At 39.7% G+C, this 132004-nt stretch overlaps 2 protein-coding genes across 2 annotated transcripts; one reads left to right on the top strand and one right to left on the bottom strand.

Moving 5' to 3' along the window:
- Window positions 1-19807: 19807 nt before the first annotated feature.
- LOC139738401 (FACT complex subunit SSRP1-like) lies at window positions 19808-100137 on the bottom strand. The gene is made up of 16 exons (XM_071649037.1): window positions 100003-100137; window positions 98273-98458; window positions 97568-97673; window positions 96854-97038; window positions 96283-96377; window positions 94438-94573; window positions 93557-93660; window positions 92399-92527; window positions 91425-91643; window positions 90534-90606; window positions 89759-89897; window positions 88922-88967; window positions 87973-88162; window positions 81891-82174; window positions 79819-79981; window positions 19808-20880 (listed from the first exon to the last, which is right to left on the bottom strand). The coding sequence occupies exons 1-16, from the start codon at window positions 100051-100053 to the stop codon at window positions 20782-20784; spliced, it is 2205 nt and encodes a 734-aa protein (XP_071505138.1). The 5' UTR covers window positions 100054-100137; the 3' UTR covers window positions 19808-20781.
- Window positions 100138-102014: 1877 nt separating this feature from the next.
- Window positions 102015-124580, top strand: LOC139738428 (probable ATP-dependent RNA helicase DDX52). Its single transcript, XM_071649065.1, has 14 exons — window positions 102015-102104; window positions 105460-105637; window positions 106597-106679; window positions 107659-107844; window positions 108464-108544; window positions 108968-109142; window positions 109703-109775; window positions 110256-110459; window positions 111488-111578; window positions 112150-112272; window positions 112805-113031; window positions 113428-113499; window positions 122587-122679; window positions 124334-124580. Exons 1-14 carry the CDS (start codon window positions 102015-102017, stop codon window positions 124578-124580), a joined length of 1923 nt encoding a protein of 640 aa, XP_071505166.1.
- Window positions 124581-132004: the final 7424 nt, after the last annotated feature.

The following is a 132004-nucleotide window of genomic DNA, read 5'->3' as shown; positions in this document are numbered from 1 at the left end:
CGCGGCCACTGTCCATACAATGAATGATTTTGCATGTATGTCAAAAGGTACATTACATGTATATCATGTATACGTATGATATATTTGCCAAGTATGTATGTGTGTAAACATTGCAACGCCATACGTGGTACTCAACGACGTCTCTGACTGCCACATATATAAGAACATCAGGTGTGCACGAATTGTTAGTTTACCAGGGAGGGATTATAGCATCATCAGAACACATTAACAACAATACAACGAAGCAAAAGTTGAGTTGCGAGGGCATAGTTAAATCCTCATGCCAGTAGTTCATTACCGTAATGAAGGGTATCATCTTCCCCTAAACACATTTACACTTGTTGTTGTTATCCGGTGTCTTTTTTGTGGCAGTGTCCTTTATTTTAGAAGAATTGATTAATCAGATAATCAAATCAACTTATCAGTGAGACCAATCAATGGGGGATCAGGTTAGACCAGAGAGTGGAGATGCGTATGTTTAGATACAGTGCAATGTGTGGAACAGTTCAACAGTCACGCAGCAAGTTGTAATGCACTTCACTGTTGAAAACTTAAACATTCCATGAAAAAGTATATTAAGCATATAAATTATATATATATAGACCAACAAGAGAATAAAATCGAATTCTTGCCACAGAGTGCTGATAAACGTTTCTCAATGTTAAAGTTTCTAAACTAGAATACAAAATGTGATTCGTCTGTCAGTCAGCTCGTCTGTAGTTGGTATTTCCTGCCATCATTTTCAACACCTTCTCTGAACTAATATGGCCTGACAGTTTGCTCAGTGCAGAAAAGGAAGAAGATTCCAAGATAATGATGAAAGCTGGCGAGGGATTTTTTTTGTATGTTGTGTGTAAAGGATCTGGGGCGACCTGTGGCTTTGCCGTTATCAAAATTTTCTCATTAGAGGCCAGAAATCATTCGATTATACACCGCACTTCAGCCTCTATTGCTTGTCACCGGTTAGATCATTAGTATTTATAGTCGTGAATGAGGACGGGGGGGGGGGGGGGGAGGAGGGGGAGGAGGTGCAAGAAATGTCAAATGAACACCTTTATGTCAGTGAGATTACCAAAGATGAAGATGTCACTGCATGAAAAGCATATGTTATCATGGACACAATATCTGCTGAATGATGACGGGATGATAGTACATTATGTATGTCTATGCAGGGAGGCGTTTCCATTACCTCCCCGGTCCATGAACAGTGATTATTGCAACGCCCTCTCTCGGGCATTTTTATTAAATGTTGTGGTCAAAGCAGAGGTTCTATACTGTAAACACTGATGGGAAGTCAGGACTTGTCAAGTGTAACTCATCTTCACTGACCAGTGTGTGTGGTGGACGAGATGCAGAAGTCCGTTCAAAATGGCTATAAAAAAGAAAAAAAAATCATGTCTAGTGGATATGTCCTCGTGTTGGAATAGGATTCCACACCAATACTTTTTAACGTCGACCAGATGGGTTGACAGCAAACAATTCGAATGGTAGAAGCGACCTCTTGCAAAGCATACTAGATTAACTACAGAATCATGTCAAAATTCCTGCTTCACAGATTAAAAAAACGCAATAACGATAAGAATAAGACATAAGTGCATACATTAGTTTCTAGCTGCACGTCCTAGTAATTCAGAGGCAATGTCCAGATTGTTATTAGATCTGTAAACTCATATCAAAGTTCAGGCAATCTTGTCAACAAGATGTTAATGGTCTTGCCGATGAGAGTTTACCAGTTAAACGCGTGAGACGAGTTGCTCGTGATAGGATGTTATCTTTAGGGACTTCCTAGAAAAATATTGTAGAATCTGAAGAGCTCTAAATGAGACATCAGTCACGTGCACAGGTTTCTTATGTTTCTTTTTGATATAAGGGTGCTCCGTTCGAGGCCAAGAACTGGAAACTTTTGGAAGATGGGATGTTTCCTGCCAGGTGTTTGATCTGTAAGATGAAACGATGCAGCTGGTGGATGGGAAGATGTGCTCGGAAACCCGTCTGCTTTTATAGCAATGTTTGCAATGTGGATGTTATAGTTGGATGTCTAACATATCAAACGCGTTTCATGGGTAAATATTAGCGATTCCATTGCTGAAGATTGACTGAAGAGGGTGGTACTGGGAATTCAAGTCTGGCAAAGAGAAATAATTGGATGTTTCCCTACAAACAAAAAAGAGGAAATTATGTTGGGGTCATACATGTGGCAAATATTCTCCTTCCAAAATTTTCGAATAACGCAATGAGTTCTCTTTGTTTAAAGTTGAGTTTCAATTTAGAAGAATTTTGTGTTGAAGTTGTATAGGTGATGGAAACAATATGTCATTTTTTTTTCACTTTTGTATTTCCTAATGATGATACACACCATCATCTCTGATATTACGGAAAAAGAGGTAAGGGGAATTTTGGTTATTTCATCACCCTTCCATGTCTTCGCCATTCACCGATATTTATAAAGTAAAGGTAGACAGAAGGGATTTTCTTCGCTTCGTCGATGCTGGAAACCTACACCGGGGCCCGTAAACCTACAGCTTCAAAAAAGCTGAAAGTACCTGAAACTTCATTGTGGCGAATAGAAAAAGTTCGTTGGTCGAATTTTCTGGGAAAGAAAAAGATTTTAAAAAGCAAAACAAAAACACGAAGGAGTGGAGAGTTTGGTGGTTCAATCCGACACATAGTTTAATGAACCAAAACAATTCCGATTGCCGTATCGCTCGTCGAACTTTCGTTGATTACGTTTCATTGAGAGCGGGAGGGAATTGGTCAAAACCCACTTCCACTTGTAATTCAGCGACTATCAATGAAAACATACTATGTCGGACAGTTTGAGTCATGATTATCTAACCCATTTGTTACCGACTTTCGAAGCTCCGTGATCGTGAAAATTCCCACGGTGGTCGATAGCTTTACACTACTCATTGTTTACAAACTTTTATATGCGATTCTTTGTTTCCCATTAAGATACATTGCACTTGTCCATAACCGGTGTCATCACTTCCCGCCAAATTGCACTTCTTTTTCCCCGTCGGGGTACGGGTTGGGAAAAGATAATCATACGTCACAATTCTGACGACTGTGAGCGCACTTTATAGGTGCTTCCTAAACACATGCCGTATACGTGCGAGTACCATCAAAGAAGAAAGATCGAGCTCGCAGACTCTCGTCGACATTGACGGTTTCATGACGCTCCATAATATTTTGAGTAAAAGAATTCATTCACAAATATCAATGGGTATTCAATGCTATTTGCTACCTTCGAGACTATATGAAACTGCTAACTGACTTTGACGGAAATCAAAGTACAAGAAAATAGTCAGCTATACCTTTGCTTCATTATTTAGCATATTCAACAAGATGTTTAACAAGAGGATAAGACAATAAATACAGGTAAAACGCAGTGGACATCAATGTACCAAAACAAATATTGAATGACACCTTGGAGGAGACACACTGTGAGATCAGCTTCCTCTAGTACCATTATCAATCTACGTATGCACGATGTCAATGGTATTTCTGATGTGGTAGCCATCAAATGGTTAATCCAGGGAGGTGGGAAGGCCCACCTCCCTGGTTAAACTGAGAAATTTAGGGGAGCTTTCGATAAAGACAGCAAATTTTGAACTTAGATGCTTTACCCTTTCTTCTTCTTCTTCTTCTTCTTCTTCTTCTTTTTCTTCTTCTTCTTTTTCTGTTTAGCTAATCTGCTTATTTGATATTTTTATTGATATCACAATGTTATTCAAATAAACTGAGATTTAGTACATAATAATATAATAGTGGAATACCACGGACGGATGATGCCTTTTGCATCTATGAACAGTATTGAAGCTGGTCATTTTTTTTTCTTGATAATCTTTTCAAGCTCTCTGTATATTTCGGTTTCAAAGGAAGAGGTCGTTTGGACCTATGAGGTGAGATACCTCCCTCCTTGGGGCAAAGGAGGTTAGGTACCTCCCTCCTTGGGGCCAAGGAGGTTACCTCCTTCTGACAGCTCTAGGTAATTTGCGGAATGACAACGTACTGTAGCAGGCCTACAGGAATGCTCGCTTTTAGGGCAGGAGGGAGGTGTGCCAGAAGCCGATCTCTGATTGGTCGGTCAGAAGATTATAAGGATGGGCTCGACCATTGTTACATAACTCAGTGGTGTTTATAACAAGCATTAGTCTTTCTTATGTTGGCCCAAATAGCTCAGAGATAATAATCCGGTTTGAACTGCATGCGTCTAATCATCACGCGGGTACATTGTCATACGATAATCAGATGGCAGTCGCAAGTGCATAATTTCTGAAGCGTGGATTTCAACTATGGGAAAGGGAAGGTGTGTCCATATCTCTGGAAGCTGATTGGTCCAGTGTTTCGACAAGATAATGAGATGAGGCCCCTGGCTACCGACCTGAAGTGCTTGTACTTTTTTGATTCAGGGCAAGAAAGAGGGAGGTGACACAGCGGTCATTGCCAATCACATGTCCTCTCAAAAGTCTATACGAGTTCACTAAGCAGCAAAAACGAAGACAGGCGCCAGTTTTCCGTTTTCTCTCATTTACACTGCTATAATCAGTACTGTTGTCTGTTCATTCATTTGTTGTTTTGTTTTTAAATTTGTTCTTTTGGTACAGCGCCGAGGGCGGGTGTAAGTATTATGAGTCAAAATGTCACAAAATACTACACATCAATCAGTAATCCATAAACTCTTTGTGTGTGTGTGTGTGTGTGTGTGTGTGTGTGTGTGTGTGTGTGTGTGTGTGTGTGTGTGTGTGTGTCTGCGTGTCTGTGTGTCTGTGTGTGTGTCTATTATCAATTATCGGGTTTGCCTTTCCTTGTGTAAATAAGGAGCTCCTTTTGGAATAATTCATATTTTATCAGCCAACTCAATATTCTATTTGATTAATCAAACCAGAAGATGACGGTCATTACCAAAATAGAGATGTAAAAATATTTTGCTTATTAGAATATTAAAGTGACAATCGAATTGAAGCATGTCAAACCTCTTCAAGTCTGCGGTCAGAGATTTCGAATACAGTAAATTTATTTATTTATTTATTCATCTCTCTCTCTCTCTCTCTCTCTGTATATATTTCTATATATTCAGAGTCCTCTCTCTATAAGCAGACATTGATCTGGTTGTCTGGCATTAACAAGATAACACCAGATAAAGGTAACTTATACACAAAGTGGCCTACAGTTGCGGCGACTAAACAATAGGGCAACCGGAAATCAAGAAGTTAAACGTGGACATAAAAAACGATATGATATCATTATCACGGATATACCTACAGGGATCTTTGGAGGATTCGGGAAGAGATATCTTGTAAAGCAGGCTGTCTTTTCTTTACTTGATTGTCATTGATAGTCCTGTGATAAATGTAGGAATGTTTATCTTTTACATGAATAGTATTCCATAACACAATAACAATCAGGAGCCTCATGGCACAGTAAACAACCAGAAGATGGACAAGGCAATGAAAATAGAGCGAATCGCTCGGGGAGTTGAACCGAGGACTTATACTTTTCTCCCGGGCCACAGTAGCTCCTCATTTTCACCTTTTTCCTCGTCTACAATCTAAAGGAGGCAGATCGGCTCTGATTGCATATCAATAGTGTAATGCTGCCGATATTATAAAGTTTCGAAAAAGGAGGTATAGAAGAGAGAAAGAGAGAAAAAAAAAAGAGAAAGAGCAAGATATCATAAAAGAGAATCGAATTACACGCATCAACTTTTGATAACATTGCGATTATTGAAGTGTCCAGATTTGCCCGGGAAATATGAAAAACTGTCCACAACGATGTAAAAGAGAACGACAACAGTGTACCATCACGTTCAAACATCCACTGCATCGTTTAATTCTTCGTTGTCATGGTTACCGCACTTTTTTTTTGCATTACGCAGAGCAGCGCAACAATGGAACCCTCGCGGAAAACAAACGCGGCTCGTTTAACATGAAGAATGACAAATACGAAAAGCGAAACTTGTAATATCGGCATCCTTTCAACACGGACTTTCTATTAAACGCCTGCGTCCAGACAACAGCGCCGCTGTCAGAATCATTTCAAGTAGTTTCTGATACATGTATTCGATTATTATGCTGCTAGAGTAATTGTCAGTAAAGCTTATCCTTCTCTTGATAGATTCAGCACAACCGAGCTGTCATAATCACCGCCACAAACAGCGGTGTTTTACTCCGCTTGTACAGACGATATCCGGGTATTGTACAGGTCGATTTCAGCAAAGGACGAAGTACCAACAACTATTTGCAAAGAAATACACTCTCCCATAATCATGCGTGCTTCAAAGAATACATCCATAAAAAAGAAGCAAATGCACATAATTTCTTTTTCAGTTCTAATGTCAGTTGAAGCAAGTTGACGGGGGTGAATAGATTAAAGCTTTAGTCATTATTTCCAAAGGGTTCATATTTTTCAGCTTGAATTGACTTTATAAATTCGTAATAAGCTAAGATCAATTTCATATTACAGGTGGTAACTTCAGCATATCAGTTTAGAAGAGCTGTTTATGATTTAACACCTGCTTGGTTGTTTTTTCCTCATGCCCACTGTCATCCATTGATGAGACTTGAATGCAGTTAGCAATGTTGGGTAGGAAAATATCTTCAACATAGATAGTACATGTGAAGAGAACAGAATTCAAAGCATGTGGTATATAGTACACAGGACACATGATGTTCTCGTTTCGTCCAGACGCTTGCAGCAGAAGAGAAAAGCAAAACAAAACAAAAGGGAGCTGATGCACAAACCCGTGTGCTGGTACAGCCAATTTTACGGGCATCCGCCAACTATACAAACGTATATTTATGCGGTATTACAAATTGTATGTATTCCAACGATATTGTTGAAAGGAATATGATTAGGATTACTCACACTGAACAACGATTATGTATTTTGTTACATGTTTTTCATGGGCAGAATACGAAAGTGTATATTACAATCAAAAGGAAGGCATTTCAGTTTCCAGCAAATATATACACGCAGCTAATATCGTGATTTTTTCATTCTTATAATACCTGTACTATTGATGTGTAATTTCCAGCATGTATAGACCATGCAGCTGATATCATAACTATCTAGTTCGGTAATGGCTGCATTGATATATCATATAGCTAATGTCAGCAAGCCTATTTAACCTTTAATTGTTACATATCTCAAGGATGAGCGAGAAATACAGATTATATCCTCTTTCCTTTGCAGTATGGCGGATTTGTGCTGTGTTATTTTTCGTTGATCAGTTAATCAATTTGTTTTTGCTTGTTTGGTCGTTTGTTAGGTAGCTGTTGTTTTATGCTTTTGTCTTCATAAATCATCCGGAATGATAATTACACTACTTACTGATGATGGGGATCTTATACTGAACGTTCCGAACACCTCGTCAATGTCATGACACAATCACCCGTTAACCCTTATGGCCTTTACCTTGGAAGGAAGCACAAATCTACTTCTGCCATACTCGTTCTGACTTTTAAAGGTAGTATACCGTGTAGCATGCTTTAAACTCAGCCTTTATAGCCATTATCTATGCACATAACGCCTGTCTGACAACATAGGTCACACACTGACGTATTCTCATGTTTAATTGCATATAATTAGGACACGTCTCTCTGCAGATTCGTTTCGGAAACTTTACAAAGTAAAGCACACACCACGTTGGAGAGGGTGGAAAAAAGTACAAGTGAACTTGCTCAGTCTACACCGGAAACAATGAACTGGAACAGCTTACGAACCATTGATGATGCGCTAATGATGATGATGATGATGATGATCGAAAATAGATTTGCAGTGTTCCCGCTGGCTGCCGCATCGGTTGGCCCGAATAGCGAGGACGAAAGGGGCAGGCCGAATCCAATCATAATATCCACGTCTGGTGAAATTGTCACCGGTATACGTAAAACTCGCACTTTTACTCTTTGTTGTTTGTCTGTTTGTTTGCTTGTTTGTCTTACAAAGATTGGAAATTTTGACACATTCTAGACAAAGAAATGACTGCATGTGACCGAGAAGAGAACAAAAGGGCAGCCCAAAGGCCTCGAATTCGATCCGTTCTTCCAGGAAATGTGTTTATCAGCTGATATTTTTGTGCCCAATCACCATGGCAACCATCCAATTCATTAACAAGGAAGCACTGGCATAAAAATCTCGAGTGACATGCTGTACGCCATTCTCGATAACAGTTGCTCATTTCGTTTTGCGAGGCTATGCTAATATTATGTTTATCAAAGGATGTATATCTATATCTATATCTATATCTATGTCTATATCTATGTCTATATCTATCTATCTACCTATCTATCCATATGTGTATATTATCTATCTATATCTATCTATCTATCTATCTATCTATCTATCTATCTATCTATCTACGTGTGTATACTATCTATCTATATCTATCTATCTATCTATCTATCTATCTATCTATCTATCTATCTATCTATCTATCTCTATCTATCTCTATCTATCTATCTATCTATCTATCCATATTATCTATCTATCTATCTATCTATCTATCTATCTATCTCGCTATCTACTAATATGTCTTACTGTTCATCAACAGCGACCTCAAAAACAACAAACAAACAAACAAACAAACAAACAAAAATCAATAACCAGTGCTGATACTCTCTTCTGTCTATCTCATCACATAATACATGTAATAGAACAAGGCCATCAGACATTACGGTATCTCACTGAACGGCGAAAGTTTGCGAGCATAGCGAATTCTAGGGAATTTCAGGGTTCCTTAACAGTTTTGATTCTTAACAGTTTGCGAATCTGATTGTAATTGTTTACGAATTTGATTGCAATTGTTAACGAACCCTGTCGAAACCTAAAATTCCCTAGAATTCGCTACATTGATCATACGTTCGTCAACATTCGCCGCTCAGTGAGATACCCCTTTTAGGGAAAATGCCCAGAGATTCTACAAAGAACCAGTACAGCCATGATAGTCCAGATGACGGACTAAAAGTAAACAATAGACAATAAAATATGATGAACTAAACCAACAAACCAAACTAAAAGAAGAGGGTGGGGGGGGGGGGGTAGGTCTTGGGGAGAGTTATGTAGTCATGGTGTTCTTTCCAAGAATTGATATTGTGTCAATAATATAGAATCGGCATGACACACGCTATGTAGGAAAGTGCAAAGCACCTACTTCCTTGTCAAACTTTTAACTGTCGCGGTAATGTAATTCGTTGAACACACACGCACACACACACACACTTACACTCACTTACACGCACACACATAACACACATACAACACACACACTCTTTATCCCTATTTCACGGCAGGACATAATGGTTGAAGTAATGTAATAACGATGAAATATATAAAGATGATGATGATGAAAAAAATAATAATAACAAATTCAATAGTTATTGATTTTTTGATAAAATATCCCATAACTAGCATTGTGATTATCATATCACAATCATCATTGCTACGTCAACTATATACCCTGACCATCTATACGTAACCCCCCCCCCCCCCAAAAAAAAAAAAAAAAAATATTCATCATAAATTTGTACTCACGTGCAGATTACTTGATGCTAGTGTTGTTTTGAAGGTTATTTTTCCTGACCTGTATTTGACTTTATTGCGGTCACGGAAGTTTTTGGAATTGAGGGTTAATTTTCCCTCAAAGGAAACAAATTTTGTCATTGAATTGCTGGCCGACTTTCATTTTTACAACAGGCAATCACACAAATAAACAAGTGTCACGGGTACGGCGCCAGGGTACTAAACCTTTGGAGGTGATGATGACTTAGATATCAAGACACATTTTGGCGTTGTTTTGTTATTAATAGATACGACCCACATTGAGAGCGGCGCTGCAGTTCATTTTGTTAAGTTAGGGTTGTCTACACAAGGTAGAATATGGACAGCAGACACAGCGCCTTGACAGCAAAATCGATACATACAGTGCTTTATATAGTGGATTGTTGTTAAGGCTCAGTTAAGTCAAGGAGGTTCAAGAGAATGGAGTCACAACCGTCTTCTTTCCTTTGCTAGATGTTCGAAGCCGCCGCTCAAAAATATTTGAAGCATGTGCCAAACAGGATCTGCCGCGCAGATAGGAAGATTGACTCGTGTCTCAGAGCATAATCACCAGCCACTTTCAAAGGAAGATATGTCTTTGTGATGGTAATTACTTTTCGCTATCCCTTCTTATAAAAGGTAGGTGGTGCAGACACGAGGATGCGCGAATAAGAAATTGAGCAAAAAATGCTGAAATAAAGATGAAAATTACTCGACTGGGCACACCCGGGCACTAATCTGATACATCTATCAATAAAGAATTATACTTGAAGATTATTCCATATTCGTTTCATTTGTGGAAATTAAGCGGAAAAGTGATAAAACCAGCTTTCCAGGATGGTACAGTTTTAAACATTTTCACATGATACAGCTCTGATTTACACTTTTGCACAAATTTCTGGGCGGGATTGACTTTTGTTTTACATGCTTTATCATTCAGTGAAATTTCATTTCATTTAATAAATAAATAAGCAAAATATGGCCAACATTATGATGACGTTCAAAATGAATCTTCAGATTGCTCAGCAAGACGGCGGCGTCGAACATCGATCATCAAAGGCACAAGTGCACCTTTGGAATTCTTTTGTACATCAATAGAAATCTGACAATTGTTTGAATAATTATAGCCAGTTGAAACTCCAGGTATAAAACCTCCTTTGTAAAGTGAAGTGCAGAAAAGTGAAAATGAAATCAAATCCAGTTTACAGCACCATCATCCAGCAACCAGTAGAACCACTGACTTGTTTTTTTTCCCGTGTGAGCTGTTGGAGTGTGGTTATGGTGATATAGGTGTGAAATTCATAGCAACTGCTGCTACGTGTTTCAGATTATAAAAGTGACATGCAATTCCAGCATGCAATAATTATCCGATAGACAGTAGCAGACATTGAAAAAAGTGGTTACTTCTATATTTCTGGTTAGAAAAGTGGAAAATTTCAAACCGAGACTAAAAAAGGTCATGAATCTTTGTTTTCACATGATTTTTTTTGTGTGTGAATTCGGTAATAAAAATGACTGGTCAAAACTTTAAATGGGAAAAGGGGAGGGGGCGTCATTCAAATACGAGTAGATACACCGTCCTCATATGGAAGATAAAATAATAACGAGCGAACTCTACTTTCATCACCGGTGGCTCGATGATAGCAGGAGGGGGTTCTGTTTTAAGTGTTACTTTAGTATCCTAGAGGTTTGCCCATTTTGCTTTGGCAGTTGAAATTCGACACTGAATTTGCGGTATTTCGCAAAGACAAATTTTGGCGCCGCGGAATTGGCGCCGCATGATTCGGTAGTAATTAAAGTGGTTGGTGGCGGAGGGGCGCCACTTGAGGTTATGACCCCATAGCTAATGGTTCGCCACTAGAGGTTCAGAGCTATAGATGTATACTCTGACTTCCCTCAGTGAATATATGACACATGGAGCCCCGTTCTGAAGGTTCTGAAAGGAGAGTTCAAATCTAGAGGTTCGTCACACGAGTTCCGCAAATGTAATGGGGGACTGGCATCTTGAATTCTTTAATGTGAAAACGGCTAGGGATATTCTGTATAATTATCACGGCAGCAGTTTGAGCCGGGGCGGTTCAGTAAAATTGTGAGGTGATAAAGAGGCTTCGCCACCACTGCAGGTTACAACCCTAACAACTGGTTGATAAACATCTGATTTCCGTCTCGTATCTTCCTCGTACAATTTCATCTTTGTTCCTCCGATCCTCTTAAATTGCCATTTCGTGGGTTCAAGAGTTGATTCATACCTGGATTTCTTTTCTTCTTTTTTTTTCAGACAAAGGATAAACGATTCCGGTTATCACATCCCTGCATTTTGCAGAGGACCCCAAGGAGCTTGTTTTCACGTACCTCCGTTGAAAGTTGGTTACATTTCGTCACGCACCCGCCAAGCCAGAAGCGTGTGTCTGGAGACGATCCGCGCATGTCCGTACTGTACACTATGTCCCCCCCCCCCCCAAAAAAAAAAAAAAAAAAAAAATTACAATCAGATTTTCGCACTGATGAATTCTAATATGATTAAACTGTCTGAATGCTATATTAGGGTCTCAAAATATAACATCTTAGCTATATTTTGCAGAAACCCCATTCAATTTCGTTAAGTGGTCACAGAGAAATATGGATCATTGTAAAGAAGGTCATGGGTCTGTTTCTACCAACTTCCACTTGGACGCTCTTGGAACTGCATATTTATTAATGTGGGAACATAATGGACAGAACTTGGAGGGAAGGGATTCCTGACATGCTCTACAAAAATCATCATTTCTCTTAGACCACTGAAGCAAACCGGATGGGGTTGTCTGTAAGATGTGGGTAATAAGTTATAGTTTCATACCTTGAAATTGTATTTGGATTGATTCACAATTTAAAAGTTATCGTTGCGCAGGGTCCCATTGTATTTTTGTTTGTTTGTTTTTGTTTTTAGGGGACATACGGTATGGTCAACAATGGGCTCCTCGCTGACTTCCGGAGAAAGAGACAGTTACCATGGTTACGTTTTTGAAGGAAGTAGCCTTTAACTGTGGGTTTTTGAACCTCTACTGTTGGGATTGTTGCATGAAGCATGAAATCATAAGCAAGAACGTATCCATTACACTGTATACTCATATCTCTCTGTCTATATAATTATGTATGTATAGCTGCTGATGCATTTTATACGAACAACTGGACGACTTGTGAAATGGGGCTGCTACTTACCTTGTTACACCCACATTATTAAAAAACAATCAATGAATAATTCTGTACTATAAACGGAGAGATTAAGAGAGAGGAGAGAGAGAGAGAAACGGGAAAAAAGGATACTGATAACTAACGATTTAATAGTGTTAATTCAGGATTAAGTGATGCGATAGATTGTGATTGCAAAGTCTTGATCACCATCAATATAGTTTTGGTTGAGGCCCGTGTTGAGATGGGAAAATTCAGATTTTAGCATTTGCGAGTTAATTGGAACCACTTATGAACAGTTAAGAGCACACGGGTCTAAGAGGAATTCGATGTCTATTTGATGAAAATCGGTTTTGAAGTGTCTGAGATATCCAAAAACCGAAGTCAAACTTTGGACAGTGTGTACAACGCTGTGGGGTTTTCTGTGCCAAGTCGCATTCGACGCACACACAGAGTTAAAATGTTCATAGCATTTCCACAGTCGTGGTCGCGGAAGGGTGGATCTGCATCAGACTTGTCCATTGTTATTCCTCATTCATTTTCTTTCTCAGTTGAATATTCGTAAATGCCCACATATTTTTGTAGTTGTATTTTTTGTTTATCATCGAAGCTTATAATTGTATATAATTCTCATCTGAAATATTACTCTGAATGTATTTTCTTCTTATGTAGCTGTATAGACCCTATACTGTTTGTTTATACATTGTATTTCTCATGTAAGGGACCCCTCTGTGAAACAGCGCTGTTACGATAACAGTGCTGAGTAGGGTCATCCCTCCGTTGGAGGTCTATTTCATGTAATATATCTTTGCTTGTATATCTTTTTCTGGCGTAAAATAAATACACTACACTACACTACACTACACTACACTACACTACACTACACTACACTACACTACACTACACTACACTACACTACACTACACTACACTACACTACACTACACTACACTACACTACACTACACTACACTACAATACAATACAATACAATACAATACAATACAATACAATACAATACAAAAGTCAAACTCGATCATTCCGTGGGCGGCATCATGATGCGACACGAAGATTCTTCTTCCAAAACAGTCTTCTGAAATTTTGCCAGTACATCATACATTATGAACAGAATAAAACCCTGGGCATCTGTTTTTCCAGTCTTTATATTTTTCTTCCTAGATGAAACAACAACATCATTACTTTCCATTTCATATTATATTCATGATGTGGGAACTTAAACAACCAACAAACAAAACCATTAACCTCACAAGACAGTAAGTATCCTGTTATTCTTTTCCCCTGCTCGTATTTTCTTTTTCTTTTATGCTGGTACCGTACCTCATTACATTATTATCACACAATAAATATGGATAATGTCAGGAGTTACAGGGTTTAAAATGTGAACACATAATTATTAATGAGGTGCATAGTTTGGAAATGAACATTGCACTGTTTGTCACGCAGAACAAAACACTCTGCTCCGCTGACAAAACCATAACAAATGGAAACAAACCAACCTTCATGCAGCAATGTTCTGCGCCATCTTAATAAAGGCATTATTTACCATTTGCACATGAACAAAAACCCAGCTATAATGCTACAAAATAGCTCTAAAAGATGAGGTGGGGATAGAAACAACCAATGTAAAAACTTTAATTGCTATAATCAATGTTAAGTATTGCTAAATATTCAAAATGAGAACAATAGTTATAATAAAATTGTTTTCTAGACTAAACCATCTACAGTATAATTGGTCTAATGAGAAAAACAGTAATATCTCCTTATATTTCAGGTTTTATCATCTTATGGTAGGATGTTTTGTGATATATAACTGACCTACACATATGCATCAAATGTGATAACTTGAAAATTTTTAAAATCACTGCTCGCAATGGTAAAAACAATACATGTACCTTTAATTCTCTAAAACCCCCACCCCATCTCTTTTTCAAAAAGTGAAGGTACACAGAGAGATCTAAACCTGGTTTCTCCACACTGATAACTTCGATAAGAAAATCGTAAAACCGCATGACAGAATATAGGAGAATTAAAGCAGTAAGCATGCCCGGTGACCAGTAAAAATCATCCTTGAGGGTAGGCGCCCTAGATGAGACTAAACAAAAAATTAAGATCATGCTGTAAACAAGACTATTGACTTACTCACAAACCCAAACTCATAAAATGATAACCCCTCATTTGTAATATTTTGTTTACCCCAAACAAGATGGTCGAATCATGGCCTCTATTTTCCAAGTTTAGCATCTCCAGTGTTATGACTGCTCGACCCGATGACCTTGCGGTATCCATTTCCGATCCACATCTGGGCAAGAGCGACGTTGCATGGGGATTACGTTTCACCTCCTTTCAAATGCCACTGACATTGTACATATTCCAGTTGCCTGAACGGTGTTGAGGGAGTTAATTTGAACTCGGACCTCCTGTTCCAAGTCCAGGGGGCCTGTTTCATGAAGATTGAGCGTAAGTTGCAATCAATCGCAAATTGCTTTACATTGACAAATTTGCGATTGATCGCAACACTTGATTTTACTTGAAATCAAGCAAAAATGTCTTTATGAAACAGGACTTACACTCAACATTGAACTTATGCTAGATTCCATGAGTTACGCTCAATAAATTGAGCGTAAGATAAATCACAACTCTATATGAACCAGGCCCCAGGGCTCAGTTGCATGAAAAGATGCAATCAAACAAAAGTCAAAAAGTCAAAAGCATTCATGTCAGGTATCACAGCCAATCAGAAATGAGTATTCAGAGACTTGAGTTCGATTTTCTGAACTGTTTGATTATCTGACCTATGTTTGATCTAATTTCTTATGCAACAGGGCCCAAGAGCTGTATCAGTCACACCGCAGTGCGAGTTATCTCATACTTTCTCACTTCATGTATTCATTTTGTACTTCATGACCCGTGAAGACAATGAGTCTTTGTACATGAACCATGCGGTCACCCTTGGGAGTCAGTGAGAAACTAACGATGATAGCCACTTGTCATCAGATAATATTCCTGAGGGAAGGAGCTTCAACCGGTACAGTTCATATATTAAAAAATAAAAATAAAAAAATCCAGTTGCTGCTGTTGTTGTTTCAAACAAATAGAGAATACTACTTGTGATATGAGGAAGAGAGAGGGGAGAGAGAGGGGGAGAGATCACAGATGACTTTGAGATGACTTTCAGCTCTGACTGAACAGGTGCCTTGGTATTGTTTGACGATAGCAGGCCACTGTCTCCACTGTCAACTACAATTTGGGTACTTTGTTGTTTGTCAGCAGAACTGATATGATGGGTGTCACACAAGAGCATATATGAATATAATGTGAACAGAAATAGATAGATAGATAGATAGATACAGAGAGATATTAGGATACATTGTATATACATAGAGAGAGACAGATAGTAATAGAAGAAAAGAGAGATTAAGATACTCTGTATGCCGAGGCAGACATATAGGTATAGTGATAGAGAGACTTGTACTGGTCATCCCACAAGCCCAACATCCACAAGACATTCAGCCCACGAGCCTGGCATTGAAAAAAGGTCCATGAGTCTAAAAGTCCACAAGTCATACAGCTCATGAGCTGTTGACGCTAGGCAAATAAGGCCCACGAGTCCGAGATTAGGCAAAAAAGCCCACAAGACCAATACTGCATATATTATGCGCCTTGATGTAATGAGTGGTTGACCCATGGGCCTTCGATTCTTTGATAAGTGTGTCAGGCTCATGGGCTTTTTTGCTTAGTGTCAGGCTCGTGGCCCTTGTTTGCCTAGTGTGGGCTGTGTGAGTTGTGGGCTGTATGACTCATGGGTGTCAGACTTGTGACGTGCATCCGACTTTTGTTGGGGCACTGTCGATTAGTGGCTTAAGGGTCCCGACTCTCAACGGGAGGTTATGAGTTTGAATCCCGTCAAGTGCCTACAGCCTTGAACAAAGATGTTTTTAGCCACCCTGTCCCTCTCAATCCACGAGTACAGTACTCTCCACGTAATCGGGTATCGCTTAAACGGGTACTCCGTTTAATTGGGTAGTAAATTCAAAATCAGTTCCAATGCACATTAAAACTACCTGATAATCGGGTTGCCTCTCCGCATAAACGGGTAAATAATTGTCTTCTAATCTAATTTCTACCCACATTTTATCTCAGAAATAACACTTTAGGAAATTAGGAATGTCAAATTTTCCGCAGCTAATCGCATTCTCTGCTCAATTTGCAGAGAAGACCAATCAATTTGGGAGTGATTAAACATGAAAACACATGTACCAGTATATACCGACTTGTCACACCTAAACGAACATTACACATGTAGCTGGCACTCACAACTGCATAGACAGACAGGAATTGAACACACTTGCGCTCATCCCTTGCTCCGCAGCAACATTCACAATACGAGAAGCCTGCAACGAAAATCAGGCCATGCACCAGCTCCATAATTTTGCTTTTCCCCGGTCACTTCTCGAAAACCCGACGTTCTACGTGACTAGTGTATACGCAAAGAGATGTGTTCATTTCGAAAAACGCCTGCATGTTAGCGAAGAGTCTATAGTCAAACGACACAGTTTTCTGACGATTTATCTGTCCATAAAAAGAGTGTAAATTAGTGTTCGTGACTGAGAAAGTAAGGTATGTATAATGTGCCGTGCAAGCACGCGTGTTAAGCATACAGTGTAGGTGTTTGGTGCAGTGTAAAATGCATGTATTTACATATTGTGTGTGTCAATTGTGAGTGAGACGTGTTCTTCTGTTAATCGGGTACTCCGCTTAATCGGGTAAGAAACGCTCTGCTCGAGCCTACCCGATTATGCGGAGAGTACTGTATAAATGGGTATCTGGCAATGCTAGGGTAATGATAATGGCAGGGTCCTCTGTTAGAGCAGTGGCAACATTGAAGAGGTTACCCTGGATAAAGAAGACCATATTATCATTATTGTGACTCCATTCCTTGCAGCCATCTTGCCCACCGAATGACATTATATTGCACTTTGAGATGTGCAGATAAATATATACGCGGCACTGTGCCATCTGTAATAGCAAAGTAGGGAAGTGCATAAAAAGGTTGAAAAGACAAAATCTTTGGGTCTCGCCTTGTCGGATCGCAAGAGGTCGAGAAGGCAAGGAATTATCTCATCTTTTCAGTGGCACTTTGATACAAGCTGCCGTAGCAAAGTTATAATTTCACAGGGCTGGAACTGGATGTCAGGGGGCCTCAGATGAGCAGAAGTTCATTACTACAATTGTCAAACACACATTTTCACACATACAAAAACAAAAATTCGTACACAAAATGCACTCACAACAAACATTCATACTCATGCACACAAAAACACACACATATAGCACTGTAAACACACATCTCAATGAAATACACACATAATAAACTAAACCACTCGAACAACAATGCTAGGAGACATATACAGTGGATGATTGCTATATACACATACAAATTTATTTGCAGATTCCATAATACATTGCCAAAAAAAAAAAAAAAATTATCTTACATTCAGTTTGAAGTTTGCGGGTGCGATTCACAATGTATGCATCATCACTGCTTTTTTCTTTGACAGGAAAGCAAAAATATGCACCCCTACATTATGTACATAATCATTCCAACCACCCGTGTCACTGTTTATTTGATTTTTTGTTTTGTTTTGTTTTGTTTTAATATGGGCTGTGTCCATTCATATGCACTGCCCTCTATTGTCAACAATGTGGGAATCAGAGCATCATGTATTTCTCTCCTGATATCTCCCTATTTGGTGGAGTCTGATCATCAGATACTAAAACCTCCCAATCTTGACAGTTGCCAGATTCGGCATTCCACGACCTGTGGTAGGGAAAGAAAGTTTGCACGCAGGCAAGAACAAAGTGCAGGAGAAAGAGGAGACGTATGACACAACTCCACACAGCTACAGACTGTATGCATGCTGACAATTCTGAGCTCCATTTTTTTTTTTTTTTGGTAGTTGTAACTAAATAACAGACCTGTGTGCCAGAATTCAATAGGAATGAAACAACCTTGAATCAATGAACTGTTAAGGCAGATCAAGTATACCGGTAACTCACAAATGTTACAGATCTGTGTTTTCAGTTTTTCCAATTCAACAAAATTGAAAATGCATGCAACCCTCCACACTCGGCATTACTCGTATGATAACTTTGAAGAAGACTGGTACTCGGTGGATCATATCCTTGATGTGCTAGTCAAACATGCACACAAATTTGTGGCCAGCCTTTCTATGCACTGAAGTCTCTTTGCACTTTTTGCTATCAGTGTGTGGTGTTCACTCTGAAACAAACTGGAGGCTCCTTTTTTGTTTTGTTTTGTTTTTAGAAACATAATAAAAGCAAGGGACAGAAGAAAAAGTTGAACCCCATATTCTTTGGTTCTTTTTCCCTTTTTTTAAAAACACAAAAATAAACCCCCAAACATACATGTACACACAGACAAAAGCCTACTGAATGAATGTGCAAGTATGTGTGTATAATTGTGAGGGTTAAATGTGTGTGTGTGTGAGTGTGTGTGTGTGTGTGCCTTTGTGCACTTGTATGTGTATCAGATACAGTGCCCTAGAAGGGAGAATTCTGCCCTATATCTGTAACACAAGGCCAGAAGTTAACAGAATGGCCTAACATATCATTCCTCCCGCCCCCTTTTTTTTTGTTTTGTAAATTGACTTTGCCCGACAGTGCAGAAGTTGATCATGTTATTATTTGCCTTACAAGTGGAGCAAAGTCTGCATTCTCTCGGTTTACTTTAAACACAACCTCGTGCTGCCGACTAAATCAACAGGACCACTGCACTTGAAAGGTGTGATTGTTTTGGCATAGAACAGATATCTCTTCTTTGTTCCCCTCGAGAAAACACAAGGTGGTGACGCAAGTCTTGTCCTTTCAAACCATGACATACAAAAACCTTCCATTAACAGAAGAACCCAACAAAAATAAACACCACACTGATGGACAAATGAATAAATCATTGACTGCCGACAAAATTGTACCACTTAAAATAGCGTTTAATGCGTTATACGCATTGTACGAATAGATACAGTGAATATATGAACATGTGGCAAATATGCTGTCACTCTGGCAGATTGAGACATATGGATTTGCTACTCGTTTAGAGCTATAATGAAATAGCAAATAACCTTGGAAAATGAAGTCAAGGATGTCATACAAACACGACGGCAATACCAACTTTACCGATTTGTGAAAATTCTGTTGCAAAATAAAAATGATCAATAAATATTGTAATGAAAGGAATATGTTTGGAGTATCATACTGCTTCAAATAGATCTACTGTGTTCATAAAAAAAAATCTGTACATGTCACACTTCATGATGAGTGATACCTTTATTGTATTCAAACACTGTCCAATTCCAAGTGAAATTATCTTCTTGGATGGCAAAATAGTGCCGATATAAATTCTACTGCGGCTGCCAAAAATGTGATTAAACCTCTGAAAAGTTTGGGTCACAATCTACCCTTTTTGATCACCGAAAGAATCATGTCTATAGAATGGCCTTATGTCATTGCTGCTCCATTATAAACAAACTGAAAAACATCCATTTGCACTTACACTGATGACCAGAGAGAACAAGGGCAAATTTCACAGACCCATTCAGATATGACATCATTTGAGACACATACCATATATAGGAGCTTGTATCTCATTTTGCTGATAAGATGTGAGCAGTATTTGACATTCCTTGAACAAAGTGAAATCTTACGAAGAAACCATCCTTGTGCATGACTTCATTTACTGAGTGGCTTGTGTGGTGGTGCAAGAAGAACTCTTTGAGTTATAAATACTACTGTACAGACGTCAGCGTCATGAAAAAGAAGCGGAGATTTTCACACAAACAGAGTTCAGTAACTGAGGCATATCCACTCCTCTTCATCCATACTCCCACATCTGGCAACAAAAGAGTTAGTTTCTTCCTCTGTCCTAAGGTTGAGTTCTATACATACATTGTGAGATCCCTCCAGCCCCCCTCCCTCCACCCTTCCTCAAGATGGCACTTTTAACACATATCCAACGTCTACCTCAAGGTCCCTTAATCATCTCAATCCTCAGCATCCTCCTCCTCCTCCTCCTCTACCGGTGATGATGGTTCCTCCTTGTCTGACGCCTCCTTCCCGGACTCCTCCGCATCCGACTTCTCCTGGGGGACGAGAAGAAAGTTCACAAGAAACAAAAGAGAGAAGAATTGCTCATTAGCACATTTTCAGAAAGTCTTCATAAAGTTTGTTTGGAGAATCATATTTCTACCACAACATGAGACACTCATCTCTTAGTACTGTAAAACACGATATATTCGCGAATTAGAGCCGATGGCCTCTTTAGCGAAATGAAATTGTTGTAAATTGCCACTGGCATTCATTGCATACAACAACAGTGTAGACAAGAGCTTTCACATGCATTGTAATTTCGCGAATCTTGGCTCTTGCGAAATTCACACAATTAAAATGTACGTGAACATTCCTTGTTTTACAGTAACTGATCATCTGCTCTTTAACTCACATGCCCTCGACATCACATGCATCCTTCGAATCCTTGGAGTGCTCGATTGAACTGCCTGGACATTAATTGGTGTCACTAGCTATCAGAAGAGGGACTCATCACTAGCTCCAACCTGTCTTGAATCATTAACATCTTCACCAAGATGTCCCTTAACATACAACCATCATAACACACGGACAGGTGATGGGCTAGGTTGAGTCCATGCATCATTCATACATACTGGATGATTTACTCCTTGCTATGCGTAGTCAGTTTACCATGTTAAGAGATGGGGAGATTAATAGAGAATGACAGGACGAGGTAATGGAAAGACAAGAACACAAACACCCACTCATAAATATGCACAAGGAGACGCAACACTGAGTGGTAGTCTTATTCTGACATACATTCACACATTGATTAGTGGGGGACAGTATTGCTTTCTCCTAATGTATTTTATACCCCAGAAGTTTTCTCTTCTTGTACTTTATACCCCAAAATTCTTCTCCCTGTTCATCCCTCAGCAACAAATGATAAAGTACACACAAACCCACACAATCTCACAAACACACACATTTCTCATAGTTTCCATCACAACTTCAAATTTATTCAGCTCACAGTGCTCTACATTTTGTGTGTGTGTGTGTGTGTGTGTGTGTGGGGGGGGGGGGCAGCAATCCCTGTGCATCATCCATGTAATACTTTGATTATGTCACTGACCACACACTGTCATGGTAATCAAAAAGTATGACTTATATTCAAAGAGACCCCTCTAAAATATACTATACTACAGACCAAAATGGCCACTCAATACTTCAAACTTACAACAGAATAAGTGTAAAGGTACTGAAACACACACACACACACACACACACACACACACACACACACACACATTCATTCAATTGACAGTTCTCAAGCATTCTCTATTTATCAAAAACTCTTCACGATCCATTTATTTCTAGATTTTTTTTCTCTTTAATAAAAGACTGCAAGGGATCATGAGGGGAAAGTGCAGTATTTTTTGGAGTCTGCTTCTTTGAAAAGGAATGCTTTCATGATTTCGCACTACAACAGAAGGATCTCTGACAAGAATTTCACATAACAAAAAGCAAGAACAGGGAAAAACACGGACAATGTCCAGGCACATTTTCCCTTTCCTGTTTGCAAGGCCAGAGGCAGACTCAGCATTTCTCATATAAAGCCCCCCAAAAATATCATGCGTCATCATGGGAAATATATGTAGTGCATAAACAGCGAAGTAGATATCTATCTTTTGCCACTCATCAAAGAGATATTTTCTTACAATTTTTGTATCTTTTCTTGGTCTCACATGGCAATGAAGCACACTCCTCTCCTCTTGTTCTGGTATTAATAATTTTGTGTGGTATTTTGACTATCAGTGCTATTTTGAGTTTCCCTTTTTCATGTAACAATATAAGCAGGCCACTTCTTTTTAATAGACAACTAATGACTTATGTATAGATGAATATGCTGTATTCATTACACACTACTGAAACAATCTCGATCTGAATCTGAATCTGAATCTCAACATTAAATCAAATCAAATCAAATCAAATCAAATCAAATCAAATCAAATCAAATCTTGGGTCCTATCATATCAGCATCCCTTGGTGGTGAGTCTAGCTATGATTGTTCCTTTAACAATCTGCACCTCTTTCTATGCTCACCATACCAGTTTTTAGTACAATCAAGACTGTACTATAAATAAGTGAGTCCTATTATTGGCCCCTGGTCAAAATTTTTGGGGAAAGTCTGGATCATTTCCACCTGCATTTTCTCTTGGCACAGGTTAGGAGAAAAATCCCTGGTGGAGCCTTGAACAAAGGCTAAGCTGTTTGTTGGATTCGTCTTGTCATTCATCCCTGAATTCTAATGTGGATCAGCTGAGGATCAGCTGGGCTAACACTAACAGCTGACTGGGGCTTTCCTGTATCTTTTTCTTCCTTGCCAGACTGTCACATGGCACAGAGCTCTTTCAGACTGGCAAAGAACTCGTTTGTAGACCAGTTCACAAACAAGTTTGATGCCAATCCCAGTTGATTGAAGTCAGCAAACTTGAATATGTATATTGTTTCTTGAATCATGATAGGCCAAATGTGGTTCATGTATTCCAAACAAGGTCCGTCTTGATTCACTGTTAAAGACCCAGTAGCGCTAGGAGAAAAGATGGGTATGATTATATAATCTATCTTCATTCACTGCCCATCGGGGTACATTACAAAATTGTGACTATTGACCGATTCTGTGACGCGCTATGTGTATTTTTGGCATGGGCAGCGCCATTACGCGGTGTCTCAGCCGACCCCCCCTTCCCTCTCCCCACCCCTCTCCCTACATCAGCACGCGCGCAGGATGAAAAACTGATGCATGGTTGCTTTAGCCAATGGGCGTCTTGTACTGAGTGCGCGAATGCTTGCTTAGTGCGTGAACCTTTGTTACAAGTGCGCGATAAACATGTTGCCCGGGGGATGGGGGAGAGCAGGGGGGGTCGGCTGACACACCTCATGGCTGCACCCAGTGCCATAAAATGTCTGCTGCCCTCAATGAACCCGAATCGGTCAATAGTGCAGGTCTGCTAGAATTGTCTGTCGGCAGGACTGCCAACTCTCACTCATTGAGAGTGAGACTCACTCATTTTGGTCCTTTCTCACTCTAAAACTTTATTTCATTTGTATGCATTTCTATTGATCTCACTCATTTTGACTCCTAAATTATAGCATTGGCCTATGGGAGTCTCACTCTCAACTACTTTCCAATGTTGGCAGGGCTGTGTTGGCATGTATGTGCACTGAAGCGTACGCTCATAGATAATGTTTGACTCAAATTACGTTTCTTTGGCTATGTGTAAATTTACAAAGAGATCAATAATAAAGCTGTTCATTAGTTTTCGAGATTACCAAATATATCCGAGTCAGACCAGTTTCTCAAATCATGAGTTCCCCATGCAACTGCGCCTTTAGGGGTTAATTTCTGAAACAAGACTAAGGAGGCTCAGCTTGGTTTGACCAGTGCAGTAGTACGCACTTCTGCCATGATGCATTCACAAGTGATTCTGCATCACAAAACCAACAAAGAGTTGCCAGACATGGATTTTTTTAGTTTAGAGCAGATTCCGAAAGGGCAGATTTTAAGGTTTAAAATGATGTATAACTCAATCAAATATATATACATGTATATGCTCTGATATACAGCAGTATATCAAGAAATGTATGTATGAGTATATGATAGGAAAGGCTATGGAGTTTGAGGCCCCATTGCGGTAAGGAATGCTGTTTGCTGCCTGCAAGGAGATTCATCCATGCAGCTGAACCCTCTATGTAACTATGCTTGCATTGAGAAACAACATGCTTTAGAAGCATGATTACGAGTGAATTTCTTGTAAGTGTAAAACCCCTCAATACTGTGATGGCTCTGCTTTGGCTAAAAGCCTTCTTTGCATCCACATGTCTCTGTTAGAGTGCTCTGATAGCTTGGCACACATACATAAAGGAGGAAGAAGGATATTGAAGAGCAGACTAGAAATGGAATTCTGACAGTCATGGGACCCTAGGAATAGATCATCAAGCCAAATTTACAAATCATGCTCATTTCCCCTCCCAGTCCCTGCCCCCCCCCCCCCCCCCCCCCCCTTTGTTAAAACCTACCACAACATGAAATCACACAGGCTCCCATTGCAATGTGCACAATGGTGCATGGAGGAGATCGCAGCGCTCTGCAAGTCAGAGACATGAACTCCATCCAGATGTATATGCACATAGTCACACTCTCCCCTCAAGTTCAGTTAGTAGCAGGCCTACATGTAACTTAGCCCACACAAAACAATTTTGGGAAAAACCACACAATCAAACTGGTCAGATATGACTACATCTATGAGGTCTGAGCAGGGCAAGGATTAAAAAAAATATATAGAGAATTCCACAAAACTGAATTTTTCCAAAAAGTACAAAATTCCTTGAATTATTACTGATACATTTTAAGGATAATATTATTCCCCCTGCTTTCTGAGAGAAATAAGTCAAGTGCTCTTTCAATATGCCAGAAAAGTGATTTTTTTTTCATGAGATTGTCCAGCAGTGATGTCACAAACAGTTTAGTAGGGCAGATATGTAGCAAAAATTGGTCGAAATGCTCACATCCGGCGGAAAGTATGAAATTTTGCATGTAGTGGTATTTTGGGGCGCTGATTTCAAATATTGCCGGATCCAAGAGATCTGACCACGGGATCGGCCGCCATTTTGAATTCCAATATGGCCGCCATCACAAAACAAATTCAAAGATCCCTATCTTCAGTTCTGAATGACCTGTGACACCAAAATTTGGTACACATGAGCGTTTTGACACATTGAATTTGATGACAGATTGATTTGGAGTGTCTGACAAACATCGAATGGCCGCCATTTTGAATTCCAATATGGCCGCCTCGACGAAATATTCAAAATCCCTATCTCGATTTCTAAGTGGTGAGTGACCCTGAAATTAGGTGTAAACAAGTATTTTAACATACTGGGTTAAGATAATAGGGACTTTTCGATTTGCACGTTGAGCCAGGCGTCACCCTGTTATGACGTAGTTTTTACGTACTGCGCATGCGCGAGTGTCGACCCTCGGCTCATCGCACAAATTTCGAACGCGTTCACCCCGGTTATCACCGTCCACCCAAATCGGTTGCGCCGCGCTCAACCCACCTTTGCTATGACGTCACACTCCTCTCGGGTATCGTGCGAAAGAGCACGATGACTCTCGGGAAATGCGTGCTCAGTTCACCTGTTTTCCTTTTTCTTTCGAGAGAATATTTATATTCTAATTACATGAAAGCTTATGATCTTGATACGTCACAGCAGCAGCGCTGACATACAAACTACAGCCTCTGGTACCTACTTTATTTGCCCGTTTTCACTGTTTCGCACTTTGCAACTGCCTACCGTAGTCCCACACATGCATTTACACGTAATGCTGTACGCAAACAGATTTTTGTGCTTTTGGCCTAGCTAGTGCAGCAGTGCATTTGCCTAGTAGTCTTACCATGCATCATGTTTTAAAATCCACATAATTCCTCCCAGGATACGCATCTAGTCAAAGACAAAATAAATATTACAAGTACAGAAACGAGTCACAAATTCGCTTATATGCACGCAAGGCACAGGGCCTGGTTGCCTCCTGCACACGCCACGATCACGAGACGTGACGCCGGCGCCCGAAATCGAAATGTGTTTTAGCAGCGGGTCAACGTACAGACGTGACGCCTTGACGTACGGTTGCGCTCGGCGGCACGTCCTTCTCGTTCACCCAATCGAAAACTCCCTATTAACTGATGTGATGTGTCTGACAAACGCAATGCCTGCTATTTTGAATTCCAATGTGGCTACGAAGACAAACATCACGACTAATATTCACGGGCATGTCAAAAAGTGCAGCAAAAAGGAAGCATAATGCACCTTTCTTTGACGTCACAATGTAAACACAGCAGCGCGCACTCTATCAGTTACAAACGCGCGCTCAATCGGTAGCCTAATTTACAAACCTGAGATAGAGATTTTCAACACTCAACATGGCAAATATGTATAAGAATTCAAATTGGCTGCCGTGCAGCTTGTCAGACATATCAAATAAGTCTGTTATTGAAGTCATCATATCACCATGCTTTTATATATCAAATTCCAATGGCTAATGTCATTCAGAAATGAAGATAGGGATCTTTGATGGCAGCCATATTGGAATTCAAAACGGCGGCCGACCCCGTGGCCAGATCTCTTGGATCCGGCAATTTTTGAAATCAGCGCCTCAAGGTACCCCTATATGCAAAATTTCATACTTTCAGCCGGATGTGAGCATCTTTTTCACATATCTGCCCCACTAGTTGTGGTAAGATTCTCTCATCAAGTGATGGTGGCACTGAAACTTTAAGAGATCATAACTTTGAAACAGATTGTCTGATTTTCCTCTTCACAAATATGTTCTGGTAATATTGCTGCATTCATTCAATCTAGATACATGTATGTGACCTTGCATGGCAAAACCAACAAAAAGTTGGACTACCCAAATTTCTGTGAGGACTCATAACAGGTAAAATGGGTGAACCCAGTCAACTTTCAGTCTTTTAAAAAAATATATTTTCTGGATGAGAAATTCTTCTCTTCTAGTATTTCAAAAGTTTGGGATCATAAAACAAATGGAAAATTGGCATTTTAACAGTTTTTCAAGCGCACTTTTTTTTCTTCTGATGTACACTTGCAGGCTTTTTCAGATTTATAAATTCGGAGCATGAGAAACCCCTTTAAACACTCTTCACTTTCAATGCTAATAACGTTGGAAAAGATGATGCAATAGACGGCTAGTATCAGTAACGAGTAGAACGTACTTAATATCATGTGTGCAAACTGTCTGTTTACTGTAGTTTGGAAATTACTCCATAAGTGGTTGCTATGGAGTCTTTCATACCGTGTTCTTTGTTTCATTCACTAGCACAGAGCACTGCTGGTTGAGATAAAGCACTTGAGTAGACACTTAACTTCAAGGCCTCTTTTCTCAGTTTACACTTTGCCACAATGTACTTTCTTTCCATTATTTAGCAGGGTTTTAAATAGGGAAGTCCATTTGTATCGAATCATGTGTCAGTTAAAAGCTTAGAAACTGCTCTTCCTGAATCTATTCGTAACTAAAAATGCTTGTATGGTGACTTTTCGATAGTTTCACGATGCATAGTCACATGCGCTCTTGGGTTTTCATTCTCCTTTGTAAATGCCTCATCTCAAAAGTCAGTGAACAGCCAACTCTGCACAAATCAATTTGGAGATATCCCCAATTAGGAAATTGGCTAATCAAAGCAACAGGTGTACAAGTTGTAGGTATCATTATAGCTGGAAACCTCCTTGGGGGGGGGGGGGGGATGCTTTCGGAGGAATCACGGACACACCGGTCAGTCACCTGTGCCCTATCTGGCCATTATCACTATAATCTGAAATTTGAACAGCGGGCGGACAATGGTGGACTGACCTTTCTTGTTGTTTTTTATTTTCTCTTTCTCCCTACACAACCCCATTCATACCTCCTTATCACAGAGGAAGACATTAGTTACGTTCAGACGGGAGCCCTAAACTTCGAAGTTAGGAAACTTCGAGGTTAGAGCTTGTAGTTAGGGACCGTGAAGACGCACTCGTAGTTAGCAAACCTCGAGGTTTGCTCGATGTTTCGAGCCACGAGAAATCTTATGGTTAGCGCTCTAACCACGAGCTGCGGGGGGTCTCCACTCGTAGTTAAGCACCGTGTGGACACAAAAAAACAACGAACTCGAAGTTAAGAGTGACCTCGCCGTAAACCCCAGCCCCCACAATTTCCCTCTGCTTCCGGGTCAACCTCCCAAACGTACACCACAAATACACTACACGTGAAAAACTTATGACGCACGACACAACAACATCATCTTTTCTTCCCATGCGCTTGATCTCTGAAACTGAACGCGTCGAACTCGCTACTGTATTCTATATTCTTAACCGACGCTAAAAAAATGTTTTCGACGAATATCTTCATAAAGGCATAAAGTCATCAGTGCAGTGCTATCTCTGCATACCATGACAGAGAAAAAGATTACCTGTAAGCGAGTCCGACAGGGTTGGACTAAAGAATAAATAGACGCCTTGTTAGCAGTGTGGGGTGAAACTTCCGGTTTTGTGGTTTTAACATCGAGTGGGACCCACTCGTAGTTACGGGGGGGGGGGGGGGGGGGGGGGGGGGGGGGGGGGGCAGAAGCTTAACCTCGAGGTTTCGTAACCTCGAGGTTAAGATTCGTCGTGTGGACACACGTCGTAGTTAGGGGGCAAGAGCTAAACCTCGAGATTTCCTAACCTCGAGGTTAGGGCCTGCCGTCTGAAAGTAACTATTGTGAAGATCCTGTTTGAAGGCCGATTTGAGCAAAGCCAGTGATAAAAGTTGCACATGGTTCCCCCCCAAAATGTATCAGTCAACCATGTCATTGCAGATGACTGGAATGAGTTGCATTTCCAGAAAGACCTTGCGCCATTCTTATCTGCATGAGAAGGTGGATATTTTGGTGAGATTTTTTTTTTCAAAATATCTGGAATATTTCAATGGAAATAAAAGCAAAAATGAAACATGAAATCAACAAACGAATGCTCACAATATGCATTGGACCATTAATACATATCAAACAAATTAAATGACACTTGCGGTTGACAAGAAAGGAAGAACATGAGCTATAGAAGGATAACTCCCATGAATATTACAATTTTCATGTAGAATGAAATATAATGCTGGAGAGACCAAGGAGGTTCAAGAGATGAAGTCACAACTGTCATCCCCTGTGAACCCATGTTTGAAGCCGCCACTTAAAAAATATTTGAATGATTATATTGCCAGTTGGAACTCCAGCTTTTGAACATCCTTGGACAGACTTGGAGTTGCTGGCCAAAAAACAAACAAACAAACAAAATTACATGACACACACACCTCAGAACAAGGGAGGAAAATAATGACAGAGCATATTTGAGTTTGGGAGTAAGTTGTACGTTACCATGACATCAGGAAGGAAGACATGACGGTATGAATGGAATTCTGATGTCACACTTCCTATGAGCTGTCTGGGTCCGGCCAGCTGCTCCCCACCATGCACACGACACAGCCATCGCTCCAAAGCAGGCAGGCGGAAAGAGACCCACCCCCCTGCTTCAAGCGACAAAATCTTTGCCCAAAGATGACAAGAAATTGCAACGCGAAATAGACGTCACACATCTGGGCCTCAAAACATCGACCATGGGAAACAGGGAAAACAAAAAGATCAGAGGAAGGAAGAGAAAATACAGATAAGAAGGACCTCCTCCCACAAGAGAAACAATATGGTCACATGACCAGGAAGGTCACATGACCAGGAAGTACTCATCAGGTGTGCCCTTCCTTCCTTCCCTGATTTCTTGGAACAATGCCGCCGGGATGCACCCCTATTGTGTAAAAACTGGGTCCAGAGGTGGTCCGAGGTTCCCATGGCACAATCTACAATCCGTTAAGTAGGTTTCAATGGTCATCATAACCACATGTCAAAGCACGCTCTGTGAGAATTCTGCTCTTGGTTTGGGGGTAAATTACGGCTCGGGTCCTTGCATTGAATTTGAAACACCAACATCCGACTTTGAAGTCAAAGTGCGGGAAAGAGATCAATAGCTGTGTTCACACACAGGAGTTAGCATTTTTATTTTTTGCATTGCAATACAAAAATTGATTTTTATTTACTTCACACAGTCCCCCCCCCCCAAAAAAAAAATGGCTGCAAATGAAGCGCTTTGAATCTGCAGACTGAACAAGCCTAGGCAATGACCCGAGTATGACCCAGGCACCAAAGTGCATTACTATACAAATGATGCACAGGATAGAGTGCGTTAGTGTAGGCGTAGTGCACTCGAGGGTATTTACAATTGTGGAACATGCACGAGGCGAAGCCGAGTGCATGTTGCACTACATTGTAAATACCCGAGAGTGAGCTACGCCTACACTAACGCCACGAAATAATCCTGTGCATCATTTGTTTTATAAAATGGGTCGAAAATTCGAAAACTAACATCATTTTTCAGCGTTTTTCACGTACCTTTGTGGGTCAAGACGTCCGAAGATGTTCGTCCCAAACTTTTACGCACGTCGCACTCGCGGAAGTCCCGCACATACAGTATAAGTATAATGGGGGGTTGGGTTTCCGGACACCCGCATGAAAACTTACTTATTTTACATAGAATATGCACCCTTTACCTTAAAGACTTGATATAGACTCCTCATATAGGCCTACTAGACAACATACTCTGAAAACGGCGTGAGAATTAACCTGCTAAATCGTTGGATTTGCTCTTCAAAGTGACTCCATGTACGCGTCCGGTCCCATAACGCTTGGTCTACTGTACTGTACAAAGTGTACGTATACAGTAGTACAGTATACGTACGTACGCCACATATGTTATGCACAAGGGAAGACAGGCCGGCCGGCCGGCAGCCCGAACTAGAAGTTGTTTACAGGATTGACAGCGCGTACGCGTATGCATGCAATTCATCAAAGGAGCCGCCGCGCGCACAGACGATCGGCAATCTACCATAGGATTACAGGCAGTGCAGTTGTACTGAAGTAAAGGAAGGAGGTGTGTCTCATTTCAGCGCTTCCTATTGGCTACATTCTTGAACCCATTTTATAAAGGTTTTTAAAAAAAGTTAATATTTCTTTGCATGCTGTTCACACACACTGCACAGGGCAAATCACCTGTTGAGTTTCAAGAAGAAACCAAGCTGAACCAATTTTTTTTTTTTTGCATTGCATTTCTAAACAGATTTTCAAAATCACTCATTTCGCGTGTATCAAAACTGTATGTGAACAGGACTATTGTGAGAATATTGTGAATACAAGAGAATTTACAGCTCTATCTCACTGGCTATTAAGTGTTATTCGTTGGATGACAACCTAACAAAGACAACATCCTTGTCTGTGTGCATCAGGGCAAGCTTTTTTGCCTTGGGGCTGAGAGAGTTAAACAGACACACACAGATTAAACTCCACACCCCCCCCCAAAAAAAAAAAAAAAGAGGGAAAAAGAAAAAGAACAAGAATGGAGGCCAAAAACAAAGACACCCCGAGAACCCTGAAAATAATTTCCTTCAATGCTAACCAATAGCTTCCTATCTTTCTCCCGGTCCAAGTCCATTGCATCACGAGCGGTATTTCCATTGGCCCTAAGTACTGGAATAACATCCTCTGCACGCAACACACACTGGGCAACCTACTCTTCCACCCTCTATTCCTCATTTTCTCTATTTCTCTGCTATTGTCTATCTATTATCTCTTCTTTCGTCTCCTCCTTCACATTGGCATATAATATATTCTATCGTGTGTGTGTGTGTGTGTGTGTGTGTGTGTGTGTCTTTTTCAGTGTACATATTAAGCAAATTTCTTCTGCTAAAACTTAGTATTTTCAAGCTAATGCTTGGAATGCATGGGATGTGAATTGCCATTCCATCCTTTTCTTCATGGACTTGGCTCCACCTCTTCAGAGATGTTTGAGAGGTAAAAACATAAGTAAAATTTGAAAAAAAAAACAAATAAACAAACAGAAGTGATGATTGGATAACATCCCTAAACCATACCTGGCCAAAGGGAATGAAATGATTCAAATTTGCTCTTAGACAAGTTTACAAAATAATATAACTTGATTACTTTACATTTAAAGGGAAAATTAATGTGCAAGAAATTTTGCGCTTGGCCTGGTAAGATGAATTGCTCTGTTTTTTTCATTCTGCAAAATCAAAATGTGAAGTAGACTAATTACTAGATTTATACATGCATTGTATAACAAATAAACAATTTGTGTGTTATTATTTTCCTGCTATGTAGTTACATGTTGCATGAAATGCATGAAAATTTTGAAATTTTTGAAACACGTATCAAAAAAACATTTTCCGAATAGCTTCTTTAGTCAGTCTGAAAGGGTTCTCAGCATACATGTGGACGTATCATGTATCAGATCATCCATCTTTTGCCCTAAATTCACTTGAACTTGTCTGGAACGATGCCAAAGAAAAGTGAGCGTGTGGTGATGCTAGTCTCCAAGTGCAGTCTATGATAAAACAAGGAAGCATACCTGAGCCCCGCTGTACAGAGGGGTCTGCAGCAGACAGGGTATATTTTATATTATTTTTGTTTTTCTAACTCGTCCACTCAAATTTTATGCACACCTTGCAAACACAGATAGTTCCTGGCAACCAGACAGCTTAGGCAAGGTTTGTCACACATACAATTTAGCAACAAGCTTACTACTACACGCAAACTAGATTATGAGGAATACAAATGTACTACATTTGTTTATTAACCTGTCGAAGGCAGGTGTCTATGGGAAATGCATGTTATAGCAAGAACAGTCTGTCCTCAATGGGTTAAGAACAGGAAGAATGAGAAGCTTGCAATCAGGTCTTCACGAAAATATGTTCATGACCTTGAATATAATTTTAAAAAATGACTTTTCAATAGATTTTCCTAATTCTCTTTTTTAAATGTGACTGATGGTGTTCTTGCCAATATTGCTGCATTTACTGAATCCTCATGTGTACAGTTCCCCTCAACTGTGAAGTGCTCTTCATGTATGCCCTGAGCAAGGCACCTCATGTCCTAAATAAGGCACCTGAACAAGTTTGATAAAGCCTCTCGTATTTGCAGCATGTTATAGCTCTCACAATTCAGGAGCTGTGTGAGAACCAAATAATGCCTCCGGCACCACTTCGTGGCGGAGGCATAACAACCAACTAAGGACCTAGCCCGGAGGTATTCTTCATGTGTCTGTAATGCTTTCATTGTTGTAGTGCTGCCAGGAGATCCATCCTACAGAGGAACTCTGCTGTAGGTTCAAGCTGACTTTAATATGAAGAATGTCAATTAGACTGAACAGCCAAAGTTACACATTAATACTTCAACAGAAAATGACAACGCTATAAAATTTCAAAAATTCGATTAAAAATTGCACACGATATGCTGATCAAATAAGAATAAGATGAGGTGATGATAACCTCACCACTCTCTGAATGGTTTGCTGAAATTAACATTTTAAAATTGGTGTTCCTGGTCATAATGATCCAGTCCCATTATAACTAGAGATTAGGGAGCTAATTTTTCACCATGGGGTATATATACATAATTTTATTCCTGGAAGCCAAACACTCCAGAAATCTGAGTAATACAGTTGTGATCAAGGTAACAAATATATAATACAGACTGTTCTCAAGACTAGCGACAATAACAAAGTGTCCAACAACTTAGTGTCAGGTGAAGGTCAAGAAACTTTCGCTAGATACCATCAAGAGCCCCTCCCCCACACCCAACTCTTCTTGGAAGATGTATACAGGACACCCTTACAAGAGGCCCTCACAAGAGGCCTCCATCCTTTGACAAGAGTGTACATCCTCAAACACAAACCCAAGCTGGCAGGAATTTGGCCCACTTAACCCACCTGACCCCTGAGTTCAAGGTTGCAGTAGTTAGCCTACATCACCAGGCACCGGACTCACAGGGTGTTCACTCGCAAAAAAATTATACCAGAAAGGTACGGCTATCAGATATAAGATGAATTTATATGTCTGAACGCTATCAACAGAATGACGTATAATAATACAATGTTTAACAAAACAACTGTCAGAGCATCGTTTTAAACTAGAACTCGATAACAAATCAGCATTTCATCATGTCCATAGCGTCTGAACGTATGGCGACCATAGAACGGTATAACTGGGCGGGGCTTAAAGGGATAGTACAGTATTGGTGGAGATGAGAATTGGGCTTTTAACTTTTTGTGAGATAACAGGAAAACACTTATGATATAGTACAGAGCATACCATTTTAAGAGGAATTAAAAGTTTTTTTGATGAAAATCGGGTTTGGAATGACTGAAACATCCAAAAACAAAGTAAAACAAAGCGATCGTAAGAAAGTGTGGGTCCCACACTTTTTTAGAATCGCTCTTTTTGGATATCTCAGCCATTTCAAAACCAATTTTCATCAAATAAACGTTGAATTCCTCTTAGAATTACATGCTCTTTCATATTTTATAACAGGTTTCTCATTATGTCACCGAAAAATGTTAGAAACCCAAAATTGGGTCTCAACCAAAACTGTACGATCCCTTTAATGTGAGTGCGTACAAAAGGTTACCCTATTCCTCTCACTAGCGGTAACGTCATGACCACAACAACATGAGCAGAGGAAAAAACTGCGCATCCATGCCACGTTTTCCAGAACGCCACAGTCGAGATTAGTGTCTGAACAGTCTGTCAGCTTCTTTTTATGTCGTTACTTTTATCGAGTTTTGGTATAAACTGGTTTGCGTCTGAACTGGGGGGCTATCTGTGCAGTGGTGTCACATTCTTGTCCCATACTGATATATTATAATATATATATATATATATATATATATATATATTTTTTTTTTTTTTTTTTTTTTTTTGTTGAAATAAATCATTCCCTCTCTATACTCTGTCCCCACTACTAGGAAACACACATCATGATGTCATTGACATTCAAAAGGAACAGCTTTACGAATGTAATCCGAAAACTATGGAGCACTGTCTACGACAGTCGTCATTTCCAGATCTATGGCTTCCTTTTACTCCTTGAGAACAGTATGCCACCCTGATGACCAGTGAATCCATTCTACTACTTCCGATGTATGGATTCAACTTTCAATGACATGACAAGAACATTCAGAAATGATCCACCTATCCTTGATTCTCTTTTTTTTTCTGTGTAATGCATGACACTAATGGCTGATGGGCAAATCTAGGTTGGCCTACTCCATCGGTCAGACCATGGTCAGACTGACCTACGGAATTATTCAGCAGGAATTGTGCACAGGATCTGGGCTTTCTACAGCCTCCTGCTAAAAGGATAATCTCATTGGTAGACATTTAAACTGATACGATGAGCACAGCTTTGCCTGTTTTCCCTCATGTACTGTCGGTAATAACGACAACATGACGGCCTTGGAAAAAGGCTATTAGTAAGAAAGGGCCTTTACCAATCAAGACAATCAAGACTACCAGTGAATATAATCAGAAAAAAAAAAGAGAAAGAAAGAGGAAAAACAGTTGTTCCTTTCCAGCTGGCTGGAGATTTGACGTCAGCTGGGCATTGCCACCCCCTCCCCCCTAACATTCATTGTTCCTCCTTCTTCCTCCTGTGATACCTGTTAAACTCTTGAAAAGTACTTTTCCTTCCGTCCGAAAAGAAACATACTTGTTGGGTTTTCTCAACCATGTGAACAAATGTCACCTCACCCCGTTGTTGCTGTTTTGGTTTTTAATGTCTTGCACATACATTTGGCTAACTTCCCAGTAACCTCATGAATAGGGCTTCTCCGATGGATTTTTCAGGTCATGCCGCTAAAGTAATCGACAGCTTTCAGATCAGCAAAGGATCCAGTTTATCAAAATATTTATTTCATGCAACTCGATTACTCTTTAAAAGTTTGAAAGGTTGAATTTTGTTCGGAATATGTTTCTCAGACAAGGTACGGTTTTCCCACTAAAGCTTACTTTGTGCTTCATTCTGTGTATCCTTTTGAAATCTGAATGCTGTATTAATAGGAACATGTTTTGAGAAGACAGAGCCAAGCATGATTTCCATTCACTTCCAACAGTAAACCACACTCTTTGGATAGAATACATTGCATGAATAGTGCATGTATGGTAGCTCTACTACACATCGACCACCCTCTTTGAAACCGTTTTGGCGCACAGAATGCTTAGTACGCACTCCACTGCACGCAGAGCAAATAAAAATGTATTGGCTTTGACCGTTGATGAGGATGTGTGGGAAAACGCAAAAATTCACTGTTCATTAATGGTTTTAATCAAGGACAAAATTTCGAATGAATATTTCAACCGAATCGTAATGTAATTTCAATGCATTTTCTAAAAAGCTTCGTACAACACGGTGTTCAATACAACTCGGGTTGCTTGCATTGTTAATGTAAAAACAGTGTTCGATCTAAAAAAGGAGCAGGGAGCTGAAAAGAGGCCACTCACGTTCGACGGCGATATTTCTGCACTGAAACTTCAAATTGAAAAGGAAACAACAGCATTTGATAGTGCTGGATTTTCTCAATCACGCAGGTCAAATCTTTACGTGAATTTCAGTGTTAAATATTCTTACCAAGCAAATAAAAACTAGACGGTCGATGAATACTAGGTTCAACCATACAGTATTATTAATGCACATTTTCTTTAACCCTTCATGTGCCAGTGCACTTGTCTTGCCCACCCTCCATCTAAACTTGACCTAGTGAAGAAGCCAACTCAGGTGCAGCAATGTGCCTAAGTCTAACAGGGAGGTCAAGGTGACATAATGGGGATTAGGGAGATTAGGTAATCTCTACACATCAGCAATTAGTTTTCAGACACCTATGACAATCGCTGAAGCTAGAACTCTAGTGCACCAGTAGGTTAACCCATCGAGGACGGACTGATTTTGCTCCAACACGCATTTCTCACAGACACCTGCCCGAGTATACTCGGGACTCGTCCTCAACGGGTTAATGCATACATTTGGGCAATGTGTGTTTGATTGACAAGCTGCATGTTTGACAGACAGGTAGCATGTATGTTTAATTGACAGCTGTTTAATGGAGCATCTTCTGCAGTTTACAGTCAGCAGTGAGACTCACTCTGGTGTCTGAACACTCTCTATCTAGAACCAAGATCTTAAAAAAAAGAGAGAAAAGTTTTATAAACTTTCTGAGCTTCTTTTTCACTGGGCTTCTTGCCCAGTGGCTTGGTGCCAGGTCAGAGTTCTCATTAGCCTTTGTCCAAGGCCCTCTCACAATAAAAAATGACACGAGAAGCCAGCAGAGGGTTGTTGTGCGTGACTGAGCGAGAGTCAAGCCATCATAAACAGGCAGTGAGCCCAGGGGAGTGGCCTGGGGGGACCTGGCTCATCCCCTCCTTGGAACAGGAAGATCCAGTATCATCTTCTATTTATGCGCTTCATGCAATAGTACCTGCTTATCCCATTCATTGCCATCCATTATATGATGTCAATATCTAATAAAAAAAACCCCCTGATGAATTGTGTCTGGTGGAACCAATAATGTATCTTGGAAATGTCCCTGTAATATTAGTTTCCTATTAAAATGGTTTTTCCCATTTGTCTGAGTCTAGATCAACCCTGACTGTACTTTGTCTATCAATTGGCACGTACACTGGATTGCTTTCTTTGTTGACTGGTGAAGACGTCTGAAAACTAATTGCTAATGAACAGACTTTCCTATTGTATCACTATGGCTGTCCTGTTGGACCAAGACACATTCATAAGCCTGAGTAGGACCAACTAACTTACAGTATGGATGAATTAACTGAATGCTAAGAAAAATATCATGGCAGGTTAATTAAGAGTTCAAGCACAATTTAATGATGGCAACTCTGTCATTGACACATAAGATGAGGTGGCAAATTGCAAGACTTTGCACAACATGGATGCAAATTTCAGACTCGTAAGATTATCATTATTATTTCTCTTTATTAGTTCTCAGTGTAACATTTCCTGCAATCGGGTCTGACTTCACTACAGACTACGGTGAGCGATATTACAAGTAGAGTGAATAGGCTCAACAACAAGCTGTGAAGCAAAGGAAAGGGGTTTTAAGAGGTACCTCTTAATGCCTCCCTGGAATGGCAATTTCTTGGAAGGATTTAATCAGTCATATCCAATGAGAACACTTTTATTTTTGTTTTCTTACTCTTATGTTTATTCATCTTATTTTCTTTTATGTTGCCTTTACATGTACCTAACATGAAAACCGAATGGCATGACAGTCCAACGCAATGCCTCGTGTATCGAACAGATGCATACTCCTGTTATGTCAGCTGCGCCTGATCCAAGGGGTCATGTGAGTGCTTATATCTTTTGCAAGGATGTGTGTGTTTGTTTGTCTGTGTGTGTGTGTTTGGGTGCTTGAGGGAATGACTAGTGCTTTGCACTTAACACAAATGCAACCAAAAGAGAAAGTTGACTTGAATGGAAGGAGTGAAACAAACAAATAGGGTTGTCCAAAGTTTATAAATCCAAGGTCGGAGTACACTGGATACAGTATACACGCATACAGTACATGCCGAGTATATGCCCATTTGATCTTTGTGGAATGAAAAGTGAAATTAAACTGCCACCTCAACCATTTGCTGAACATTCTGTGAGATGTTATCCCATTATTGAGACAGACTGTAAACAACTTTAAACCTATTTGTGACTTCCCTCCTCCAATTTTATTCAGCAATTCATCTGCTCTTTAAAGAGATTAAAGGACAAAACCTCCCTTTTTGGGCTGAGAAATGTGTGATTTTTATCCACATTCCATTCCATCCTCCCAAGAATAAAAAAATGTACCTCATGTCATTTTACTCATTACCATGACTTGAACCTCATCTTCGGCAAAAACCAGCGGACACATCCATTTTAAGGAATGAACTGTGAGACTCCATGAATCATGGAGTATGCCATCAGAAAAGAAACTCAGAAATCATGACACAAGCATCTTCAAATCTACTAGTACTAGAAACATATTTCATTCTCAATGGAATATTTTAATGCATTATGTGATAGGCCAAACATTCACACCACTCTTCCCGAGTGAGTAGCTAAGCACATAGCTATCTGTGTTCCATAGCCCTTCATCACCTCTTTCTCATTTTTGCTTTGATAGTTTTCAAGTATCTAATTTCTGCTGCCAGACTGCACACACTTGAGACAATGACCAGACCTCTGACAGGTTTCTACCTTTAAAGCCAGGCTGGGCATGGATATCTTCACAGGTGATGAGCAACAGCCACCCTGGCCGGATGTCTGCAGCACTACTACAGGCTCAAAAGGATTTGTGACATCCAGGACTCAGGGGGTATCTTCTTCATCCAGGAAACTGCTACAATGAAGTGCCTTGGGGTGGCCAATTCTATGGAAAGGATGACTGTGGCTTTCCTTGGAAGCCAGAACTGCCAATAATCTGACAATAAGACACAGGATACTAACATATAACAAAACAAAACAAAACAAAACAAACAAACAAACAAACAAACAAACAAACAAACAAAACCTCCCTTTAAACTCCAAGTATTTTGAGTTCTCGCATAAAATTAGGGCGTGTAACTCTTTGTTGGTTTTGTGATACATGGTCACATCTAGTCTCATTACCAGTTTGTCTATTTCCAGATGGGCCGTTCCCACTACATACGTCTAATAGTAATACCCACAGTATATTACGAGAAATGGCGATTGGACCATTTAGTCATTAGACGAAACAATAATTAGCCAAATTGGGCATTAGACCAAGTGAGGATTGGACCTATGTAATGGGCATCAAGCAAAATGGATAGTAGACCAAATGGATTTAGCCATATTGCCTTGGTGTCAGATGAACTGGGAAGTAGACCATCTGATATTACACCAAGTGGCAATAAAGAAAATGTGTGCAAGTGGGGCAAAATGTCAGGATTTAGATCACAGGAAGTGGATCAAGGTCTGCCTCCCATCAATGATTAGTAGATGCAGACATGATGTTTTTTCTTGCCTTTATTTAATGTTTTAAGCCAGATATCCTTCATTTGCAGCTGATTATATTTGAATAGTCAGCCTTGATATGCTGATGATTTTGAAGATGGTCAACATTTGTCACCTTGTTGTATTGGCCTTGGTAGCATTTAGGTTGTAAATGTTATTAAGAACTATGGCCTACAGCATGTGGGTTTTACCCTTATTATAATGCATCTGTAGCATATTTATATGACTGGTCTAGCTATGAAATCCTTCCTATATGTCATGCTAAGGACAAGTATTCTTAATGTAGGTGTGAATTAGCCTGAAAAAAAAAGAAAGAAAGAAAGAGGAGGCCATGTACACTTTCCAAGAGCTTCCTTTGATTTATCTGGAAAGAAGCCTGACATTAAAAAGTATGCCACATCTTCAGTAATACATGGGAAAGCTATAATTGTTTCGATGAACACCTTCCCTACGAAAATCTTGGCCAAGTTCAACTAAAGACCGGCCCAGTTTCAACCTGTACTGACTTCAATGACAACAAGCTGTCAGTTTCTAAATGAAGATACATGATTCATCTGATTGTTTCAATGATTACTGAGGGTATATTGAGTGATCTCGGTCTATAATAGAATAGTAGTTAGCCTCCTTTAAACAGTTCAATAATCTTCTTAATAGGCCCATAAAATTAATCTTGGCCTACTTCTTTCCTACACCCCCACCCCTTCTTCAGCTGTAAAGATAAACAACAGAGAAACGTGTTTGTGAGCAATCACATCTTTATTGGACCATGTTTGTGGGGCTATTGCGTAACAGTCTTCCTTGTAAGGGTCGTTTAACTGCTAACCTTTTGCATGAATACTAGCAAACAATGCTTGTTGTTCCAGAGGCCTACTCTAATTTCTAAACCTCATTTCACACCTTTCATTGTGAATGTAGTTGACCCCCCCCCCATAGTCTAATTTTGTTCTTTCCCTCTTCCTCAAACTTCTTCTTTGATACTGAAGCTCTGTTCGCGGCCACCTTGCACACTCTGACCCAGACCTATTTAACGTCAATCTTGATATCAAGACAATCATCGCTTGGTCAGTTTAATTGCGATAAGGTTCATGCGCTGACAATGGCTGTTGTATGGTTAGAGCACAGAACAATTGCCTTTTCGGGTTAAAGGTCGGCTAAGTCACATTACACAGTCAACAATGGCAGTGATAAAGAAATTCCCTCAATGTAGACTATCAAGCACTGCTCCACTTATTACACTGAGAACATTTTCCCCATCAAATGATCCGATGCCAAAACCAAAATGAAAAAAACAAAAAACAAAAACAAAAACAACCACATCAGCAAGCTAGTGAATCCATACCACTCAACAAAGTCAGTGTTCGTTTGATGAATTACCCTTTACGCAACCTATCATTTATACCGTTTTTCAGAACAAAGTGGCTTTTATAAATGGGACCTTACCCAAACAAAAGTCTGCAATTTCAACATACATGTATACAGGTTTCCTACTCGTGATAACTTTCGATCATATACTGTACATGTTTGTATATTTTGAAAGGGGTTTCTATTCTTTTTTATTTTTGCAAAATTTTGTCGGGTGGGTGCTATTCACTAATCTAATCTCTATAAACACAAAATGATCAGCTCTGATCCTGACATGAATGTAATGTGCACAACTACATTTCTCTGTCCATTGCTGTACTCTACAATCTCAAATTTAACCACTTGCAAAATTAAATGGCAAGTCCCAATTTGTGAAATATTAGACTTGCTAAATAGGTAGGAACCTACATTGTACGTGACATATATACAGGACCAGGTATATTGTTTTCAAATTTCATCTTCCATAATTAATGAATTTAAGTGGGTTTGAATATTTTCTTTCATTCTTCTAATTTCCCTGACAGTTCATTTCCAACTGCAAATCATAGCAATCCTTTGTAGACCACAAAAAAAAAAAAAAAAGAAGAAGAAGAAGAAGAAGAAAAATAAGAGAAGAAGCTGTGTTGAGGCACTCCTGGTTACACAACACGTAGCACAGCAAATGGCTTTATGATGCCATTAAGATTGTCAAACGTGTGTGCACATCCATGTTGCTAATTGTCAACCACGATTATCTTTGGCCGTTCTCAGAACAATCAGGGCTGATCTGAGCGATTGCGTGGACAGGAAGGAGGGAACGTCAAAAACTAGTTTCAAGTGGGAGCAAACTTTGAGGATTTGATGCAAGAAAGTACAGTCTGGACAGCAATAGACAAAATATATACTGTAGCTTAATGGAAAAAACAAACAAACAAACAAACCCAAACCAAACAAAGCTAATGATAAGGTTTCCACATAACTAAGCTTATTTTTATGTCAACCCTGCTATCCTACAACTGCAAAGTGTTTTCCCCCCTTAATTACTCTATTTTTCTTCTTCCTTTTCCAAGAAACTTTGAATGCATTCCTACATAAATTCAGATCTAGGATCAAAATATAGGTGATTACTTGGAGAAAAGCATCAGAATGCTTCAATGTGTGGTGAACTTCTTAAAGAGTTTGTGAATCTACATAGGCAACCAACCTACCAGAATCTCACTGGCATAAGATTTCTTATGTTTTCACGCTCCTAAATCCCCCCTAAAAAAATCAAAAAAAAAAAAAAAAAAAAAAAAAAACCGAAAGAAAGGGAAAGAAAAAAAAATCTGATCCAGACCATGTGACATCACTTGGAAGAGTCCATTGTATTTGCAGGTATGTGGAGTCAAACTGAGACTGTCCCATTATTGCCTCTAGGTGGAGCCAGACCTTTTCTTATAAGTTCTACTTCCCTTCTCTCTTTCTTTCCTTGTGTGTGTGCCTGTGTGTGTATGTGTGCGTGTTTAATATGTATGCGTGTGAGATGGTGGTAGTGGGGGGGGGGGGGGGAATTATTGGAGGTGTGTCATGTAGTTATCATAATTGTGTTGTTGTTGTTAATTCAAAGAAAGAAAGAAGAGAGAGAGAATCGTTATCAGATACTACAATCCTTGGATACCTTACCAGTGGTGTGATTACTGAGGTATCAAAGTCCAGGGCATGACCTTTATCACATGGGCGATAACACCAGTTGGAACAAAAAAAAAAAAAAATTCCAGGCATACATGGATATCAATCAAAAAAAAAAAAAAAAAAATGGACATTCTCTTTCCTGAATGTTCAGATTCCATTGTCCATTCAGTGACACACTAAATCACCAAAAGATCATAGAATTAATCTCTTCTTTCTCATTTTCATATTTTTTTTTTGCAAGTTGTGGGCATTCTTCTATCTATAGACATTTAGAAATTCACGATATTGTCATATACTTTATATTAAAGGGACTGTACAGTACTGGTTGAGGTGGTGATTCATGTTTTGAACATTTCTAAGTAAGATAATGAGAAACCTCTTATGAAATATGAAAGAGCATGTAATTTTAAGAAGGATTCAAAATTTATTTGATGAAAATTGGTTTTCAAATGGCTGAGATATCAAAAATAGTGATCAGGCGACAGGCCAAGCCTTTTATTAGGATCTCTTTGTTTCACCTTGTTTTTGGATGTCTCAGTCATTTCAAAACCGATTTTCATCAAATAAACTTTAGATACCCCTTAGAATTGCATGCTCTTTGGCATCTCATAGAGTGGTTTCTGAATATCTCGCAAAACATTAAAAGCTAAATCCTCATCTCAACCAGAACTGTAAACACCCTTTATTGAGTATATGCCTCAACAAATGTTATCACTCTTTTTAGTATTTCTCATTTTGTCCTATCGACGCACATGCAGGCATAGCACATACAACATTATGTACGTCTATACATGTATATCACATAAGTGTAAGCACAGATATCTTTTGAATCACAGACCACTCATGCTTGATTCAGAAAATAAACATATTCTATTTGGGTGTTACATCATAAAGAGGATATCTCAACCCTTTCATTTGAAGCGAATCTGGGTTTACTTGAGCATATAAAATATATATCTTTTCCCTCAACGGTATTTACTCGTTACCATTCACATTAGGGAAGGGATATTTATTCTCACTAGCGTTCTACCGCAGGAGGACGCATGGAACGCTCGAGGACGATTTTACGCGTATATAGGCGCATCTGACATGATGTGCGCGCTGGTGATTTTTTTCTGTAAGAGAGAAATCGTCCTACCGCGGTAGGACGACTGGCGTCCCTCCGCGTTCTACCGCCACATACTAGTATTGGTCACGTCTCATGCTTTGTGCGTGTGTGTGGGAGCCCGGTTTGGTCGTACGCCGTGTGATCCCAATCAACAGAAGAGAGAATTCGAGCAGCACACGCAACCAACGAGAGCCAGAAGCTGGGTGTACATTAGATCTTTCGGTCAAGGTGTACATGTACTACGATGCGTATGGCGATTTTTATAACGTAAAGACTAGAATTACACGGCTTGAAATCGTTTGTGGCCGTGTGGATGCCAGTTTAATCACAAATGAGGTGGAAAAATATCGTCGAGCAACCTTCAAGCTGAGACACTATTCTATCGGGATCACTCAAAAAATAAAGTGTAGGCCCTAATTTACATTCAAGGATGAAGTGATTATGATTAAGTAGGTCTACTAGTAGTACCTGAATCCTGATTTAACGACAGTGAAATGAGCTATATAATGTGACATGACAATTCGCGAGTCTTGTGTTGATATAAATGAACGAAATCACTGAAAAAAAATATCTACACGTGACTCCTAGTATCCTTTGTCAGGCAATTGAATAGCGAGAGTGCAACGTTTGACATGTTAAAATGCCAATGGGAAAAGTGAGCTTCAAATATCGAAGCTACTTTGTTAAGAAAAAAACAAACAAAAAAACCGACAAAACAAAACACAAGTCACAAAAAGGACATCGTGAAGCTGCATTTTGACAACTGTTATGATTATTTACATACAATTGTACGGCATGTGCCACGGTCACACACCTTGCTTAGACTCGCCTTTAGACGTAAATTTTGGTGGATGAATTTCACTTCTGATGAACGAATGTAATATGTCTTTCTTTTAGTTTGTAGATTGTATTTTGTACATTGTTATTACAGCTTGATCGTCACATTGACATTATTTTACCGACACGGTAGTTCTTTTCACTGTCGGGATACTGTTTTACGGAAATCAGTTCTTAATCTGGTATATAATGGTACATACACCTACAGAATATTTACCACGCCTCGACGGGCAACTCATTCCGTGTGTAAGTAAGGACGCCCAAGGTTAATACGGTTGTATTAAACGATGTGCAATTTCGTTCCTGATCTCCCTATCATTACAGTACAGGAGTATTGGCTGGTGCTAAAATACCGTTGCAATCCCAAGAAAACCGCTGGATTTTCCGTTAAATTGGTTAGGCTTTTCGGGGAGATTGCCTGTACATACCACTTTGGAAGACAGGAAAGCAAATTCTTCTCAAATCAGTAGTAACCTGCGATATATTCCCAACAATTCCATTTCAAACACGCTGTTGTTTTCCCTGCAGGCTATTAACAGCATAATATAACAATATGAAGAGAAACGCGTACACTACACTAGTTGATGAGAACAACTGTAATCAAGTCAGTCTGCAAGAATCTGTGAACAGTCTATTGCAGAAGATGTCTACTCAGTATGTGTCCAATGCGAGGTGCGCAATAACCACGTGCTGTCATTCAACATGTGCGTGAGTGGTGCCTGGGAAGAACGCAACTTTCATGTTCAGCTCCCACGGTGTCATGTAAGATGTTCTTTGAGTGGTGGGAGACCGACGTGCAATCAACACGTTACGACGCGAAATGTACAGTTGTTTTCTTCTCTATTTATTATTATTATTATTTTTTTTGAGAAGCACAGCGGTGTTTTCACACACACTATGTTAGGTTGGTTTTCGAGGGGTGGGGGTGGTGGAGGGGGAGGCGTAGTGCAAGACTTTGAGCAAGGAGATGCTACATCTTTCAGTTTTTTTTTTTCTCGGGATGCGCAGATTGCTGTAATTATAATTATGGGATATTACACGATGAGAGTTGAATTAAAACACGCAAGTAAACATATGCCCACATACACGCACTGGCATAAACACAAAAACACGATATAGTTTTGACGAAATGAAATATACTGGTGATCTGTAATTTTCTTAAAATTCAATGATAAAAAAAAATCCTTCCATCTGCCACGTTTCCCTCTTCTACATCGCCATTAGGATCAAATTTCAGGATCAAATTTGATAATTTCTTTCACTGTTGTAATTGTCAAATACTAGTACGTATTGCTCTTTATGATAAACTAACTTACAACTTGGATGGAATTGCCGAATAACCAACCGTTTGACCTTTTTTATTTTCGGTTAAATTACGAATGCTATTACCAGCAAAGAATAAGGGGAAAAACATTGGCAGTAAAATAAAAGCGAAGAGCTGATTGTGCGTATGCAGTCTCTTCGGATAGAAGAAACTTGACACCCCCCCCCCCCCCAAACACACACACACACACACACACACACACACTTGTGGACATTTCCACAAAAACAGTTGCCAGACTCCAGGTGCTAGACGAAAGAATGCGCGCACTTCTGGTAATAAACAGCGTATTACATAGCCTGGAAATATCGATCGAACAACGATCAGCTTGTAATTGGCAAAGATCATGATTCTAACACATCATGATTGTGTATAGCCTTTCTTTTGGCCCATACTAGACAACATCGAACAGTCGATTATATATACTTGAATACCAGTATTTTTAATGCTCACTGAACTATAAAAGGGATTGATTAATCACTCAATCAAAAATGGAATTACAGAAATATTACTTGTATGAAGGGTCTCGTATGCCGAGACAAATTCACTACGAGAATGTTATGCAGCCGCATGCTTATTGAGAGCTACATGTACCCGATTAGACAGCAAAATCATGACAATTTCATGCCCCTCAAAACTGCGTATCCTTATTCAAAGTTCGAAGGAACTTCACCTGTGAAAAAAAAATCTATATACAATTATATATATATAGTGTATACTGTAAATGTCCACTAAATTTTACTTAGATATTTTGGTTAGCAACTTTCGTTCGGGGGTGGTTTCCTTTTCTTCATTCTTATTTCTATTTCTTTGCTCGTAAAAGACTTCTTGATTTCTTCAACTAAGTCATGAGGGGCATTCGATCCATCGAACTTGCAATAACCTCATTCCTTTGAATTGAGTGAAACCACGTGGTTTTCGTACGGGTACTGTTCGTTATTCCGAAGGTTCGTTATTCCGAAGGTTCGTTAATCCCGAAACACGCAAATTCCCTATACCTAGAGGCTCGTTAATCTGAAAATGAAAAAGGGTTCGTTAATCCGAACATTTTGTGGCGTTATTCCGAAGATTCGTTAATCCGAAAATGAAATTCGGAGCAACGAACCTTCGGAATAACGAATCTTCGGACTAAAGAGCTTTCGGAAATAACGAACCTTCGGAATAACGAACTGTAACCGTTTCGTACTTCTGCATATCCACGCAAAGCGTGGCGTTTAGCGATCATGCATGTGGCAGACTTTCAGATTATAGTTGGGGGAAAAGAAACTGGAATAATATACTTCGGAAATGGTGATGTGTTTAAAGTTAAAGCTTGACACGCATGTCTATGTTTTATAGTAAACGATAATTAAAAATACCCAACAAAGTTTTGCATTCGCTCTCACAAAAGCTCGCTCTTGAGAAAATCAAAGTATCCCCCTCCCCTGAAAGGCAGTTGGAGTTTCCCCCCCCCCCCACCCCCCCCCCCCCCCCCCCCCCCCCCCCCTTCCGAAGCTTTTGGAGATCAGTATATTGCGTCCTTGGTATAACATAAAGCAATCAATGAACGCTGAACATAGGAATCTTTATTCTTTAGGGCAAAATACGAATTTTGGAGCTGCTGCTGAGTACGTCCCTACTAATTTCTGCTTACGAGCACATAATTCTGTGAGGAATTCAAAGTTGTATTTGATGAAAATTTGTTTTGAATTACGAACCTTCGGAATAACGAACATCATCCCATTTTGACTGGAAGGGACTGGCATTTGTTTTTACCGTTTGGAATTGCAGATCGGTCTGTAAAAAAAAGAGTAAAATATGGCCACCACGTACTAGTATTTTGCGGAATTCTATCCGGACTCTTTGTGGAGTTTTCCGACAGTTCATTATTCCACAGGGAAAGGTTCGATAAAGGGATGGTACAGTTTTGTTTCAGATGGGACTAGATGTTTTTTTTTTTCTTTTAGATGAGACATCTCTAATGAAATAATAGAGAACATATAATTCTATGAGGAATTCAAAGTTTATTGATGAAAATTGTTTTCTAAATGGCTGAGATATCAGGGAGGTGGAATAAAGCAGTTCAATAAAAGTTAGACCCACTTTGACGATCGTTTGTTTTACACTGTTTTTATATCAGCCATTTCAAAACAGATTTTCCTCAAATGAATGTTCAATTCCTCTTACTCTCTAAAAAAAATCGAGTGAAAATATTCACTCCTAAAAGAGTGAATACAAAAAAGAGTGAATTTAGAGTGAAAATGTTCATTTTCACTCGTTTTAGAGTGACGTCAGGGATCACTCCAAAATCTTCGAGTGATCCCTGAGGTCACTCCAAAATGAGTGAAAATGATCATTTTCACTCAAAATTCACTCTTTTTTTTATTCACTCTTTTAGGAGTGAATATTTTCACTCGATTTTTTTTAGAGAGTAGAATTGTATTATGTTCTTCAACATTTCATAAAGGTTGTTTGTGAGTATATTGCTATGAAAAAAAAAAATCACCCAATATATTACACCACTCATTTAATCAAATTAAAATAAACTTATACAGCAGTGAATAACCTGCGGCGAAGACGGGGGGGGGGGGGGGGGGGGGGGTCATCGTTATATGATGATGAGAAGGGGCTGATAAATGACAAGGGGAACACGCAGCCCATTATTTCAAAGAGGATGATCAGGATCAGCAGGCCTGTAGCGGGGGTGGAAGTAGGGTGCGTATACATTATACGCCACCCCCAAAAAATAAATGTTGTAAATAAATAAATACATAAATATGAAATAAAACTCTGGAAGGTCCACTTTTTCAAAAAATACCGTAAGACATATTTATAAGCCTCATCTGTATGCACTACTCCAATGTCCAATGTCTCGTTGGATGACCCCGACACTTGACCACTCGGTACCCCTCACCTTACCTTCGCACCCAAGTGTGGAATAATGAAGTAACCTATGAAGCAGAAAAAATGAAAATAATGATAAAATCAATTCCACATATTCAGATTACGATTATATTCCAGTTCGTCTCTTGGTGTATATTGTGTATTCGTGTGTGAATTTACGCCTGCCGACTGTAGTTCGTTATTCCGAAGGTCCGTTATTCCGAAGGTTCTTTAGTCCGAAGGTTCGTTATTCCGAAGGTTCAATAATCCGAAAAAGTGATAAGGTTTGTTATTCCGAAGGTTCATTAATCCGAAAATGAAATAAGGTTCGTTAATCAGAAAATAAAACAAAGCTCGTTATCCCGAAGGAATTTCATTTTCGGATAAACGGACATTCAGAACAACGAACCCTATTTCATTTTCGGATTAACGAACCTTCGGAATAACGAACCTTCGTAATACCGCCACAAATGTTCGGATTAACGAACCCTTTTTCATTTTCATCAATTCCACAAATAGAGATTACGATTGTATTCCAGTTTCTGAATCGTGTGTTCTTGTGTTTGTAATTATGTGTTTACATGCGCCTCAACATAACACCATTTTTTCAACATAAAGATTATGGTTACAATTCGTTTTCCGAAGGTTCTTTAGTCCGAAGATTCGTTGTTCCGAAGATTCGTTATTCCAAAGGTTCGTTCTTCCGAAGGTTCATTAATCCGAAAATGAAATAAGGTTCGTTAATCCGAAAATGAAATAAAAGCTCGTTATTCCGAAGGTTCGTTACGGACCCTATTTCATTTTCGGATCAACGGACCTTCGGAATAACGAACCCTATTTCATTTTTGGATTACCGAACCTTCGAAATAACGCCACAAATGTTCGAATTAACGAACCTTCGGAATAACGAACAGTACCCTTATATATATATATATATATATATATATATATATATTATTATGAACTACCAAACGAACCATCACAAAATCGAACCTTCATTTCGGATTGACAAACCTTCGGAGAATTTAATAGGCCATATCATTCATCATTTTCGGATTCACGATTCTTTGGAATAAAGCACTTTCAGAGCAACACGCTCTAAAACAACTCTTTTTATTCGGGCATTGGGAGAAAGTTCAGAAAAGAATAATCTTTGAAGTATAAGAAATCAGTTTCATTCTTAATCGACACTATCGATGATTTCTAGGCGTGGTGTTCATTTTCCGACAAAAAAAAAAGAAGAAGAAGAAGGAGGTTCGTTATGCCGATGGTTCGTTATTGCAAATCCGATACACGCAGATTCCCACTGCCGACTATAGAAGTTTGTCAATCCGAAAATAATCAGCAAGGTTCGTTTATCCGACTAGTGGCATTATTCCGAAGTTTCGTTTCTCTGGAAATGAAATAAGATTTGTTGATCAGAGAATGAATCACGTCGTACGAAACTTTTTCTGATAAACGAACTTGCAGTAAAGGCGAATCAATTTTCGTTATCAAATGAACGAACCTTCGATCCTTTCTTCCTCTCATTTTTTAATATATTTATTTCTTTTTTTATTATTATATTTTATTTTCTGATGTTTCGTTATTTCGGGTGCATGTACGTCACGATACCGACACCCACGAGTCATATTTACATAATATACAGTCCATTACAGGAGTCATACACCTCACGAGTCATACAGCCCTGAGTTCGACATAGATGATGTCCACTGGCGGGGGAGGGAAAATACCGAATGTTCCATCCGAAGGGTTTGAAATGCCATTGAGGGAGGTTATAAGTGCCGAGACGAAGTCGAGGAACTTACAGCAAAAAAGGCCTACGAGACCGACACATTAAATCCCGTGTTGTATATCCATCGAACTCGTGGGCTGTTTTTATTTATGTCGAACTCGTGAGCCGTTTTTACTGAGTGTCGAACTCATGAACTTCATTTGCCTAGCGTCGAACTCGTGGGCTCTATGACTCGTGACCTGTATGACTCATAGACCTGTTTTCAATGTCGAACTCGTGGGCTGTATGAGTCGTGGGTGTCGGTCTCGTAGGATGACCCCGTTATTTCGAATCTGAAACACGCAAAATCTCCAGATGTTTGTTAAAGAACGTGTAAGGATTCGTTAATACGAATATTAATGTGACATTATCCCCAGGGTTTGTAAATCTGAGAAAAAGTTTGTTAATCTTAGAACGAACTCTCATGTATATAGGTCTGCGTGGTACGAAACTTATGGCCTATTAGTTTCGGGAATGCGGAATCTTCAGAATTACACATTGTGTTTCGCTTTCGAATCAACAAACCTTCAAAATTACTTAACTCTTCTTCTTTTTTAATATTTGGTAAAGCGAACCTTCGGATACCGAAACTTTTTTTCTCTCTTTCATTTTTTTTCTTTATAATAAAACAAAACAAAAACAAAACAAAAAACTTCGGATTGTGAACTGTGAGAAACGAACAGTTACTGTTGTTTTCCCCCGATCAGTGGTGATAATTCAGGTAAGATATAATTTAGTAGAAAAGAAAATAAGGCACACACAAAAAAAAAACAAGTTATTTGAATCCTGACATCAATTACTGTTTTTCTTTTTACCGATAAATGAAAGATCATACAGATAAGAAATGACAGGAAAAAGAAAAAAATACTAGTAGCCTGTGATAACGAATCGTATTAAATGTTTGACGTCCTTGGTCTTCGCCCTCGGTCTTCGACTTGCTTTCCTTACCTGTCCATCCCGGGTCCCCCAGGCTCCAGACTGTTTATAACCTCCAGGAATGCACCAGTGCGCGCGGTTTCCTTTGTTGAATGCTCTCTATTCTACCGCCCCACCCTTCCCCAAGTCTGGCACCTTGCCATCGTGGGATTTTTCATGTTTTCCTTCTCGGTCAAGTTGGTGTTCACAACTTTGTCTACGTGACTGCGTTCTGTTTTGTTTCTCCGACTTCGCTGCGTGCTCTACAGACACGTGGTGCACAAACAGTTACTGTATGGCTGTTTACGAGGGGGGTCACCTATACTCACCTGCAAACAACTTACGGCAAGCAGAAAACGCCAGTCCTCTGCTGGTGGTTACTTTTACTGCCAAAATATTGGGCTTTGTCACTACGGAATACTATTCACAAACAAATTGCAATGGAATATTCAAGTACATTGTATAACTACTCGTACTTCCGATCATAGCGATCTCTCGAGTGTTCGTGTTTCATCGAAAAGTAAGTGTTAGAAAGTTGTTGAAACTGCGTAGCAGCGCTAGACAGTCGTTAGTTTAGGGCTTCCGTATGCTCCATTTTTATAGGTTTATTGATATTGAAGCTCAGGGAAAATGTGGGGGAAAAGGATGACTTCAAAATAATTTGCTTGCCCGATTCGGTCAAGCATTTTTTTTTCCTTGTTCCAAAACGCTTGCCCAACTTTACTACTAGTATGAGAAAGTGTGTGATAGATTGCTTCACATGTCATGATCGTACTGTACAAACTCAAAGAAAAAAGATTTACTCGCAATTTTCCTGAAAGTGAGATCGAACAAAAACTTTAAAAAGATAAAATTAAACAAAAAAAGTCATGATCGTGCTGGAGAGAGCCCAAAGAATTTGCTAGATTGTATATTTGTAGACAAATCACACGCAGTTTTGCTGAGCATGATTTCGAAAGAATTTGACAAAAATTTGTCATGATCGTGCTGTGACAGAGCTCAAAGAATTCGTAAAGTGCAAACAAGTCAAACGCAGTTTTGCTGATGTTGAGATCGAAAGAAAGTGTATAATGTTTATTAATACGATCGTGAGAACTCAAAAATTGAAACGCACCGTTAACTAACCCCGCGTGAAACACACGAGCCGCCCAAATACACTACAACATGATACATGTAACGAGTGTATCGTGCATGCATCAAACGTTAGAAAGGTTGTGCCACAGAGATATGATCCGATCGACGGGGAAAGGATGTGCGTGCACCACTTCAGTATCTGCCCGTAGTTGCGTGCACACGAAGAATGAATCATGCCCGTCCTACCGCGGCAGGACGATCAGCGTCCTACCGCGTTCCTCCGCACGATTTTTTTCCCCTGCCGCTGCGCGTAGAAAAAAACGTTCAGCGCGTATTACGCGTTCGGCAAATCGTCCTACCGCAAATTTGCGGGATCCCGCGGTAGAACGCTAGTGAGAATAAATATCCCTTCCCTTAAAGGGGAAGGCTAGTAACTGATCAGTGGGAATCAGTGGAAATGCTGGGAGATGATTGTTCCAATCCTTATGGGATTCATTCAAGAGTTCATTGTATATCTATTGTTGTGTGAAAATGATTTGCTTCAGAACGGTCTCATATTCAAGTAATGTGCAGATTAATGCTCCGTCACTGACCAGGGACGCTAACCTGGAAGCATTAAACTGCACATTACTTGAATATGAGACCATTCTGAAGCAAATCATTTTCACACAACAATAGATATACAATGAACTCTTGAATGAATCCCATAAGGATTGGAACAATCATCTCCCAGCATTTCCACTGATTCCCACTGATCAGTTACTAGCCTTCCCCTTTAAACAAAAACCATATTAACTGATACTGCTATAACAAAGTAAATCCTAAACCCTAAAGTAACATAATTTGGATACAAATAACAGAGGAATTACATTCTTTTCTACACATATATACAAACATACATATGTATGCCCTTTATGAGAATATTTCTTCCTATTAACTTCACTGATCTGGCAAAAGTCTGAAATATCACCAGTCTGTGTGTTACTTCCCCTATCCATATAACTACAATGTATACCCCCATTTTTTGTGACCTTCAAGAGAATATTGAGTTGTAAAGACTAAATAGATTTACAAAGCTAATAGAACCTTGATAAACGGGTACAAAGTACGCTGCTCTGTGCAGATCTTTAAACCTCGTAAAGTTTATACAGTTGAACCTCTCGTATCCGGACAAGTCGGGACCGAGGCTCATCCTGATAAGGGATTTGGCCGGATACGGGAGACTCAATGCTTTATACATGTACATTATACATACACATGTACTGATGTAGCCCATTGTAGTACCACATGCAGTAATGTGTGTACTGCAACCTTTTCATTGTTACACTCAGTAACAGACCCCAAAATAGAGGTTCGTGTTTGCAAGAATGAAATCATTTTCTTTCATAAATTCTTGGGATGATTTACCTAAATAATTATTAAGAAATGTATCAAGTATATGTAATCCATGTGTGTTTGTGTGGGAGTTCTAAAGGAGTTGGGAATCCCCCTTTCCTCCCGTAATTATTAAAAAAAAAAAAAAATCATGGCGAGATTGCGTCCGTATAATAGAGAGATCCGGATAAAGGGAGGCCGGATAAGAGAGGTTCAACTGTATCTGTGTTGTCATCTGTGGACTTATTCTCAGTTTAGCACTAAGTCATATCTCTGCCACAATTTCTCACAGTTGACGAACTTTTGATTATTGTACATCTTCAAGCTAAATAATTCCATTAATTTACGTGTATCTGCCCGTTAGGTGCAGTATTTGCAACACTGACAAAGAAATAAAAAACAAAAACAAACACAAATGCACACAGAAGAGATGTGTTATCGAATGTTGATGATGCTAACAGCACGTATCTCAGGCTTGAAGGAGCCTATCAGGTCCTATCTGCAATAATAAAAATACCAACACCGGTATCAAACTCCACTGTCGTCCGTCTTCATTATCGCATGCCTCCAGCTGTTACATACAAGATAACCCGAATCGTACATGAGAGATAAATGTATTTCATAACTTTTTCCCCTAATTATATATGAACTTGGATGTTGTACATTGCCACAGTCGTCAACTGGACACAAACATACTGCAAAGTTAATACAATTTTATAATGATCTTATCAATCCTCAACACTGCAAGGACTGGAATAAACAACAGTCACTTTCTTTTCCAGGCAACAGTATTGTGGTAACTTTTATAAACAGGCTACTACAAACTGCAATTATAAAATCAGGCAAACAGGATAGTCCAGGTGTGATGAATGAAAATCGGACTTCAAACAGGAGAGTTTATATGGAATTTTGAAGTTTCTTGTGTTGCCACATGACAGTGTACCTGCGGAAACCCCCTTTACAACGAGCTCACTTTACCATGCTGTACAACTTCTAATGAGGTGAATTCAGTGGTCTTGATTTTTCATTTCTGAACTTGGTTGGTTTCTTTATTAAGCAGAGACTCCAACCCAAAGCACCTTCTGATCTGGAGATTCTCCCACCTGAAACCCCCAGCAAACGGGAGACTCCAACTTGATGTGCGTGAAGCGCACATCAATGCTCTTTCGCACTATCTAAGGTTATTTTTCAACATACAATGAAATTAACTAAGAAATCATTTCAAGCGGGAGAAATTAAATCTCAAGCGGGAGAACGGGAGATTCTGCAAAAATGGGCTTTTGACGGGAGATCTCCCGTCGAAAGCGGGAGAGTTGGAGTCCCTGATTAAGTGTCATGTTTGCATCGAGGGGCTTGTTATAACAACGTAAAATCGGTGGTCCCAGCGCCCTTGTTATAATTAACAGGGTTTCCCTGCACTAGGAACTACATGTACACACGCATGCTCAATGAGGAGATGAAATCATGGCCTCACGATCAATCCATCGATTCACACATATGCTATGAACTCCCCCCCCCCCCAAAAAAAAAAAAAAAAACCAAACAAACCCCAAACAAACAAAAAAAACAAAAAAATTAACATGAAAATTCATACACATTGCTGGGACACCAACCTTGAAAAGAGCATTGCGGTATTCTACAAGCTGAAGCTAAAAGCTTCTTGTTCTTCTTCTTCTTTTTTTTTTTTTTTTTTTTGGTGGGAAGATACTATTTACATTGTCATTACCATTCATTTGTAGACATAAATTTGTAGTCTTGCCATTTGGGGAAAATGGTATTTTCCCTGTGAGAAACTTTACTTCCTTCACATTTGTTGGCGACTGCTGCAAGCTGTAAAGAAAACTTCCTGGGAGAAGGGATGGAGGTGCTAATTCACTAACCAAAATGTGATTTCATAATATTTTTGTGCACAAATGAATGGGTGAGTTATATAGAGATGGCCTCATCACATCTTGCTAGCTGGCACAGGTAGAAATAAACAATTACTGCACTACATGTAAGCGGTGTAAAACATGTGAAACCTAAGAATTTCATAACTTTCTCAAAACATGTTTTTACAGAGTCAGCATGAACTTGGTGTATTTTGAGTGCTATAACTCCGAGATTGGCCACATCTAGCCACATGCCCCTGCTAATGAGTGAAGTGCCAAGTGTTAATTTGTCCTTCGAAATCCTGGAGTAATGACATCCCAACATTTTTACATCTGTAAAATGGGGTTGTTCAACACCCCAGTAGTGACAAGATATTCACGACCAAAGGTCAAACAACTGCACAACGCATCAAGGCAAAAAAGAAAATGAAAAAACAAAAACAAATTGAAAAATATTCTTTGTTTGATGCACAGTCTGTAACATTTATCACTGAAAAAAAAAAAGACTTTTTGTATGCATACAATAATAATTCTAATATTTGGAATTCAGACCTTGTCCTTTGATAGGACAGCAATCAAACAATTAAGAAACATCATATTCTTATCGCCTCATTGACTGCTTTGCAAACAATGTCAAGGATTTCATGCTCCAGAAAAGAGGGCTCAAAGCAAATAATCGGTGCGTAATTGACAGGTTGATTGATTAATTGGATTGGTTTGGAGGGGGCGAAACACTTTGAGAATCTGAGACACTTGGTACCCTGCCAATCCTTCTTCCATTGGTAGGTGTACGGGGGAATAATTGGGGTGCATCTTGTAGGAGGTCGAATGTGGCCTATATCAAACAACTCCGTCATAAACGTCATATACATATATATCCCTTTTGCTGACGTCTCTCAAACATCACAAAATTTTGCATGGTTGAAAATTATTGTCTCCCAACATTGTATGTGAAATCTTATGAAAATACACCACAGAGTTTTTGTTTTGTTTCTTTCAAAAGAAATGAAGAACTAACTCCATGTCACTCGGGGATATGCTCCCCTTTTGTACAGAGAATAACAGGGTCGTCCACAACTTGAAATTTTAGCATGTTGCAAGCTCAAAATCTGAGAATATTGCAGAAAATGAATATGCGCGGAGCGCACACGATGAGTACGTAGTACGCAATATTTTGCTGCTTATCTCTCTTTGTGCTGTTTACATTCAATGTTCTCTCTCATGTTTTGCACACAAATATCTAAAGTACCTGGTAGTTTGATGTTTCTTATGTTATGCACATGTTTTGCACATTTTTTAATACTTTTACTTTGAGCTTGTTGCAAATTCTTAAGGATGTTGCATAGCATGTTGCTGGCTTTTTAGGATGTTGCACAAGAATTTTAGCATGTTGCAGCGACATGCTAAAACCCCTCGTGGACCACCCTGGAATAAGGGTGACAATTTTTTCACGGTCAAAATAGATTCACTGAAAATCTTCAATATTGTTTCCCCCTTCATCATTAAGAAGTGGCAATTGGTGAAGAAGGCACTCCAGTGTGTTCGCTAGCTGATTAAATCGTCAAAGCAAGAAGGGTGAAAGCTCCTTGCCCAAAGAGGGAATACCGACTCTGGATGAGAGATCTCCGTTCAAGTCCATCTGATACTCACAGAGATGTGTTGCAGAGACGTGAAAATGTGGCACTAGTATCGAAGTATGACTTGTCCGTTCGAAAGATGGAATCAATACTACATTAAAACAGGTCTGCATTTGAGTGTCACGAGCCTGTACATCTCACGCCACATGTTTTGTCACCGAGGCAATGACCGCAATGTTCAAGGCAGGTGGTCTTAAAAGCCTGCACATGTTGCTGTCACATGGATCAGAACAATGATGTTGAACAAAAAACAAACAAACTGGCAAAACAAAAATACAACAAATACAACAATGACCTTAGATCAGTTTTCTTCAAACCAGGAAGAAGTTTACTATGTCTTAATCACGTTTCACATCATAATTGTCTCTGGATTTTTACAATGTAGGTCCATTTCCTGCTGGGTAGGCAAGTAGGAAAAGATTGGTCTACAATTTGGTGAAAACGTTTGGGTTGGGGTAAAAACCTAAATGAAGTATTTCACATCCTTTGTATTTTCAGACACTGGAAGAGGATGTGAGTTGCAGCCTGGAGCTGGCCGCAGAAACCAAAAATTGATGTCAATCTTCGCCGATTCCTTGAACTAAGAACTGGGCCGGGGCGAGATCGCCCTGGTAATGCTCTTTCAATTGTTCTCATCTCATGTCACACTCTCTTGGATGAATTGTTCGGGGCTTGGCGTCTCAAGAATTTCCAATTGTCTTCGAAGAAGAAGAAAAAAATATGGTCTGCTACCCGTTGTGCATTGTTAAACCGCTTTTTTTTTTCCTTCTCTTTATATGCTGTGGTTTTGTGGTTTGATCTTAGATATCACTCGACACATGGTCTGAAAGTCAATCCACATGCACACCATATTTGTTTCTATGCCAGGCGGGCGAGGAATGGCATTCATGTCCAAATATAACTTGTTTGTCAAATAAAGTGTGAGCAGTATTTAATAACACTGAATCATGTTACCCCTACGATGGGAGGGCTGATAAGTATTGTGTAAAGCAATCCTCCCCAAGAACAATCATCTTCAATATTTTCCTTGCGCACTAGCAGCAAATACCGGCTATCTTTTCTTTAAACCCTGCAACAACAAAAAAAGAAAAGAGAAAGCCATGATATTTTGAAATAAAAAATATTTCTGTCTTGAAATAGACATCAACAGTTCCATGGCAGGTGACTGAGGGGGTCACAGTATGTTACATGTTGTTTTTGTAAATGTTCTAATCTTACCCCTGTTATTATCATTCATTGTAACCTGAGTGCATGAATGTATATCAAAGTTTGCATTTTTTTCATTCTTCTCGTGTCAATATTTTGATGTAAGACATGTGGCATTACTCGTGGTCTATGAACGAAAAGTTTTGAAAATGCCTACCACACCTCCATGAAATACTATAGCAGCGACTGATATGGACACAAAATATAATTGCCATCAAGATAACCAGGGCCCTGTTTCATGAAGGGTTATAATTGATTTGATAGTTGATTTCTATGGTAAGTCTGTGGCAGCCTGTGTGGTAAAATTTATAATCGATTATATCTTCTGATAAAACGGGGCCCAGAAAGTGCTAGAGAGCACAGACCCCCCCCCCCCCTCCCTCGACAGCTATTTGTCCCAAAATCTTGTGCAACTGCAACAGGGATAAATTCTTTTCTGGACTTGCAACCAGTCTGGTTATCCCAGACCAGAACATTGCCAGTACATCCATAGTCTTTGTGCTGTGCTGTGTAAGGAACAGTCAGGCACAGCCTGCACTTCAGATCGAAACACTTCGACCCTAACTCTTTGATGACCACAACCTTCACTGATTTCCCTTGGCGTATCATTTAACCGCTGCTCTAAAGTTGGAGAAGTTGTTTCGATATGGAGATAAGTAAGCAAGTAATTACGTGTATGACAGGGGGGGGGGGGGAATGAAGAGATAGACTGCCTATCTTACAGTTGAGTTATAAGTAGAAATATATTGTTAAGGTTAAAAAACAAGTACCTAATCACCAAGAGATTGTAAATAATAATTTCAGGGTTTTGTGTAGAACCACATCTTTATCTAAGATGTGTCAATACTGCCTGTCTGTTCTCTGTGTGGATGTCATGAAATGGTGTATCTCTGCGAAGTACTTGACATCATTTTGTTCCCCTTCGGTAAGATTTATCATTGACTACACAATTAAAAAAAAAAAAAAAGAAAATTAAAAACTCATGTAGTGAGCTGTGTAAATGACATTGTGTGACATACAAGCTTTGATAACAAGCTCCCCCTCCCCAACCCATGTACTAGCCCAGATTAGAAGAGCAAAGAATGATAAATATCTTAAATGCTTCTTGATTATCAATTTGAACTTAACCCTTTGCTCCAAGATCGATCAAAATGTCGTATCATGCCAGCAATCATCAGATAATATTGTTGCTTGTATATCACCTGGTACACGGATGGCCAAAGTTTGATAACCCCAGCTGATTGCACGTGTACACTAATTTGATATCAAATTTATGCAACATGTGCATTATCCACCAAAATCACACCCTCACAGCTGCAACATATAAGAAGCAAACTTTGGGTTTGTTTTTTTTTATCCCTGATGCAGGCTCACATCCTGCATTAGGTAAAATAGAATTAATCCATGACCTTTGATAAGCCCAGCATGTCCTGTACAAAATTTATGGACATTTGTTTCTTTGTTTGTTGTTTTTTCTTGTTTTGCACCCAATCATTGTAATCATGTTTAATAATTACTTGTATGTGTTGAAATTCCCTTGATTTCAGTAAAATATATAAATTAAAAGTATAGTGCCATAGAAATCCCTTGGTGAAAATGAGACAGGAACACTAAAGAGTGTTAAAAGGGATCGTATAGCTTTGGTTGAGACCTAATTTCAGGTTTCTAACATTTTTTGTTGAGATAATGAGAAACCTCTTATGAAATATGAAAGAGCATGTAATTCCATGAGGAATTCAACATTGATTTGATGAAAATTGGTTTGGAAATGGCTGAGATATCAAAAACAGAGAGATTCTAATAAAGTGTGGGACCCACCTTTTATAACAATCACTTTGTTTTACTTTGTTTTTGGATGTTCCAGTCATTCCAAACCTGATTTTCATCAAATAAACTTTGAATTCCTCTTAAAATGGTATACTCTGTACTATTTCATACAAGTTTTCTTGGTATCTCGCAAAATGTTAAAAGCCCAATTCTCATCCCCACCAATGCTGTACCATCCCTTTAATACCAAGGGTCAACTTGCCTGCAAAAGTACCACCATAGCTAATAGAGCATACTCCATGAAAACCGCATATTCCCTTTATTGTAATAGTGAGTCTGATCTTTTTTGCAACCTGCAACGTCCCGACAACGTCTAAAATGGGTAAATTATTGATCGTGCAGCACAGTAATAAACTGAAACATATACACACACATATGTGTGCATGTGGCATTCATTATCTAGATAAGACTTAACAATTTTGTGCATTGTTAAATTCATAAAAAGCATCTGGCACATGAAATTTGCAAAAACATAGATACTTTGTGAAACATGCGGCATTTACGCTAGTGTATTGCAGAAGATAGCATGTCTGCTTCAACTCCATGTTTCATTTTCTGGGCTTTTACAATGCCACCCAACCATCCTTCAAAAGAATGAACAAACAAATGAAGAAACAAACAAAACAAGAAATGAAGAGAACAATGTCCTTCTAATGTAGAAGAAATAGAACATTACACAAAGCAATTAAAAAGAGATCCATTTCACAAAACAAACAACCCTGTCCTGCAGAATTCATGCATGGTAGTAATAAATCATTTCAGACTTGGTTGAATAATACGCGAATGAACGCATCACATGCCTTCCTTTTCTTTGCCCTTTCAAACTTCTCGCGTTACATAAAGTAAGATGCAAAACATCACACCTTCACGGATCAACAAGCCTAAATATAGACCACCGCCTTACATTTATTCTTCCTGCCAGTAAAAGACTAATGGGCTGTGGGACAATGGACCATTAGCCCCGGAGTATTTTCAAAACACTTCTGGTAGACATGGCAATCTCGCCCGTGTGTCAAAATAATGTGCATCTACCTGTAATGCAAAGTCTATGAAATGAAATACTTTTTCCCTATATTCTATGCAACACACACATGTACCCCACGTGACTGAAATGGAGATGCTTGAATATCTCATCTCATACAATATATTTTTCTCCGCTAAAAATAATTCGGTGTCATAGGTTAACTCTCTAAAGCCGGAACACTCCAAAAACCAGTACTTTCTGGTTCCCCAAAACTCTGTCTCCCCCCCCCCCCCCTTTTAACACCCAAAGCATAACCCAGACAGCGCCTTTTTTACTGGTGTAGTAAAACTCTCCTGGGTATAACGCCATATCCTCCTGAGGTTATTGCTTGTACAACAATGGCTGATGAGGTCTGACCAGCAATTCATACACAAATCTGGGCTGGCAGTAAATTTTCTGAAAACTAGCCATGCTTCCTTGCTTGCTTTTTTCGTAATCAATACCCCTAGAGGACACCCCTTCAATATATCCATGATTGCAGACACCAGTTTCATAGCCTGGGCTTGAACCCATGATCTGCCAAGCCAAGCCTGCAAACGACTGGACCAAAAGACCTCTCTAACCTGTTGAAGATGAGTCCCAAGAATACTCAGGCAGGTGTCTATGGGAAATGCACGTTATAGCAAATTCAGTCCGTCCTAAACAGGCTAACATGCTCTATTGATTATTAATTATCCCATTTACGCTCTGGGTCATTAAAGATGAAGGTCATTACATACCTCAGTAGTACACTGTATTATCCCTTTCTTCCGTAATTGTTGTCAGAGATACAAAATTCTCATTATCACTAACTAAAAAGAAAAAAAAAAGAGCTTATTGAATCAACTAAAAATGTTACCATGGAAACTTCTAAAGCCTTCCAGATTAAAAAGGGGAAGGGAAGGAGAGCCCTACATTACTACAATACAGTGTCCTAGTATGATAGTCACATTTATGGGCAATTGTCATTGGTCAGTTTTGCAAGAAACAATAAAAACAGAAAAAAAAACTACAACGCTCCCCAGCAAACAAACAAACAAACAAACAAACAAACAAACAAATAACCAATGGTATCAGGTAGTGCTCCCAGGGTGACAAGAAACCACAAGACTCCATGCCATGGTCTTTCCTGCCTGACCTGGTTCATGGACCCCATACAATGGATATTGAGACATAAATTGTATCACATCAAATTACACCCGGCAGTCGTTTGTCTTTTGTTTCATCCTGTCCGTCAGTGCCAACCCCCTCCCCCCCCCCCCCCCCCCCCCAAAAAAAAAAGAAGGAATACAGTAGCAGCTAGCAGTGAAAGGCTGGACTTTCATCCCAAAATCAAGAGATTGATACTGCCTTTCATGCATGCCAAATCTCACCCGAGATCACCCAAGATCGATCTCTCGGGTGATGCCTTAGCAGAAAGGCATTGCCGGTAAAACTCCAGGGTCAAATGCCTCGCGACTTTTCAGAAATCTCACCCTGGAACCATCTCTGGTAAACTAGCAGGTATCCCCGAGATCTCTCGGGTGCACCTGGGTGACGGTGGAAAGTCATTGCGATGAAACTCTCTGGTAAAAAGTGAAAGACAGCACACCAACAATGTCTTGCCGGCATTTTCGCACATGCGCAATAGCGTGTGCTTGGCACTGCATTTGCTAGTATGAAAGAAACTCATGATGAATGGGTATTCCCTGTTGGATTCAACGTCGAATCATGTGGGTGATCACCCGAGTGACTAGCATGAAAGGGGCATGATACACCTTTCAGGTATTAACAGCAAGATAATCTGCATCCAAATACTAGTAACACGAATGAAACCAATAAGACTATGTTAACAACAATGAGATTACAATGTATGTTCACTTGATCTTGGGTTGTTTGTGCTGGAGCATTCATTCCAGGTGGCGGTGTGGGGGACCAATGCACACATATTCTATGAAGAAAGTACTTAGCATATATGCTTGCAGGAAGACGTATGACCTTTTTGACCTGATTAAGCTACACGATACTGTGAAACACGTCAAGTGAGTCCAACAAGGAATCTGTATTATTCTTCAAACAACTGCTTCAGTCATGAGCTGACTGACTATAATGTTTAGCATTAAAAAAAAAAAATGTCATCAATATTACTTACATTTATTACAAGTCTCTGATCCCCCCCCCCCCAAAAAAAAAAAAAAAAAAAATTAAGAGTTACCTTTCAAATGCAAACGGACACTCGTCAGTATGTGGGAGGTGCTTGAAATAGTACAATGGCACAATGGTGGCTTTCAATTATGACTAATTCACTACAAGTCTGACCATCTCTAAACTTGATGCTAATCACCTCAAAATTTTTAAATGAGCACTTGGTGGTGTGAAAAAAAAAATGTTGATACTTGTTAAAGTAGCACTAAAATCTCTCTAAAAAGAGAATTCTGTCAAACCTTTACATCGCCTCTGCATTTGCTCAATAAGTCTTCAATAAAATCATCATCTCCTCCCTGCCCCTAACCCCCCCCCCCAAAAAAAAAAAAAGAGAGAGAGAAGCATTGTGACACCTATGAGGGTTACGCTGGCGAAACAATACCTGGGATATGCCATCCTTTTGTTTTGAAACTGTGTTTTGTAACATGTGTTTTGTCTGGCTAAAATAGGATTGTTTGGGCTCGAAAAGTTGACTGCTAGGGTTCAAGGGAAGTTTGAAAGAAGTAAAAGCAGTTCAGGTGGATGACACAAAAGAAGGAAATAACAGACAAATAAAAACATCAAAAAAGACAGGTCTGACTACTCGATACAGTCTGTAAGGACTCAATGATCTTTTCCTTGCTACAAAGCTGTGCTCCATGCATGTGCCTGGGTGGACTCTACAATTTTATCTGTCATGTGGCTTGGAGGTTTCCTCGCATACATGTAATTAACCCCCCCCCCCCCCCCCCCCCCCACAATGGAGCTGGAAGAAAAAAACAAAACAAAAACAAAAACTAAATATTACATAACACTGACTAGACAAACCATTAACCACACCATGGTATATAAAACCACAATGAAACCCCCCTTTCAACTCCATCGTCACTTCAACTGCGAACTGTTCTGGTGGAAAAATTTGCATTACTCAAGATAAACAGTCCCAGAGAGGTTTAATAAATTTCTTTAAAGTGCTTGGAGAGTATAAACAGGCAGCATAATAGATTTCAATTTAATCTGATGACTTTCATGAAACTGGTTGCAAAGTCCAAAACAGTGCATGGTGTTTTTAGAATCCCGATGGATTCCCTTTTTCTTTGCTCAAATTTTTACTTAAAAAATTTAGAACGATACAATGTCCATGATACAGGCTACGGCTGGGGGGGGGGGGGGGGGGGGGGTAGTAGTGGATGAAATGGACTTAAAAAAAAAAGAAGAAAAGAAGAGAAAGAAGTGACTTTATTCATGCTTGCGTCAGTCCCAATTCTTATTTCAAATAAACCCATGAAAACCTGCTCACTTCAGTCAATAGGATATCTTTCTTGCAGCACAAAGGGAGAATGTTAATTTTCGAACACATGATGGCGCTATTTCATATACCTGAAGGACATCGCTAACTCCCCTGAAATAAGCATGTCACCAAGGAAGGTACCAAGGGCACAGTTCCCTGGGATGGTTCTTGTTGTTCTTTGGTTTGTGTGACGTTTTTTTTTTTCGTGGGTTGTTGTTTTGGGTTCGTGAAACATGCTGAGTACACATTTTAACCGCTGCTGGGTCTGTGTTGCTTTATCACAAAGCCAACGGAGTTTTGTCAGGTGAGTGCTGTCATCCCCACATGCCTAGAATTCAAAACGACACTTTTACCCGCTGAGGACGAGTCCGGAGTATACTCGGGCAGGTGTCTATGGGAAATGCGTGTTGTAGAAAAATCAAACCGTCCTAAATGGGTTAACATTTCACGATACAAAAAAAGCCATGAACTACTATCTACGCAACAAACGCATGATTTTACATATAAAGCATTTGACCATTAACTCTGAAAAAAAAAAAAAAATGTGCTAAATTAGTGAACTTGTTTCTTGTGTCAGTGACACTTCACTCATAACAAAGGGTGACTGACAGTGGTGAAATAGATCTGTTCACACCCCCTAGTCCACAACCGAGACTGAAACAATATTTTCCATATATGTACAATCTGACTTTGTCAGTCAGACTTGCTGGTTTTTACTTTTGTCTACTCTCCCTACCCCCCCCCCCCCCCCAATCCCATCCCAATACAAACACAAAACATACACACACACTCACATAATAAACACACCTATACAGGTCAAAAGATATAGACCGATGTCGAACAGGAAGCCTGGACCTAGACAAGGCTGACGAGGGATGTGGGTAAAAACCAAGTCTCCCATGAATGAGGAAAAACTCTGGATTGGGACGGGAGCCTATGAGGTCTGGATCTCAAGGCCTCATCACCGAAAGGCTCACTTTTGACTCCTGGTGGGGATGAAACCAGCGTTCAGGTTGGTGCTCGCAAGAGACACGTTTGCGCAGAGAGGACTTTAAAGGGGGATTAGAGACCCTAGCAAGCTTTCTGTAAATTTTCCCTGATGCATGATTGGGTTAACCCCCCCACAAAAGACAAACAAAAAAACATCCCCCCCAAAAAAAACAAACAAAAAAACACACACATAAAAAAAACCCCAAAACAAAACAGAATAAAAACAAACAATAACTCATGAGTGCCTTTCCAACCAAGACAGACAAATACGGGATCCAATAATTTCTTTTGATGACACTTCAGAAATAAATGGGGTGACACAAAAACACACTGGCCTTTACAACTTAAGAAATACAAAAAAAGTTAACTGAACATCATCTCTTTTCTATGAGCCGATTTCTTACCACCCCTCTCAGTGGCCCAGATGACTCATGTGTAGCACTTGGTTTCATTCAAATTCAAAGACTACTACTGGCTCAAGAGATGGCAAAATTGTGTTTAGACACAAAAGGTTAGTGGTTCAAGTCGCACGAGGTCTCTTAGATGCGGAGCGATGTGAGTGAGTCTCACCTCGAGTGATGAGGTAAAGCACTGCATCGATGGAACAGTACATGGGACAAAGTGCGGTGATTTGGTTAAGTCAGTAGCGTGTCTGCCTCCAGATCCAATGGACCTGGGTTCGATTCCCAAGTCTATCTGAGGAATGTTGTGTGTAATCATACTGTCACCTTTAGTATTACAGAGGCAAAACACTCTGTCCCTTGGATAGGACATAAAATGGAGGTCCCGTGTGTGAGAGAGTCACAACTCATGCTCCTAAAAGATCCCACTTCATTCATTCATCAAAAAGAACAGGGTGTATAACCTGGTGAAGTGGTCTTGCCTCACATCCAACTGGACCCCATGGAAGACCAGCTAGTGCAGCTGAGTATGGATTATCCAGCCATCTTCTCAGATGAAAAATGAAACACTAAAACAAACAGGACATTAAAGAAAATGCCCAGCATGGCAAGAGGTTACAACCAGTGCATGATTCTCCCAATAGGTGTATAGTACAATGTCTTCACAATGTGTGATGACAGTTTCACATAACTGGCAAAATATCGAAATAACAGGTTTGTCAGAAATATCTTGAATGTTCACTTTCCATGAACTGGGTTTGCTATAATTGTCTATTAAAGAGCGCAGGTACACATATTTGGGGAATTGAAAATTTTTACTTGACTTCTGACCGACCTTATAATAAGTTTATGCATTGAGTATAATTTTCAAGGTATGAAGAAAGAGTGTAATTACAGTACAAAATATATCTTCTTTTTTTTTTTTCATTTAAACCTGACCATTGACCCTTAACCTTTGACCTTTGGGCTGGAAATTTCCAAGAGAATCTCCATTAAGTAATACATGTACATATATTAAATTTTAAAACTAATAATACAATCATTGCATATACTAGTATATGAGGGAAATAGTAACATTTTGAGGAGTTGACCTTGACCTTTGACCCCCTGACTATTGACCCATGACCCCTAAATTCCGTAGAAAATCCCTGCCAGTCAGTACATGCATATGTACCAAGTTCCATGAAGATACATCGAACCATTTGCGAGAAAAGTGATATTGCAACATTTTCACCTAACCTTTGACCTTTTGACCTTTGACCTTATGACATGAAACTCTCTCTGGAGAATCTTTACGCAGTAGTACATGTCTACACTAAGTTTCAAGAAAATAATTGCGGGCATTGCATAGATATGGGGGAAATAGCAACATTTTCAGCATTTGACCTTGACCTTTTGACCTTTGACCTCTTGCCAATGTCACTAAAATCTACTCAACTAATTGCCCCATCATACATCATCCTTGGACCAAGTTTGGTGAAAGCTGCTTCATCCAGTTTTGAGTTATTAGGTAAACAGATAAATTTTAGGATTTGACCTTGATCTTTGACCTTTGACCTCTGTCCGATTTCACTGAAAAACTAATCAAGTAATTGTCCCATCATACATCATCCTCCAACAACGTTTGGTGAAATTTGCTCCATCCAGTCTTGAGTTATCGCGTAAACGGATACAATTTCATGACTTGACCTTGACCTTTGACCTTTAGCCGATTTCACCCAAAATCTAATCAAATCATTGCCCCATCATACTTCATACTTGGACCAAGTTTGGTAAAATTCCAGTAAATATTACTCAAGTTATCGCATAAACGAAAGCGGACGGACGTATGTACGTACGGACAGACAACCTGAAAAACATAATGCCTCCGGCACCACTTCGTGGCGGAGGCATAAAAGCGCCAATCCTGAAACAAAACAAGGCAAAAACAACAACCCCAAAACATGCCACCTGAATATAATACCCATGTGAAAGTTGTGTGAAAGTGATCCATATCAATACACTTGAATTGAACATACAAAATGACACCTCATGAAGTTCACACAGGGTTACAACTTGTACAATAGCTGTGAGAACACTAAAGGTGTCCATGCTTGCTACATGTAAGCAATAGAAAGCAGGAGATCTTCGGGATTCCATGAATTGGGTGTTGAAATGCTTACATTTAAGTCTTAATTTTCCTTGAATATCAGATCATTTTTTGAACAAATATTCAGCTTATTGAGTTATCAATCTCTGGCATTCTTCACAGGCCACTGACTCAGCAGGCTGGTGCTAATGTGGATGTTTACCGTATTTGTAATAACAATGTAAACATGGAAACTGCAATTGTAGCTAATTCTAGCAAGCAACCCCAATTATGCCATCATACATTTGTAACTATGAGAATGAACAATAAACATACACAATACACAAGGATCCAACCCTGGGCCATTGTCCTTTCCAGCAATGGCAAGCAAATGATGTAAAGTACAGTGACCTTAAACGTTCCTGTAAACGTTCAGACTGATATCTGAGTGATGATTTGTGAATGAAGAAGAGAAAAATCTGACTGAAAGAGAAAATTGTTCCGACCAAAACTAATGGCGGATACAACACCATGGCTGAAACTACAGAAACCATTATCACCCATGAGAAAAATTCATGGCCATTTGGGTATCAATAAATCATTATCTTTCGGGATCCCATAATGGAGAAACAGACAAACAATGCATAAATATCTATAATGAAAGTCATCTCTGCAACTGCCCTTTGGATCTCGAGGTTCCTTGGCAATTGATATCCTGATCAAGTGACAGTGATAGTTTGTGAAGGAAAACTCATTTGTTATGTGCAGACATACATGCCAACAAGTACCTCCTCCTAAACTGTCCTGACCCCCGCCCCCACCCCCCACCACCACCTACCCCGACAGCAAAGCAAAAAAAAAACTAAAGGACACTTTGTGTGAAGATACCCAGGAAAGAGTCGGCTCTGATGCTCTATGTGATGATTCGCAAATTCTTGCCTCCTCAGGTTTGCCGAGTATGCATTATGAAACGATCGACCAACAGATATTTTCAGGGATCTCTATGTGGGCGTGGCATAATGAATATTCCAGCTTACAAGGGGCACAAGATGTACAGTGTAAATGCAGTGATTGGTGAGGATGAACCACTCTGCCGACACTATGAGATACCCGGAACTTCATTGTGCCCCTCCCCTTGATCCCTCGGTGAAAAGAGGGGTCACAACCGCTGTTCGACCCAAGGGGCAATGACCAGGGACCTCCTGGCGGAGGGTTTGGGTCATCCATGCCAGCTGGAAAGTGCAACCAAGACTGACCATCACCACGCCCACGAGGACATCACATGCAAGGACCGTGATCCAACCCTACCATCACTGCACTGAAGTAGTGCCCACTGGATCCATTTAGGCATGACGTTTCCACCCAGTTCATCCCTTGTTGGAGGTTAAACAAGTTTGAAGTGATGGTAAAGTGATTCCATGCGAAATGGTGTCAGGTTTAATAGTACACATGGCCTCCACCATTGGGGCAAAGTCCGCAGCAAACGAAAGAGAGCTAGGGGACATATCTGTACCACTATCCCTCCCCAGCAAACACAGGAATAGGGAAAAGAGCTCCAAAAGATGACTTCTGCTGGTGTAAAAATGTACTTAACCCTTTCACCCTGATGAACCGCCCAACAGTGCTGTTCATGTGTGCGTCTTTTGCCTGGTTCATATGAATCCTGCATTACTGTATTGTGCAGTCTAAAAATGTCCTGAAATATATGATTAATTTGTCTTAACCCATGCAAAATCACTTGAAATTGACTTGCTTTTGGATTTTTTTTTCTGTCTATTCCATGAAAAAACAAACAAACAAACAAACAAACAGACAAGCCTCCAGGACAGTCATTAGAATAGTAAACACTGTCAAGAAATTTCTCGAGCACATTACAACCAATGGCTTTAGTTAATATCAATACAACAAAGCCATTGTAAACACAAAACTTACATCACCGTTGGTTCTGCTGAGGTAATATAAATAAAGGGGTGACAAATATGCCATCTGCAGTAACTGACAGTTTCTACACTATCACAAGCACATGATACTATTAATTGCATGCTGTATAATACCAGGCAGAAAAAAAAAGGATTACAGCGAGCTTTCATTTCCTGCTACATTTCAACAGCAAAGTGGAATAACGAACCTTGAATATACTGCAATGAAATATACTGGTGATGGTGTGGGAGGGAGCACATGAAAAGTTCTAAAATGAAGAGTTTGAAATGCTTTAACATGAGGGAGATTATATGTCCTATGGGTTAGTCAAAGTACTCGAAGATTGAAAGAATTTGTAAAGGGAGACAAATCGAAGAAACTCACACTTGTACTTGAAGATTGATGCATACTTTAATAGACTCCAGTTTTTCTGACATCCATTTTTGCAGCATCAACAGCATGCCCACAACCTAACTACAAATGCACCATGCTGTACCTCAATTGAAGTCTGAATCCTTAATTTGGCTTTCCTAATTTCATTGCGTGCTGCTCCCCTAAAGTCACATTTCCATGCATTTTGCATATCATCGCAGACTCAAATTTCACTACAAAGGCTGAGAATACATAATTTGGTTTTAAAAGTGGTTGCTCTTCATATAAATATGCCACATTTCGCCATTCATTTACACATAAATGTTCTGTCCATGGGAGAATATTACAAATGGCCAGCTATCACAATATCATGTTTACCCAATTCTTGACTGTACTGATATTTGACTAACCCATATAATACAGTTATGAGATGGGTTTCATGACATGGTAGTATATCTCGAAAATGCACAAAATATCAAAGAACTAAAAGGATTGCGAAATACAATAACAAGGATATGGGCAAAGAGTGCTGGTTCTTTTCAATGACACAGAATAAGTAAATGTGGGAGCACCTGCAAAATATATTCGTACCATTATACCAGCATAAGTCTCCTATATAATATAATGTTTCACGCAAGTATATTAAATGAGATGAGACAATAGAAACATGCTGCTAAGACAGGAGTGATATAAACTTCATATCCCAAAGTAGCAGGAAAAAAGAAAAAGACAGAAACTTAATGGGGGTGGGGGAGGGGAGACAGAGAGACAGAAAGACTGAGATTAGTAATAATAAAAGGCAAGGAGGCAAGGCATTCCTATGTACCATGTATAAAACTACCTGCTACCCGGTGGTGGTGGGTGGGAAGGGGGTGGGGAGGATTAAGGGGTATGGTGGTAGTGGTGGTGGATGGGGAATAGGGAAAGGGCATAGGGCAGGAATGGTGTGGGAAATGGCGTGGAATGGGGGTAGAAACAGGAGTTGGGGGTGGGTGAAAGGAGAGGGATCCTACACTGGGATATGGACGTGTGGCTGGGATGGCTGTTCCCTCTTGGTGGGAAGATATACATTACGGTATACATCATATGTGACTAGCTAAACAGGAAACGAGACAGGATCTACATGTAATTCGGCTTCAAATCTCTTCTGCGTACAGTTATGATGACATCACGCTGGCATTGTGGTCACTGTAGATAGCTTTCCAGAGTGAATGCACTTTTCTTGCCCCTCTAACAGCGAGGGTTGAGAGGACCGGTGTTAAGGGGGGGGGGGAGGGGTTGAGTTTTGCAGTATGGGGGGCTTGGTAGAAATTTAGTAATCTGTGGGGGGAGTGCTAACATAGTGCGTAGAATGATCACGCGAGACAGGATGTCAAAATGGTTATTTACCTTCCCCAACCTGAAAATTTTCTGCCAGCAGAGGTCTCTTGCCAAGGAAACCCGCAGGTGCAAGGACAGACGTGCATTTATAGGGCATCCCATGAGTTCACTGTACTTTACTCTGCTGCTGTGCTGCCATCAAGTTGAAGTTAGCGATGAACACTACATTCATTTTTTCCCCTTTATCATTGACTCTAGTCAATGAATGCAACACCAGCTGATACCAACACATTCTCTCTTTTTTTGCCTCCTCATTCCATAATAAGGCCCAAAGATTAAATGGATATGTGACAAGACCAAAGCTGTATGTATACCTGCCAAAGTATCAGCAACATTTTATCGAAGTAAATGATAAGAATTGTTTTCATGCTTTGAAAACATGCTCAACTCTCTTGCGCTGGCAATAACACAAAGGAAAATGAAGGGTGCTGCTGCTATAGAGAGAGGCAGTGGGGGAAAAAAAAATAGGATGCATAGAGTATCATGTGATATGTAAATTACAAAATGGGAACAGCATAATCATAATGTGTCTCCCAGAGCCCGTAGCATAAGACTAGCCATCATTTACTAACCATAGCGATCAATGTAAATTCAAAAATTCCAATTCTGATTGCTCAATTCAAGATGGCCATTGATGCTATAGGCTAGTAATTGACAAGGTCTTCATAGCAGACATTTCTAGAAATGCAAGGTTTATATATTTCTGCTCAAAAGTGATATTTTGCACATATTCCATCACACAATCCCAAATGCATGCTGCTTATTATCCACTGATAACCCAATTTCAATTTCTTTGCTTTTTCCCCTTTTCCCTTTTTTGAAAACACCGGCAAGCTTTAAGCCATCATTATGAAAAAAAAAGAGAAAGATAAAGAAGTGGAGAGCTTCATGCATTTTGACCCACTCCCACACATACACAAACAAACAAACAAACACACACACACACACACACACATACATATATGTTTAAGTTGCAAAATAGGAAGATGCACATTCCAGAACTTCACATTCGACTGAAACTATCCAAAGGTATACTACTGCAGGCGGCCTAACAAGTGTAGTTCACAAGGCAAAACATTGTTAACCTCATCATTGGCAAATTGCAAAAGCCGGCCTTCGATTTTTTAACAATATTATGATTGTTAACTTTATTAGGTAGGGTAGAGTTTATAGACAGTTTGGTAAACATGATTCACCTGTTGAGATCAACGTGACGAGGCAAATGTCTGCACCTATCCCTATTAATGCCAACATGCTTGTTTACTTTCTGAGTAAGTTGGTTACATTGAGAAGCTTCCTGTTACTTCTCACCTTGAAGCTTGGTTTCCTCTTTGTGGCTGGTACTTTTTTTTATTCTTTATTCCCTTTTTGCTCGTTTGCTTTTTTTCCCACTTGCATTTACCCGTGTCTCTGGACTCGACTGATTCTGTGTCCTCCCACTTCTACTTTGGCCCTTTTTTTTTTCCCAACTAGCTTTCCCTTGCGCCTTGTCATTGCATACATGAATGGATTAATTATTCAATGATCATTAATTGTAATTGTATTCATGTATTCACCTACTTAATAACTTGTTCATTTCACTAACTATTTTTCATAACCATCTAGCCATCTACAGTCAACCTCGCGTAAGTCGACATAATCGGGACTGAGCAAAACACGTCGACTTACGCGAATGTCGACTTACGCGTAAGTCGACATTTTGTCGACTTTGAATGAAAATTAATTTCCCCTGTACAGAGTAAGATTTGGATCACGATGCGGATCGCTACCCATATCTTTCCTTTTGCCGTCAAAACATGCCTACTGACATGAGCAACAATAATGTTTTAGTTCATGCATAAATCTTGCGCGGGTTAGTAACGACAACGCACAATTCCCAAATCTCTCTCGAGATTTTCAGAGAGCGGGATCGGAAACCTAGGCCCGTTCTAGACACTTAACGTTTTAAACTTGATTTGAAATATCAAAGGCAAATCCCCCAAAATTGCATTAAACTTTGCGATTTAAATTCAAGTGCGTTGCTGGGAAGATATGCATGTGATTTTGCATGATTCTGTCGAGATTATTTTTCAGTGCCGACCGAGTTGATATATGTGTGATTTTCCTTCCCTAAGACGCCATATTTGTTCTGCTTAAATTTGTATTGCCATACTCTGAAAATGAATTGTTCTCGCGCTCCGATTTGCAACATTAATTACCGCTCTGTACGGCGCGGGCCCGTCTGAAATAAAAAGAAGAAGAAAAGTTTGTACATCCGAAAACGACATCTTTCGGACTACTATAACCTTCGTAAAAACAAACCTCTTACCATTGTCGGACTAATTTAACTTTGGACTGAGATTTAAAACTTTGGCGTAGCGAACTTTAACAATAATTCGTGATCATTTTTTTTTTTTTATTGACATTGTGAAGCAGCATACGTTTCGGTAGTTTGAAACGTGTAAATGTTGCGATGTCTTTCCCCTGCAAGTGCAGACTAAGTTCGGTCACGGCGAAAGTTCCGTTACGAAATAAAAAATAATGCGAGCCTTTTCAACAATAACGCACTTCCGTACATTTTTATGCGTTTAAATGCAGTTTCTAGTTTCGGACAAGAACCGCAAGTCTTTTCTGCAGCGCTCTTGCGTTTTAAATACAGCGTTGCTTGTGATTTGACGGACTTGCGTTTGATTTTTTAAGAGTTGCGTTTAAACGCGATTGAGTTTAAATTTCATACAATTTTCTAGTTTTGTGTGATTATCAAACGCAAGTCTTTTTCAGCGTTCTGTGTGATTTGATGGACTTGTATTTGATTTTCAGAATTGCGTTTAATTTTGTTTTAAACAATAACACACATTCGTAGATGTTTAGAGATGCGTTTAAACGCAATTTCTTATAGTTTCGTACAAAAACCGCAAGTCTTCTCTGCAACGCTCATACGTTTTAATACAGCGTTACGTGATTTGATGGACTTGCATTTGATTTTTAGAGTTGCGTTTAAACGCAACTGAGTTAAAAAAAAAACGTTCCCTACAGTTTTCTAGTATCGTGTGATTATCAAATGCAAGTCTTTCAGCGTTCCGTGTGATTTGATGGATTTCCATTTGATTTTTAGAGTTGCGTTTCAACGCAATTGAGTTTAAGTTTCCTACAATTTCCAAGTTTCGTATGATTATCAAAGGCAAGTTTTTTTAGCGTTCCATGTGATTTGATGGACTTGCATTTGATTTTCAGAGTTGCAATTAATTTGTAATTTTGTTTATGAAATAAAAAATAATGCAAGTTTTTTAAACAAGAACACACTTCCGTAGATGTTTAGAGATGCGTTTAAACACAGTTACTTATAGTTTCGTACAAAAACCGCAAGTCTTCTCTGCAATGCACTTACGTTTAAATGCAGCGTTACGTGTGATATGATGGACTTGCTTTTGATTTTTAGAGTTGCGTTTAAACACAAATGAGTTTAAAAAAAGTTCCCCATAATTTTCTAGTTGCGTATGATTATCAAACGCAAGTCTTTCAGCGTTCCGTGCAATTTGATGGACTTGCATTTGATTTTTAGTGTTGCGTTTAAACGCAATTGAGTTTAAGTTTCCTACAATTTTCTAGTTTCGTGTGGTTATCAAACGCAAGTCTTTTCAGCGTTCCATGTGATTTGATGGACTTGCATTTGATTTTCAGAGTTGCGTTTAATTTCTCATTTTGCTTACGAAATGAAAAAAAAGTAATGCAAGTCTTTTCAACAATAACGCACTTCCGTAGATGTATAGAGATGTATTTAAATGCAGTTTCTAGTTTCGTACAAAAACCGCAAGTCTTCTCTGCAACGCTCTTGTGTTTAAATACATCGTTGCGTGTGATTTGATTGACTTGCATTTGATTTTTAGAGTTGTGTTTAAACGCAATTGAGTTTCAAGTTCGTACAATTATTTTCTAGTTTCATATGATTATCAAACGCAAGTCTTTTCAGCAACGCACTTGCGTTTAAATGCAAAAGTTGCGTGTGATTTGATACACCTGCATTTGATTTTTTGAGTTGCATTATTAGTTGCATTGTAATAAATCTTTTTAGAAAGGGCCCTGGTTTTAATACCGCTTCGGAATAATCAATGTTAGAATATACAAATAATACAAAAACACCTATTTCATGTTCGGATAATGAATACCTACTGGGACATATTTACGGTGCAAGTGTACAAAATTTGTGCGTTTTGAGAAAAACGAGAGGGAGAAAAAGGGTAAAGTGAACTGTCTTGGGTACTACATGCAATGCATAGTGTAAATGAGTGTATGTCCTTTCTATATTCTGGCATACAAGACAATGGACGCATGGCGCGAACGCTACCGCGCCGTACACTAGCGAATTACCGAGTAGAAACGCAGCGAATCGGAGCGGGAAAACAATATTCTTTTTCAGAGAATGGCGATAAGATTTTGAGCGAAAAATTATGTTGACTTAGACGAGGGAATTAACACGTATTTCAGCTCAGTTGGCACTGAAAAATCAGGTTGACTTACGCGAGTTGTCGGAATAACAAAGGCAAAAATCGGGACTTTTTTATTGTGCCGACTTAAGCGAGTTGTCGACTTATGCGATGTCGACTTAGGCAAGGTCTACTTTATTTATCTAATCGTCATCTATATTTACAGGGCTGCCAGCTCTCACGCAATTAGCGTGAGACTCTCTCAACTCACCAAATTTTAATAGTCTTATTCTGATGAAAGAATTCTCATGCTGAACACCCCACCCCCCCTCCCCCATGGGAGTAAAACAAGAGACTCGGTCCCCAAAATCCCTGATAATCCGAACTTTTAATATGCCCAAGCCCAAACTTTCAAGATTTTCCCACAGGCACACTCTCTCTATGCATGTGTTGACATCTTTACCGAAGTATGCACCAGAGTGCACATTTAAAATGTAAAATTGTAAAAGCTCCCTCCAGTGGAAAGGGGGGGGGGGGGGGGGGGGGTGACACTCCCCTGCCACATTCCCTCCCCCAACCACCGTTGCTTTGATCAATCGGGTTTGGTCACTCCCTCCCTCACAGCGTCTTGATCCATACTCTCCCTCAAAGTTGGCAGGCAGCCTTGCATTTATTTATCTATTCATTCATTCATTCATTCATGTTGCTTTACACTCCCATTTCACAAAGTCCATCTCAATAAAAGTATTGAATTACCGTCACGTGAGGCTGGTTCGGCCATATTCACTTTGGGATGAAATTTGGGGAACAAATGATAGAGGAAGATACAGAAAAAATACATTGAAAAAGAATCAGGAATGTTCCATTGCTTCTTACCGCAGTGACGGTTTCGAACATTCACGCACAAATGAAACGAGCTTTGGATCCTTATGCAGGGCACTGCAAATTCACGAAGACGAAATGTCTTACAACTTATTGCACTGTGGTTATCTAATGTGAGCTAACATTTCTGCTTTTGGCGGGACTACCATTGGGTCTTGTGATCTGCCTAATAGTGATCTGCCTAATAGAGTACAGACAAGCTCTTTGCCGGATGCTCTATCCTCTTGCTATCATTGTAACCAAAGTGTGAAGGATAAGGTAAAAGGGTACAAGCACTCTTCATATGTTTGGAAACATCCAAACAATCAAAAATTTGTGTTGCACACACAGACACACACATATACAAAAAAAAAAGATTAAAAAAAGAGATGGGCTACAGATACAATGAGAAATTCAAAATGCCCTAAATGTGCATGGCAGAAATCCAGTGCAAATACATATTGTATGACCCGACACAACAGTACCCTGACTAAAGACGTATTTAAACAAAGAAAATGTGACAATGAGGTGATTTGGCTGAAATACAAGAAAAATTCAATATTTTCAGTCTAAAATTCAAAGAATACATTTTTGTAAAATTTGGGGTATTTTCATAAAGTCTGTTACTATAATGCATGGTGTTCCACAGAGCATGATTCACAGCAACTAAACTTCAAGTCCATTTTCCCCCATATTGTATTCATCAGCTCGCCAGCTTTGTTTTTCTTCTTCTTCTTCTTCTTCTTCTTTTTTGGTTTTGTTTACACTGTTCATAATCAGGAAGATTTTCAGATATGTGGGAAAAATCATACATCACTTGAAAGCTATAAAACATGTGGAGAATTTATAAACAAATCAATAACAACAACCAGAAACTATTAAAAAGTTTGACAACTTTATCGGGATTCTGTTGGGTCGGGTCCCATCCATCAGTTCATGTCTTCCTTTCTCCTCTTTTCTCACTGTCAGTATAAATTTGTCCATGACTTCCTCCACATTTGCTCACAACCTGTATAGTTTGAATAATTGTTCTACCTGAATGCTATCACATTTCGTCATTTTGATCTGAAAGGCTACCCCTCAGAAAAAAACCCAACACATCCATGTAGCAGGCTTATAATCTTTTCGTGGACACTGTAGCTCTAACGGATGTGAAGTTGAAACCACAGTGGCCTCCTGGTTTACTTATCAGTAGATGGAAGGTCCTAGAATTGATTGGTTTTGACGCAGGCATGCATCTCAGTGCAATAAGAAAAAAAAAAATCAACCTTCACATCGTTCTCGTCACCTTCATCCCTGTCAGTGCTTTCATTCCACTTCTCTTGATCATCAATCAACCAGCCAGATCAGTCAATCACTCCACCTAACGATCAATCGTTTAATCATTTTAGTTCCCCACCTTTGTTCTTCTTCATTGGCCTCATTGCCATTGTCCCCATTACCATGACCATCACTGCCATTATCATTATTAAGAGAATCTCTGATCTTAGTCATTGCTAAAATCATCATTATCAACATCGTAACCGACATTACCACGTTCTTCATCACCAGTCTTAAAAACTCTTCATTATCATCATCACTGTCACTTTAACTCTGTCTGCTACCATCACTATGATCATCTGACAGTGCCATCATCAAAACTTTATTGTTGCTATCACCATGGCTACCATTATCAGCATCACCATCATCTTGTTCCTCGCAGCAAACATTATCATCATCGCCATATACACCATTACCTCTCCTTCATCCACATGCAGCACGCCCATTCCTCAAGAGAACTTGAAAAATAAAGTGTATTGAACATCTCTGCAACCACATTTCACTATAAATCCCTTACCTCTTCATCGTCTGCATCGTCGCTTGACGACTCCGATGAGATGTACTCCTTGCTCTTGTAGTTTCCGCCTGAACCGGCTCCTGCACTGGACTTCTTGGGGCTGGGCGAAGTCTTCTTCGTCTTGCTGGCCGAATCGGGGGACTTGGACTTCTTGGTGCTTTTGCTGGTGACACACACACACACACAAAAAGGTAAGATTTACTTACCAAAATTCAGACATCTAAAAATGCTCCACGTGACACCTCTGGGTTGGAACTGACAGTTGAAGTGCTTGCATGACCCTAATGCATTCTCCTAATTAGTGTGTGGATCTAATTGCATCCATACTGGCAGCATAGGTCCCTCTAATTTTGACTCCCTGTGTGCCGGGGGAGGGGAGATGGAACTTGTAACACTTTCAGTTATAGCTGAAGATCTGGTATCCATCCGTTCAAAGTTACATCAGCGTCGGATATCACGAATAAGAATGGGTGTTCCATGCAGGAGCCAGAGCTCTCCAGGAACCAGAAAGCAGCTTGCCATTCTAAGTCTCTTTAAAAAATTAGCTAAATTTTGTGCAAAACTAATGCGAGTGCCTACTGAGTTGACTTTATTACTCGCCATCATTTGAAGATTTGCTCGGACCTAGACATAGAGGTCCTGAAAGTAACTTTTACCGCGTTGCTCTGGGAACTTGCAAATGAGCAACAGGTGATAAATTAGAAGTATGACACTTTTCCTAACCATGCATCCAATATGTGACCGTGCACCTCAAAACGAACATAAAGTCGCACACACTGATTTTGCGTGAGGACTAAAAACAAGTGAAATGGGTCAACCTAGCCGAACTTGACTTTTTCATATTTTCTGAAAGAGCGGGTCTTCTTTTACATTATGCTAAAGTTTGGTATCATACAACGGGCAGGAAAGTGTGTTTTTTAGCAGTTAATCTCGAACATTTTTGATAGAATAGTGTGATTAGGTGTGTCTTCAGAATCCCTTTTTCATTTCTGAAAAAACCTTGTCCACACTCTTCACTTTCAACTCTAATAACTTTTGAAAGGATTGTGCTACTGCTTTGAAAGTTCGTATTAATTATGGACAGAATGTGTTAATGAGGCATGCTTAATTTCAGTTTAATCTGATAATCCCTTCATTGTTGTTACTCTGGTGGTTTACTTCCTGTTTTTTGTCCCATTCATCGCACAGCCAGCACGGTTTGGTAAAGATTAAGCGCTTGAATAGACACTGTACTTCAGAGCCTCTTTTCTCAGTTCACACTTTTCCTGAGTTTGTGCTTTCTTTCCAATATTTAGATAGGTTAGGAGAGTCCATTTGATTTGAGTTATACATCATTTTAAAGCTTAAAGTCTGCTCTTTCAGAATACGGTCATAACTAAAAATGTATGTCTGGCGACTTTTTGTTTGTTTTGAGGTGCAGTGTCACATATATCCTTTCAATTTTCTGACCCCCTTTCAAAATTGCACGCTAACACTGATGACCAACACAGAGTGAGATAAAACAGAAAATAACACACACACACACACAAAAAAACAACCCAAGGCAACCGAACTAGATCTTTTCATTCTTATTTTGTTCTGAGCAAACTACCTGTTTATTTGTACATCAGGGGCCTAATTCATAAAGATTGAGTTCAAGTAACGCTCAATCTGCTGAAAGCTACGCTTGATTTTTCTTGAAATCAAGTGTAAGTATCTTCATGAAACAGAACTTATGCTCAATACTGAACTTACGCTCGATTCAACACGTTTCGCTGAATAAATCAAGCATAAGATCAATCACAACTGTTTATGAAACAGGCCCCAGGGATCTTTAAATCTGAAAGTTCGGTGGACCCCAAAGAGAAATGCAGTGGCCCAAATAACGGAAACATAACAGTCTATTCAGAATGTTAAGTACCCTATCGAGTAACCAAAAGATACTAGCAGCTTTTTTGAAAATTTGTAGCCCCAACATCAATCTTTAGTGCCCCCAGGCCATCGCTCATGTCTAGCCCTGTATGTGTCCATTTCTTAACCCTCTTCTGCAAATTTCGCTGTATTCTAAACCCGAACTGCTACTCCGTAGGTACCTGGCAGGTTCGTAACCCTCCTCGGCAGCCTTCTCTCTGTACTCTGCCATCGCCGCTTCATACTCCTTCTTCCGTTCGGCCGCGAGGGCGCTCCACTTGCTCTTGTCCTCCATCTTCTGCCACAGCTCGCCGGCCTTCTTCGTCAGCTCCGTCACACTGATGCCGGGGTACTTCTGCTTAATCGACTCGCGCTCCTCGTTCAGCCACAGCATGTAGGCGGAGGGCGCCCTCTTGGGCCGGTTGGCATCCTTCTCCTTCTTCCGCTTCTTGCGCGGCTTCTCCGACTGCCAATGGGAGAGAGTGATCGTGAGTCTGGTCTTTAAAAAAGTACTCCATATTCAAGATATGATCACTCGTTTTGGGAGAGAGTGATCGTGAGTCCGGTCTTTAAAAAAGTACTCCATATTCAAGATATGATCACTCGTTTTGCGAAAGTGTAATGTTTACAGATTGAAGATAAAACAATCACAAATAGTAACACTGCCCGATATCCTTTGCAAAAACTGTTAACTTCTCTCTAAATTCGACAGTAAGAAAGGAAAATATTACCAATCCCACTATATAAATAGAGGTGGGCTATAGAGGGTCAATTTTAGGTCACATTTTCAGAACATGCTCATCACACCTTAGTTTGATGACTTTGTGCCTACTGACACCATTTTTGAAAAAAAGAACAAAAAAAATGCGAAATCCAGGGTGCCCCGGCCGAAATCGTTAAAAATCCAAGATGGCCGCCGTTTTGGCTTTAAAAAGACATTTTTGGCTATAACTCGGCTATTTTTTGTTCTATTGTGATGGTGTTGGTGTCTAACCCCATGGTTTAGGGGTCAAGGAAATGGATTATGGTGTTAATTTTAGTGTAAAACCTCATCTTCCACATGATACTAACCTTTTCCCCATATTTAGGGTTAGATTTTCCTTGTCCTTTACCCCTACCCCACCCGCCATTTTTTGCACTTTTTTCTGTTTTTTTTTTTTCAAGTCGTGTTGACTACCATACTCTTAATAACAAGTTCTAGCTATCAATCTGGTGTTTTCTACCAACTATAGTACAGCAAGAAATATACAAATAACTTACGTTATACGTGTGTCATGCAGATACCGGTATGTGGCTGGTGTATTCAGGATGCATGGTAACTGTGCAACCAGTGCTAATACTGTATCTGCTTTATAGTGCCCATTGACATTTGGTTATTAGACCTTTAACAATAGTCAAAGTGTACAATTCTACTGTACAAATGTAAGTGTACAATTTTGTAAAATGACTTGAATAAGCCTTCTATGATATGCCAATATTGTCCAGCACAAAGGTAATGTTTCGGCTGGATGATGCACCCCATGAGCCTATATACATTATGGAAGAATCTGCGTCAGCAGTACTGTCTGTACATCAGCTTGCTTTGGGCATCACTAGTGCTGATGCTGATCTGTTCCTTTCATTCTTTCCATGTGCTCGATTCTATATGCCTCATGCTCTTGGTCTCAAGACATACCAAGGTACCAGTTTCGTTCACCTTTGTATGTAATCCAATATCGCAATGCAGAATCATTGATGCCCAGTTAACTATCAACAGTTCTTCAAGGTTGGAATGGGCAGTTGGTTGTATGATGCCGTTGGTTGACTTTAGATTGAATGCATTCACCACGTCATCTTTGAACAGTAGGCAGATCAGGGGCAGGGAGATTATCAGACTCTCCTCCAGTCACTAGAAGAGTCAAGTTCATCTTTACTTTCATCCCAGAGATTTGGTATCAAGACCTTGATTATACACATGTGGGTGCACAATAATCTCGATGGGATATGAGTCTGTGGTATGACAGCTCTCCACGTAAAATAGCTTTGAGTTTGGTGAGATCTCGGGTATCTAGGCAACCCTTGCGTTCGTCAACTTTGTTGATTTAATGGGCCTCCCCATGTTTTAAGTTTCTGTAACAGACAGCCTATGCACATACCAGTACTCTAACTGCTTGTTGTGCTTGGGTCACATTTTGGAAATGGAAAAGAGAATCTAGGGACTGGAAACAACAGATAAAGTCGACAGATATTAATTACCTCAGCTGTAGGCACTTTCAGTCACAGAGAGTGAGATGATGACTTTACCATTATGATGCTATGTGAGGAACATACATTGTACATAACATTTGTTTGTCATAGAACTGGTTGGATAATCACCCAAATGGTATCAAATTTCTCATCAAACATGAGGACTCTGGCTTTATAAATGTACAGCAATATACCGTAAATGGTAGGGAAAAGCAGGCATGAGAAATAAGGGAACAAGTGGTGATGGTGAAACACCAAAACTAAAAAAACTAGAACCGGAATTTGTCAACACTGACAAATTAGGTGATCCGATCTCTTCGAAAATCAATGATTTGAGTCCTGATCCTAATAGGCATGACCATACCGGTTTCATTTGTGTCGAGGAGACATTGGCCGTGTGATGTTTGGATTCTCATTCAGAAAAGGAAGTCAGACTTGCCATCTTTAATACCGAATTCCGTATCCACTAACGAAGATACAGAATGAAGTATATTTGACCTTTGACCCCACTTTGCACACCCAAGATGGCATCTGAGCAAAAAGTGGTTATTTAGTGAAGTGATTACTGTAACATGCCCTTTGCGTGTGCAAAATATGGGAAAGACAGGACATGTATTCACCAAGATACAGGATGAACAATTTGTGACCTTTGACCCTAATTTACCTACCCAAGATAGTGTCCGATCAAGTAGTTGTTATTTTATGAAATAATGTACGTGACATGAACTAAACATGTGCAAAATATGGGGGTGATAAAGGCTGATTTTCTTGAGTTATTGCAAAGAAAGTTTCAGAAAAAAAATCATAAAACATCGAAGATAAGCTTTAATTTCAACCAACTTTTTTGACATGATGCCGACGTTGAATGAAGAAACGAATTGCACATTACGATAGCCCAAACTCTCAGCTACAACATATTAAAATCTGGGAGAAATTCACTGAAGGGTAAGTGAGCTAGTTCTCGATAAAGACAAACATGTCAATTTTCACATCTAGAAAAATTCCCTCCCATGGAGATAACACGTCATAACGAAGATAGAGGAAAAAAGTACATATGACCTTTGACCCCACTTTGCACAGACAAGATGGCATCTGAACAAAAAGTGATTAATTTGTTAAATGATTCTTGTAACATGGTCTTTGCGTGTGCAAAATATGGGAAAGATAGGACATGTATTCACCAAGATACAAGATAAAACATTTATGACCTTTGACCCTAATTTACATACCCAAGATGATGTCTGATCAAGTAGTTGTTATTTTATGAAATAATGTACGTGACATGAACTAAACATGTGCAAAATATTATGCTTATAGAGCTTGTTTTTCTTGAGTTATTGCAAAGAAAGTTGCTAAAAGAAAGGAATATCTCAATACATCGAAGATAAGCTTTAATTTCAACCAAGTTTTTGGACATAATTCCGACATCAAATGAAAAAAACGAAGGGCACATTACCATAGCCCAAAGTCTCAGCTACAACATATTAAAATCTGGGAGAAATTCACCGAAGCATAAGGGAGCTAGTGCTCGATAAAGATAGTCATGTCAATTTTCATTTCCAGAAAAACTGCACTCCCATAGAGATAACACGTAAACTGGTCAAATTTGACAAGATTACTTTCAATCCATTTTTACGAGGTGATGCCGTCATCCAATTAAAATGTTGTTATAACATTAATGAAAGAGTATTTAATAAGCTACATCATACTGAAATCTGGGTGAAAATTGGCAAAGGATTAGTGCGATACGCTCGAGTGAACTTGAAACTTGATGATGTTATTTTGAAAATTTACTTTTTTTATTTTATTAAGAAATTTGATATCTTTTAGTCATTTTTTCAGCATCGCCAACCCATGAAATGACATGTACAACTCATCAGCTTTTAGAATATAAAAAGAAAATGGGGGGTCACTGTCCATCCTGACGAGTACTATCGGATTTAAAATTGGCGGTTTTTTGGCATTGTTGCACTGTATATCGCCATTGACGCGCGCGCGGAATTTCAACTTTGACGGGCTCGTATGACGTCATATTGAGTCGGATTGACTTGAAACTTGGTAGAAATATTCCTTGACATTTCAGGCATCCGATAAACGTACAAAAACGGGAAATTTCTATTGCATATGAGCTGTGCATGCGTATATGCGCGCGCGCGTACGCGTCCGTCCGATTTTTTCAATTTTTCAAAAAATGCTCCAAATGGTCTGAAACGTGTGTAAAAAAAATTTGAGCTCGATTTGAGCATACAAATATTTCAACGCGCGCGTACGCGCGCGTTTTAAGAGAAAATATGAATTTTGAGAATATGAGTAGAATGTGCATAACTTGAAATATATGTGACGTACATTTCATTGAAAAATTCCATTCCATTGATGAGATATGATTGAGAATGTGTTTTCATATAATGACGTCATAGTGACGTCACGGTCGACTGATCACTATGATTTTGTTAGACCCGTCGTCTTTGGGACATGATACATATACGGTATAAATTTGAAATTGATAGGAAGAGCACTTTCTGAGCTAATCGATACACAAATTTTGTCCAGAAATAAAGAAAGAAGAAGAAGAACCACCAACAAAGAATCCGTACAGATACAGAAGGTGATCCGAGAGGATACTCGATCACCTAAAAAAAAAAAAAAAATAACTGAGTTATGGTAAAAATGTGTTTTCTAGGCAAGATGCCAGATACATTGTACATCATCCAGTCAAGTATGGTGCTGGACAATTGACATAATTATATAGAAGGCTTATTCAAGTCATTTTACAAAATTGTACACCTACAGTAGAATTGTACACTTTGTTAAAGGTCTAATGACCACATGTCAATGGGCACTATAAAGCAGAAACAGTATTAGCACTGGTTGCACAGTTAGCATGCATCCTGAATGCACCAGCCACATACCGGTATCTGCATGACACATGTATGTATAACGAAAGTAATTTGTATATTTCTTGTTGTATCGTTGGTAGAAACACCAGATTGATAGCTAGAACTTGTTATTAAGAGTATGGTAGATAACATGACTTGAAAAAATACAGAAAAAAAAAGTGAAAAAATGGCGGGTGGGGTAGGGGTAAAGGACAAGGAAAATCTAACCGTAAATATGGACAAAAGGTTAGTATCATGTGGCAGATCTAGTTTTACGCTAAAATTATCATTATATTCCATTTCCTTGACCCCTAAAACATGGAGTTAGACACCAAAACCATCACAATTGACCAAAATATAGCCGAGTTATAGCCAAAAATGTCTTTTTTTAAGCCGAAACGGCGGCCATCTTGGATTTTTAACGATTTCGGCCAGGGCACCCTGGATTTTGCATTTTTTTCGTTCTTTTTTTCAAAAATGGTGTCAGTAGGCACAAAGTCATCAAACTAAGGTGTGATGAGCATGTTCTGAAAATGTCACCCTCTATAGCCCACCTCTAATATAAAGCAAGTTTGATCCTAGAGCAACTACATCTTGTTTTGCAATAAATTTGAGTCTACTAATGAGTGCTAAGAATTAACTTCTACCGGATTTTGAATGCTCAGTGTACCTAAAAAAGGCACCCGTCTCATTCTCTGATATCTACTATGCCATCCACCTCAAATCAGAAACAGCACTTACTGTCTAATATGAAGATGCATGTGTAGGACATGTATCTCCCCGGGGAAAAAATAATTTCGAATTCATGGACGCGGTAATATTCTGTTGTTATGGACATGATGAGATATTGAAGTGCTCAGGCAGCCTCCTGTTGAATCAGGGAGACTTTACTGCTCCGCATACTGGTTCATCGTATAGAGTACAAAAGCGTGACGTCACAACCATTCATCGCCATGGAAACTGGTTCTAAACGACCTCACCTGACCAGAATATACATGAACACTACTGCTGTAATCAAAACCATGCTCGCACCTAATTCCAAACCAAGCTACAACAAAAGATTGTGACATCAGCACATTGGTATTCTATATTCTTTGATTTTGTTTACTTTTGCTTGGGGGGGGGGGGGGAACAATGGAAATGGCACTTTCCCTAAACTTACGGCGGTCTTGGTCCTCTTCTTAGGCTTGGACTTGCTCTTTTCCTTCTCCTTTCTCTCCTTCCTGGCCCTCCTCTCCTGGTTCTCCTCCTTCATCTTCCGGTACTCGTAGTCGTCGTCGTCCTCCCCACCGCTCCCCGCCGTGTAGTCCGAGTCGGAGTCGGAGCTGCTCGGCTCAACGTTGCTGTCGTACCTGTTGGTGTGATTGCAGAGTACACGATTTTCATTTTCAAAACATGTATGTTGATTCAGTGAATGCAGAAGTACTGATAAAAACCACTGATGAAGTTAAGAGGTAAATTTGACAATCCATTCAAAATTTAGGAATTTTATCATTTTTTGTTAAATCTGTGTTGCACTTTTATATCGCTGCATATCAAAGACGGCTACAATAGTTTGTGATGTGACGCTAGTGGAGTAACATAATGGAAATATGTTGAAAATTTCATGAAAGTTCATCTTCATGAAAAGTACACAATTTGTTGATTTGCTCCTGACATGCTAAGTCAGTCATGTTAATGTTATTACCCCTGCCTCCTGTAAGAGGCAACTTTCATTATGTCAGAAAAATGAAAAAAGAAGTACAAATTATTCGTCCAATACGACAAAGGTAAGATTCCAAATTTGGGGCCAAAGCTAAGGAATGCAGTCATTACAAGTTAACAGTGACTATCTGACATTGAAAAGACTTTACTGGTAATTAACGGGAAGTAAATAAAGTGGGTATGTAAAGTTTTACACTAATACTTGCTTTGTCTACAGGGTATCATAAAGCTAACCAATGGCTAGGGGGAATAGATATGTCAAAATAAGATTTTGAGATTGAGGTGCTGTTAAACCGACACCAATACTCTTTACCTCCATGTAGTTCTCCCATGTATATCACATTTCCATTATAAATTGAGCAGGAGGAGTATAGGATGATGGAGGAAAAATTTGGTAAAAAACTCACTCTTCTGCGACATCACTGGCACTTTCCAGGGGGTTGAAATCCTCATCTGATGATAAAAATAAGATGGAGTCACATGACCAGAAAATACCAACGAGACATGATATACACGTGGTCTCAATTTAATGAAAGCAGTATAGAAGAAACACTAAAGATCACAATAAATATGAACTCTTCAAGACAACAGGAATGAAGTTCAATAAACTATCCTTGTGCAGGCCATGCTCATGTATTCTCAAGCACACAGAATAACTGGCAAACATTTGAGGTGACTGATTATTGAAAAGTGTGGTAAATATTAAAAAGGAGAGGGTACAAAAAAAGACCAAGAGATCTCTGAGATAAAAACTGTCTGGTTGAAAAATGGGTACATTCAGTTTATGTTATTTCTTCTCCTCCATTAAAGTGTATAATAATCGATATCATGTAATAAACAGCCAATGACCCAATTTGAAATAAATACAATCTGTTGAAAGGACACAATGTCCCCGAGGTGACAAGGCCTCATATCTCAAAATGACAAATTATCAGGAGAGGAACAAAAAAAAAAACAACTTTTCATTGTTGCAACCAGCGTTTTCGCAAGATAACACAATTCTGTTGATATTAAATAATGTAGAAAACACTGTTTTGGAGTACATTAAACAATGGTTCTGTTTAAAAGCTAAATAGATACTTTAGCTATTCAAAATTCAGTTAGATTTCTTTTAGATATACCAATCAAGATATGAGGTCTGTCACCCCATGAATGATATAACAAAGAGTGAAATAAAAGTTTTCATCTATTTTTGTTACGTCTGATTGGTTGGAAACTCCCTGTCAATAGACACGCCCACTCACCGGATTCCGAATCGGAGTCGTCGTTTTCATCGATCTCGCCCTCCTCCTTCTCGCGTCCCTCGGCCTTCATCTGCTCCAAGTAGGCATCGTGCGTGTTGTCATCATCGCTGTCGCCGAACTCGTCATACTTCACAGTGTCCTGTGGTAAAGGTCACATTGGGGGTCAAGCATCATCAAGAACAAGTGATGACCGAAAATGGACCATGTTCAATGTCAGAGACCACTGCACTCGTCGACGAAATGTTAATATTTCATAACGAAATGACTGATTTCGTAACAAAATAGGCCATGCGACACTTTGCACCCCATAAAAACTACGGTCTTTGTCCATGGTTTAAACCATGGACAAAGATTGTACCACCTTCGTGAATTCGGGCCCTTGAGTCCAACGGAGACAATAAAAACCAAGCAATTCCAACGGTTGAGTACAAGACAGCCTATCTATTCCACTAGGTTGCCCCAAAATACATGCCAACAATTTGAATATTGAGTTGTTTGGAAAAGCTAGTTTTTGTCTTTGTTTCACAAATATCCCAATGTTGAGCTGGACACTGCTTGCATCATTTAAAATAATTCATTCATCATTTTCAAATATGCACATCACATTCACTTAGTACCTTCTCAGAAGGAAGTGATGTCAAAATCAGTTTCAGGGATACAGAAATAATTACAAACAAAAAAGCTGCAATGCACTGCTTGTTGCCTGGAGAAATCAGTAGAAATAGAACAAGGAGCAGACATCCATTACAGGCAGTACATCGTAAAGTCTACTTACACTCTTCATGCCTCTGTTCTTCACTCTTAGCTTCTTGCCTGTCACAAATTCAAAGAGGGGTTTGTAGTCATCCCTGCAAAGAAAAAACAAACAAACAAACGATGAGAATACATACATACATACATACATATATTTAGATACTGTGAAGCAAGATATTTTCATGCCTGAGATTTTCATGAATTGGAGCTAAGAGCCTTATTGTGAAATACGCAAAATCAAAATGCACGTGAACATTTCTGGTTTTACAGTATATATATATATAGAGAGAGAGAGAGAAATATATATACATATATATATATATATATATATATATACATACACATTTTTATATATATTTTTTTATATGTATGTATGTATGTATATATATATATATATACTCCTAGATGGGTCATTTGGAAGACATTTCCATTTGCTTTATATGCAAATTTTAAAATACATGTTCAATGGCAATTTACGCAATGGAGACACGAAAATTGTCTCCTTAATGACCAGTTGTCTCCCTAATGAAGACACTTCCCCCCAATATGTCTCCCTAAGGTGCCAACTAGGGATATATATATATATATATATATATATATATATATATTTATACACACATTTTTATATATTTTCTTTATACATTTTGATTGGTCATAATGCAATCAAATGACTAATGCAACCATGATCAGGATCATTATATTGTGAGCAGTGACGCCAAACCAGGAAATATAATATAAGTTCTGCTACTACTTCTGCACTCCCTTTAAAAAAATAGTAACAGTAAAAGATATACAATGAAAAGAACCCAAACATAACAAACAAACGTCTGGCCAAGAAACAGATGGAAAGGAAAGAGAAAAGTTGCCATGCCATGGCATCACAGTATTTCAAATTGCAAAATACTGGACTTACTTCTCTATGCTGCTGAATACAAAGACGGTGGTGGTCCGCGTCTCGATCTCGAAGTCGAAGTACCGCAGGCTGCCTGTGCCGGCGAAGTTCACGCACTGGATCTCGTCGAAGCGGATGTGCATGGGCGGTTTGTGGACGAACATGAAGCCCCTCTCGAGGGGATAGAGGAACCCACTGTTGGACTTGTAGGAGCAGTTGATGGCATGTGCCCCCTTGTGTCTGTATCATCGGCAGACACAGAGAAAAACTGCCTCATTGTCGTCATATCGAAACACCTTTACGATTATCATCAACATTGATAATAGCAATGATATTTACATACCACCATTACCATCACAATCATCATTATCATCATTATCAATACTTTCTGCATTTATTCAGAGTAGCTTTTTTAGTATTCACGCTTTTTTCTCTCAGACAGCCCTGTTATCAACAACACCATTAACAACATCACTGCCAGTGCACCCTTACAAAACACCTGGGTCAAGAAGGATATGCCGGGTATTCATTTTGGCTGTACACACTGGCTGAGACATGAACCAAGCATCTTCTATTCATATAAAACATATTTGTAAGTTTTACAGTCAAGAGCCTCTTCCAGTAAACAACAATGCTTTCTCAGGGCCTGCTGATCTAGAGTCTGTTTCTGGATATATGACACCAACTGGCACAGAAAGCATGCCAGTATTCTGTAAATGTCAATATTTTTGCGTGATTAATTTTTTGTGCTGAGCTGCTCAAAAACATATTTGCAGGTTGTTGAATTCGCGCTGCGCAATTGTCAACCCATTCACATGTGCAGGAATAATTGTCAAGATATTTTTTGTGGGTTTTAGAATTTGAGCTAGCTAGAAGTAGCGTGAAATATACGAAAATTAACGCACCGCAAAAATTTCTGTGTTTACCATACAACTTATAGATATGTGGTACGGCATATCTAGGGCATTCATGCTCTACTCTAAAGGCAAACTCACCCTTTGAATGTTCCAGGGACTGTGATCTTACGCGCCACGAGACACTTCATGAGTCGGCTGACTATCTCAAACATCGGGCCGGTCATCTCTTTGGTCAGTTTGCCCTCGTACTTCTCCTCCAGCTCTTGCCTACATGAAGAAATCACAAGAAGCAAAACAAATGTATCATTCGATGCCAACTCCTCATTCCCAAGTGATGCTGCTAACAATGATATTAACCCCAAACATACTTAATGAAAGTATTAATTTCCTACAAAAGCTGGTTCTTTAAAAAATATTTTTGCAAACTGAATTGACATTGCCATGAGTATCCTAATACACTGTACTGGTATTTGTTTTTCAGTTGATATAGAACATATCACAAGACGAGCTTGACTAACAATTTACTAATAACACTAAGAGAGGAAAGGAGATGATAAGTATACCGGTAATATGATGGAGCACTATACACTTCCAGCACCCTGCACTAAAGACTTAATATATTTTACATAGTGAAGACTAAAAACAAAACAACCCCTCCCCCCACCCCCCCCCCCCACAAACACACACACACAAAAAAACAAAAAAAACCACCTCAAAACAAACTTATGTTCCACATGAATTTTACTTGAAGTTGCAGTGGAAGTTATTGCTGTCTGTTCTGAAACATTTTACACTTTGATAACAAAATGAAAATGCTTCACTTCTCTTCAGTGTTAATCCAAGAGAATATGTTTGCAGAAAGCCAGATGAGATGCTCAGAACAGATTTTAAAAAGTTGTATGATTATTAAAAAAAACCTTGTGTCGATTACAAAAAAAGCAAACACAGTTTCCATCACGTTGGCTTTGTTATATTATTTCATATAATATAAAGATAACCAGTGGTTATCATTCCTCGGATATAGAATCTTCTCATTACACACACAGACACACACTATTACACACACAGACACACACTCTTGCACACTCACTTGCAGCAACACAACGAATGCTTACAATTTAAAGGATTGTATGTCCCCTTTTTTATTTGAGTGTTGAAGTAAATATCAATGTAGTTAACAGTAAAAATGAATAAACAAAAGCTGATGCTAATAATGAAAAAGTTGGGTATATAAAGAAGAGGTAGATAAAATCAGCTTTATAAGTGGTTGATGGGGGGCTTGAACCAGCGACTCACTCAGTGAGGTTCAGCTCCAGCGTGATGGTGTCCTCCTTGTTGAAGCTGAGGATGAGGAAGTGGTATCGGGTCTGCCCCTGGACAATGGGCGGGTCGAGGCTCATCTGCGGACAAGAGAGGAGTCATAATAAGGCAATGGATTGTGGGATATAACTTGCAAGGACACAAGAGGAGTCATAATAAGGCAATGGATTGTGGGATATATCTTGCAAGGACACAAGAGGAGTCATAATGAGGCAAAGGATTGTGGGATATAACTTGCAAGGACACGAGAGGAGTCATAATGGGGCAAAGGATTGTGGGATATATCTTGCGAGGACACAAGAGGAGTCATAATGAGGCAATGGATTGTGGGATATATCTAGCAAGGACACGAGAGGAGTCATGACAACATAAAGGATTGTGGGATACATCTTGTATGGATTCGACTCAAGCAACTGAATCACACCCAACATGTCACCATATAAGCTGGATTGTCTACCACATTACTGCGCTCATGAGAAGGTGAAGAGACAATAACTCTCTGCAGCCTCACAAAACAATGATCAATGTAAAGAAAATTTTGCCGATAATGATATGACTGAACTTAATTATCATTAAATGCTCCCAAGTACAATGCATGCATTAAGCTCAATTGCCTAAATACTGCACCTTTAGAGTGTTTCATTATTCCTGTTCTAAAGGTGATTTTCAAAATATAAATGTTCCTTAACTTCTCACTGTTATTTTTCTATTAAAATCAGAGAGGGCTTTCCCGTAACAGGAAACTAATTGTGGAGAAGTTGCAGACATATTAAAACAAAGTTACTGCCCCCCCCCCCCACTCCATATGATGACAGCAATACAGCTGTCCTGAAGTGCACAAACAGTCTTGTACTCACCACAAAGTACATCTGTCGATTGTCTTTGTGTGGTAGGAGGAATAACCTCAGCACTGTCGTGAAGGGGATCTTGTAATCAAATGTCTTTCCGTGAAGCTGAAGGAATGTCGGGAATATCTTGATTTCATAGCGACCTCTGCAAAAGAGAAGAGAACGAATGGTGTCTATGTAAGCACTGATATCACGGAAGCATGTACAATGCACCTATATGTACCAAATGTGCATGATACATTTTGTTGAAAATCTCATGGTCAAATTCAAATGTCAAGCTGAAGCATTACACAATCCAGAAAAATTGCCTTTATAGTCTTATACTGAATACAATGTATCTTATTCGCATACTGCATGATGTCACACTAGCATGAAAATAAGAACACATGAATGCTTGATTTACTACATTATGTCCATGTCAATTCAACTTTAATATTTGCAATGTGTCCACAGCATGATTACCGTACAAACTTATGAAATGCACCTACCTACATGAGGTTGAAAAATCATTTGCATATAATTTCACTTCACAGTGCCATGAGAGGAATACTGGACACGGTGTTAATCATCACCCAAATACATTTACAAGGTCACAGTTGCTACTTTCATCCATATGCATTGTCATTGACCTGTAACAAATGTTTCACTGCTTTATTTCACACTACATTTTTTTTTCAGAGGAGATGTTACTTGAACGTAACTGGCATTGTACATGATGTAGGTGGCACCTGACATTTGGAGGCAATACGTGTAGGATGTCAAGGATTCCTTGAATCACCTTCCCTTAAATCTTTGAAGCCCTCTGGCATCATGAAATTCTTCATGAATTTAACATATTGACGTATATTTGACGTTGATGTATTTACGTTGATATATTTACGTCGATGTAGGGCAATTTGTAAATCAGTTGCAATGAAAACACCTCTACAGAAGAATTTGATAAATTTGAATAATGACGCAGTACCCACTGCATGCATAAGGATTAGAACTAACAACCACTGTCGGGAGGAAGCTCGATGATCTAGTGGAGATGACGCCTGTCCAGAGATCAGGAGGTCATAGGTTCGAATCCTGCTCGAGTATGTACGCCCATGATTTTTTATCATGGCAACTACTAAAACACTGATCAATTCAATGCTTATTTACGTCGATGTAGGGCACTTTGTCAATTAGTTGCAATGAAAACATCTCCACTGAAGAATTTCATGAATTTGAATATTTTCATGAGTGGTTACAATTTGCGATTGTGGAGAACTGTACTGAATGAAGAAATGTATGTGTGCACGCCACATTCGTTTGGGGATTAGGGTTGATATTTTTGTGTGTTTTTAAATTTATGAATAGCATCTGACTCGTGTAATTTGCAAAAATGAAAACCCTGCCACATCCCTGCATTGAACAATGTATTCCTACTATCACTCAGGCTAGTTTAAGTGGTCGATGCTGTCTAATTCCCTTTGTGTTTCAGCTCAGAGCTACTGACACTTAAAGACTATGAATCAGTGCATGCTCAAAATAAATGCACTTGCATGAATTTGATTACCGCCAGACTGGCTTCTAACTAGCCAAATTGGCTATGCAGCGGTCACATATTGTATAAGCTGTTATTTCTATGTACAGATATTTTTGCGAATGAGAAGGTCATAGACATATTTTTGAGATGCTGTTTTTGAGATTTTGACAAGGCTACCATAAGTGCACTGATGCCTGTCATTCAGAGATATTTTCGCTGGTTATTTAATTTGCAGTCCAACAGTGATTTGCGAAATTAAGGAAAATTATTAACCCTCGTGAAAATAACAGCTTATACAGTACATTTAGACTATGCAAAGGAGGATGAAATGGTGATGTTACCTGGGTGTGATGCAGGGAATCTCTTCCAAGGAGCAGATGGCATCCCCAGTGGCCTGGATGATGTCTGCCTTAGCTATGACATTGTCCAGGAATGCCTGTAACGGGTGAACAATGTTCAATAGTGAAAGGAACTCAAATGAAAGTTAAAACGATTGGGGTGAAAAAGGAAGGTCTTAACATCTACCATGAAATGATACAATCAAGTTGTCATTCATTGTTGATTTTGAAACAGCAGATTGGCAAAAATTAGAAAGAAATCAAGAAATATTCAGGGATGCAAATGGAGCATCAGAAAAGAAGAATATGCCAATTTGTGAACAGAGCACAGAAAGGGTTAAACAGTTCCATGTAATTTGCTCCTGCGACATTTGCTCCCATGAAATATCTGCACGCTTAGTCAAAGATAAAACCTACCCAAAACATAACTCTAACCCTAATCCTAATTCTCACATCAAACTTTTTTTAAAAACCCTATCACAACCCTAAGCCTTATCCGAGAGAAGAAGAGAGAAGAAGACCGAAGCAATTGTCGCAAGAGAAAATGTCCTGTCACCAGGTTAAACACACTCACACTGGCTGCGTCTGTTGTGTCTGTGGAGGGAACATAGAATCTCATCTCCATCAAGGAGACTTCTGCATCGTCGTTCTGGTGGAATTCCAGGATGACCTCATTCTTGGTGCTGGTGGCATGCGACACGTTGCCGAGGGGGATTTGAAAGGCGGACTTCTTCTCCACGTAGAAATCCAGCTCTGGTCCTGCATATGCAAGCAGTGACAAACCACATGGGAATTATTGTCAACAGGTATAGGAGTATGAAATTTGTCCAGCTAGCTCAACTACATGCCCACATTCACACACCGTTGTAATGTCACAAGTTTCCTCATGAGCGACTGGAGGTATCACTGTTTTTAGCATACAATACCCACACTGGCATCATCTCACATCTACAGGTTTATATGAAAACCCGCTTACCAGTTCTTGCAGATAGACTAGTACACCAGTTCTTGCAGATAGACAGCTACATTTCAATCAAGATTCAAGTTCCTTTCTTATTCAGAGAAGCAGGAAAATCATGATCAGGGTTCTACTTGGCAATATATAAGACATGGGCTGAATTAATTCAAAACATCAATTCACTTGGCTTAAATATCTTGCACAATAACTTTTTAAATTGTACTTTTACTTTTACTAGTGCAAAAGGTAAGCTTACAAGAATTTATTCAGTTACCTAGTACATGAAACATTGAAGGTTCTAGGAACATAAAAGGCAACATGACTACTTGCCCTGGAATCTGGCGGTCCCCCAGTTCCATCCCTTGAGGGAGAGTTCCTTGTCTTGCAGCTCGACATTGTAATTTCTCTGGAGAAAATCTGCTACCTTCTCTCGATCCTGAGTGAAAGAAGAAAAAAAGCAAAACAAAATTAATATCTGTCATATTTACAGTCACTGGACTCTGAATTGTTTCAACATAATCAAATGGACGACGTTGGCTGGGTCTTTGAAAGCAGGAAAGCAGAGCAACTTATTGCCTCGTTTTGCCAGCTCATAACATTACAGCTTTTCAGACTATACAGCCTGAGCATCATCACCGAAGTGCAGGTCTTGCATCAAGACATGCACTGTCCTGAATACAGGGGGCAAATAAATATTGATGTATGAAGAGAATATTAGAATACAAGAGGTATTTGGGTGTCTCAGTTCTAGGGTAAGGAGGCTTTCTGAATTAAATTATTACTGGAGTCTGAATTACGTACAATCTTGTACATATATAACAACTATGCAAATTCCTAGTTTTTTTAAATCAAATTGAACTCTACCATACCACCAATCCAGTATTCTAACATGACTTCCAAAATAAACCATTTGGGCAAATTCCCAGCTTGTTTCATCAAATTGAGCTCCATCATACCACACATCCAGTATTCTAACATGACTTCCAAAATACACAACTCAGGCAGGCCTTTCTGTAAAATAAACTTTACACTTACAGACTCCTTGAAACCATCATATTTGAAGATAGACCCTGATTTCAGGTACAGCTTGAGTTCATGACCTCTGGCGACCCGGATCCAATTGGTTTTCTCCAAGTCATCTGACTGGATTTGGTCTACCTTGCCGGTCTTGTTGTTCTTGAAGGTGATGCCTTGTTCACTTAACCTCAGTCGACCTCCATTCTGGAATGGGCAGGGGCAAAACATGGAGAAGAGGAAAAAAACAACAACAACAACAACAAAACAGTGAAGTATTTCCAGCAAACTTTCAACTGTGTTAACACCAATTCATCAAATCACAGTTGTTGTGCAGTAGGGCTGGATTTGCATGAAGAGAATTTGGGAAGGTTGGAGTGATTACCATGGTACTAGCACTGCCTTGCTCAACACTACTTTCTACATACTTTGAAAACAAGAAATGAAGTAGAAACATACTAGGTGTCTATGGAAAGCACAGGATTTTAATCTTTCTCTTTCTTTTCTTTTCTTTTCTTTTCTTTTTTTTTTTTTTTTGGGGGGGGGGGGGAAGGGGGCTAAATAACCCATGCATGATGAAAGACTGTCCAGATAGGTGTAGGTAGACCTATATATCCCACAAATCAACTAAATCAACTGCAGCTCCCCCCCCCTCAAAAAAAAAAGAACAACAACAACCTATGAGGACACCCAATAAGTCAATCAGTTGTAATGAAAACATGTCAACAGAAGAATTTCATGAATTTGAACAATTCAAAGACTTGTAGACACGGCTAGAAATCAGATTCTGAGGGCCATTCAACAGAGCAAAAAACTGAGCCTGAGAAGTTCAATGTAATGTATCCACAGGTACTACTTAGGTACGGTAGTCAATTTATTATGCAATCTGGATGAAATTTGTGCTTGTTTCCAATTCCAGTGATGTTTTAATTCTTTACTTTGAGCATAGACTTGAAGGTGTTAATCAGTTAATTGATGTTGCCTAGACAGTATCACTCATATCCATATCAACATTCGTATCGATACTCTACTCTCGTTAGTCTCTACTCTCTAGCTGTGGGGATGGACATGATGGAGTACCGTAGACTGTTTTCTATCTAACTACGGTACGGTATAACGTTACACAGCACAGCCGCAGCCCTGTCGCTGTTCACAAGTGCTGTGATGGCGCACAGAGATGCCGTGATTGCACGGCGTCTGGGCAGGCTAGGGATGGAGTCCCCAAAAGACTTTCAGAATATGACAATAATTTATTCATTATTAACTTCAGATATGGTAAAAAGATGGTATGTCTATGGACTATGCAATGGTCCACGCATCTACCGTACCATGCAGATGCAACTTGGTCACTCTCATCCGAATCCATTCAAGCTTTTTTTTTGCATTCAATACTCTTTATATTCAATTCATTCCACATAACAGTTAGTGTCTAGGTCATAGTTACAGTACCGTACCGCACTACCGGGTACTAAATTTATACAAGAGCAATAATATTCCAAGATACTGAAAGATTTGGAAGTGAAATTAACTCAACACTGACAACAGGGCAACGTTGTTCTTTCAAGGCAAAATAGGTGGCCTATTTTACTTATCCAGGAACTGAATCATCATAATCATGATGGGAATAGGAATAGATGGTTGCAGATTGATAATAAAATAGACTAAGATCTCTAGCTATTAACATACGTTGTTAAACTTTTAACGTTAGAATGACTAGATCTACCATCTAGGTCTAGATCTAGATCACTCACCATAGCACCTTTCACTTCTTGTGATATATCTGGGAAATCCAGAGTTTCCATTGCGGCACGAAACTTACGAGCCTAATTTGAATGAAAGTTACAATAAAACCTCTTCTCGCTTTGTTTCAGTGAGAGATTCTAGCTAAGCACAATTTAACAGCAAGCAGCACTGCACTGGTAGGCTGGTTCCACGATCCACCGACCGCTGTGATGCGGACTAGTTATACACACAATAAACATGCAGTGCATGCATGCATCGAGCGTATCCGTGTCGCGGGAAAATTGGAGAGAACATGCGCCATGCACGGTGCAATCTTTCTCATCGCTGAATGAATAAACACCGACAGCGCCAGCTTACTGACCACATTTTCTTTTTACACCGATGTTGGGGGTGGGGGGGGGGGGGGTGGGTGAGGGCTGGGGATTGCAAAAGCAATTACCGGTAGATTTCAATTCCGGAAAAAAAAAAATAAAATGATGATGATGATGATGATGATGATGATGATGATGATGATGATGATGATGGTGATGATGATGATGATGATGATGATAATAATAATAATAATAATAATGATAATAATAATAATAATAATAATAATAATAATGATAATAATGATAATAATAATAATACAATAATAATATTAATAATAACAATAATAATAATAATAATAATAATGATAATAATAATAATAATAATAATAATAATAATAATAATAAAACAAGCCAGCCCACAGATCAACTAGCAACAAGTTAACAAATTTGCTCTTTGTAGAAGAGCGCAGATATTAAAGGCTAACGTGAAATGACCCATTTCTGAAGGATTCTTTTTTTTAATACCTCATGTAACAATTATAGGCCTAGCTCAGAAAAAACAACAACAACAACAACATCAAAACAAGTCTTACCATGTATAGCCTGGACACTTGATTTTTTTTTTTTTACATAGGGCCTAATGCTTAATATTTTTCCATTTTGTAGTATGAGTGGCTGACTTTCAAAATCTTTCAAGAGTTGTAGCTATATACTAACTGACCCTCATATGCCTATCATTCATATCACATGGTATGTGCATCAGTTGCATAGATTGATATTGATATTGTGCAGAGCTACAGGTTGAACACACACAACACACACAACATCTAACTTTCCTAGATGCTTAAATATGCAGCACATTCCAAGTAGTGTCAATCGTTGATATCCATCATATTCTTTATAATGAAATTGTAGCTCCCTAAATAAGAATAAATGATTATCGGTACTGGTATAGGTCCTACCATCATAATTGCAGGGCTCGACACTAACGGTGGCCTGGTGGCCCGGGGCCACCAAAAACGCACGTCGGGCCACCAAAATTTCAGAAATTAAGAATCTGGTTGCCTGATCGGGCCACCAAAAAAGGTCGGATGTTTGCCTTTGGGCCACCAAAAATAAACGTTAGTGTGGAGCCCTGGTACACACTGTAGTTGTTTATAGGCCTACTGTATAAATGATTTATACTCTGATTAGGCCAACTTATCACTGCCTGGCCTCTGCTTTATTTCAATGTAGAATGTAACATGGATGTATAGGACCTACTATTTTGTATGTTCAATCATTAACATGTTAATATTGTTACTTTAAATGCAATGTGTCAATATGTTTTCGTGTGTTAGCGCATAAGGAACATTATTTTGTCACCAGTGCTATAGAAGCTCAACTATCATTATGATCATTATCATAATCATAATTGTCATTGTTATCATTATCATTATATTATTATTATTATTATTATTATTATTATTATTATTATTATTATTATTATTATCATTATTATTATTATTATTATTATTATTATTATTATTATTATAATTATTATTATGATTAACACTAATATTATCATTATCACATTTAATGGGTGATTAAAACTTAACTTGAAATCAACCATTGTATTACTAGTATTTGCGTACTAGTATTTGCATGCTTTCGGAGTGTACTAATATCTGGTGGGAAATGTAATTCAGACTGAGAACACATGGGTTAAAATGGCGACTGCCATGAGCTTATTTCGACAGCTGGGAGCAGGAGCAAAATTCGACTTGAAACGCTTCAGAAATGATGCTGAGAAATTTCATGTGAGTTTTGATTGCCCACAATATGGATGATACATCTGTGTATGTGATGTAGCATAACGGTTATCTGTTGCGTGTTATTGTTATCCATAAATCTACTCGCATTTGGTTCTCTCTCGATAATAGTCCCAGGTATTAGTTATTGTGTAACTATAATCGCCCTATATTGCTTTACACAGCTGCTCTGACGCTGCACAGCAATGAATGGAATGCCGTCTGCGCACGGCGTCTGGTTGGCATGGTCGGGTTAGCGATTGTGGTGTTTGCGAATGCATGCGTACGTATCAGACTCCTAGTAGATCTAGAAAGTAGAACATATTTTACGATAGACATCTAGAGTAAGATATCCCGTTTGCGGCAGTTTAAGCATTGTTAAGAGTTTTTCCAACTTGTAAACAAATCAGGCAAATTATTTTCAACCATTTCATATATCATAGACAAGATTATTCATTAAATGCAATTGTTTTCATGAAAGAAATTTACCATTGACCAACGCAGTTTTCATGATTTACCAGGGCAAAACCCGGCACAATTTTCGCCGATAAGGGCGATATGCGACGTAGTATTTCTGCTTGCGGCACGATGTACAATCCCTATGCAATACGCGCGTGCTCCGCGATCTTTAGCTGAACGCCTTCACATGTCTCGCGAACATTGCGTAGGCGCCAATTCGCATTGCGAAAGCACGTGAAAATAGCGTGCGCACATGCATTGGCCGCAAACAAGACCGCAATTCTGGCGGTGTTGTTGTGATGTCTTTCTCGTGTTTTTCTCATTTTTTTTTGATGGTAACATCCCCTTTCTGAAAAAAATGGCGGCCCACATCGGCTCGCGAAAATTCTATTTTACGTGAGGATATGTTTTCAAAATCCATGAACATCGAGAAAATGACAAAAAATCAAGTTTCTTGGACCATTGTTTCTTAACTGTTATGTTAAGAAGTACCGAAAATTTCATTTTGGATGCGATATGTTGTCATTTAGGTGAGAAAATTTCACTTTCGTCAGAGATCGTGCCCATTTTATCGGTTGGTTTTTGTTGATTGCTAGTGTGTTAGTATATGTGTAGTGTGCATGTAACGGTGCAATGCTGTGTTTAGCTGTATATTACCATGTATGTTGTACCTGCCGCGAACGGCTGCACGGCCGCTTACTGACGCAGTTACTCTAGATGTTCTACACATATAGCCTTGTTAAGACTTGAGAATTAGAAAGCTCACTCATCTCCGCTCAGGGCAGCTCAGAAAATTTTGTCGTAATGTCAGTGTAAATTTACAAGCAAGTGTGATGTACATTCAGCAAAAAAAAAGAAAGAAAGAAAGAAAGAAAGTAAACACTTTTTCGAGTTCATATTTTTCATTGAAGATTTTGATGAAAATCAATATATTATATAACATAGTAAAGGTAATTTGATTGGCTATCAACCTAGTACTAGTAAAACTACGTCAATATAAAGGGATTTTTGTGCGTGAGTGAACACATTCGTTTTTGTCCTCCAAGGCTCTAAAGTAAAAATTGCAAAATTTGACATGTTCTATTTGCAAATGCCCTTCAAGATAACAGTGCAGTGATAACAGAAGACCAGTTTTCACACAATGAGAAACATAAATTAAACAGCAAAAATAAGTTTTCGGACTCGTTTTCTCTTTATAACCAGAAACAAAATCAAAGTGGGAAACTAAAGGTAGAAAATAAGAATTTTCTGTCAACTCAAACTTCAAATGACACAGGGAGTAAGGGTACAATGATGATTAAATGAACAGAATATTTTTATTTCATTCTTTAATTTAGTAATTCAAGAATTAATGAAACAAATTAAGAAAACCCAAAAATAATTTTCCTCATTTGAGAAATCAATTCAAGTTCGTACAGTACCACTTTTTATTAATATTGCATCCTCTTTCATTTCATTTGAATTTGAATTTGGCAGAAGATTCATCATTTTCCTCCATTTTTAGCCTTTACTGATCTTTTGGTCTTCAAAGATACACATCAAAGGTTTTTTTTGCAACCTAATTCATGTTTTTTTTTTCATTGTTGTTAACTTTGTCTATTGTTCTTATTGTTACATGGAAGAGCACACCACTATACGCATGAATGACAACTTGTTCGATTTGCAATTTTTACTTTTGTGCCTTGGAAGAGAAAAAAAAAGTGTTAATTTTCCCTTTGTATTGACCTACTGGGTTGATAGCCGATTGAATTGCCTTGCATATGATATATTATACATTAATTTTTAGCCAAATATTCTATGAGAAATGTAAACTTGGAAAAGTGTGTACTTTCTTTTTTTTTTTTGCTGAGTATACATATGTAGTTGTATCACTGTAGTATCAGTTGCATCAGTTTCAATGTATCAGTAATTCAAGAATTAATGAAACAAATTAAAAAAACATTGCTTATAATTTTCCTCATTTGAGAAATCAATTTAAATTTGTACAGTACCACTTTTTATTATATTGCATCCTCTTTCATATCATTTGAATTTGAATTTGACAGAAGATTCATCATTTTCCTCCATCATTTTTAGCCTTTATTGATCTTTTTGGCTTCAAAGATATTTTAGAGATCAAAGATTTATTTTTGCAACCTAATTCCTGTTTTTTTTATTGTATTATCTTTGTCTGTTGTTCTTATTGGTACATGAAAGAGCACTCACGCATGAATGATAACTTGTTCATTTTTGCAATTTTTACTTTTGTGCCTTGGAAGAGGAAAACAAAGGTGTTAATTTTCCCTTTAAATTGACCTACTGGGTTGATAGCCAATTAAATTACCTTTCATATGATATATAATACATTAATTTTTAGCCGAATATTCTATGAGAAATATAAACTTGGAAAAGTGTTTACTTTCTTTTTTGCTGAGTGTACATATGTAGTTGTATCACTGTAGTATCAGTCGCATCAATTGTATCAGTTTTCAATGTACCAGGCCTAAAGACTATAGTGAATTAGCTATACACAGTGCATGTATATATTCAGTGAATAGCCTACAGTCAATAACATTAATCTTATTGAAAGAATTCTTCAGAAAAATACTAGGTAATTAGAATCTAGTTTGTACGAAAGCACCAGTCAAACCCAAAGAACAAAATCAGTGAAACCAATTAAAGAAGCAAAAGATGCCGAAACCTGTTTATTTTATTAGATATCTACAGTATACATCACATCTATGTGTGTGCATGTGCAGAGCCTAGTGTAGGTGCCTACAATGGAAATCTGTACTACACTGTACTTGTGTTCTGACATTTTGCTATACGTGTATTTCTAATTTCATTATTATGTCAGTTTCATTGTAAATCATGTTGATTATTGCCCTGTTTTTGTTTTTTTCTCTCTTTTTTTTCCTATGAACAGTTGGTCAGGGCAAGCAACAGGCAACTGCCCCAGCTGGATATCGTCAAGGCATTGGACATCTTTGGACAGGACAAAGAGGGGCAGTCCAGCCAGAAGTTAGCAGAGGAACCTTATGGAGAGAAGAGGAAGGCTGATGATGTCCAACAAGATAGAGACAAAAAGAAGAGGAAAAAACAAAGTATGCTAAGTTTATTCTGTTGATGCTATAGTCAGACCTGTCTCAGTGGCTAGCTGTGTCTCTATGGCCTCTATCCCCCCCCCCTCCCCGATCCTTTGCAAGAATACAAAGTGGTACACACCCTCTGTATAGGGGCCACCTGTCTCCAATGGCCAGCAGTTGTTTTATATGTCTCGGACAGTTTTCAGTATGTCACTGCTTAAAAATGGCATTTGAAACCTCGCTGATGCAACATTATGTTAGTTTGCTTTCTGTCAGTGTAGGTGAATCTTGAGTTAACCAGACCTTTCAGGAACAAAGATTATTCATAAGTTGTAAGAGGAGTCACATCTGTTTTTATGACTCTTTCATATCTTTTGCCGGTGTGATAATATTTGATAATTTGACATAACTACTAACACACCTACAGTGGCCACTTGTCACAGAAGACCACTAGTTGTGCAACACCTGTAATATGTGTGAGAATTTTTGTCCTCTTAAAGGGGATGGCTAGTAACCGATCAGTGGGAATCAGTGGGAATGCTGAGGAATGATTGTTCCAATCCTTGTGGGATTTATTTAAGAGTACATTATATATCTACTGTTGTGTGAAAATTATTTGCTTCAGAACGGTCTCATATTCAAGTAATGTGCAGATTAATGCCCCGTCACTGACCAGGGACGCTTACCTGGAAACATTAAACTGCACATTACTTGAATATGAGACCATTGTGAAGCAAATAATTTTCACACAAGAATTATATAGTGTACTCTTAAATGAATCCCACAAGGATTGGAACAATCATCCTCCAGCATTCCCACTGATTCCCACTGATCAGTTACTAGCCATCCCCTTTAAGGGGAGTCAGAATGTTTTTTTTTTTTTTTGGTTTTCTTTTTGTATGTTCAAGTGTGAGAGTAAGTGCATTGTTTGCTAATCTATATCAAAATGTACTTTTTCTATTGTTTTTTTTTTCCAGAAGCTCAGGAGAAGATATTAGAAACATCTGATGGTGAGGAAAAGCTATCCGAAGAAAAAATGAAACAAAGAAGAGTTGAAAAGGTATATTTTGGCACTCTTGGGGAGGGGAGGGGGTGTGTGAATAGGCATCTTGAATTTGCTTGATGTGTACATGACTGAAAAAAAATAGGATTGTTCCCAAATTAAAGGGCAATCATAAGCAACAACAGCAAATTAACACTGTTTTATCAGAGAATTTGTTGATATCTCATTGTCACAAATGGGGATTGATTTTGCAATCGTGTGAAATCATTTGAAGATCAAATGGCAAAAATTCTCTGAACAGTACTTTCATCTAGCGATTTAAATGAATGGAAAACAACTGAAATATGCAGATATATTATGTGGTACACTTGCTTACAATTAATTTGATGAAGACAAAAAGCCTCTGGCAAATTTCTTCTCTGTTGCTTCAGGTAATTGTTCTCAAGTTTTGGCTTCTCCTGTGGTGAAGGTGAAAATTTAACATAACCACAAAGTTCTAAGCATGTTTATTGCTCTCCATTTCTTGTTGGTTTCATTTTTAAGTTGCTTTCAAAATACCACATTGCCCTTTCTCTGAAAGTGCAATTTACTGACAGAATACCGTACTCACTTTGCTATATAACTCAGAGAATTAAGCTGATGCATACTATGTGGAAGATTTAGGTACTGTATGCACCATATATTTAGGGAGTGTAACTTTTTGCAAATCAGGACTTCTGACAATTTTGCGAGTGATTAAATTTGAGATTGTGGAGTACAGCACTGAACGGAGAAATGTATCTGTGGAAGTCACATTCATATAAGGATCAGAGTTATATTTTTGTGTGTTTTTAAATTAGGCAGCAGCCCCTGACTTGCAAAATTTGTGAAAATGAAAACCTCATGAAAACAGTTTATCAGTGCACCACTACCAAACAACAGAGGTTTCATATGTTTATATATCGCACATGTATCTCCCCATGTGTGCCGTTCTGGTATGTGAGAACCGTTACATAATCTCTTCGTGCTCCCTGTGTTCCATTGGTCCGTGCTAAAGGTCAGGTCCATTCGAAAGAGGAACAGGATCTATGTTCAGGGCGAGGACATTCCAGATCCCGTGGAGAGCTTTGAAGAACTTTGCAGTGAATATCAGCTTGACCCTTGCGTCATCAGCAACATCACCCGCGCGGGATATGAAAGCCCAACGCCTGTGCAGATGCAGGCTGTACCAGTCATGATGCATGTACGTATGCTATCTTCCCAGATCTGTCACGACTACAATGTAGCATTAATGCATGGCAGCATTTTAAAATTCTCTTTGTTATTAGCTCTGGAATGATATGTACCTTGTTCCACTTTTTGTCCAAGAATGTACCACAGAAATAGGGAGATACAATATGTAGTTTGCCACTAGTCAAGGTGAGAGGACAAGAAAATCAGCTTTAAAGTCAAGATGCTGTGCAGGAAGTTGTAGGAGATTTGTCATTTCAACACTGTAGTTAGATTAGAAGCAGCTTTAATAATAACATGCTTTGTGAAAGCCCAACTGTTACAAATTTCAAGACATTCTTAGAATTTGAAGTTTCAACGAAGAAACGTCGCAGAAATGTATGCTATGATGATTTGCCAGCAGACCTCTACATTGGGCGATGAGAAGAGAATGTCAGTTGTGTGCTGTGCCATTATAGACCCAAATGCAACTGTTCCATCTGAAGTTATATGGCATTAAAGCCATGAGACTTGTCAAAAAGACAGTGATTTTAATTCATCAGCTAAATCAAATCAACCATTTAGTTGTCGAGGGATGTAATCAGTGGCACAAAATTATTGACCAGTTGTATCATATTTCGTCCTGATTCCAGCGCCGTGAGCTCCTCGCCTGTGCACCGACGGGATCGGGCAAAACAGCTGCATTCCTGCTCCCTGTCATGCATCACTTGAAGGTTAGCCGTATAGCAAATTCAACTCTTCCTTCAGCAGTCACAAAACTCCCCCCAGAACAGAAGATAAATTTGTCAATAAATTCCTTTTCCATTGTGAATAATTTGAGAGTAGAAGGCCAGTTGGATATTGATAGATTCTGCTATTAGAAACAAGACCTCAAAGGTATATTTTAAACAAAATAACAGGCAACAACCTTTTTTTCTTTTTAGACAGAAACAGGAAGATAATTTTGAAATGACTCTTCATTCATTTTCTATTTCAAAACGATTAGTACATTTTGCTTCGTAAAAGATATTCTATTTCTGTCCTCTTTCATGTAAACGATATGTCATAACTGTATTTAAGGTGTAAGTTAGTAGTGAGAGGAGTAGATGTTTGTAAGGAAATGTAGTGATCCAGTGACTTGGTATCTTATTGTGCAGGGACCAAAGAAGAAAGGCTTCCGTGCGGTAATTGTGTCACCGACACGAGAGCTCGCCCAGCAGACGTATCGCGAGCTGATGAGACTGTCAGAGGGCAGTGGATTGAGAATTCACACCATCGAGCACGGGGCGAAAGCAGTGCAGAAATTTGGCCCTCAGACCGCCCAGAAATTTGGTAAGTTGTTCTCAGTGGCTGTATTTGAAAATCAAGTCCCCAAATAGCTCGAATACTATGAGCTTTAGATGTCTCATCCACATCTCATATTTCGAGGCTCGACATTAGCAGTGGCCTAGTGGCCCGGGGCCACTAAAACTTTGTGTTGGGCCACCAAATTTATCTTTTGGGCCACCAAATCTATCTTTTCGTTGTCCATTCTAGCAAATAAAATCTAAAATGGATTGTTATTTTGCTCTTATTTCAGACCATTACATATCTTTTTCCGGCCACCACAATTGCATATTAAAAGATTTTGGTGGCCCGAATGGGCCACTAGACGAAAAAGTTAGTGTCGAGCCCTGCATAATAATATGTTATCATGTATCCACTGTTTCATCTGTGCATTGAGGTAATAATGTAACTATACACGTATATTATTCTGAGGTAATAATGTAATTAGAATGTTATTCATTCAGTGACATTTGGATGACTTGAATAATTTTTCAGAGACCTGATGCTCTGCAAACATTGCTCTTTATTTCAATCCACTACCTCCTTATCTTGTGTCAATCTTGCAGATATTCTTGTGACAACTCCAAACAGACTTGTTTATTTGCTGCAGCAAGATCCTCCTGCTATCAACTTGAGCAAGTGAGTGATAATGTGTAGTACATATTTTATATTTTGTTGAAATTTTTTTTCTTCACATATTTCATTACAAAATAACAATCGGAGTCAGAAGCACTGATATATAACAATTACACAAATGATTGTGCAGTGTTCTAGTATAATGCTGAGGATATTTTTATGGCAGAATGGCTGGCAGTGAAATTTCATTAACTATCAAAATATACATTATTACGAAATGTTGCCTGTTGTTCAGACCAACAATAAATGGACAAATTATGACTCAAGAAAAAGAACACAACCAATATACACTTGTATAGGGAAGAATTAGGTGCAGATGGTTTGAATATTTTGACATGTGCTATTGTAATTTTTTTCTGTAGAAGTAGCAAATGAAAGAAATTTACTAGATACAGGGTAAAAGTGTATTTGGATATCAAGTGATAACACAGAAACACAGTACCTCAATTATGAATGTCATTTTTTTTTTCATTGCTCTTGCAGTGTTGAGTGGTTGATTGTGGACGAGTCAGATAAACTGTTTGAGGAGGGTAAGACTGGATTCAGGGACCAGCTGGGAACCATCTACCAGGCCTGCGACTCGTCGCATGTCCGCCGCGCCATGTTCAGCGCGACGTTCGCCTACGACGTGGAGCAGTGGTGCAGGCTGAACCTGGATAATGTGGTCACAGTCAGCGTCGGGGCAAGGTGAGCTCAAACATCCTCTACATTGTGTTAAAGAGGAATCCACCCCAAAATTAAATAAACTTCAAAAGAAAGAGAAAAATATTCCCTACAGAACAATACAAAAATGTCAAAAATGACCAGTCCTTATGAATATTCGAATAAGAGAGTTGATGATGTACGTCATACCCTCACAATTTTTCATGTATGTTGATATATGAAATTCAGAAAAAAATCGTTATTTTTAGCTAATACAAGTAAAAGCATGTTCTCATGCCAAGATATATCAGAGTAAATGTTTGTTTATTTATTTTGGGTGGTTTTAAGGCAAGTTTTATATTTATACAGCTGTAATATGAGATTTTTGTCATTTGAGTATATGAAATGAATAAGAAATTATAAAAGCATGACATTGTCAACTTGCTCATTTGAATATTCATAAGGACTGGTCAAGAAATATTTTCCGAAAAAATATGAAATTTCAAAATGTCATATCTTCCTTATTTCTTATCCGATTTTTTGTCATTTTTCTGTTAGGAATATTTTTCTCTTGCTTTTGAAGTTGATTAATTTTGGGGTTGGATTCCCTTTTCAAAGGATGGTTTCAGGTGATATTGTAAGTTTCATTATGTGATGGTGTCATGTCACTTTCTCTTTTTTTAACTCATATTATTTCCTTCTATGTCTCCTCCATGCCACATCCATCCACGCTCGTTGCTTTCATTTTGTTTTTCCTATCAATTTCTAATCATCTCCTTGAACGCAAATGTTTGATATGTAAACTAACTCTCATTCTCGACAGAATTATATTATGTAGGATGTCTCATGCCATTATATTTCATCATGTACGTTGTACATGCTATAACTTCCAGAGAATGTTATCCTGTTTGTATTATAACCATGAAGTGAATCTGTTGTTTCATAGAAATTATGTTTGAGGATAAGATTTGGAGAAATTACAACTTCTAAGCAGATCCCGTTTGTGTAGCATGAAATGAAAAAGTATCTTAATAATTTTTTTTTCTTTTTTATATTTCCCTACAACTGTGAAGGAACACTGCCAATGAGCAGATAGATCAAGAACTGACATTTGTCGGTGGAGAATATGGCAAGCTATTGGCAGTCAGAGACATTTTCAGTAAGGTGAGAAAGCACAGTGGTAGCAATATAATGATCATGATCCCTTGTCAGAAAGCTATAAACAGATATCACCTACAGTGAAAAATGCAGGTACTGTCAAAATGTTGAAGTGGTTGCCATAGCAACTGCAGTTGTTGTTAAAAACATGACAAATATATTTCTCATTATCATGAATTGCAAGGAACAAAGTGTGCGGGGGGAAGAATAAAGAAGGAAGCGTCATTCACTGTAATGCAGTCCTACTCACTAACTGGTAGTTCCTTGCCTGCTTTAGTTTCCTCCTCAAGCATTGAATTAAAACAGATTTTGCCAATCAAAGTGACTAGATTGAAGATAATTCTTTATTTTGATTTCCAATTTTGATTGATTTATGATGCTTGTGCTGTTAGTGATTAAAGTAATAAGTGATGATAATATTCACAGTAATATTGCGTAAATTAGAATACTCTCCTGCAAGGCACATGATGGACTTTTCAATGTATAGCCCTTTATTCACCAAAAGAATGATTAAAAATTAATAAATAAATGGATCACTGATCAGTCAACATTGATTCATATTTCTTTGGTGGAACAGGGCTTCACTCCTCCAGTCCTGGTCTTTGTGCAGTCCAAGGAGCGAGCCAAGGAGTTGTTCCAGGAACTCATCTACGACGGGTACAACGTTGATGTCATTCACGCTGACAAGACGCAGACGCAGGTAATGAGGCTGATGCATGGCTCAATGAACTTTGAGGATTTTTTCTGTCTTGGAAAACGGTGACTTCAAACTCTTTTTAGAACGTGCTTGGTGATTACCAGCTTATCCAAGGTTTTATTTTGCTTGTTTGATCTCTTTGCTTAAACTCTAAATTTGCTCAAATTTTCGAAGGTACCATACCATAATGTGGCGCCAACAAATTTTAAGTAGGGTATGCTTGCATTTTTGTATTTAAAATGTATACAGGTATGTATGTATGAATAGACCCGGCAGGTAGCCATGTACATTGTTTAAAACATGTAGATCCAGATAGATATGCACACTGTAATTACCTCAAGCCATATGTGAGCACGTCTTCCCTCACTTTAGTGTTGTTATTAGCAAACTAATATCAAACACATTGCATTTCAAAATCCGACCCTTCAAATCATTCAGGGTATTTTATGACAACTAAGATATATGTGATGTGAGTCTGTGAGTCTCTTCCTTGTAAACACAAATGATATGTTTCATCCCTGTGACATACATAAAGAGAGACAACATCGTGAAGGGTTTCCGCTCCGGCAAGATCTGGGTACTCATCGCCACGGAGCTGATGGGCAGGGGCATCGACTTCAAGGGCGTCAACCTCGTCATCAACTACGACTTCCCCACCTCGGCGATCAGCTACATCCACCGCATCGGGAGGACGGGAAGGGCTGGCCGGGCCGGGAGGGCGGTCACCTTCTTCACGGAAGATGACACAGTTCACTTAAGAAGGTGGGGGATGCAAGGAAAGACCAGTCCAAGGGGGGGGGGGGGGGGGGGGGGGGAGGGGGGGGGGAGGGGGGGGGGAGGGGGGGGGAGGGGGGGGGCAAAGAGAGAGAGTGAAAGTTATAGTGAGGGTGAGAGAAACAATGTTCAGAAACTTCTTCATGAGAACCAAACAATCTTAGCCAAGTTTTAGAGCGGAACTTGCAAATCATAGATTTTACTTCGTACATTTTATAACTGTGAAACCTTCAATTTTAGATATGTTTGGTTCACTCACTTTATGATTGTTAGCTTGAATGTAAAGTTGATTTCATGTTTTATGTGGAGGAAATCTGTTGAATGCTAGCTATAGACATTGGCATTTTGCATAACGGTACTTCTGTTTTTGTCATCTTCTCACAGTATTGCCAACGTGATGCGGAATGCTGGTTGTCCAGTGCCTGACTACATGCTGCAGATCAGGAGGCTGTCAAAGTAAGTCTGTTTATATCTTCTTCCACGCAGAGATTGAGATTTAGGGAGGAGAGAACAAACAAGCAGACAAACAAACATTATATGTAAAAACATACGTACATGTACATACATACATACATAAATACGATACATACAAACAATCAAACAATCCAGCCAACACAACAAATATGTAAACCAACCCACCAACAAATTGATAGATGCCGGGTATGCAATTACAGAAATAAAGATAGGCAAGTACAACAAAAACCTGACAAACAAACTACACACACACGAAAAAGAAAACAAACAAATTACAAAGAACGTATCATATGTATTCAGGATTGATATTTTTATGTGTCTAGCTGCAAAGAAAATCTATCACATGACAATTTCATGGTAGATAAACTTATATAAGCATGCTCTTACTTGTATGGTTGTGGTGTATGGTGAAAAATCAGTCTTGGTAGTGAGAGTTAAATATTGTAGCCTTCTCTCCTCCGCTAGTGTATATGTTTGTATACGCTGTGTGCCACCCGGCCCCGGTAACTAGCTGGAGAAGGGTCAGGATGGTCCGAGCTAGGCTGGGGTCTGTTTGGTTGAAATACAATACAACCAGGCGTGGAGAACGGCGTTTAAACCTACCAAATTGCTGGGTTACTACCAATCTATTCCAATTACTCGCTTACTACCAAAATACTACCAGTTACAATTCATCCAAAGAAGATACCAGTACCAGTGCAGCTCATCCAACGCAGATACCAGTATCAGATACCACCAGTTCACTCGCATACTATTCAAGCAGCACCATAATTGCATTGCACTACTCACCGATACTTATGTTATACTGCAGCAGACTTCAAAGGAAACGGTCCAGGCAGTAGTGTCCACTTCAATCAACGCTTTATTAACACTCAACAACACTAATCATCCACACTTTGGCCTGTATCCAGGCCCACCCAGCTGTTTCGATACATATTCGACCTCTTATTATTCTCTGACCGCTATATTTCCAAAACAGTTACGCATTTTACTTACAGACCTTTTCCTCAAATACTAACGCTTATTAACCCTCCTCATCATACGGAAATGATTAGATAATGAAGCAATAACTGTATGAAAGATTATTACTGAACATAATCGCATCTCCAACAATTATTACCCCTCTAAAATTTCTTTCAAAACAATCCATAATCGTTAGTTTCCCTGAAACTGATTGATTCATGATCGATTGCTAAAACAATCGATCGATTATATATTCGACCACGAAACTTTCTATATTTGACAAATTTTCACCCGTTTTCTTATAATACACTAATCTACCAATTCTCCATTGGTTACACGACACCCCTCCCTCGCTAAGCTCGGTCCCCGAGCTGACAAATAACAACTCGACAACTTGAACTGGTAAGTATAAAATACAACAAAATGCAACACTCGATAAAAAAAATCTTGCTACTATCTCAACGTCTTGATAGCATTTTCCTCAAACAGCCAACCACATGTTTTATACCAAACATCCCTACGTTCTAACTTCCGCATAAATGGAAACCTCATGAGTACTGCTCAAATCACAAAATCCTACCGGGTCTCACGTCCTATAAACATGAACATGAACATGCTGTAATCTGTCTGCTAACACATTGTGCTGAATGAGCAAAACATGGCACTTCCCGTTTTAATGGGCCCTTACTGTTTGATTTTCATCCTAGCAAATCAAGTAAATGATACCAGCCTAATCAAACATACATCATCCAAGATTACTGCTAAACTCTCCTTAAATAGAACACGGTCTCTACCACTTTGGTCCTATTTCTTCTTGAAAGAGAGACAAAACATAATTCTGTGCGATTACTCCAAAACAAACCCGGTTTTATCTAAACCGCAACTAGTATAAAAATCCACAGTCTGCACTGTTAATCCCAATATGATAACAAAAAGGATACCTCTCTGGTAGTATGGTCTTAAAAATAATGATAACAAAACACACACACAAAAAAAGGCATCATTAAATTGTCCGATGTGGCACTGGCGTGTATGCTAAATTTATCCAGTCACTCCACATACAACGACAATCACTGTTCCGGCACTGATATCACTTGCAGAATCCGAAACACCAACAATCTGCGCGACCAGTATCTGGCCTAGCCCATACCGGGTCCTGGACTAGATAGGGGTAACACTCGTGAGTCCCACATGGCGTATGGAGTTTATGTCGGTAACAGTCTATGACGGATCTGCTACCACGCAAGAAGTCAAGGCCCAATATACCTTCATGGCGTATATCAGCCACAATTACATCTGCCGTGTACGATAGAAGTCCTAGCTGAAGAGCGACTGTTGCCTTCCCGTCCATTGCCAATAACGATCCGTCGGCCATCATCATTGGCTCATCTAGTGGGCTTAACGGTGGCTTACTGCTCGAGTCAATCGTGCCGTAAATTCTCCTGAGCTATGATGGAATGGGTTGAGCCAGTGTCCACCAACGCTTCAACTCGTGCCCCATTTACTGTGGCTTTTATAAACAGTCCGTGCCAAGTCCCATCGAGAACTGTCCTTTGCTCACTTTCAGCAACATTGCTGCCCCCAGCGGACCGCTGTTCACCCCTCTGGTTCCTCGCCATGTCGGAAATGCCTGGCATGAATGCGAATACCAAAATGAAATAACATGAGATTTCAGTCCCCAAACAGTGAGAGTTCGACATGCCGATATGTGCATGCCTAGAAGTATCTGGGGGGACGTCTGTTCCGTCTCGGGTATGGGTGCGGTTCATAGCTGGAATCTCTTCCAGGCTCATCACCTTCCAACGCCAGCTCTGTTGATACAGCCTCATCAACTTGTTTTGGGTGGGCATCTGAACCTCCACTAGACTCCTCGTCATCTGTAGCCGGTTCTGGTACAGCCTCCTCTACTTGTTTCGGTCTGAACTCCCACGTTGGCCTCTGCACCCCTGTATATGGTTTCAGGCGGTCCACATGAACCACCAGCGGCCTGGTCCTTGGTGAAAGCTGCAGCCGTAGCGTAACATCTGATAGTCTCGTGACGATCAAGTATGGCCCCAACCATTTCGTCTGCAACTTGGGACTGCAGCCCTTCTTCCGCATCTTTTTCCGGAGCCACGCATACTGCCCAACATTGTATGCTGCGACATGGGCCCTCTGATCGTAAAACCGCTTCTGTTTTCTGCAGGCCAGCCCCAATCTAGCTCGTGCACGCTGATGTGCTCGTCTCATCCTTGTATGCAGACCCTCTGCATAATCTGTGCAGACCTCCTCCTGGTGGTCAGCATCATCTGGTTCAGCGACGTCGCCTGGCATCAGCACCTCTCTCCCCAACATTAACATGTTGGGGATCTCCCCCGTTGAATCTGGAGGGCAGCTTCTGTAAGCACTTGTAGCGAATGGAATCAGCTGGTCCCAGTCCTTCTCTCCGCTGTTCATATCCAGAAGAGCTGCAACAGTGTCTATCAGGGTGCGGTTGTATCTCTCGATGAGGCCATCCGATTTGGGGTTGTAGGCTGTGGTTTTCGTCTTGGTCGCCCCAAGCAGCTTACACACCTCACTAAAGACTTCGGAGACGAAGTTTCGGCCTTGGTCCGAATGGACGAACCTTGGCACCCCGAACCTGCAGACGAACTCTTCCACCAGTTTTTCTGCAATGGTTTCAGCACGCTCGTCTTTGATGGGATAAGCTTCCATCCATTTTGTAAAGTAGTCCCCTAGTACGAGGACGTACTTGTTTCCTTGTTTCGTTCTCGGGAACGGACCCAGAATGTCAAGTGCCACTCTTTCCATTGGGAAGCCGCTGATTCTCTGCTGCAGTGGAGCACGCGGTGTTCTACCAACACCTTTTCTCCTTGCACAGATGTCACATTCACGCAGAGCAGACCGGAAATCTGCTGCCATCCCAATCCAGTAGTATCATAGCCGAGCACGAGCTAGCGACTTGCCCATACCAAAATGGCCAACAGTCATAGAAGCGTGAACCGCCCAAATCACATCTCTCACAAGGACTCTTGGTAGGATAATCTGCCTCCTCACAGTGCTACCATCTGCTGCCTCCCAGCGACGGACAAGGACCCCGCTGCTAACCTCCAGCGCTTCCCAGTGATCCAAGAGCTGTCTTGCCTTGGCAGACCATGATGCTGCTTTTTCATCAGACGGTCGCTCAGCTGCCAGTTTAGCGGCACGAACCGGATTGATGTCCTCGTCTTGTTCCCGTAAACTGCCGATATCGGGAGCCTCATCTGCTTCTTGCTCTACCAGTACCCTGGCTTGGTCTGCTGGTATCTCCTCATCACAACCGCATTGTCTACACGGTCGGCGTAACAACCCGTCTGCATTGCCATGACTTCGCCCCTGCCTATGGCGGATCTCAAAATCATATTCCGAGATCAACTCCAACCACCTTGCCAGCTGACCCCTGGGGTCCTTGAATCTGACAAGCCATTGCAGCGAGCCATGATCTGTCCGTATCACCACATGACGGCCGTATAGGTACTGACGAAACTGCTTCAGAGAGACCACCACTGCTAGGAGCTCCTTCCTCGTCACGCAGTAATTTCTCTCCGCTCTCTGCAGTGTGCGGCTTGCATATGCCACCACCCTCTCAGCACCATCTTGGACTTGGGAGAGCACGGCCCCAACACCAATGTCGCTGGCATCAGTATCGAGGATATAACTGCCATCTGGGCGTGGATAGGAGGCGATGATAATCTCCCCTTCAGCTCATCGAATGCCTCTTGGCATTCTTTCATCCAGAGGAACTTGTGATTTTTCTCCATTAGCTGGTGGAGCGGTTTGGCGATGGAGGCAAAGCCTGCAACAAACCTGCGGTAGTACGATACCAGCCCCACAAAGCTCCTCACTTCCTTGGTGGTCCTTGGTGTTGGCCATTGTTGAATGGCGGATGTCTTGTCTGGATCTGTTGTCACTCCATCCTTCGACACGATATGCCCCAGGTACCTAACGCTGGTGTGAAATAGCGAGCACTTCGACGGCTTAAGCTTCAAGCCGGCCTCACGGAGTCGCTGGAAAACCACTCGAAGTCGTGACAACTCATCTTCCACTGTCTTGCCAAAGACAATCACGTCGTCCAAGTAAACAAGCAACATTTCCCAGGTAAGGCCTGCCATCACTCTATCCATCAGACGCTCGAAGGTGGCTGGCGCATTACATAGCCCAAAGGGCATAACGCGCCAGGCATACAACCCGCCATTAGCGATGAAGGCTGATTTCTGCTTAGCCTGCTCGTCAAGCTGCACTTGCCAATACCCACTGGCAAGATCGAGGGTTGAGAACCACTTTGCCCTGCTGAGTGCATCCAGCGTGTCATCTATTCTGGGCAGCGGATAAGCGTCTTTCAGTGTTGCAACATTCAGTTGGCGGTAGTCTATGCACATCCTCTTGCTCCCATCCTTCTTTGTGACCAAGACCACGTTGGAAGACCAAGGACTGCTTACTTGCTCAATCAGCCCCTGAGATAGTAGCTGATCTATCTGTCTATCAATCTCCGCCCTCTGCTCCGCTGGATATCGTCTTGGTGCTTGTCGCACTGGTCTCGCATCACCAGTGTCAATGCTGTGCTGGACTAGGTCAGTTCTGCCCAGATCTGTTGGTCCATGTGAGAAGACATCTGCAAAATCTTGCAGCAGCTCTGCTACCTGCGTGTGGTACTGCTCTGGGACCTCTTCAATGCTTCGCTCGTACAGCTCTACCACTTGTGATGGCATGCCATCACCACCGTTCATGTCACGTGGAATTACCTCGACCTGTTCAGCGTTTTGGAGCTGAGTCAGACAGGCCACCATAGTGCCCTGCTTCACCACTCTCTCTTCCTTTGTGGGGTTGTAAACTCTGATAGGGAGTACCTCAGCATCCGCCTCAACGACAGCCCTTGCTATCAGCAAGCCCTTACTGAGGGTCTCAGCCTGGTTGAAAGGAGCTTCCAACAGGCCAGCTCCTGCGATTGGTTGTGGCTTTCCACCTGCCACCATGCCTTTCAATATTGCCTCGTGCCCTGGAGGTACTGAACTGGTCTCGCTTGCTATGATTCTGCAGCAGAAAGGCTGACCCCGATGATCTCGGCATTGGATCGTCTCCCATGGCAGCTGCAGCTCCAGTTTGCGGCAATCCAGCACCGACTGTGTTTGCATCAAGAAGTCCAACCCGATGATACCCTCATTGTGAAGATTGGCCACCGTCACCTCAAACACGAACAACAAATGTCCCATCTGGATCTAGCCAGTGTTTTACCACTGGTCTCGAGTGGAGAACCGTCTGCTTGGTGCACTGTACGAGTTGCTCGCTGCAATACCGGCTTCCTTGCATCTTCAATCTTGCTGAAGATCGCATTGGACACATACGTCTGCGATGAACCGGTATCGATTAGGAATGTGATGGGCTGACCATTGATCTTAGACTCAACATGAAGACCTTGATATCTGCTATTGCCAACTGGCTGTGCTTACTCTGCTTGTTCAGCCTGGGGTGCTCGCTGTGGTTGTTCTGTTGTCCTTTGTTGCACGCCACCAACATCGCTACGAAGTGGAGCTGGTCCCCACTCTGGCTGACTGCGCGCTGGTATCTGCTCGATATTTGATGCGTGGGGGCAGTGCCTCCAACCATGGCCAACTTGATTGCAGTGGTAGCACCTCCTTCTGTCTGCATCGATGCTTGCTGGCATACTTCTAAATGGTTGCTTCACTAAACGTGGGCAATCTCGTTTCCAATGGCCAGCTTGGCCGCAGTTGAAACAATTGTTGCTCTGGTCCCCAGGCAGTGATGATGCTGGTACCCTTGCAAATTGTGATGTCGCGTTGGTTCTCGATCGTGTTGGTGGAGAAGATTCCACTCTGGAAATCAGCTCTTCCACTGCTTTCGTCATTCGCCTCATAGCGCCGTCTTTCTCCTTGGTTGCAGGGCTCTTCTGCTCGACATCATCAGTTGCCAGTGCTCTGCTATACCGCTGCGACCGGCCATCGCTTCTCTCCGTCTCCATCCTCAGGAAAGCCTCTGTACTCAGTGCTGCTGCGATTGCCTCATCAAGTGTGCGGGGCTGGGCGCAGAAAAGACCTTCTCGTATCTCTGGTCTTACGACCGCGTCCATGAAGTGGCCTCTTGCTAAGCAATCTTGCCCCGCCTCGTCAAATTCTTGGTAGGCTAATGCAGTCAGCTCCCGAATACCCTGTCCCAACTCCTGCAGAGTCTCCTTTGATTTTCCTCCTCCTGGTCCGCAGCTCAGCCAAGAAGACCTCGGATTTGCCTGCTGGGCCAAACCGTTGCTTAAGCCTATTTACCAGCTCGCTGTACGTTAACCTCCTTCCTGTCTGTTGAACAAGGACCTTTACAGCTGGGCCTCGCATGCTGGCAGCCAAATACTGCAGTGCTTCATCTTCGGACCATCCGTTCACCCCTGCGCAGGCCTCAAAATGACTCAAATAGTCAAGAATCGGCCCCCTGCCGTCGAATCTATCGGGAGTCATTCGCAGCTTATCTCCACCTCTATATCTGCGCTGATAACTACCTACGTCCCACAGTTCTGGTCTTTGCCATGGTGTACCCGTTGCTGATGGTGCTGCTGATGAATTACCTCCACCACCTACCAGAACTTCATTTACTGGTGCTGGCTGGTTGCCCGTTGCTGATGTCTCCCAACTGGTCTGCTGGATCCTGCTGGGGCCGCCTGCCATCCTACCTTCACATGTAGGACCACTCTGCCATTGCGGACTTCCAGTCATCATGCCGACACCAAGCCGTTGCGCTGTAACTGGTTGTTTGCGATACCTGCTGTATCCATCGTTGACTGGTCCGCTTTCAGGTGTTGCAAAACTACTGGGGAACGAATGAGGAATCTCAACGCTTCCACCAGGTCGCCTTGCAAAACTAGCAGGAGGAGCTTTACTTCCGGATGACTCTGCTGCAGCATTCGGTGCTGTGGTGAAGCCATCCTGGTCTAGTGGTGTGCTGCTGCTAATTCCTGCCCTTCCTGAACTCATCATCCCTGAGCTGGGGTGGCTGGTGGTAGCGGGTCCCTGCGACGGAGCTGGAGTTCTTCCGAGTGCTGCACGAAGATCTGTCATCATCGCTTCGACGTCTGCCAGCTCCTGTTCTAGCTGCCACCAAATTTCCGCTCTTTCCGTTCTTGCTGAGTGATGCATGTTGCGCTGCCCTGTCTACTGCCAATCCCACTCCTGACACCACGTGTAGCCTTCTCTCCTCCGCTAGTGTATATGTTTGTATACGCTGTGTGCCACCCGGCCCCGGCAACTAGCTGGAGAAGGGTCAGGATGGTCCGAGCTAGGCTGGGGTCCGTTTGGTGGAAATATACAACCAGGCGTGGAGAACGGCGTTTAAACCTACCAAATTGCTGGGTTACTACCAATCTATTCCAATTACTCGCTTACTACCAAAATACTACCAGTTACAATTCATCCAACGAAGATACCAGTACCAGTGCAGCTCATCCAACGCAGATACCAATATCAGATACCACCAGTTCACTCGCATACTATTCAAGCAGCACCGTAATTGCATTGCACTACTCACCAATACTTATGTTATACTGCAGCAGACTTCAAAGGAAACGGTCCAGGCAGTAGTGTCCACTTCAATCAACGCTTTATTAACACTCAACAACACTAATCATCCACACTTTGGCCTGTATCCAGGCCCACCCAGCTGTTTCGATACATATTCGACCTCTTATTATTCTCTGACCGCTATATTTCCGAAACAGTTACGCATTTTACTTACTGACCTTTTCCTCAAATACTAACGCTTATTAACCCTCCTCATCATACGGAAATGATTAGATAACGAAGCAATAACTGTATGAAAGATTATTACTGAACATAATCGCATCTCCAACAATTATTACCCCTCTAAAATTTTTAACAAAGCAATCCATAATCGTTAGTTTCCCTGAAACTGATTGATTCATGATCGATTGCTAAAACAATCGATCGATTATATATTCGACCACGAAACTTTCTATATTTGACAAATTTTCACCCGTTTTCTTATTAATACACTAATCTACCAATTCTCCATTGGTTACAATATATATATATATATATATATGTCCTCGTATCTGTTACATCTCCATCCCAGGAAGAAGAAGAAAACCTTGGAGAAACACCCCGTCAAGCGAGACACGATCAGGACGCTGCCCAAGCAGGACCTACAGAGAGCCAAAAGGAAAAGGTGAGTTTATGGGTCCACACAGAAACCCCTGTGGCTCATGATCCAGGTTTTGTCCCTCATAATGGGGGTGACTGGATTTATCTTACTCTGACGGCAAGTGCTCATACACCCTTCTCGCCATCTCGCCCGAATTGGGATGTACTCCTTTTTTCAATCCAACCTTCCCAAGCTACTCTTCCACCTTTTAATTCAACGCCTTTTTCTGTAGTCTTCTTGTAGTCCTTTTGCACACAGCGTAAAATCTCATGTATAAGTAGAAATTCATTTCTTGGTCAGGGAAAAAACAATAGCAGGGGTGCACCTTATAAACAAGCTTGAAAACATTATCACCTGTCCTTGGATGAGCAAATAAAAAGTGCTACCTAATGTAGTCTCAATGCTGGATACCTGTGAAGTTTGTGTCTACACTTAGTATAGGATTTATTAGGGCGAGGGGCCTTGCTCATTTAAATCCTTTTTCATGAAGCAGGCTACAAACAAGTGTGAAATTAAATGAAAGAAAGATATTATTCAGAGGGATGAAGGTTCAGTTGTGAGTTTCTTCAATTTGTCTCCCTCCACAAATGAAATTGTTAAGATCACAACTGCTGATCTGTAAATTAACAAACATGCTGAAAAAAAAAAGTAGATGACAGGTTCGAGTCCCACTGGTTCCTTTTTTCCGACATGTTTGTTGATTTAAAGATCAGCAGTTGCGATCTCAACAAATTTAGTTTGTTGAGGGAGACAAATTGAAGAAACTCACACCTGAAGTGTGAAATTGTTGGGCTGCCAAAGGCAGGCACAGGATTGTGCAGACTTGGAAATCTGCAATCTGCTCATGCAATTAAGCAGTTGAAAGGAAAATGGGAGTAACTAGTGAAATCTATAAGTTGCTGACTTCTGGCAGTAAAAATACAAAGAATGTTGCATAATACATTTTCTGGGTCAACTTTAGAATGCATCAGTTTCATTTTAGTGCCAAGGCAGCCTTAGGAATGCAAGAAATCTCTTCTTGATACATTATAGGAATAACTGATTATTAAGGAGAGAAACACAATAAAGAAAGGTATAACTTGACAGAGGGCTAAAAACATAAAGCGAAATGGGAGCATTATGACACAACAAAACACAAACTGTATTGCTAGTGATGCTTGACCAGTTGATCAGTCAACCAAGACAGTGAAAATTTAGCCTTGGTGCAGGTTTCATTTACGTGCCGCTCTTTACCCCTCCACAGACGGCTTAAGTCTACCTCCAGAGATGACATGAAACCGTGGCACTCGCTTTTGGCTCCATGACATTTGCTCCTACAACAATTGCTCCCATGATATATCTATATGCTTAAAGCCAAACATAAATTCTACCCATAAATATAACCCTAACCCTAATCCCAATATTCACATCACACTCTACCTAAAAACCTATCAAATCCCTAACCCTAAGTCCTTGGAAAAAATAAGACCAGAGCAATTGTCGCAATAGCAAATGTTGTGTCACCCTCACTTTCATTGTTCACCCGTTGAGGACAAGTCCTGAGTATACTCTGGCAAGTGTCTATGGGAAATGCGTGTTGTAGCAAAGTCAGTGCGTCCTCAACCGCACATGTCAGAGCAGCCTTGAAAGAATGGCTTTTTCGATCTCTTATTCAGTCATCTTTCTATTTCTACTGAAGGGAAATGATGAAGAAGAAGACGAAGAGGAAGAAAGCCAAGCCTTCTGGAGGAGGTCTACCCACGTCAGGGATGGAGAAGGGTGTGGCTGGAGAACATCCACAAGGAAAGACAAAATCAGTACCAAGTGGTACCACCCAAGCAACAACAAAACCCAAAGGCACAAATGCTACAGCAAAGAAAAGCGGCAGCGGATCAAGGAAGGAGAGGAGGAAAAAGAAGAAAACGTCAAAGATGCCAGCTACGTGAGAAAAGTGGAAATTGTCTTTCACGTACGACATGAACACAGTCTATTTCAGTGGGGCCTGTATGTGCTTATATTGGACTGCAAGGTGGAATCTGCCTCACCGACATGAAAACAACAATTGAATAATTTTTTGTATGAACTGTAAAAGGTTCATGTCATTCTGTTGCACCTGATGACAGATAAATTGCAGACTCTCATAACTGTAGTGAAGACATGTATGTTCTCAGAGTTTTTGTCTCTTGTTAAATTAAGGACATTCAATTGATGAATCTTCTCGGGTGTGAACCTGTTGAGAACGAGTCCCGAGTATACTCGGGCAGGTGTCTATTGGAAATGCGTGTTGTAGCAAAATCAAATCGTCCTCAACGGGTTAACTTACTTTTCTTTGTAGAAGCCGATAGCTTTGTATGAATACACTGTACTGTATTGGGGGAGTTGTACAGAGTAACAGATCCTAACCTTAATCCTTACTAATGCCTTGGTTATTCATAGAATTTTCTTTTTTCTTTTTCTGTTCTTACATACTGTAAAAGTGGTTTCTTTTGCGGTGGTTTTATTTTCGCGCTTTGAGGTTGAACCGAGAATTTAACAGCACGCGAAAATGTTTTGAATTCGTCGCTTGTACAACGCTATCATTACCGACCGAGAATTTAAACACATGCGAAAAAGTCCGCACCGATGGAAACCGCGAAAGTTTCTGTACGCGAAAGAAACCACTTTTACAGTAACTCTTATTCATTGTCAGTTGTCTTGTGCAACCAGAACACCCTCGGTTTCTTCTTCTCAGATATGCTGTGCTATTTCCTTTGCTCTATCCTGTAATAAGAGGGAAGTGGGTGAGGAACCCTTATGACATTACAATAGAAGGAAATGACTCATATTGCAACTTCTTGCCAAACTTGCAGAAAATAAGATTCAAAGATGAAAAAAACAAAAAACAAAACATGAAGCAATTTTGAGCCACGAAAAACCTCCACAAAAAACTGGTAGCATGCCTAGATTGTAGATTGCCCTTGCTATTCTGAGAAGACTGACGGCGTACAAAAGACTAGCACACCAACTCGTAGCCAGTAAAAGAATTTTATGTTGGGCTGCATTTAGTGTGTGGATGCATCAACATTTTCTGCTCATCATGCAAATGTTTGAAACTGGCTTATATGGGTGAAACCTCTCTGATTAATCTTCCATGCATTGCTGCACTTCACCATCCAACATCACAGTTACAGAGACTACTGGTATCACATTACTCCCGGCAAGTGCCTGGGAAAGTCATGAATGGTGATCTCAGCAGGGTGTCTGAAAACATCGGTAATGTAGGAGAGGAAGAAGAAAAGAACAGATTTAAAAAAAAGAGAAAACTCTGAAAAAGTTGGACTACACTGTGTAAATTATTGCCACTTGTGCATTTTCAGACAAGACACTGCCTTTGTTATTCTTTTTTTCTGTGTCTTGTGTTATTTCTTGTCAATTTGTCTGATTTCTTTTTTTTTTAAATATCTTTTGAACCATGTATGTCTCATTAAATTTTTGAGAGGTACATCACTATGGATAGTGTTGCTAATGTACCCAAGTGAGAAAAGAGAAAAGATATGAAAAAAAAAACAACAAAGGTGAGACACTGATTAATCCATCCAATTGTGCTGCATTTGCTTATTTCTTTTTTGTTTTAATTGGAGGAGAAAAGATTTGTGAAACTTTCCATAAGTGTGAAGTTTTCTTGCTACACCATGTGGCATTAGTCTGCAGCTTTTTTTTTTGGTCTGATTGCTGTTGATTGTAGGTACCAATGATTAATTATATCTAAGATATTAAATGTGTATTTTGTGTGATTATGAAAGCATGCATCTATTTGAATGAGAAAACCTCAGTGTGTGCGTGTGTGTGTGTGTTTGTGTTTGTGTGGACAGAGAGATAAAAAAGAAAGAGAGCAAGAGAGATCAGGAGAGAGGAAAAGAGTAAGGTGGATAGATAGATTTCAAGATGGGTGAATGCGCTGTACAACATACACCTGTATGTATTATGGGTATTATGGACATCATCACCATCATCAATATAACACTTGTACCATTGTCATCATTGTCGATATCGCGTCACCGTTATCCTACATTGTAGGTTACCAAAAAGGCACTAAATTTCAATGTCTGCATCCTACATTTGTAGCTATCATCACCACCATCATCGGTATCGTCATCAAAGTCAATGTCAAGTGACCTTGGCAATGATGAAGTAGACGACATCGTGACCACACAGCAATTACTGTTTCAACCTTGTACGCTAGTCGTCAATCGCATTCGATGTAAAAGGCTCTAACTTCACCGCAGTGAAAAGAGTTACTACAGCTGTACCATAGTAGGGCAGATCAAAAGCCTGTAAATGCACGCTACCTGTATATCGGCAGCAGTGGAGAGATGATGCACAACATACTTACCAAAACGCACACAAACAGACACAAACGCACGCGTACACACACACACACACACACACACACACATACACGAAACATACATTGTGTTCCTAATTTCAACCACCTGCAAGCAACTCCAACTTGATACATGTGGAAGCTGTACAAAATGCAATACCAGTCGCGATTAACTTGTAAATGGTGTTAGGAAAACCGTTTATTCTTATCCACGCACTGAAAGAAAGGAAAAAAGAAACGAAGAAAAGAAACAAGAATACAACCATAAACAAAAAATGTATTCAATAACTTACGATTAGATAACAATTCTTTTTGTTGTATTCAATAAATTACGATTAAATAACAAAACTTTACAAGTATGCTAGTCTATGGGAGGAATAAAGAGCGTATGGAGACCATGTCGAGTGAGGATGATTGATGAGGAGTTCGAGGAACCAGTCTAGTCGGTGTCGGAGGTCTCTACGGACGTCGAGTCGGACGTCGAGTCGGACGCCGACGAGGTGGAGTTCGAGGAATCTTCGTCCTGACGTCGAAAACGGTATCCTGAAACGACGAGCGAAAATACATGAAAAATAAAGATGATAGAATTATACATCTTTACGCGAAAGTGCGGACTTATAAGAAAAAGAAGAAGAAAAAAAGAACGACGAAGGAAATGAAACGCAGAGACATCAGAGAGCGGGATAGAAGGGAAATTTAGAAAGAGTTTTTGTGAAAGAGAAAGAGTATGTAAGTGACGTGTGTGTTTGTTCGTGCATTGTGTACAGAAGGCGAATAGGAGAAAACAGCGAGGAATTACACAATTTGCACAACCGACACAGGAGGAGCAGGACTTGAGTGACATAGACAAGAAATAGAGGAAGAGAAAGAAAATAAAGGCGAATAATATATGCTGCGGTAGAAAACGTATCTACTACCAAGCAAAGTACAGATCCATAGCTTTAAGCATATTTCGGTACAACATTTACCACTATATCGCATAGAAAGATGTCGATGCTAAATATTCCAGTGATCTTTGTCGACAGTGGTCACAATTTTGTCTTGGATAGTATTTCTTGATCGCTATAAGAATACCTCCTCCCCTCCCGCCCTCCCCCAAAAGAGAATAAAAATGAAAAGGGCAAATTCGTGTGCAGAGCTTCGCTGATGAGACTTTGTTTTTGTTTTGTAACTTCAGAAATGATTATAATCAATATATTAATAATTCTATTCGTCATCGAACACAAAGCACAATTATTACAACCAGAAATCGACATGAATTCCACAAGAATTTGGGCACTGAAAAGAACTGTAAAAAGACCACGACGTATGCTACTGTATGTGGAAGATGGCACGTATCACCAGTGCGTGTCTAATGTATTATACACTTTTACTATCAACTTTGCTGGTTTTTTTCTTGAATGCTTTTCATCTTCAAAGTTTTACTACAGTTAGAGTGGACTCTGGTTATAACAAACAAGTTAGGACAATCGAAATCATTTTGTTATATTAATGTTGAGGAAAAACTTTGCAGCAAGAAGAATTATTGTTATGACGAGAGTTTGTGATGCCAGTACACTTTAAAACGCCAGCCCACTGTATCTTTCGTGAAAGAAAACTTTGGTGAAAATAAATCCTTCAGCTTCATATTACCTGAAAGTAGTCATCTTTTTCTTTAAAGTAGGCTACTCTTTAGATATTCTTTTTTATTTTCTTTCTTTCCTACATATCTTGATGTGAACATGGTTGATTTGTCATTTTGATTTGCTGTGTGCAAGTGTAGAAATGAGACAATCTGAACTGAAATGAAAAGAAATGAAATGTATATCTCTAGACTTACGCTGCGGGGGGCACTCCGTGACGTCACGCATATCAAGACTGCAAACGTAGTGCAACACATGGCAGGCGGACTGCAGAGCTTCAGTGGTTGAACCCTTGCAGAACTCCGCTCCGTCAGCCCTGTACAACAGCTCCTGCATCTCTGGGGTTGTTTCGAAAACAGTCGACAAACAACCCGTCTCGGTATACCCCTCGCACAGCGCGGCGAATTTCAGAGATACGGTCGTGTCCTTCGCGGGTGCTTCAATTGAGAAATTTCCAAATTATTCGCTTAAATGGGGTGTACAGTACTGGTTGAGGTGGGGATTCATGTTTTTTACATTCCTAAATGAGATAATGAGAAACATCTTATGAAATACGAAAGAGCATGTGATTTTAAGAAGGATTCAACGTTTATTTGATGAAAATTGGTTTTCAAATGGCTGAGATATCCAAAAAAGTGATAATAATAAAAGGCGACATGCCACAACTTTATTAGGATCTCTTTGTTTCACCTTGTTTTTGGATATCTCAGCCACTTCAAAACCGATTTTCATCGAATAAACTTTTGATACCCCTTAGAATTGCATGCTCTTTGACATCTCATAGAGTGGTTTCTGAATATCTCACAAAATGTTAAAAGCTAAATCCTCACCACGACCAGAACTGTACACACTCTTTAATATAGTTTGTTGAGCAAAAGCAAAAACAAAAATAAGCAACGTGATTGCCAACCCGAATTTTAGCCAAAATGCTCATATGGTGATTACAATTCTCGTAGCAACGCATGATTCCGTGTTTAAAAGTCGCGTGATGAGAAAACTCTTCTTTTTTTCAGGTTGCCGGTATAAATTGCACAGTACTATCACACACACAGATCTCATGCTCTTTTCCCTTATAAACCACAATATACACTGTATTCATGAAAAACCGCCCTTTATATTGTCGGGAAATTGGTGTGTTGAATGAGAGATGCTCATGATATACCCCAAACATGTATTGTTTGGCCGGTTTTTGTTGCTTAGATCAGTGAAAAAAGACACTCTAGAAGTTAACAGGTGAAAAATTAAAAGTCCTACAAATAAATATCAAAAGACACCCTTGCCCAACACGAAGTCTGTGAGGAGGCATCCGTATTGAACATACACTATCAGACCATAAACAACACAGAATTCTTCTATACTATACTAAAGGTATTGGGAAGATCATTATTGAATATCAGAGTAAGCATGGACCTACGGCTCATGGACTAAGCATTGACTTCATTAAATCCACTATACTGGGGACTTTCTACTACGAAAAAAAAAATCTGAAAGCGGATGCAGTCACCGTGAGCTCTTCAATCTTGACATTCGGGACATTATTTTTGCAAAGGCCTTTGGTGACTTACCTGACGCTGAATACGCAGAGAAATACGCCACCAGGCACAGACAGACGGCGACTGAGAGCTTCATCTAAAATGGGAGGTGATGGGCAAGAAGAAATGAATGGAAGAGTTTCTACAGAGAGTATGTACAATACAGTGTGATGTTATGATAATTATATGAAATCACAGAAGATATTGCAGGGCTAGGAAATGCTCTTAATCTTATCAACTGCACCTCGGTAAAATTATTCGATTCAAATCACTTTACGTATGAACGTGATACAAACTGAACATGCTATAGGTGAATATGCATGGACATATTATGATACACACCTAGACATTAAAGTAACTGTGCAGGATACTAGTATTTAGATGAACTTTCATTTCAGCAAAAAATATTTAAAAACAACAACAAACGCAGACCTTCACTTGCCCGCATATTTGCGCACACCCTCATATACTATCTCATTAATAAAAGCAGCATATTTAGTCTATATCGTCAAAGCGGCATAGAGTATTATCGGTTGAAACACAGATGGAAAAATACTTCAGGCAGTGGTTTTTAGTTTAATAGATAAGACAAGCATACACACGACGTTTAGGTTTTTGTAAGCCGGCGAATATATTACTTTTGATCTCGATGAATTCCAAAAGTATTCTCCTAGAGATCCCTAAACAATGTCCAGAAATCTTACCTTGTTGTTCTCCATTCTGCAGTGATGACTCCAAGATCGAATGCTCGGGAAGAAATTGTCAAAGTATACCAGGTCCGTTAGAGAAGACAGCAAAGTTGGTTGTGTACTTAACTTGATTCCTGATCACTGTGATTAACGATTCAGCGAGTGAGCTAGCCGCTTATATAGAGATTTTCGGCGCATTCTTGCAATTGTTTCTCTCCCAAACAAAATGATGAACACATCAAGGGCAGATGAGACAGGGCCTCCGAAAAGTAGATAAAACAAAACAGAGGGATATTCATATACCGTTTATCTATTTATTATCTTATTCATTTATTTGTTTATTTATTTTTTGTTTGAGGTAAACAACATCACCATCCCCCGTCACAAATTTGATAAACAGATCAAGGATGGGTATCTGACAGAGTTTTTGACAGTGGCAGATTGCTGCCAATCCGCAGAGAAATGTGACACTCAACATCATTGTTGATTTTGACCTCCGCTTAATTCCAGCCGTTGGATGACTGGTTTCGATGGGACCTTCCGATATTTTGTTTCCGTTGATTATTGCGTGATACCGTTCACAGCTGTTTCTGACACAAAAAAAAAAGAAAAAAGAAAAAAAAAGAGAGAAAACAACTTGTTATTTCGGTCTTCACCTAGACTTAAATTGCCAACGGGGCCATGATATCATGAAGGACCTAAAGGTAAAGTCTTTTTTTTAATTACTTCTCGACTCTTTGAACAAATCTTTTGCTAGTTTTTGTGGTCCGCGGTTTCTGCTGGACCATGATGAACATGCTGAGATATGTAGGCGCATTTTACTTGTTAAAAAAACAACTTTTTGTGACGTGAGTGTGAAATGATCCTGCCAAGTATTAATTGAAGAAATGTTACCCTGTATATGTTTCATGTTTTATGCAAAATATAACCTGTATATTTTGTTTTCATTAGAGTGTCAAAGTGTAGGAGGAATGTGCGATGGAAGTATGGTACTGTCATGACTGTTGACATACTGTCCCAAGTGTACATGTATGGCCGTACTCTACACTGTACCTTTAAGTTAAATTTATGGCTGTACTGTACAATGTACCTTTAAGTTCAATTTCTATTCATTTATCTTATCACTTAATCCAATAACCTAGCTTGTCAAGAGAGATACCTTGC

Source organism: Diadema antillarum, unplaced genomic scaffold, assembly GCF_040938485.1.
Source record: "Diadema antillarum isolate AM-2024a unplaced genomic scaffold, OU_Dant_1.0 seq00000740_RagTag, whole genome shotgun sequence".
NCBI lineage: Eukaryota > Metazoa > Echinodermata > Echinoidea > Diadematoida > Diadematidae > Diadema > Diadema antillarum.
This window is presented reverse-complemented; position numbering and strand designations above follow the sequence as displayed.

Coding starts and splice junctions, on each gene's coding strand:
- LOC139738401 (XM_071649037.1), bottom strand. CDS start 100,053: ATGGAAACTCTGGATTTCCCAGATATATCACAAGAAGTGAAAGGTGCT. Junction 97,039..97,567: donor GGGGACCGCCAGATTCCAGG/GCAAGTAGTCAT, acceptor TTGCATATGCAG/GACCAGAGCTGGATTTCTAC. Junction 79,982..81,890: donor GAGGGTTACGAACCTGCCAG/GTACCTACGGAG, acceptor GTGTGTCACCAG/CAAAAGCACCAAGAAGTCCA.
- LOC139738428 (XM_071649065.1), top strand. CDS start 102,015: ATGGCGACTGCCATGAGCTTATTTCGACAGCTGGGAGCAGGAGCAAAA. Junction 102,105..105,459: donor ATGATGCTGAGAAATTTCAT/GTGAGTTTTGAT, acceptor TCCTATGAACAG/TTGGTCAGGGCAAGCAACAG. Junction 106,680..107,658: donor AACAAAGAAGAGTTGAAAAG/GTATATTTTGGC, acceptor TCCGTGCTAAAG/GTCAGGTCCATTCGAAAGAG.